Genomic DNA, 137,500 nt, shown 5'->3' on the forward strand with positions numbered 1-137,500 from the left:
TGGCTCCCCACAAACCATACCAGAAAAGTCAGGCATAATAAGCAGGTGCCTGCAACCCTAGCCCTGGAGAGGCAGAGTCAGGAGGAGCCCTGGAGATCCCAGGCTGGCCAGCCTCACCTACTTGGCTAGTTGTAGGAGAGGGTGGTGGTAGCATTGAAACTTCATCCTGATCATGCTGGAGTCATTAGACACTTGGCTATGCACTTCTGGTGGTATGGTGGGGTGTGTGTGTGTGTGTGTGTGTGTGTGTGTGTGTGTGTGTGTGTGTCTCAAAACTTGAGTGAAAAGTGAGGAACAAAGGCCTCTTTGGTAAGGTCATAGGGCCATGGGGCCATCTTGGGCCAGTTGAACAAATAGCAGTGTAGGAAAGTAGGCCTGGTGAAGAATGGGCCAGCACCTTACTGGAGTGGGAACCAGGCTGCAAAACCCAAGATATCAACTTCAGGAAGCCAAGTCATTTCCTGGGTACCTAAGAGAGGCTACACCACCTTACTCTCACTGAACTGAAGGCTTGTGAATATGGACTTCACTGAGCTGCTCTCCTGGTGTCTGGCTGAGTACAGCCTGTGTTCTACAATAGTGGATCTGGACGTCATGGAAGCCATGCCCACTGAGAGAAGTAAGCCAGGGTGGACGATAGGTAGGTCTGTGGGTCCAGTGGAAGGCAGGCTTTGGTGGGAGCACATTGGGGCAGGAGGGAGAAAACTCCATTCTGTACCTGTATGTGCCGAGCAGACTGTTTGCATGTTTCTTCATGCGGTACCAACCCTGTGCCTCCTGAGAAGTTATGGTCCTTGTTTTGCAGGAGACAGAGATAAGGCTTACAAAGGAACCCTGTGTGCAGGGTTCGGGACCAGACCAAATGGAAATGGGAGGATATTGCTTCTGCTTTGTGCTTTGCTTCTCCTTTATGTTTTATTTACCTTTATTTTATGTGTATTTTATGGTATTTTCCCTACATGTATGTCTATGTGCATGTCATAGTTACAGGCATTGTGGAATTACAAACAGCTGTGAGCCTCCATGTGGGTGCTGGGATTTGAACCTGGGTCCTCTAGAAGAACAGACAGTGTTCTTAACCTCTGAGCCATCTCTCCCATCCTTCAGCTCATTTCCTTCCAGCTTAATTAATAGTGTGTGATAAGGGACCCATACCTAGCCCAGGCCAGCATTGGTTGGACCCATTTGCTGCTTCATGTACTTGTGCACATGTGACTTGATCATCTATCTCATAGTGACATCACTCAAACAATGTCCTGGTTTCTACTGCTGAATCCTCACGTATCTCCAGGTAGCCTGTACCAGCTGTTCTGCCCAGGACACGGTGGGAGACTGCCGGGTCACAGCGACTGCTCAGATGGCTTGCCCTGGCCTTCACCTCTGCTAAATGAAATGAGGGTCTCCACTTCCCCACGTATTCATATGCACTAAATGATTCCACATTCCTAAAATCTTCCAATACGATAGACTAGGCCTAAAGCAACCCCTTTCTCTCTCCACGGTTGGATGTATGTGGGCAAAGAACTAGGAAAGTGTGAGACTGAAGACCCGAGTTCAAAGACCCAGGGTTGAGAGCAATCCACACTTCTCCTTCCTATTTCAAAGGCACGCTCTTCTCCTGGCTTCCTACAGACGACTCTGAGCCTCAAACTAGGCCATCACACACGAGGTCCCTCTCAATAACCACACCCCCACACTGAAGGCTGCTAGCGTTCTGCATGAACCAAAGGCTTCCTGACGTGTTTCCAGCGTGCATCCCCTCACGTCGTGTCTAGTCCAAGGTGACTTCTGCATCTCCTTCGCCGAGCCTGCTTAGCCTCCTGTGTCTTCTATTTCAGAATTTAGCCCCCAGGTAAGAAAGTAGGGGTTATCCAGCATGCTCCCAACACTCAACATATTCAATTGGTCCACAGATATGGTTCATTCTGCCTCCTAGTATATACCTGATCTATCTATCTCTTTCTCTCCACTCCTCTTCCACAGAACTTCCATCACTTCATGCCAGGAAGACTCCATTAGTCACCACACTAGTCTCCCCTGACATCTATCCATCACTCAGCAGCCAGAATCAATGACCTTTTCAAAACTAGATCCTGTAGCGATGCATTGCCCCTAGAATAAAGTCCCAGAGGGCCCTCTGTCATCTTGCTCTAACTACCTCTCCCAGTTCTCTTCATGCCGCTGTCCCCATGCACTCTCATGCCCTGTGCTCTGTCTACTTCACTGGCCAGTTCAAAAACTCTGCAGTTTCTCCCCCATGTCACCCTCTCAGTCATCAGGTTCAGCTTTGCTCTTTTGGTCCTCTGGAAGAGAAGCCTTGGTGCTCTCAGATGAAGTGAGGGCCACCTGTCTTCCTCTTCTGTCCCTCACTCAGCGGGTGGCCTTCCTAGATACTTGTCTTCTGCTCTTACTGTGTAGAAATGAAGGTTTGTATTACCTGGCTTTCCATGCCTCCTTAGTGGCTGACACAAGGCTTTAGATGAATGAGTGACAAGGGGAGGTAGTCCACCAAGAGGCTAAAAGGGGAAGCAACATAGACTCTGAGCTGTTACCTTGCTCAGGGAAGACTTCATCTAGGAAGTCCACTTTACGTTGCCAAGTACAGCAGATCCCTTTGCCTTTCTTGATGTCATATGGTGGTGCCCTTGCCTTCTAACCCCCAGGTCTTTTCTTGTCTTAGTGTAGGTGTCAATGATATTAAAATGACTTACAAGTTCACTATAATCTGGCGTACTCCTTTAAGACCAACCTTGCTGCTGTGTGTGCCAACAACCAAAACGTAATGAGCCCCTTGCTCTGACAGTTCCCTCTGTTAGCAAAGTGAGCCCCTCAGGCACCTGATGGCTCTGTCCTTCAGTGAGGATGTACTCCCTCATCTCCATTTAAGCACCATCATCTCTGCACTGCTCTTCCCCGCATGTCTATTGAAAACAAGAACCCCCTGAGATTCCTCCTCATCCCCTCCCTTCCTACTCCCCTAACTCGTAGCATTATCAGAAATTCCAATACAGGGTTCTTGACATTTCTAATGCTGTGGCCCTTTAATACAGGTCCTCAATGTTGTGGTGACCCTCGACCCTCCAACCATAAAGTCATTTTCCTTGCTGCTTCATAACTGTAAGGTTGTTACTATTGTTAACATATATTAAAAACTTGAGGGGTTGGGGATTTAGCTCAGTGGTAGAGCGCTTGCCTAGCAATCGCAAGGCCCTGGGTTCGATTCCCAGCTCCGAAAAATAGAAAAGAAAAAAAAACTTGATATTTCCGATGGTCTTAGGTGACCCCTGTGGAAAGTTCATTCAACCGCAAGGGGTCACAACCCACAGGTTGAGAACCACTGTTCTGGACTATTTATTTATTTATTTATTTATTTATTTATTTATTTATTTATTTATTTTTATTTATTTATTTATTTACTGGCACTGCTTTCCTCTTCCAAGAGTGTAAATTCCAAGGCAGAGATTTTTGGCCCTTTTGTGTCCAGCCCGTGAGTTAATGCTTGTGGAATAAATGTCTTCCTCATTTACCTCTGACCACCATGTGTAGTATTCAACAATGCTTTGCCTTCTCTCCAGAGCACCCTGTGGATTCTTCCTGAGTCTTTTTAGAGTCATCCACCATCTGCCATGTCTGTAGCAGATCTCACGAGTGATTGAAAGTTTGAGCTGAATATAATCTATCAGTCTTATTGCCTGCCCCCACACAAGCTCTAACTGTTCTCAATTTAGCAAGTCCCATTCTATAGAGAGTCTAATTATAGAGGACTGTCACAAAAGCAGTTTCATGTTGCAATAGCATTTGAATGTGTTCTTGGAGAAGTACTCAACTGCACGTGGCACACCAGTATTATAGGCCGCGCAAGTGATGGACCATCAGGATATGGCTAAGCTGAACTGAGGGAGGTAATCCAATGAATTTTCTAGAGGAAAAGGGTATATTCTTAAAGGAAAATGATTCTCCAGGGGCTTGCTAGGAAGTGTCTTTCTTATTTATTCATTATATATTTAGTATTTAACATTTTTTTTTGCTGTGCCAGGGGCACTTGGGGGCTATTCAAAAAGAGTCCATGACTTAGAAGTAAATCTGGTGTGTAAACAGATTACTAACCTGGCAATGTATTTGTGGCTATTGCAGAAAGAGGTGAGCCAACAGATAAGTGAGAAGGTTTTCATGAGCAAAAAATGCTTAAACGGGATCTTCAAAGATAGCTAAGAACTATCCAGAGAAAGAAGGGTAACCAAGAAAGCACAGTGTAGCCAATGAGGGAGCTCTAAGCACAGGCCAATCACCTGGTTGCTGTGAGGAGCAAAGCATGCTGAGGGCTTGCAGCTGAAGCTGATGGTTTAGGGGACTTGATGAGGGCCACCACGAAGGGCTAGTCAAGGTGCCACTTCAGGAAAGGAGATGTGGCATGATCATGTGTGTACACTGCATCTCTCCACTTTGAAACATGGACAGGAGGAGAGGGAACAGGCTGGAAAGGGTAGGGAGAGAGGCTGAATGGGCAAGAGTGGATAGGAGTCATGGATGCTCTGGCTGACCACCACACAGCGTTGTTTCACTCATTCTTGAGTGAGACACTAGTTTAACAGATGTTCTCTTAGAAACACCAACACAATCCTTCTCAGAACTCAAAGCATGAAAGTTTATCTCATTGTGACTTAGGCATCAAGCAATCATGCCACAAAAACTGAGTGTCTACTGTGAACCTGACTGTGGGGCTATGCCCTTGAGCAGGGCATAGATGTCTCCAAAAGGCTCAGAAGTTTGGTGTCCAAGCAGCACTACTGGAAGGTGGTGGTAGCTCAGGAGATATGGCCTGCAGGTGGGAGACCTTTACTCAGATTACTGGGACATACCTTTGAATGAGGCTGTAAGACCTCAACCTCCTATCTACCCCTGGCCATCAGGTATATGCTTTTTTTTTGTTTGTTTGTTTGTTTTGTTTTTTTATGAGCTCTCCATGATACATTGGCTTGCCCCAAGCCCATAAATAATCGGGGCCAAGTAGTCATGGATGAGATTCTCCCAATCTGTGAGCCAAAGCAAACCTTTTCTCTTTGTAAAGGTATCACCTCAAAAAAATTCATTACAGGTAACTGACAAGAATAGACCCTATCTCCAAAAGGTCAACAATGAACTAAAACTGAGAGTTAAGGAAATAAAAAAAGGCCAGGATGGAACATTCTGGAAACCCTGGTCTAGTTTTAGGAGGTCATTCTGATTAGCTGATAGAAGTAGCTTATGTGTCTCAGCATAGAATTTGGACACTGGCTAATCAACAAAAGAATGTGACAGTCCTTGTAAGCAAGAAAGCAAAACTCAAATGCCCTCACAGGATGTACTGAGGGCAAATGTCTGTTCCCAGCCTCATGTGATCACACTCTTCCTCTGTCTTCCTTTCCCTACCTTGGATCTTCTTTTATCTTAAATTACATCTACTTATTGTGTGTGCCCATGTGTGTGCCATGCCACAGGTCATATGAAGGTCAGAGAACAGCTTGTGACAGTCACTTTCTCCTTCCTTCATGCAATCCTAATTATTTTATCTCCAATAGTCAGGCTTGACTGCAAACATGTCCATCTATGAATGGTCATCTTGCTGGTCTAATCCTGTTCTTCTGTGTTCTCCACTGAATGGATAACTGTTTTCAATAGTATCCCTGAAAGAAATGGAATAGCTAATGAACTGTTTCATGCCTGGGATGTCTGTGCTCCAGTTCCTTATGTGACAGCTCCACTTCGGTCCCACCCCTCTGCTTTGCCTCTCAAACAGCAATAGGATGAACTGTGAAATGTGAAACTGACTCTGACAGCCCACCTGCTGTCTTCGGTCCTGTACTGGTCACTGCATTCCACATACCCCTACCACCACCACCAGTACCCGGAGTCCTTATTACTCCTCTCTCCACCACACCTCGGCTTGTTGTCCGTGTTTGCTTGGCTAAGGCTTACTTACACCTTCCATCTAAGGTTAGAAGCCACTTCTTCTAGGTTGTCTTCTGGGATCTTCAGTCTTGTGTTTCTCCATGCTGTAGTGTCAGATGTCCTTGTATTTTTCCAATCAAAGCATTTACCTTGTGCTTTGTTAATAATGGAATCCATATTGATTTGTCTGTGTCTATGACCCATTCCAAAGTTCAGGTCTGGCACAGTAGAGACATCAGTGTTTATGAATAAGGTAAATATTTTGGTGCCTCCAACAGCCAGTTACTATCATCTTGTGCCTAACAGCTTGTTTGCACAAGAATTAATTGTCCTATGAATAGGGATGTTAGTCTCATCACATACAGAGACAATATAGAAAGTATCATAAGGTCTAGGTCACTTGCCTAGTTAGCTATGATGGTTTTAGGCTAATGGTTTACATTTTCTTTGTCTCGGTTTCCTTTTTAGGAAAGAGGGCAACAAGGCCATGGTTGAGGGAGGGCACAGTAGTGTTGGGAAATGTCTCACAATTGGCTCCTCCATACACAAAGAAGTTCTGCAGCATTATCCAAGTTCCATGGTGTAAATGGTGACCACCCCTGTGGTCAGTGTCAGGCTACTAACTTCACGTCATTGGTCACTGAGTTCTTTGGTGGGATGAAAGACATGTTCTACAAATTCAAAAGATATAAACAATCTTGGCTGGGTGTTGGTGGTCAAAATACATGGAACTAAAAATGGATCCCCAGACAGCATCCTTAATTTAACAGACTGGCAGTCAAAGACAGGTAAGATTATGCGCAGAGCCTTACCAACCTAAGACAGAAATGCACTGGTTTTGATAATGCATATTCCATGATGGGTAAGGAAGGCATTTTTGTCAGAACGATCTAAGATAGACTCAATCTTGTTTATGAAATAAAAAACGGGGAGGTGTGGAGGGCCCTTGATGCTGCTTCTAGGATATTGGCAAGAATGTTTACCTTGGTCCAGGAGGACAAGGAAATAGGCTCAGATAAGAATATTTACATTGGGCTAATACTAGGCTCAAGGCAAATACAGCCTGGGAATGTATGGTATTCCTTTTATCTTGGTCCTCCTGATAAGCCCCTAGACCCAGTGACTTTGTTTATTGCCTTGTTTGATTACTTAGTCTTTGATTTAAGAACTGACCTTACTCTGTGCAAGTATCTAGAAAGATATAAAAGCAGACCGGGAAAAATAGACTCACTTCAACATTGGCTGGAGTCATGTTATAATATTGTCTAATTGTCTTTTCTTTCTTTAATCCTTACTCCCTCCTTTGAGAACCTGTTAGCTGACTGAGCTGGCTTGGTCAGCTGGAGGGTATGGTTCAGCGTTGGAACACTTGCTTGGCATGTATGTGCAAGGGCTTGTGTTCGCTCCTTAGGACTGCAAAACTCAACAAACAGGTAACCCAAAGGACATACATAATAGTGAAGCTGAATACTTGAGAAACAGAATTGCAAGCATTACTTTGTTTACAATTGCTTAGTTTCAAGTTTATAAAATAATAATAATAATAATAATAATAATAATAATAATGATAAGAAGAAGAAGAAGAAGAAGAAGAAGAAGAAGAAGAAGAAGAAGAAGAAGAAGAAGAAGAAGAAGAAGAAGAAGAAGAAGAAGACGACTATGTCTTAGGCTGGTCTGGATTTTGCCATATAGTCTAGGTTAGCCTTAAACTCCCAGTATTCCTGCCTCAGCCTACCACACAATGAGACTATAATTTTTTTTTAAGTAATGACCTTTTCTTACAACTTTCCAGAAAAAGTCTCCATAGGAGATTTCCGTGTGGCCTTGGGTATATGGTGAAGGTAACCACACACAGGCCAGGTGGGCTCAAAAAAGGGATAAAAAAGAGAATGTTCTATCTAAATTTTAAGTCTGTGGCTGTCCTGAAATTCAATTTGGCAAAGCCTAGGCAATAAGCTGATTTGTGGATCCTTATTTTTCTTAGAACTTTGTGCTGACTCTTTACTATGATGGCTGATTTGGGTTGTCAACTTGACATGGCTGGGAAGACAGAACCTCAGTGGGGAAATTGCCTCGATCAGATCAGCCTGTGGCCATGTCTATATGGAACGTTTTTAATTTCTGAATGATATGAGGGGGTCTAGCCTACCATAGGCAGTGCTATTTCTAGGCAGTTGGTTCTAGGTTGTACAAGAAAGCAAGCTGAGCAAGCCAGATGAAGAAAACCAATAAGTAGTGTTCCTCCATGGCCTCTGCTTCAGTTCCAGCTTCTACATTCCTTCCTGGAGCTCTGGACTTAGCTTTTCTTCATTAAGACTATTGTCAGTTACCTGAAATAAACCCTTTCCTCCTTCAAGTTGTTTTTGATCAGTGTTTTATTAGAGCTCTGCCCCCCGCCACACACAAAGCAAACCAGAACAATTATCTACCAAAAATACTCTATAAAAGCAAAGGGGTTAGATCTCAAATTTGGTCCTAACAAAAGAAACTATCACCAAATAGTATTTTATCTCTTTGCAGACAGCTATTTTAAGTTATACATCATCTTATCATTTCAACGTATCTTTATGCCATTAGTCACTGTCTATTGTATATTAAACATATGAATCAAGTTTTGATCATTTCTTACGATGATGAATTCATCTGTGATACCACATGTTCAGCTTGCCTTACATTCCACAAGCAACTCCTGAAAGACTATTGATAAGTTGTAATTTAAAAAAAAATAGAGCTCCTTAGTTTTGTGGGTTTGTGAAATGCTGCTTCATAGTTTTCTCCATGAGCTTCAAGAATGAACTTTCCAGGCTGGAAAGATGGCTCAGTGCTTAAGAGCACTGGCTACTCTCCCAGAGGATCCAGGTTCAATTCCCAGCACCCCCATGACAACTCATAGGTTCCTGCATCTCCATTTCCAGAAAATCTTGGTTTCTGTGAGCACTGCACACACAGTTCACATACCTATGTGCAAGCAAACACTCATACGTATAAAAGTATATGAAAGAAGCAACCAGGACTATCTCGGCAAATGTCATTGTCATGCTATGTGGGAAAGTCCTCTACTTTCATAGCTATTCTTAGTTATCACAGGCTAGCCTGGCCTGAAATACTCAACCTTGCTTGCTCTTACACAGAATAGATTTTTGTAGGGTAAGAGTATAAGAGAAAAATGATTTCATGACAAAATGTTGCCCTTGCCAGCAACCTACCCTATAGCTTAGGCATATGGTGACTTTTGCCACGAACAGGTGGACTTCTGTATCCCTGGCACTCATCGAAAGCCTGCAGGTGGTCATTAATCCTCAAGGCAGATAAGGGGAGAAACCTGATCGCAATTTGATCTTCTGGTTTTCTAAGTCCTATTGCCTTAGTCAGTTTAATTATCAAGATCACTGCATAAAAGACAAATGTCTATGTCCTTGGACTACTTAATTCAACCCAAATACAGTAACAGTTCGGCAGGCGCATAGCTGTGCTTAAAAGTCAATATAAAATATGGTTTTAGGGAATAAAAACTAGATGTGCGTTTCAAAAGCACTATCAAAGTACTAAGATGATGTCAAATAGGATGAAATTGAGATGTTAAATATCTCTTAAAGTTTGGTATAAGAGTAATTGTATCCTCTGCAGTTATAGGATGTGTATGTCATGACCTGGTAAAAGCTATGTGGCTTGTGGCCTCTTTCCCTCCACGTCTGACAGAAATCTTAAAGATAAAACATGTACTCAACCAAAAGACTTTCTTACACAGCTGTCTCTTATGTCATCATTCCACAGCTCCTTTGTCTCGGGCTGCATGGTCCTTTGGAAATGTAGATTTTTTTAAAATTATATACCTCTCTATATTATCTCTTGGAGGATTCCAGGCATGAATAATTAATAAGTGAGTAGATAGAGCTCTCTGGGTTCAGCTTAGTCAGCCTGTCACTGCATCATCACCATCTTTATCAATGCCAGCAGAAATCACTCTGCTAAGGACCACTAAATGTCCAGACCATCACTGTCAAAAGAAATAGACCCTGTCTACTTCTCTGGACTCGTGGGACACTATGATTAAAAAAAAACCACAAAAACAAAAACAAAAACTCAAACCAAACCAATTTCACAAAGAACTGACAAGATTTGGTTAAAAATTCTACTCCAGTCTTCCTCCCAGACACGATACGAAAATGTGTCGAAATAACAGTTGATTTAATTTCCTGCCTTCCATCCCCTCACCTGATCGGAAAGGAGCATGGGGCATTCTGGGAAGCAAGATCAACAATCACAGACGGAAGAATTATCCCATAATAATACATAGCCAGCTATGCTCAGAAATGACAAGTCTGTGCTGAGAAACAGAAACAACGACTCTTCACAAGAAGTATCTTGCTACCTCGGCACACTTGGAGTGACACAGATAGAGACCTGAGAATGTGTCCCCAGTGAGAGTCTTCTTCCAGCCAGCTCCACCTCCTAATGTCTCCAGTGTGATGTCAATAAGCTAAGAGGCAAGAATGCCTGGGATGGGCAGAGACTGCGAAGGCGAAGCAATCTCCAGAAAGACTAAGACGTTGTATGCAGACGTCAACTCTCATGCCTTAGCTGAATGGCTGAACTGCTCTACACTAAGACAGGTAGAACTCGGGCCTCTGAGTACATTAGGCAAGCTCTCTCTCCCCGTCACTGTGTCTAGCCCTCTCACTAAAAGAGAGCAGCTAGCAGCCTCTAGACTGCCAAGGGTGGTGGAAAGAAAGAACAGAAAGGTCAAATAATGGAGTATATACAAAATGCTACCAAACACATTCTATTTCATAATGAAAACTGATATTCTCTAAATTCCTCTTCCTCTATGACCTAAAATATCTGTTGCAATGTTAATGCAAGGGGCAGGGGGGGTTCCAAGAAAAAAAATGTTTCCTTGGTATTTAGTTCAGCAACTATCAAGCCATCCGTTCATTGGTTCTTCAGTTCCCTTGTTCCCTTGTATGTATCCACTGCCTCATCCAGTCAGTCCTAAGCAAGCATGTTTTGAGGAAGGCCACACATGTATAGGTCATGTGGTTATGGCCTATAAGGACCATACAGTGTATGAACCATAAATACATAGGCAGTTATGAAGCATTGAGCAGCATAAAAGAGGTCAACATAACATCTTGGTAGTTCAGAGGACAAAAGACACTTGGCTGCAACCAATCTAGAGAGTTGTTCCAGCTACATGGATATGACACAAAAGTAGATAAGCAAAATGCTTCACTGCCCTGTAAGGTCCATCTATGCCTGAATGGCAATGTGCAGTTTGTACAACTATAACTGAATAGAGACAGGAAATGGATGGACACACTCAAATAATCAATGACTGTAGAGAAGGAAGGAGCTGTGATGATGAGCTGTGGAAAGGTTTCTTGAGTTACAGGGGCTGAATCCAGGGGCCCACATGCTCTCAACATGAGGGAAATTTGAACAGAGACAGAGGAAAGGCAGCCACGTGAATACTGGTAGTAGAGATTGGAGCAAAGCAGGTATACACCAGGGACAACCAGGGACCACCAGAAACAGAGGGTGACAGGAGGATCTTCCTCAGGGTTTTCAGAGAGATCATGGCTTTGTTGGTGTCTTGATTTCAGGCACCTTGCCTAGAAAATATGTACAGAAATTATTTCTGTTGTTTTAGGCCCAGATTAGGTAAATAAGGATGCTCTAGGCAGAAGTTCAATGTCCATAACTCACTCAGCATTTCTAGACCCTCTGTTCAGAATGAGGTAATGCTTCTTCACCACACCACTGCCTTCCCAGGCCTAAGAACACTGACAGGTACATGCCTGTCTTGCTACAACAGGCTCACCATGGGCAGGAAAAAAGTCTGTTTTATGTTTCCATTCCCAGAGTCTAGAGTTAGAATATCAAAGTTAAATAAATCCAGTCTGAAGAAGAGTCCGGGAGAATATGGTTCCTGGTTGAACATTTGGAGTCAAAGTGATGGTTAATCTTCAAGCAAACTTGGCTGGATTTAGAATCACATACGAGACATAGTTCTGAATCCCACCACCCCAGACTCCTCCCCCTTGTACATGCGAGTGTGTGGGTGCGTGCCTGCCTGCCTGCGTGCGTGCATGCGTGCGTGTGTGATTCTAGAAAGTTTTGACTGAAGAGGGAAGACCCACCCCGAATGTGGGAGATACCACCCAATTAGACAGAATGAAAAGGAGAACCATGCTGAACACTAACATTTACTTCTACTCCCCATCTATGGATCCGATGTGACCAGTCAGCTCCCTCTCCTGCCGCCTTGCCTTCTGCACCATGATGGGCTGTCCCACCGAACTTTGAGTCCAAGCAAACCCTTCCTTCCTTATCTTGCTTTTGTCAGGCATCCTGTTGCACTAAAGATAAAAGTAACTAATGCATAGGAGCAAGCGCTGAGCCTGTTCGTAAGCCACAATAAGTGTGTGTGTGCACCTGCATCTCGCATGCATTGCTCAGTGTCCCTTGATGCATTCTCACGTGGCAAAAGTAGTTAATATCTCCCTGGCAGATGAATGGTATGTCCTGTTTTAGTATCTGGCTCCTGTATGAACTTTGGCACTGCCTCCCTAGAAACCATCCGTAATACAAAGCAGACCTCAGACATCTGTATTCTTTCCTCACCAAATCTCTCTCTCTCCTCTCTCTCTCTCTCTCTCTCTCTCTCTCTCTCTCTCTCTCTCTCTCTCTCTCTCTCCCCACGATCCAAGGCTCTCCCACTGATTACAAGGTAGCTGCAGAGTGTGAGAGCGTGTGCAGGATTCTGTTTCTCTTGGAGAAGAAGGCTGAGCGTTGGCTGGGATATAAGCCCCACACATGGGTTAGAAACAGTGGAAAGGATTGTAAACAAAGGGTAATGATAAATGCTTATGCTGCTAGAGGTGGGAGGTGTTTGGTGGGTTGGTGATGGGCCCAGTGTCCCTAGGCATCTTCATTAATGACAAGGTGGGAGAAGGAAAACACCAACAGCACATTCATTAGAGGATGCTAAATCGGGAGGTGCAGCAAACATCCTAAAGGACCAAGGAATTGTGCTGGACTGATGTGATGGGGCCAATCTCAGCTAAGGGAAGCAGAACAGCACTCAACCCATACACCACCCACTCCACAGAACACTCACTCTTCTTGGAAACCATTGCTTTGGAGGAAAAAAATGATTACAAGTAAAACCTTAAAATGTTTTCATGCTTCTGTTTCTTCTTGTTATGGGCTGGTTTCACATTGGGTGTATTACAGAGAAATTAATCTGCTTTTATGAGTCACAGAAGTCAGAATTCCTAAATGGAAATCTCCCCACCATTCCTGGACTCCAGTGAGAAGAGAAAGGCAAAAAGCAGTCCCCGTTGCACCATGAATAGCAACACAGAAAGTCTTCTTTCTGTGGGGCCTTCTGCCTACCAGCCTGAGGTCTGCCATTGACATGGTGTTGATCTTGCTGGTTCCTTCCTTATCTGAGCCTGGTTCATCTTTACCAAGAAGGTCTCCCTTTCCATTTTCCGTTTCCCTGTGGCTATCCTTGTCACCATGTGATTTTTAATTGACTGTGTCAAGGCTTAAAATTCATAAGAAGACATTGGCGGGCCACGTGAAGGGGGGGAAGTCTGTTTCCTGCCCACAGGAATAACAGATGGAGAACTATTTAGCCTATTTTCAAAAGTCAAATGGTTAATCTGGAAGGAGAAAAATATAGCTGAAGACTTTAGAACATTAAGCTCCTTGAAGAAAGCTGTTGTATAAATAATATATTATAAGCACTTAAAAATCTTACCTGCTTGCAGAATTTCCCCGAGTCCTCGCCACAACATCCAACTTAGCAAAATGTTGTTTCTCTCCTCATTCACTTAGGGTTTATCAAACACTGTGTGCTAAACACTATCCCTTTCCCAGAGGAATTCAGGGTAGCGAAGGTGACAGGTATACAGAATTACTCTAAATACATTTTTTCAATAAAAAAAATGTTGAGATACACTGGTAATGTCTAAGCTGGTTCTTTGCAGACTGAATAGTTGTGGAAGTAAAATGGGAGAGCCAGACAACGGCAAGGGCTGTGCATCTCCAGGCATAACAAACATCACTGACGGAGCTTCTGGAACCAGTGAGTTGCTGCCTGCGGTTAGCATGAATGCAGCCCACACGGAGGGAAGGCATTGTGATGCATTGCTGGCTGACAGATGGGAGAGGAACTTCAGTGCTCCGTGGCAGTTCTGCTGGGTTGGGTTCTTATTGTCTCTCTTTGCCACTGTAAGGAGGCTAAACTTCATTTCCTGCGTAACTCAGAAGCATCAGTCTGTTTAAAGCAGAGAAGGCCGATTCTAAAAACCAGCTTCTTTCTACCACACGGTTAGTTAACCAGAGTCTCGGTTTACTTACTGCGTGGCCAAATGGTTACACTAACAAGATGGTATTTTATATAAGAGAGGAGATTCTGAACACTTAATATCATAATATATAAACCTGGTCAAAAATATATCCCGTCCTGTATAATCTTTTTAGGAGGAAGACCTCACACATTTATTTAAGAGTATTGGCTCTTGACAATTCACAAACATTTCTGTTCATACAAGCAAGTGCATTTTGGAAGTCCGTGAATTTCACTAGCATCCACTACACAAACACTGAGTCAGGAGAGGTTGACTCAAGCAGAATGTAAGAGTAAAGATAGGCTAATCACAGCTCTCACCGCCATTCTGAGCATCACATCCCTCATCTTGCATCCATAGGAGATCTTGTGAGCTAAGTTCTAGTTCAGAATCAGTTCTCCTAGATTCCTTGACTTCTGCCGGTGAGTTGTATGACTGTGAGCTGTCAGGTTCTCCCCGGGCTCCGCCCTCTGTCATCAGCACAAATGGGTTTATAAGATGATAAAGAACTGGATTTGAAACACCCGAGAGTATGCAGAGACGCCGCTGAGACGATGCAGTACAAAATGAAGAGAACTTTTATGGCTCTGGTGAATTCTGAGAGTCGATGATGGGTCCATGACACACAGCCAAGGTTTATTAGTACCTGATCAGTGGTCAGGGGATTCCAGGCAACATCAAAAAGCACATTTAGGTGCTTTTGATGTGAAGGTTTCAGTGCTGTGACTGAAATGAAGACATCTCGTAGCATTTCACCAGGAACGACCAACTGTGAAAGCTAAGGGCACCCTCATAACAGCCTACTGAGTGGTTTTGGACCTCAGGCTCTGTTTCTAATTTAAGAGGGGAGGACACTACCACCTGCCACAGAAGCACTTCTGTGACCATCCCCACTGAAACGATCCCTGATGTTCCTGAGAGTCTGGAGTTATCCTTGCCTCTGGCTGTGAAAACTCAAAGCAAAAGCCCAACAATTGTGTCCCTCCTGACCTTCTGTCTTAATGAGATGGTACCCAGAAAAGGTCCAATGCCTGGCAACAGATGATAATCCCAATCTTTACATTGTCTGTTACAATGCTAGATGCTTCCCAATTTCACCTGGCCCTGAGAGGACTATGGGTTATTTTTAACCACTGCAACAGCTGTGTCTCATAATATCATACTTACGTCTCAACAAAGCCTGGAACTTAATTCCCATAGAATTCAGAATCTCACTTGGTAGCTGTATTGTGTAACCCAAGAGAGAGAGAAAAAAAAAACTGTGTGTATATAGTAGTCTTCTGTTGCTCTATTAAATGTGAATGAAGCAAAATTCTGACTAAAGGGAAGCCAAGCTGTTTGATATATCGATGTCAGAAGAGTACTGTTGTTCCCTGGTGTTGAAGCCCAGAACAGACCTCCACTCCTGACCGGTACACTTCTCATAAGGAAAATGGATAGATCACATTCCCCATACATTCGGGCACACATGCAAACAGAGCCAACACTAACAGCAACAGAGTCCAGAACAGGTAACTCTGAGCCTTGCCTCTGTACTGAGCCTTAAATAGGCATACAGGTCACAACTGGCCAAGCCTTCCTTCCCCACCTCTCCAGCCTGCAGTTCCCTGTGTACGTTCAGTTTGTTCCTTCACCAGATTATGTACGTATCAGTGTTAACGAGGTCATCTGCTTAGAGCTCTTTGGATGTTGAACCCCAAGAGAAGTGATCAGTTTGGGGATCTTGTTCATGTTTCTGGGAAGAATGGGATGAAATTTCTAGAGTTCTAGAAAGAAACGAACTCTCCTGTTCCCACTCTGTCTTTCCCAGTAGTCAGTCACTTTTCTAGAAGAGTCTGAGTAAGAAATAAGGTCAGAAGAAACTTCTCTTTTGAAGGATGGCTACAATTATTTTTACTGAAAGTCAGGTGGTTCCTCCACCTCCCCACACCTTCAGAGACTTAGGGGTCCTGCTTATCGCATGGCCCATGATCTTGGCAATACCAAAACACCACTGGATCCTTGACATCTCTGAAAATGGCTTCTCTTAAAAATGACTAATTTAGTTTGGTGTCTCAAGGACCCTTCAGCTTATAGGACTCAATGTTGAGCCAGAAGCTGGCTCCTCATTCTACAAGTCGAGTTAAGATTCCCAACACAACTGTGATGTGGCAGAATGCAGCGGCAGACATTTGGGGAACCCCGTTTGTTCTCTGAATCCTTTCAAGTCGTCTCTAAACCTGACTCTGTCCAATACCACACACCGCTCCCCCCCCCACACACACACACAATGCTAATTCTTTTCTAACAGGTTGAAGCCTGGGAGTTCCAGAAGTCGCCATTTATAACATAGCCTAGGGGTTCCCGAACAATTAGTTCCCCGGGGTCTGTTTTTGGATGGAATTTTTAAAAATCTAAATAATCCTATCATCTCTGCTCCACATTCCAAGCTGACTCTCTTGGTGTGAATGCCACGGAGGTCACTCAAGGGCTCAGCGACAGTGCCATGCAGGCTGGGAGTTCGTTTTTAAAAGGCTCCTCCTTCCCACCAGCTCCCTCCCGGGCACCTCTCTGTCAGTCCTGTGACACATTAAGAGGAAATGCTAACATTACACAGATGCATTAAGTCATGCAGCGGTTTCATGCACTTCTCTGGGCCCTCGAAGCATTACGCCGCAGAGGTGTCCAGCCACAGGAAGGAGCAGGCTGTGTCCACTCCAGCCAAGCCCGTGTTCAGAACACACATTACAAAGGAGTGTGACGACCCAGTCTGTGCCATTAGGCCACATTAGCCAGCATCACCCATTGCCTCTGATTAATAATTGAATTCAATCCATACAGAGGACCTCAGGCTAGGCTGGAGGAAGCCTACTGTGCATTAGAAGGGAGCATCTCCAGGGGCCTTCGAAGCACTTTGTCCATTTAACAAGTCAATCTATAAACTGCAGTCAACGAGTGCTCATGAGAAGCAGAAGATCTACCCAGAGTGTTCATCTGCCTCCTCATCCACCGTGCTTCCCACAATGCCTTTCCTTTGGCCACACGTAAGCTTATTACCCCTCCACGGGACCTGCTTTCATGCACCAGTCTGGTCCCCTGTTCCTCCCCGCTTATATAACATTCTCGGGCAGCCTCAGGAACCACTTACAGCAAAAGACCTACTTTCCCCAAGGTCATGGTCCTTCCCAGAGTGGCTGTGTACAAACATAGTTCATGAGAAGACATGAAGGCTTGGCTGTCACATGTCACATGCCAAATAAAGACCTCTTGAAAGAACACGCTCGTCCCCATGTCATCAAAAGGATGGCTGTGCCTCTATTTGAATGCTTGCAGGCCGGCTTCCTCTCTGCTCACCCCTACTCTCCTTTCTCCCCTCAAATAGCATCCCAGGAGCACTGTCCAATAAGACCTGTGCACATAATACATTTCCCCAGGTCTGTGTCCCAGAACTCTGTCTGCACCTGAAACACTGCAGGCTATCTTACCTGCCACTAAAGGGACCAGCCCTGGGTTCTAATAAATAACCCTCATAGAAGTCTTTCTTGAATTGCTAAAGATGTAACCAGACACTGGCTACCCTTCCTCTCTAACTTGGACACTAGGGAACGTCATAGTTTTTTAGGGGTGGGGGGTGGGGGGAAAGGAACAGATGACTGCAAACGTGATTTGTAAATTTAGGGCTTAGGGAAAACTAGATGGACCAAGCATACAAATCAGTGGGTTTAACTGCAGGTAGATTGTCCCACAGGGATTCATTCATTTTAATGACAAGTCTCCCGTTCAGACAAACTTGGGGTGTGTTGCTCAGCCTTGCAAGAGTACAGTACTGTCCCCAGAACTTAATAGAGCCTCCCATTAGCGATTCAGCCGTGTAGCATGGCCAGGACACATGTTCTTATTATTCCCTATGTGTGTAAATCAGGAAGTAAATGTTTTCAGCTAGGGAAAGGGTCTACAGCTGACCCACAAACCCAAATTCCTACACATTCAAGGCAATAACGTAAGCCTAAGTGTTCCATCTAGGAATATCCCTTCCTGAACAGGCTAAAACAAAGCATCCGCCATTTGAATCTAACACCAGGAAACAAACAGCCTGGGTAGGAGCTGCTCCAGTGTCCAGAGAGAACCACAGGGCACTCCCTTCAGGATTCCACTCTGGCCTGGACCCACTGCGTAACTCTGCCCCCTTCACCTCACGTGAAGAGCAGAAGAACTGTCTATCCAAATAGGGCAGAAGCAGAGCGACTCTTCTCACAGTCTCTGAGCTGTGTACCCAGGGCCCAAAGAACAATGCTCCCAACCTCAGTCAGCCATTTTGTTCTGTCTCTAGGAGGTAGATTCTCCCATTGCAAAGTGAAAAAAAAAATGTTGTCTTGGTGTCTTTATAAGTTTGTTTTGGCCTCATCCAAAGGGCATGGTGACAAACCATTACTGTCACTGGAAGTCTCCATGAGAGCTGACGTAGAGCTGCACTGCAGCAAGGGTGATAGCTGTGCCATAGGCGCAAGGAAAGCTAGCCGAGTAGAGATGTGTGTGTGTGTGTGTGTGTGTGCGTGCGTGCGCGCGCGCGCGCGCGCATGCATGTGTATTTGACGGGTCACATGTGTGTTATATGTGCATGAACTGAAGCTGTGGATAGGTGTCTTTCTAGGGACAGAGATAAGTGATGGTAAATGTGTGTCTAGAAACAAGAGAAAGCAATGACAAGTGCCTGGCCTCTGATTGCAGATGCACTAACTTGCTGTGGAAGCCTGTTTGTCCATCTTCAAGTTCAGTTCAGGCCTCGTCTCTATCTCCTTGTTTCCTTAAGGGGCTGGTATAACAGCCATGAAGAGTCTCGTGAGAGCAGGGATGCATGTGAAGAGATGGACCAATATGGTCTTACGCAGAATGGATAAAGACCTTCATTGTGTGGAAGTGTTCCGCATGTGGATCTCGAAGAGGGAGGTAATTGCCAATGAACTGTCTTGGTTAGAGTGAGAACTACCCTCCGAACAAGCCACGACAAGGATTCGTTCCCTGAGATAGAACATAAAAGCAGCCATTTGTTGATATATGCCTAGCGTGTTTTCTGAACTGGAGGATAGGTGTCAGCACAGAGAAGATGAAATGGCAACTCAGCTGGAAAAGTTAGGAATTACGGCAACCAACTGAGAAGCCCAAGGACCTGCCTCCAGGCTGCTGCCCTGCTGAATTCCTGTCCTGACTTCCTTTAGTGATAAACTAAGATGTGGAAGTGTAAGCCAAACAAAGCCTTTCCTCTCCACATCACTTTGGTCATGGATTTTCATCATAGTAAAAGAAACCCCAATCAATGCCCACGGGATTCAAACTCAGAGCGTCTTATTTGAATGGCAAGTCTCTACCCAGTGATCTATCTCCCATCCCAGGGGTATGTATATGTGTGTGTGTGTGTGTATATATATATATATATATATATATATATATATATATAAATCAATTGACATAATCTTTATCCTATTGGATTTGGAAGGCAGCTATTCACGTTTCACTAGAAATGTCCTTTAACAATAAGCTAATATCCTATAATCATTCGGAAACAGGGGTGGGCGTCTCATCTTGACAGGGTTGACATACACACAACTTTCTCTGGAATTAGGAACTGGTTTTGCTCGTTAATATGGAGGGGGAACACACTGTATGGTAAATCTACCCCAGGTTGAGTTCCTGTGAGACGTCAGGGGATGCTGGGGTTGGGGAGAGCAATCACCATCTTAAAAATAGTAGAAGTGGCTTGCATTTCCAAGGCTTCAGCTCACTATACTGACCGTAAAGGTTTTTTATTGTGAACCGGATTTGGCCCTAAGATCAACACAATTATCTTCAACTTAAGCCTCTCCTCCTTGATCATCTCTTGATTTCAATGTGAGGAGAGGGATAATAAATTTCAGCCGGTAGACCTTCCCAGCCTGTTCCTGGAACGTGCTTGAACAAAGAGAATGGGCAAACGCAGGCATTCCACATAAACCTATTTTTAAAAGGCATTAATAGGTAAAAGAATCCAATTTATCCCCTGAGTGCTATTCTCCAAAAAGACATTTCAAGAACGTATGATTCTTTCAACTTCTTGCTCAACTGCATATGAGAAAATGACTTAGGGGAAGCTTCCAGGGGCTTCTCCGTGGTTTACATGCAGCCACTTCCAAGAGGGAAGGGCTAGACCACCACAGTGATGTTATAATGCACCGGTTTCATAAGTATCTCTGTAGTACATGCTACTCGGGAAAAGACTATATTGACTCATAGATGTTCACGAGCCTCGTTTTATTTTTAGTGAGGACAGTTAAGAATAGTTCTTTTTATATATTTATAAAATGTCTCTCAGACAAGCATATGAGAAAAATTTCCAAGCAACATCTTGCTTTATTTCTCAATACTCACAGGTGGAAGAAGGGGAGGGGGGGGATCAAACCAGACAACATTTTGCAATCCTGACTGAGATCATTATCAGATGCCTTCTGGTACCTCAACATATTGCAAGCGCAGAGTTTGCCCTTGATATTTAGGGTTTGAAGATGGAAAACAGAATTCATTCCAAAGGCAAGGGAGGGACAGAACTGGGAAGGGGGACCGAGCATCTTGGGACGGCTGACTGCCTAGCGTGATGTGCAAAATGTACCGAAGGCTTCTCTAGAAACACGTGCCCCCACCAGAGCTTCAGACTCCCCCATTACCCAGCCAGGCAAGTGACTGGAGCGTCTCTTTCCCCTGGAGTCCTTCCCTTACACAGTATTCCTGCTGCAGGGAGGAACGTGCTACGCCTAATCTCCTCTGCAGTGCTGTCTTCCTCCACTGCAATTAACGACATATTACTACCTCCGACACCAGCGCCTATAAAACGCATGGTCCTACTACCTCCCTGGATCCACACAATGAGAGAGGAAATTGTGTTTCCCTTTCGGAAACGAGAGCCATCAGAGGAAACCAAGAAATTAACCAGATCCCCCTCTGACCTTTCCTTACATTTTTTAAGTTTTTTTCCCCCCAATGGTCAGTCCACACAATAAATGCTCTACTGTGCCTGTCACCATGTCTCAATTCCACAATAAACCCAGGCCACTCGTCCACCCTGCCACCTTGGCCAGGTCCTTTAGTCTGTAAAACCGCAGTACTCACAAAGCCCTATCTAATCCACAAGGGAGGCGGGGAGAGCGGGATAATTAAGGAGAAGGTGATTTAGAAACTGTTAGGAGAACTACTCAGACCTGAAATGTTGCTATTAACGCCTTACGTGAAAAGTCTACGCCTTTGACTTTAAGCAAAGGGGCTGCCAGTGACTCTAGAGGTCTGCGTGGAGAGGAGTGCTGGGTGGAGAAGAAGAAGAAAGAGAAGAGCAACCTTCGTTCTGTAGTTTAACTACATCCCAGGCCCCCACTGGACAAATGACCTCCGGAATACAACGTTTCCCTGAGTAGAGCATCTCTGAGGTCTAGAACAAAGTCAGTGTTGGGGAAGGACAGAACGGAAATCATTTGAGATAAAAATATTGTTAAAAGACGATCTGGAGGCTCTATCAAGGGGGTGCTGGGGTGACTCGCGGATAGAATGCTGGCCTGGCACATGCTGGGCTCCAACTTTGTTCCCCAGCACTGAGATGATGGAAATGCAGGTCGGGGTGTGGGGGGTGGAGGTGGGACGGCGAAAGAGAGATGGATAGACAAACACTAGTCAGGGTTTTGGTGCAAAAAAAATAATCCATAATCTTACCAAATTTAAAAAGCTGATTTCGGCGTTGGGGATTTAGCTCAGTGGTAGAGCGCTTGCCTAGCAAGCGCAAGGCCCTGGGTTCAGTCCCCAGCTCCGAAAATAAATAAATAAATAAATAAATAAATAAATAAATAAATAAAAAGTTGATTTCAGGAAACAAAACAGCAAATACACTACCACCAATGTTGGCCTGTGTGTTTTAGTTTGTTTCCTGGTTTATGACCCTGAGCTGCACCCCAGGCTTAAAAAACCAAGTTGTTATTTGGTTGGTAGCTTGGTTGCTTGGCTGGTTGATTTTTGGAGAAGGGAATAAGAAGTGGTTTGTTCGGGAGCCATTTCAGTGACCACGGACCCAGGAACATAGATTTTGGTTACCCCGAAATTACATGTTCTAACACGGGAGTATTTTCATAAGTTTTTATAGTTTTACAGAACAGAGAAAGCCCATAAATCAAGGCAACTTTAAAATACATTGGTGGGTACATCAGAGAAATGGGTACAGCAAGTTGGGAGAGCGTTGCTATGGGCCCCCGATGCTTACTGATGACATTCTTAGCTTTGGGGTTGGTGGAAGTTAGTAGGCTGTTATTAATGCTGTCAAACGGTTTTTATTTTCATCAGGTCTAAGATTCCTTTTTAAAATGCATATATTCTGATATCCTTAAAAGTAGGATTAATCAATATCATGCCGGGTCTCAAGTACTCTCTTCCCCAAGTGTGTCAGACAACGGTGCACACCGCCACTAGCCACACTTTGATTGAGTGAATGAGGTATGGTGTTCTGAAGACCAGTATTCAGCAGGTTCACAATGGGGCTTGGTGATGATCAGCCTAGCCACGCTGAGTCCTGTCCTCCTAAGGTCTGTAGCCAGGCACCTTGCTGAGGCCGGCACTAGTCTTCCTCCACACTCCAGCCTGCTCAACATCTAGAATCAGACTGACTGCAGAAGTCAGCTACCTGACCAGTCACAAAGGAACTGTGACCTAATCGCATCCTCTTGTCTGCTCTCACTGTTCTGTGTGGCCTCCCCTAAAAGTAGCATGACTAACTTCTAAATGCTCCATGATCAAACACAGCTTCCAGTTGCAATCCCACCTCTGGCCCTACCCATACCTGTTTAGCGCTACTTCCAGACCATTCTAAGGCTGAGCTTCGAGAAACTTACAGGAAGTTGTACTCTTCCTGACCCATGTGTCTCCATTGCCCTTGGTATTAACTAGCTCTCTCCTTCCTTCAGCTTAAACTGACCTATAATTTGACCATAACTGAAAATTCACAGATGGCTTCCTTCCTAGCCTCAGACTCTGCTTCTAGTAGCAACTTCTGCATCAAAAGTAGGCTCCATCTCCAGATTGCCCATGCCATGTCTACCACGGTGCAAGTGGACTCCATGACAGTGCCCTATCACCAGAGCACTAGGCTTGCGGCAGACCTCTGTCCCGAAGCAGGGAACCCTGTTTGCTCTGACATAAAAGTGGAGTAGAATGTGATGTTCTCAAGGAAAGAGAGAGGTCTAAATTTTAGAAAAACGCATCAAGTAATTTGTTGAAAGGGAAGAAAGAAATGTTAGCCACACAAAGAACTATGTGGGAAACTGCATGTAATGTGCACCTACAAACTTATTTCTTTCTACATCAAAACCACCACTGACAGAACTGTATATCTCAGAAGTCATTTAGTACCATGTCAGAGCACTGTTCTGAGCCCCCCCCTCTCTCTCTCTCTCACACACACACACACACACACACACACACACACACACACACACACACACACATACACACGCGTGCGCTCCTTTCCTGAAAAGCTTCCAAGGCAGAGCTGAAAAACTGTTGAAATTCAAAGCACTTTCATCAAGGAACTAACGGTTCTACACTCTTCAGCCTCATTTTTCTTTGCCCCGTTAAAAGCTGACCCCATCCTCACCCCCACCATTTGCACAGGCCAAATCTCAAGGGTCTGGGATCCTAACTAAATCCAACCTGTGAGTTGATCATCAAAATGCAAGCCCCAGGGCACCTCTTCAGATGGCACCAACCATCCACCATGCCCAAGGGAAATGAGGTCACTTCCTGGCATCTACCTCGAATCATCACTGTGCCCTTTAAATAGACCCCCCCCCAAAACATAGGGTACAAGTAGAGCCCCCTCCCCACAAATGACCTGTTAAACGAGACACAAAGAAACAGTCCTGGGAGTCCATGGTAAGATCCTTAAAAATTATCTTTAATGGATGCTAAATATGAACAGATCATGAAGTGACAGAACCAAGTTAAATTGCATAGATGAGAACTATGCGCGTCCTTAGGTTCTCCATCCGTAACATTCGGTGTCCTCAACCCAACATGGTAAACGGTTAGGGCAGGGCAAGTGCAGGGGCGATGAGATGAGAAGGGTCCTCAACCCAAGGAGGAAGCGATTGGCAAAGCCAAGAAAGAAAACACAACTTCATCAGCATCAATGGTTTGTCGTCCTGAGGGTGCACTGCGGGTTAGTACTTCTTGACTTTAGCTTTCAGCCTCAGGAATAGTTTGTCTTTCACCTTAGAGGTATGTCACAGAGCCCGTGCCACCCACTGATGGCTGCTCCATAAGTGACTCCCGAGCAGTGCATTGAAGAAGGAGGAGACCTCTGCGAGTTTTAAGGGGAAAGACAGCTCATGACCCGGTCTACTCTGCAAGGGCTTTCTCCTTCTATTTTCTTTCCTTATCCATTCCTTTTTCTTTGATTTAGGGGAAGGACCTTCTGGGTCCTTGGAGGTCTCATATCACCAATTCCCTGATAACCCCTAAATGGAAATCACCGTGACTAGGGTCAGCCTTCCCAAAGCTGTACTAAGGACGGCAGAGCCTAAAGCTCTACCTACACGCTGGCACTCCCGTGAGTGGATGAGCAAAGAGGCTGCCACTTGATCTGGAGCTTTTAATCTTATGTCTACGCCCTGAATGAGTTTGCACAGTGGCCCAAGGTAATGGGATAGTTTTGGTTAGCAATTCAGTCCCTGCTTTGCTTCTTTACAAAAGTGGCAGGTAGTTCACGATTCTCAAAGGGTTACCTGAGTCATTCTAGACTTGTCTGCATATACCCTGAAGTCCCATGCTATAAATGTAAGTCCTGCTGTACCACACGTAGGTGAGAGTCCACCACCTGAGAGAACACGTCAACCAAGCCTGGGTCTGCTCCTCAAATTCTAGTTCGCTTGCCTTCCCAGGGGGAATATAAATATCAAAAGGCTTCACTCTTGCTTGGAAAGGGGCTGGGAGATAACTCGGTTGTTTGGCAGTTCATACTCTTTCTAACAATTTTATACTATGGATGGTTACCACCCACCAATTCTCACCACTCCCAGGAGGAAGTCATTCCTGGAAGGAAATGGGGAACTGCCTTCTGCTAACGTTCATTTCCTACTTTCCGTTTAATCCAACCTACCAAACAAGGAATTAAAAAAGTTGCTTTAAAAAAAAATAAGCATGTGCTTTGAGGCCTCTTATATATGAAGCATGAGGTTGAAAACTATTTTTTTAACTGATTCTTTTAGACTCTAATTGGAAAAAGGTGTAACTACTACACCCAATGTGAAGAAAGTCCTTTACGGGTTGAATCTCATTTCTACTTAGGAAAATTTATTTCTTAGCCACCACTCTTACTCTGTTCTAGTTTCGAGAAGATCAAGGCTGTGTCAACCCCGGTTCCACCTCAGTGGAATCTAAACCCACAACAGAGTTTCGTGTTAGAGAAAAAGACTGTCCATTGACTACAGTGTGGGAGAAATGTTGGACCTGGTGCTCTGGACTTATCTGCACTTCCAGTGAACAGAGGTCATTGAGCTTCAGAATTTAGGTCTCAAGGGGGAGTGAGGTAGGGATGTGGACAGATGGAGAAGGGAGAGAGAAAGCCCAAACCAAAACGAACCCTTTCCTGGCCATAGTCTGTCTTCTAGAAATCTGAGGACAGAGAAAATTAATATCTTTGGTCTCTCTGATTCAGATCACTTGAAGTGAGTTAAGCACTTCAGAGATTCTGGGATGGCTAACAGCCACAGGATGACCTGATGTCTTCCAAGGGCACCCTATGGAACTAGGGCCCTACATGTTGGAAGAGATGGGCTATGGCTATTAGTGTATCGTAAGTCTTCTCCTTCCAGAGAAAACGGGTAAGCATCTGGGCATGAGCTATCAAGGCTCAATACCTAGGAAGGGGTTGAAAGGGCAAAACCTGGGGACAGGGGTGTGAAGTGGACCAGATGATGAGTCATTCCATAGTAGGCAGTTTAGTTAAGTGCACCTTCAGGTCTACAAAGACATTTCAGCACATTACAGTGCGGGGGTAAGAGCTTGATCAAAGGTCGCATGCCTATGCTACACAGATCATCCCCGTGCTCCCTGTCATCGCGCTCACCGCAATGAGCTACAGAAGGATAACCAGCATCCGTATCACCCATCCACTCCAAATCCATAACAACAGCACATCCCACAGCCCCAGGCAGACTACTCCACCACATGCAGAACTTTTTCTTGTAACATACACAGAAATGTCAACCTGTCCAGGGCACAGCTACAGGAGGCAGGTCAAGTGTCCAGGAGCTGGTTGAACTGTGTCAGTCTCAGTGTCTCATCCTCTAACCCATCCATCCCATAGTACTGAGTGGATTATTGCTGTTGACCGAGTTCTGTTGTGTCCTAGATCTCAGAGTCAAAATAAAAGTTCAAATATACCTGGAGAGTGGGGGAGGATGTCGGCATTTTTCTCCCAACTGGAGACTTGCAACCATGTAGAAAGGAAAGATCAGAGTGGCGATCTAAGGTTCAAAGAGTGAGCAACACACACAGGAGGGTATAGTACCCTATAGTCAGAGGCTGGGCAGTTCTTGGCACCTCATCTTCTAGGATATGTGTTGGAACACCCTGAAGACTCACAAAAATTGCACAGGGAAAGAAAATGTCCATCTCCTTTCAAACGAACTAGATAGCCTGGATGTCCTCATAGTTTCTTGGTCTATGGCCTCACTTCTAGTCTGAAGATTGGGTGGGGGGGAAAGGGAGGATTCCAGAAGAAGCCAGGCAAGAATGTAAGGCAAACAGTAGTAGGCAGCCACATGCTAAACGCAGAGTGACGATTCCCCACTCCAGAATCCTTAAAAAGGCAATGAACGCCTTTCCGCCAGTGGATAGCTGCTGGACTCCAGAGCCTGTGCCACATGGTGACCTTGCAGCTGGACATGGGGTCCCCACCATTCTCTGAATTCAGCGGCTGGGGCAGCAGCAATCAGATGTTCAGCCAGTGACGTGACTTCCAAGTGGGACAATCAGAGGAGCATCATAGGAAAGCTATAGAGGAGGTTGGCCAAGATGGCTGGCTTATGACAGGTCACTGTGAGATAAGTGTTCCCATGATTTACACCAATGTCCCCAAAGATCAGACTCTCAGAGATCTGCAAAGTGCTACAGCTGACAGGGAGAGATGGGGGAGAAGGAGCCACTGAACCTGAGGAAGCTTTGTATGTCCGGAGTGGCCTTCCACATTCCCAAAAACATTTCTCTTGGCTTCTGGTCGAGAAGAAACAAAACAGAACAGAACAAAACAGAATAGAACCAGTTTATGGTTCATGTCCACTTCAAAGATGGGTCTCAGTTCATATCCAGAGTCAGGCTGCCAAAGAGACCAAGTCCAGTAGACAGCCAAGAGAGACAGCACCTGCTTTCTCTCTCTCTCTCTCTCTTCTTTGGGGGCTCTGAGGGTGGAGAGGTCTTCTCACAGTGGTGAAGTGAGACAGTGAGGATGGAAAAACAAACAAAACAAAAAGCAAAAAGGTCTGTGCCCCAACCCTTCCTCCCTTCTGTTAAATAACTTCCCAGCTGAGTTATGGAGGCACTTTTCTGCAGTTCACTGTGGGTACAGATAAAGGCACTAAGCAAGTATTAAATCAATTGGCTGAGTTTCTTCAGGGAGCCTCAGGGGGGAGGGCCGAAGTCTCTATAGACTTCAAATCATGACTGCGAAAAGAAATCGGCTCTGCTCTGGATGCATGAAGAGGTCAGCGTTATCACTTACATCCTAAGAATGCACCAAGAAACCATGCAATATTGCACCTTTTTTTTGTTTGTTTGTTTGTTTGTTTTGCTTGTATTTATGTTCAGCTAGAAAGAATGCTTGGTTTTAGGTCTATTAAATACCTTGAATGATTTATTTAGTTTTCCACAGTTTCCCCTTAAAGGATGGGCATATTGGTCCTCTCTCTGTCTATACCTGCATAGAAGCTTGACATTTCCCTGAGCAAAGGCAGGAAAATTGACGGGAGTTTCCCCCACCCCACCCCCACCCCAGTGTTCCTTTGGGCCTTTCGTCCCACAGGCTTGTAATTTTTAGTATTTTCTAATTTTTTTTATTACTGAAACCATGCATTAATTAATTCAAGGTATATCTTAATCAAATAGGCCATAATGCTGACTAAGAGAACATGCTTTGAGCTCGGAAAAGGGACTGTCCCCATCTAAGGTACGTACTTAAATACAGTACTTTAGCTGCTAAGAAAAGAGTTAATAAATGAAGGAGTGCACTTTTGGTGAATGCAAATGAAACGGACTATATTTAGAAGAGTCGATTTCAACGTAAGCTTATTCACTATTGTCTGGGCTAACTTTCTCAGCATGCGATTATAAAATAAATGTTATCGGATTCAAACATGCTTACCATTGAACTCTTGTGCTCTTGCAATAAGGAGGGTAAGGTTTATCATCCACTTCTGAAGGTCAGGGGTCAGGATTGGTTTAAAAAAAAAACAAACCTATATTTGGATCATCTGCAGTTGAGAGAACTTAGCAGCCTTACAGATGAAACAACTCATTTAATCAAGTTGCCCTTTTCTTAGAGAATAGACTGGGATTTAGGAGAACGGGGCAGATGGAAAATCCCAACAGATTGGGACCAGTAACAGATTTGCAAGGTGCTTTCTGAACCATTCTTAATGAGTCCGGATTTTGTTAGCCTTGTATGCAATTCAGTTGATCAAAATAAAAGCATTTTTCCCCCCACTGACCACTGAGGCTGTTACATGGTGTTCCACGGGGCACACTATCTGACATGTGCTGTGCAATTTGCAAAAATTTTACAGTGGAGTTCCATGCAAATTTGAATTTTTATGTTCCTAAGTGGTCATCTGATTTTTAGGTTTAAAAAAAACAAACAAAACAACTTAAGCCAAAAGATTGGAAAAACTTCAGTACAAGGAAAGCATGAGTCTTATTTCACACAGACTACTTCATGGGCAGCGTTTTAGAAAATCCTCTTTCTTTTCTCATTTTTTAAATAAAAATGAAAATAGTTGGTTATTGGGTTGGGTTGAGTTTTTATATTTTTTGTTGGGTTTTTTTTTTCTTTTTGCTTGTTTGGTTGGTTTTGTTTTTTAAATGTGATCTTGAAAGCTTCAGGTTTGCCCACCCCCCAAATTCACAATGCAACAGTGCATTGCCAGTTAAATAAAGCATTCAAAGACTACGGTTTTAGTAAAGTATCTACAGAGTGGGACAGGAGTCGCCAAGGGTTTTGTTTGGGGGCTTTTGATTGCTTGCCTGGTGCTTTTTTTAAACATCGGTCAGGAGCTTGCTCTTATTAACGCAGTTTTGATCAGTTGCGGTGCAGTTACCAGTTCTGATATTAGCCTGCCTGTAGTGGGCTATGCTATTGTTCATGTCCTCTTCGATCTCCATGTACTCAGACTTGCTGATAGTAGAGGAGCTGCGGCGGCTGAGGTCACTGTCAGAGGCTAAGTTAGGAGAACTAACATGGAGCAACTGAGCCTGCTCTTCCCCCTCAGTTTCTCGGTGGTAGAAATAGTTGAAATTGGACACAATGACAGGTACGGGCAGGGCAATTGTCAGCACACCAGCGATGGCACACAAGGAGCCCACGATCTTGCCTCCAATTGTCACAGGGTACATGTCACCGTATCCCACAGTGGTCATGGACACCACCGCCCACCAGAAAGCATCGGGGATACTGGAGAAGTGCGACTCAGCTTCTTCCGCCTCCGCAAAGTACACTGCACTAGAAAACAGTATGACGCCAATGAAGAGGAAAAAGATGAGCAGCCCTAACTCCCTCATACTAGCTTTGAGGGTCTGGCCCAGGATCTGAAGGCCCTTGGAGTGGCGGGAGAGTTTGAAGATTCTGAACACCCTTACCAAGCGGATGACCCTGAGGATGGCCAGGGAAGTGGCCTGCTCGCCCTTCTGATTCCCCTCCTGCTCAGCTATCTCTGTGCCCAGGGTAATGAAATAAGGGATGATGGCCACAATGTCGATGAAGTTCATGATGTTCTTAAAGAAGTCTGTCTTGCTGGGGCAGGCGAAGAAGCGCACCACCAGCTCAAAAGAGAACCAGATGATACACAAGGTTTCCACAATGAAGAAAGGGTCTGTGAAGATGTTAGAAGTGTAGATGACTGTGGTGTTATCGATGCGGTGAATGGTGCCCGTGAAGTCCTTGTCATCCTTCAGCTCAGGGAGAGTCTCCAGGCAAAAGATGACTATGGAGATGAGGATGACCATGACGGATACAATGGCAATAACCCGTGCAGGTCCTGAGCTCTCCGGATACTCAAAGAGCAGCCACACCTGGCGCTGGTACTCCTTCTCGGGTAGGGGGCGCTCCTCTTCCTTGATGAAGCCCTCATCTTCCCGGAACTTCTCCATGGCCTCCTCGCCCAACTCGTAAAATTTAATCTCCTCGGAGAACATGTCCAGGGGCACGTTGACCGGCCTGCGCAGGCGCCCCCCCGACTGGTAGTAATAAAGGATGGCATCGAAGCTGGGCCGGTTGCGGTCAAAGAAGTACTCATTCCTCAGAGGGTCAAAGTAGCGCATGCGTTTCTTCGGGTTGCCCAGCAGCGTGTTGGGGAACTGGGCCAGAGTCTTGAGCTGCGTCTCGAAGCGCAGCCCGGAGATGTTGATCACCACGCGCTCGCAGCATTCGTGGTCGTCGTGGTCCGCCTGCCTTGGGTAGCTGCCATCCTGGGGGTGACCTGGAGCGGCCGAAGCCTCGTCTGCATTCTCCCCTGACATCACCGTCATGATGGATGCAGGGTGCAGGGGTAGGAGGCCAGGAGAGAGCCCGGGGTGTAAAGGAGCGAGGGAGTAGGGGTGGGGGGGACCCAAACGGCCCCCCCACCGGAGAGTGAGTCTCCCCCACGCTCACAGGGAGGGGCTTCAGACCCAGAAGGTTCAGAGGTCTACAACTTTGCTAATTATCACCTCCCCTCCTCCACTCTGCCTTTTACCCAATTTGGAAACTCCTCTCGCCTAAGGGCCCCCAGTGAAGCTTTTTTTTTTTTTTTTTTGAGGTGGGGGTGCTCTGTTTTTGTGTTGGTGAATGGGTTTTTCTTCCTGATCTGATTGTCTTAACGCACACCTGCCATGACTTCGGGGCTCGCCCCGGCTCCCTTCCCCTCCTGCAGCCCTCCTAGGACCCGGTGCAGTGCCAACTCAGCAGATCCCCGGGCCTGGCACCCACTTTGCTGCTCCTTGGCTCTCCCCCCTCCTACCCCTCTTCGCCTGCCGCCTTCTAAGCTCCCACCGGGGCGATCGATGGACGCTGCGGAGAAATAAAAAGTGATACGAGGGTAGAAAATCAGAAGCATTCGGATGGGACGAACCTAAAGACACCGAAGAGCACAGACTACCACCTTTTGTAGAACACACCGGACTTTTACTGGGGTTAACACATACTCACAGACAGACACACAACAGACACCCAGAAATCCAAGTTTGGAAATCTTCCATCCCACTTTTCCCAACGCCCAACAGCCGATCTGTTTACAACTCCGTTAAACTGGAGATCGGGAAAGCGCTTAGCGATACTGGAGGAGCTGCGGGTCCTAGGCAGCAACCCCTCACCCTCAGCCTCCCCCACCCTGTCACCCCTATCTCGAATTCTGCAGCCCCGAACTAGGGAGCTTCCTACCTGGCGGACCGGCTTGGCGCAGAGGCGGTACTGAGACGGCGGAGAGTCTGAATGCGGCAGGTCGCCTTTGCAGCAGCCGGAGCGAGCAGCCGCCACCACCGCAGCAGCACGCGAGAGGCTCCGGCCCCTGGCGGTTCGCGTCCTTCTCCTCTCAGGAGTCCGATCGTTTTATCGAGCAGCTACGGAGGAAACGTCCGTACCCTACCCCCATTCTCGCACGGTGCAAGCAAACAGGAGATGCTGTCCTCTGTCTGGGGCAGAAAGTCCCGGAGGATGCGGGGTGGAAAAACAAAAAGGCCACCTTCTCCCGAGTCACCCAAGCAAATGGCGATAAGCTTCACTCTCGCCCCCTCCGAACACTACGGGAGCCCTTGATTCGATCCCGAGGGAGGCGGGCGGCTCAAAGCCTGGCTCTACATGGCTCTCGGGTAACCTGCACTCTCCGTACCACAGCACGGACCTCGTTCCGCGGCGCGCCGCGAGCCTTCAGCAGCTTGGAGTGGGGCAGGGAGCGTGTGGCCGCAGGTCCGCTCGGTCCATTTCTGGGCGCTGCAAGATCAGCAGAAACCTGAGAAAGCGCCTGGAATGCGGAGCAGCGATTGGCCCACCGGGGCGTGGGTTGGGGAGGGCGGGGGAGGGCAGGAGCGAGGAGGTAGATGGAAAATATGAGGGGGTGGTTTGGCAGAAGGGGGTTGTCATTCAGTTCCCATCCTTGCCTGTACAGTTTCCCCCCCCCACCTCGAGAAGCCCACCACCACCAACTCCTCTTTCCCAGTGGCCCGCAGCCCCGCCCACGCACGGCCCTCCGTTGCGAGCGACCTTCCCGGGAATTTCACATTGGAGATGGTCAGGTCCGACGCAATGCAGGCGGTGGTGTCCCTGGCAGAACTCCTTGGACCCGTCTGCTTTAGATGCAGTCACACAGGCAATCTTCCTGCGTCTCGCTCCTCCGCGCCACCCCGCCTCTCCCCCCAGAGGCCTCTCTCCCCAGCCCACCCTAGCCCCTCAACCCCCACGCCAGTGGCACTCCAAAGGGTGCAGTTTGGTAAGAGCGCTACAGTTGAGGTTCTCTGAGATTCATCCACACAGCGTTACTGGGGAAAGGTGGTGCCAAGTGTCTGTTTCTCCTGAACCTACCAGGGGGAGCTGAAGTTTTCTTACAGTCAGAATATTCTGAAATGCAGAGAATGTGACGGGGGACGGGGGCGGACGGGCAAAGGCGTCGTGGGTTTGTGGGTTGTCTGCCAACTTGGTGCTAATTGGGACAAACGGGAGAAGCAAGTCGCCCAATTCGTTTCCTACCCTTGGTCCTTCCTTCCGAACCCCCACCCACCCAGCGGCCCTTTGCCCCTCAGGACCACTTTCTAGGCTCTGGACATATTCCCGCAAGGGTCGCAAAAGCGGCAGCCTGAGCCGGGAACATGCGCGAAGTCCCCAGTGCCGCTGCGCCTGGATGCAGGCTGCACGGGAGGAGGAAGCCAGAAGCTCCGGTCCTTCCAGCGTAGCGGAGCCTCTGAGGAGCCCCCAAGAATCCAGAGTCACCGCTGATTGGTTCCTCGCACGGCCTTGGCACCGCCCCTTCGCACCACCGCGGCTCGTGTAGCCTGCCGCCCACACCACCCACCTCTTTAATCAAAGCCAGTGATCATATCCTCCTGGCTCTATTGTGGCTAGTGGAAGGCAAGAGCCTTTACAAAGATCCCGGGGATACAGCTAGTTAAATTCCTCCTCCAGATTCAGACCCCGGCATTCCTTTCAGGAAAAAAAAATAAGTGTTTGTTCTCTCCTCTCCTCCAGATTCCTACCCTGCCTTTTCTTCCATGAACAACGAGTTCTATTACACAGTACTTCTTCCCACCTTAAACTCCACCCAGTGTACGCTGGTCCCTCCATCCCAGAAACTCCATCCCCCGGCTTCTCTTCTGCACTGATGCTCCATTGGCGGAAAAAAAAAATAAATGCGAAGCTCTGCCACAGAACGTCAAGCACAGTGGTTCGGTGGTCGCTGCAGCTAAAACCTCACAGTGAGCCTACTGCGTGAACGTTTCCTAGCAGAGTCCCAGAGATTCCCGTCATCTTTCCTGCTCAGTTTCACTGCCCTCCCCCCACCTCTGTCTTCCACTTCCTCCTTCCTGCTCTTGAATCCTTGTTTCCTAGGCGCGTCCTTGTCCTGATTCATCCTTTATTATAATGAGGTCGATGGTCTAGAAAAGTGGTTCAATTTGCATAACATCCCAATTCACAAATTCAGAGTTGTCTATGACAGGACTACCGGGTCCTCCACCTACCTGACGTGATTAAAGCAGGCCTTGGAACCACCAAGGAATCGGAGAAAAAGTTGTTGAGATGAGAAGTCAGCATTTTCCACATGAGTCCTCAGTTGCTAGGGGTCAAAAGGCACTCAAGCATTCAACCAAAGTTTGATCCGCCTTGGCTTTGGATCAGCCTTGTCCTAGCACTGGGTGACCAGTGACACACGGCTTCGGATCTTAGGGAGCTCGGGTTCGATGGGAGGCACAGACAATAAAGAAATAAACCCAGAATGTGAGTCCAGTACTAGAATGGGCTTTCAGACAGGAAGGGCCTCTCTGCAGAGGGATCATGGGAATCAGAAACCTGAAACCGAGATCAATGGACAAGAGAACAGTTTATGAATAAACATGCAGGTTAACACAAGAAAGACCTTAGGAAACAAAAGGTCATGGTGAACAAGAAGAAATAGCAAAGAAGATCATGGTGGGCAGACTGCGTGGGCCCTTAGGCTGGGAGGAAGAATGCAGCAGGAAGGACATGTGGTCAACATAGAATGGTTGTTGTTCGGAGAGTGTTGTTTGCTTGTTGGCTTTTGTTGTTGTTTGGAGTGATTTTACACTGGAGCCCAGGCCAGTCCTTAAGTCACAGCAACTCTCCTGTTTCAACCTCCCTAGCACTGGGGTTACAGGCATGGATTGCCCTGCTCTGTTTTGTTCCTTTTTAACTTTTGAAATTATTTTACTTCTTCTCTGTCAGCTTCGTGTGTGGGAGTCAAACATGTAAGCTGTGGTGCCTGTGTGGAGGTCAGAGGACAATTTTTAATTGGCTCCCCAAGTCAGGCAGAGGTCATCAGGTCTGGTGGCAAGCACTTTTAACCACAGAGCTGCTGTCTCAACAACTCTGCTCTGGGGGTTTTTTAAAGATTGCAACAATACCTGGAATGCAGGGGACTGAGAGAGCCTTCATCCTAAGCAGGGCTCACTTGGATGACAGAGCAGGCTTAGAGGATCTTGAAATTGGCTTTTTCAGAGGGAATGGAGTGGAATATGAGAGAAGGGTTTCAATAATGTCCCTTGAGCTTTCTGTCTCCATGACTGTCAGGTGCTAACATTATGTGCTAGACTAGAATCAGAGACAATTTCTCTCCCATCTGAATGTAAAGCCTGGAAGTTTCTAAGTGCCCCTGCTATGACCTGGCCACATTCTCCTCACCTTCCAATCTCCACTGGAGAGGCTACTAGAAGAACCAGTTCATTTTACTTCCTGGGGTTGCTATGCACCACTGAATGGAGCAGGTTTCCCATAAACTACAAAAAAGGCCCCAGAGAGCCAGACAGCCCCCTGGAAATAAAGTATCGCCTCAACAAAGCAGTGCGAGCATCAGAGATGCAAGCCAGGATGCAGCCAGGAGTGAATCGCTCTGCCTTCTTCCTTCTGAAGGCCAGCCAGCCACATGGCCCAGGGATAGGCTGTGTCTGTGTTCAGGAAGCTGTGGCCAACTTGATAATTTGTTACTTTGTTTCAGATCCCTACTTCCATAGTCTCACTTCCTGGGATAACAGCATCTATACTTAATCTTTAGCACTTAGAGCCTGTCTCTGGTAAGGTTTCATGGGGACCTTCACTGAGGCTAGGAATTCAAAGCTTGTTTGGAGCAAGTTAAGTTTGAAATAACAGTGAAAATGTGTGTTGTGCATATATGAGTCAGAGAGGTGGGGTAAGGCACAGTGGGAGAGAGGCAGGGCTAGGTACAGTGGGAGAGGCAGGGCTAGGAACAGTGGGAGAGGCGGGGCTAGGAACAGTGGGAGAGGCGGGGCTAGGCACAGAGGGAAAGGCGGGGCTAGGAACAGTGGAAGAGGCGGGGCTAGGTACAGAGAAAGGGGAGGGGTTAGGCACAGAGGCAAAGGCGGGGCTAGGTACAGTGGGTTTCTCATCAGCAAAGATGGCCTTTGGCCTGGAAGCTTTTCTGTTGTGGAAGACTGTCCTATGAATTTTAGAGTGCCCAGCATCCCTCTCCTGCAAGATACCAGTAGCGCCTACCCCCAGTTGTCACAACCCAAATTGTCTCCAGCCATTCTCAAGGTCACCTTCAGTTGGGAACCACAGAAATAGATGGTCCTGAGGTACAACCCTTGAACCTGAGCTTGGAAAGTGAGAAAATGCACTTGCTTCTTATGCTCCAAGTTACGCTAATGCCAGGGTCCAGGAAGAGAAGAAAGAAAGGGAAAAGGAGAGAGAGAGAGAGAGAGAGAGAGAGAGAGAGACAGACAGACAGACAGACAGACAGACAGACAGACAGACACTAGGCAGCATAAGCAAGGACATGGAGCTTCTGAAGTTGGATGAAATCTGTGCCAAAAGGCATGGCGTCAGACAAGAGTTGTGTGCTGTTGATAGAGTCAGTAGAATGTGGAACTGGGAACGAACGGACAGCTTTGGATCTGCACAGTCAAAGAGAACTAGAGGGGTGGTAACAGTAGGTAAAAAGTTTCCGAGTAACAGGGGTGGGATAGTAGGCTGAAGAAAACTGGAGGGAACGCGCCTTTATAAAAAGATAAGAGCTGTTTTCAATACATCTGTATGCTAATGAGCATGATTCAGTAGAAAAAGAAGGATTGTTGGTGCAGAAGAGAAAAATTAGAGCGTGTAATTGAGACGGGAAAGGGGGAATGGGACCTAAGGTGAAAACAACAGATTAGCTTTGGGAGAGGACAGTTATGCACCACAAACAGAGAGGAGGGGGTGCACGGAGGAAGGGTGGGAGGTGCACAGGAGAGAGGGGGTTACATAGTCCTGGTTGTAGGCATTTTGGACATCTCTTCCACCATCAGAAGAAATCTACTCAGGAGGCAAGTATTAAACACCCAGGAGAATAAGAGAGACTGTGTGCGTGGTGAGGAGAGCAGCCAGGGGCTGCTGAGCTGAGGCCTGGTGCAGTGAAGCACCCGGGCCATGCTGGTTGACAGAAACCTAGATGCGACTTGACATAGAATTAGTCCTGATGATCCTTTATGAAAGAAAAAAAATGTGTAACGGATTCTAAATATAGCCTCCTTCTTGGGGTTGCTTTCCTAAAGGTCACAAAGCAGCAGTGAAGACGTTGTCTCATCAGGAAGGGGTGTCAGTGCGGACTTACCCCCCCTTTCTGAGGGCAGTATGACCAGCAAGGGAAGGGATCGCCGGGCTCTCTGAGCTTCCTCTATCTGCACAGCTTCTGGGACGCACCTCTAGACCAGTAGTTCTCAACCTTCCTGATGCTGTGAGCTTTTATTAGTTTCTCATGTTGTGGCGACTCCTGGCCATAAAGTTATTTTTGTTTCTACTTCACAACTGTAACGTTGCTACCATTGTGAATCATAATTTAAATATCTGTGTTTTCTGTTTCCTAAGCGGCCCATGTGAAAGGGTGGCTCAAACCCCCAGAGGGGTTGAAAACCACTGCTCTAGGCAGAAGATTCTATGGGCTGAGCTAGAACTGCACACAGGTATATAGAACTACTAGGGGGTCAGCAAGAAAAGGTCAGAAGACACTGAGGCCAAGACGCAATCCTAGATCTCCCCTTCTGCAGGCACTTGTGATGGCATCATTGAAGGCCCCCAAGTCTTACAGACCATGAAAGAAAGCTACTTGTGGAGGAAACGGTTTATTTTCCTTAAAGACTGGTCTGTCATCAAGGGAAGCAAGGCAGGAACTCAAGACGGGAGCTTGAAGCAGAGCCCACAGAGGACTGGTGCTTATTGGCTTGTTAGCTCTGCAGTGCTCAGCTGCCATTCTTACACAGGCCCACCTTCCCAGAGATGGCACCACCGTCAGGGAGCCGGGGCCCTTCACATAAATCATCAATCAGGAAAATGACCCCACACACACATGGCCACAGGCCAATCTGGTGGAGGAAACTCCTCAACAGAGGACGTTCTGTCTGTCCAGGCATGTCAAGTTGACAACCCACATTAGCCACCATAGTGATCTAAACCTTTGACATACCCCTCCCTAGTTTACCAATAAGGAATAGACACTCTGCAGTGCCTGTATCACAGGCTGTTGGTACCAAGTTCATTCTCCCCAAAACACCATCATCCAAGACAGAAGGTCCAATAGGGCCAGGAAAACCAGTGCATTAAATGAACCTTTAGTTTCCACTTCTTACCGTACAGGTGGCTTTGGCGTTCAGCCACATGATAATACGAGATCCAAGACTGTTTCAACATATGTTAAAGTATGTGTATTTGTTATTTATAAACATTGCCATATGTGTATATTTAGCTGTATAGTTATTATAGGATACAGATATGTATCGTATAGACATAGGTACAGATGTGACGGTGGTGCTGGGCAGCTGTGACCCTTTAGGAGCAACAAGACACCTATAATGAGTCTGTGTTTCTTGCCTGGAGGCACTTTCCAGACACCTAACAAAGACAAAGAAGCCAAGAGAAGTCTGATGATCTCCCTGAGTCTGCTACTGAACTCTGCTGAGGTAAAGATGGGCAAACATCAGGAGGGAAAGCGTTAGCGAAGAAGAAGCTGCAAAGAGGGGAGCTGTAGGGCTCCATGATCACAAGTCGGGGGTGAGCTGAAAGTCTGTGGCTGACGAAGAAGAAGCTGCAAAGAGGGGAGCTGTAGGGCTCCATGATCACAAGTCGGGGGTGAGCTGAAAGTCTGTGGCTGACGCAGAGTTCGTTCCTCTTCTGCTATGCGTCAGTGCAGTTAGTTACCCGTTGGGAGTGGAGGGGGTCTGTACAGTTAGAAGAGCTGTTTAACAAGATCCAAACAGGCACTCATGATAAGACAAAGCTCAGGAAGCCTTTTCAGACTGAGGAAGAACTTCCTCAACCTGATTAATGACATCTATAAAAACAACCAACAGCGAATGCCACACTTGAAAGGGCTGGGTGCTCTCTCTCTCTCTCTCTCTCTCTCTCTCTCTCTCTCTCTCTCTCTCTCAGGAACAAGGCGTGAACATGTTCCCACTGCTTACTTAATGGTGCATTAGAGGGCCTAGCCAGTGCAACAAAAAGAAATACAAAACACAAGGGCTTGGAAAGGGAGAAGAAAAGCTGCCTACAAAAAGCATGATTGTAGGTGTGAGAAATCCTATGGGATCTGCCTTTAAAAATCTGCTCAAAATATTAAGTGAATTTAGTAGGCCAACAATCAGGGTAAAAAAATGTAAAAATCAACATATCTCTATCATTTATAATAAAATGAAAACACATAGGATGATTAGATTCACTTAACAGTTTGTGTTGCATATGTAAGACTTGTGCATGGAGGATTAAAGTGCCCTTGAGATTAATGGAGGGAGATCTAAGTCAATGCAAAGGCATACCATGACCATGGTCAAGGTTGTAAGACTCTGCTCTGTTAGGCTGTACGTTCTTCCTAAACTGATCAGAACACTCACCATAATGCCAAGTGGGTTCTAAATTCAAGCTGATTTTAGGACTTGGAGGGAAGCACAAAGGATCTAAAACAGCTTTAAAATTCCTAAAAAGAAAAAAAAATTCCTAAAAAGAATTTTAAATTTTAATTTTAAGGTTTCAGGATTTATATCACCTTGTAGTGAGCCAGCCTTAGTATAGAGAAAGACACACAGCTCCAGGGGAGATGTCCACCCATTCCCACGTACTCACTAGATCTGCAACAACGGCACCAAGGTAACTCAAAGGGGAAGATACAATTTTCCCAACATATGGACCCAAGACAATTGGATATCTATCAATCTCAACATTTATCGTATGCCTTCAAAAAACATGCCACTTTCCGGAAGAAAATAAGAAAGTCCTTACAATTTACAACTTAAAAAAGACACAAGAAGCCTTGAAAAAGAAAAACGGAGACACTGAGCTTCATAAAAAATCGTGAGTTAAAATTGAGTGCTCTTCAAATGGCTGGGGTAAGAACGTGAAAAGAGTGTCACAGACTCAGAAAATATTTACAACGTGCGTACCTGGCAGACATTCAAACACAGAGGTAACCTGACAACTTCATAAGAAGGCTGCACAATTAAATGGCCAGGGGGTTGGTGAGACGGCTCTGAAGTTAAGAGCACTGGCTTCCCTTCCAGAGGGTCAGGATTCAATTCCCAGGACCCAGGGCCATTCACAACCCTGTGGTTGGACCCAGTTCCGATGGATCCAGCACCCTCTTCAGGCCTTCATGGACAGCAGCCATACACGTGGTTCACATACATATAACCAGGCAAAAACATTCATACACGTAAAGCAAAACACAGTAAGTCTTTTAAAAATAAGCGTGGTCAGAAGATTTAAGGATCTATTTCTAAAAATTCACAGCACGTTTCCATTTATACAAAGTCACGAATCGAACAAACAGGATCCAATGGCTCCTGTCCTGGGGCAAGGAGATCGTCTGCAGAGTGGCTCGACACTATTTTAGAAGTATTGGATTTTGATTGCAGTTGTGGGTGTCTAAGCCAGTCTGAACTTATATAATAGTATACCTAAAGCCAGCGCGGTTTATTGTATATGAATGATAAATAGGTAAGTTAATGTTTAGAATACTCTGTCAGAACTGGAGAAATGGCCCAACAGTTAAGAGCATTTGTTAGGGGGGCTGGAGAGGTGGCTCAGTGGTTAAGAGCACTGACTGCTCTTACAGAGGTTCAGTTCCCAGCAACCACATGGTGGCTCACAGCCATCTACAATGGAATCCGAGGTCCTCTTCTGGTATGTGTTAAGACAAGAACAGTGTACTTACATAAAACAAATAAATAAATCTTTTTTTTTAAAAAAGAGAGAGTTCTTGAGAGAGAGAGAGAGAGAGAGAGAGAGAGAGAGAGAGAGAGAGAGAGAGCAGTTGCTGCTCTTGCAAAGGACCTGGTTCAAGTCCCACATGGTGGCCCACAACCACCCGCAACTTCAATTCCAGAGAGTCCAACAGACTATTCTGGACATCTCAGGCACTAGGCAGGGGCCTGATGGACATGCATACACTCAAACAAAACACTCATATAATAAAATAAAAATAAATTAAATAAATCCTAAGGAAAAACATGCTCGAAAAGATACATTGCATTTTGCTGCCCTGACAGAAGCACCTTAGGAATTTTAATTACTTTTGAGAATTTAACCTGCGAAGACTTTTTACTTAATTTCACTTTGCTGCTTTATTGCCTTGGCAACGGTACATGCTCTGTCCTTGTTCCTGATCTCAGAGGAGACCACTCGGGCTTTTTACTATCGGGTGGATTTTTTTGTTTTGTTTTATGTTGTTGATAGGTCTTCCTTTTCTAGAAAGGTTTCCTTTGTTTTGTTTAATTTTTAACTCCCATCACGAATGTCTATCGAATTTTGGTGATAAGTTCTCCCGAGTCTGTAGAAAACCTACTGTGAGTCCCAAAACAGTAACTGGAATTAGCACCAAGAAACTTCCCTGAGGTGTCACTGGGAGGAGGCAGCATGAGTGTGTACAAGGACTGGAGGGATCTCTTGCCTTTCTGGGACCATGAGACCAATTCAGAGCAAGAGGTCTGGCATTTTGGAGTCAACTAAAAAAATTCTGTTTAGCATTTCCAGTGCCTTGATCCTTACGTGATACACCAGAGGCCAAGGCAGAAGCCCTGAGTTCAAGGTCAAAGTCTAACTGTGGAAACAAGTAAAGAGGTAATTACCATGCAGTGTAATATAGACTTCAAGGGGCAGGGGCAGGTCTGCTAGGAAGCGTGGTCCCCTGCCTGGGATTTGCAGATGAGTGAAGAGTTCTCAGGGAAGGGAGCCAGATGGCAAGAGGAACATCAAGAGCTGAGCGATAGGTATGGCAGGGACTGGAGGGCCTCATAAATGCAAACAGACCCCACTGTGAGATCTAGCTGCACATGTGAGCACATTACAAAAACCCAGAAGTCGGGGTATAGAGCTGGAGAGTCAAGTCCAAGGAGGTGAATGCTGAAAGCCCAGAGCCCTCTGCAGGAGCCATGTCACAAAGCCAGTTGTGCTGGGCCCTCATTGGTCTCCTGAGTTTCCAAACAGAGCTCCCTTCCACCCAGCCGCATGCCTGGAAAGATCTCTCGCATGCCTGGAAAGATCTCTCGACACCAGGGGATCTCATTCAGAAGCTGGTGTGGGACCCAGTGCCAGCAGAGGAGACCCGAGAGGATGGACGCCTGCTGGAGGTCTTCAAGGAGCCGTATCTTTAGTGAGAAAAGGGCCTAGGGAACTTGCTTTCCCTACACTCCCTAGATGTCACATCATGATGAGTCATTGCCGTCTCCACGGTCTCATCAGACTGGATGATTAAGCCATTACTGGTGGTGTCATATCCAAGGAGGAGGGAGAAGCTTGGAACCCGATGAGATCAACAAGGAGCTGAATCAGTCCTCCATGAGGCCTTCCTACCATGACATCTTATTAGGAAGCTCAGAACTGTCCCTCGTCACGCCGTTAGGGCTGAGCTTGGTCATGACATTCATGAAGCTATGTCTCATCATATGTTTTAAATAGGGTGGCGATGTCATTCAACGGTACAGCACCCTTCCGATGGGGTGAAGCCATGGGCTCTATTATCAGCACCGCAAAAATGAAACACAAAGGCTTGATTACAGAAATCTACAAAATATTGTGACTATCTAGAGAAGTGTTTTGGGTGAAGAAGCTGTGCCGGTTAGAACACTTTCTGGTGACAGATGTGACTTCACATTCTTAAGAAGAGAGAGGAGAAAGAGGAGAGAGAGAGAGAGAGAGAGAGGAGTGGTAGAGGGGAGGGAGGAGAGAAGAGACTTACTAAGGAAGCTGAGCATGTTGAGAAACGTCTTCAGGAAAGGTTTGATCTAGCACTTTACTGCTGGTTTATCCAGCGTATTTTTTCTTCTGTCTCTCTATTCTTACCATCCTAGATGGCGATTCTACTCACAAACAGGCCTCTTTATTGTGTGTTTCCAAGATGATAACGATCAAATCCTAAGGCTCTATGTGTTCAATCAGGTGAGCAACAAGTCCACTTTCTTCATAGTGTGAGGTTTTAGTGAGTGACGAGGGTTGGGAATATTTACTAAGCCTCAAACCAATCATTGTAATCGGTAAAATGGAGTGTGCTAATTAGAGGAAGGGATTTAAGATCCTACTCCGGAAACAGAAGGCGTGCTATACCATCTAAACTATGCGACTAGGTGTTTCAGAGAACTGTAACAAAGAAAGAACAGCATGCTGGGGCTCTGGGGCACTGGGGTGCTGGGGTGCTGGGGCACTGGGGCTTTGGGGCAGTGGGAGAGGAACACCAGCCAGTGTCCCACTGGTAGCAGGTAAGGATGCTCCTGGGTCTCTGGCTTGTGCATCGTTGGGAGAAGCATATAGTTAACAAGGAGCACTTTTGGAAATCAGGTAAGGTAAGAGACACAGTGAGAGGTAGCTACCGGCTGGATGCTGGATATTTGGATTGAGACAGCAGTTTGGGTACAGATGACAGTGGTTCTAGTCAAGGGACTGGGAGAGGGAGAGACAAAGGCAGCAGTTTGAAGAAGCCTGGAACTAGAGAGCAGAAGAGAGTTATGAGTCACGCTGACAGAAGTTACCTTTTCAAAAATATATGTATAGATATGAGAAATAATCCTCCCTGTCAGCTTGACTAGTTTTAGAGTCAGCCTTAAAAGAGCACTTTCACGGGCTGAACAGATGACTCAGCGGTTAAGAGCATGGACTGCTCTTTCCAAGGTCCTGAGTTCAATTCCCACTAGCCAAGGGTGGCTCACAACCCATCTGTAACAGGATCTGATCCTTTCCTCTGGTGTGTGTGAAGTCAGCTACAGTGTACTCATATAAATAAAATAAGTAAATCTCATTTTTAGGAAAGAATATAGTCTATGGAAACATATTTAAAAATTAAATAACAATTTAAAAAAACATAGTGTTTCTGGTTAATGGAAGAGAGAAGACCAACTCTGAATTGGGGGTAGCATCATCCCATGAGCTGAGATCCTAGGCTAAATAAAAAAGAGAGAGAAAGAAACGAAGTAAATTAAATGCCAACACTCGAAGCGCAAGGCCCTGGGTTCGGTCCCCAGCTCCGAAAAAAAGAACCAAAAAAAAAAAAATGCCAACACTCATCGCTTTCCACATCCTGACACCATGAACTGTATCCCCTCAAACCATGAGCCAATGTTAAAACTTTTCTTCCTGAAGTAATTTCTATTAATTATTTTGTCACAGAATAGCTAATACAGTAGCAGAGTCTTGAGATACTTAAATGCAAGGGAATGGGTGGAAAATACAAGGGAGAGAATACAAGGTCCAGGAGAGAAATGGGATCTTGGATGATATGGGACTCTAGGAGCAACAAGCAGAGGTATCTAGCAAGCAGCTAGATCCACTAACTAATCCTTAAGGGGAACAAGGTACCTTTCCCACTGTGGTGACTGGGGCAATGTGGTGAGGAGAGGTAGGCATGTGTGGCTACCTTCAGTGAGCAAACAGATCTGGAAAACTGAGGGGGACCTGAGAGTCGCTGGGTTTTCCACTGTCTCTCTGAAGTGTTATCTCCTGGCAAGCAGATGAAAAGATCCCATGGAAGGTAGAAGACAGGCCCCAGGAAGAATGGAAGAAATGGTAGATTAGGAAAAGGGGACAAGCCTTGCTGTCTTGGGCCACATCATCTAGAAGGTATGTGGTCCGTTGCCATGACAACCTTAGCCCACCTTAAAATGGTGCAGACATCTAGAAAGCATAAAAAGGTCAGAGCATGGGGACATAGATCTTAGTTTCTGCTATGTCTTGAAGGTCTCCTCCAAAACTCTTCTTGAATGGGTGTGGGAAGAGCATTGAGAGATGAGACCTTGTAGGCTGTGAGAGTTCTACCCTTGTAGGTCGATGACGCTATTCATGAATGCGTTAGTTACTACAGGAGTAGGCTACTGAAAAAGCTGAGTTTGGAGCTGGAAAGGTTAATGGTACAGCCAGTGTTCTACATGCAAAACTCCCTGAGTTTAATTCCCAGTGCTGAATAGCAGTGCCCTCATTTGCTTTCTACTGCCGTGATAAAGTCCGTGGTCCAAGCAACTTGGGACATAAAGGGTGTGATTCATTTTACAATTCGGAGATCACAGTCCATCGCTGAGGGAAGTCGGGGCAGGGGCTCAAGATGGGAACCTTAGAGGCAGAAAAAGAAGCAGAGGCCATAGAAGGATGCAGCTTACCGGCTTGTCGAATGGCTCCTGCTTGTTTTTACAACCCAGGGTACCTCCCCAGGGGTGACACTTTCCATAGTGGCCGGAACCTTCCAATATCAACCGCCAGCCAAGAAAAGGCATTGTCTCAACCGGGATTCCCTCTTTGCAGGTGACGCTACCTGCTGTGGGGTTAACACCGAACTAACTTGCACAAACCGTATGGCTACTTGGATTCTCCCTCTGTGGTACTTTTATGCCTTTGAGCCATGCTACAGGGCAAAAGTTCCCACTCACATGCGGGTGTTAGGTTCATCAGTGCCAAGTTCTGGCCCCATTTCCTCCTAAAAGTTGTGTTTTCAGGAAGTTCCGACCCTCCAGTACTGTGAGCCAAATCGGCTTTGATATTTTATAAATGACCAAGGCTAAGATTTCTGTCATGGCCAAACAGAACACACAGGGCCAATCTGAAATGAAAAGTTATATGCTCCAAGTGAGCTGTGGTAACTCATGTGTGTATTATCAACACTCAGGTGGTGGAGGCAGGAGGATTGCTGCAAGTTTAAAGCCAGCCTGGGATACAAGTTTCAGGACTGCCTCTGTCTCAAACAAACAGAAATCGTTAAATAAGCAGTGTGATATGAAATAGTCGCCTCAATATCTCTGAGGGGAAAAAAAATACATCGGACCTGTAACTTTGACCTTTGACTCTTCCATCCCATGGTTCAGCCTGGAAACTTTCAGGCCCGGAAATGTTTTCAGAGGCGGACTTTGTTCCTGCTTTAGGTTCTCTCTCAGCCCTGTAAGTTAGTAAACTCAAGTCACAAGAAGTGCACCCCGAATAGTTCATCCCTAGGAAGTATAATGGAAACATATTTCTTGCTATCTACTGCCCATGGCTTTAAGTCACATGGCCACACTTAAGTGAATTTAGATCAGAGCTGAACTTCTGTTCTTCATCCCTCAAGCTTCAGGGCAAGGTCTCAGAGTCACATGTGGCTGTTGACAACCACATCACACAGTGAACAGACGTGTCCGCCACCACAAGACGTCCTATCAAAGCACCCTCTGAGAAGCTGGCCTGGGATCACACCAGGCCACCCATGATCTCCCAGTAGGCAGCACTACTTCTGTGCCTGCAAAGATCATCCTTTCGTGTTTAGTTTGCAAGGTGCTCCTTTGGAAGCAAGGGCCCTGTTTACTCTGGTAACAACGCTTGCTGTGACTTTATGGAAGGCATTGTTTGTCACATAGCACAGTGACTCCTCTCAAAGATTCCCAGAAAAAAAAACTCCCATTCTGGGTGTCAAACATAGCTCTGGGTCCCTTAAAGATTAGGTGACTTTCATGATGTAGTCACTGTATATCTAAAGCTGATCTCATTACAGTATTGTCCTTAGATGAACCTTGTTCCAGGTCTGGAGCCATCTTTCTGCCATCAAATAGGATACCACAGTTGCTCCCCTCTCCCTTTTCCTCCTCCTCCTCCTCCTCCTCCTCCTCCTCCTCCTCCTCCTCCTCCTCTCCTTTTCTTTTTCTTCTTCCTCTCTCTCTCTCTCTCTCTCTCTCTCTCTCTCTCTCTCTCTCTCTCTTCCTCTCTCCTTCTCTCCAACCCTTGTGGATGCATAAGGGATGGGGGCCATTTTCTAAGCTCACTGCCCCAGGTATTCGTGTTTGGGTTGTGGTTTTTTTTTTTTTAATTTGTAAGTTTTTCCGGAAACAGAAATAAAACACATTCACATACATGCATGGCAATTTAGATCTAGGTTATATGGCTATCATTCTTAACTTCAATGTTGGACCCTCTGAAGCAGTGATACAAAGCAAATCCTTTCTGTCAAAGCACAAAACTCAGATTTCCACCCCAGGTACTGAAAACATGGAGTTTGATTTACACATGGCCTGTGCCTTAGAGCCCTTCACTCTAGGATCCTTTCAACCACCCAGGATGACACCCCAAACCATCACTTTCCATATGCAACAGATTAGTCACTGCCACGGTGACAGACTTTCAAATCTAATCATGTGATAGGGTAGGATTCAGGACGTGAACTATCCAATGGTTGGCGCTACTGGCTGACGGCAGGCAGACTGTTGCAATGAGCCTGATGGTGTCTAGAGTGCCTTCGGTGTGTTTTAGCTAATGGTGTCTTAACATGTATCTATTGTGTGCACGCCCATGGTATGGCACATGTCTGGTGATCAGATGACACCATAGGAGGTAGGACTCAGGTACCTCCTTCCACCATGTAAGACTCAAGGATGACTCAGAACATCAGGCTTGGCAGGAAGTGGTTTCCCCTTAACCCATCTTGCCAGCCCATTGTGTATCTTTTTCCTCAAACATTTAAAAGAACCATCATATTGTCTTGCCTCCGAACTACTAGAATCTTCTTACAAACTATTCTCTCCCACCTTTTGTGTAACATATATTTTGCATACGTCATATACAAATCCATAAATGAGTACTGGGCTTAATTATTTATTTAGTTACCTCTAACATAGTAAGAAACAAAGATGCAAAGAAAAATTGAATAGTATTCTATTCACAAGATCCCAAATCCAAATCTGTGCCTTCTTTCCCATCACAATCCCCCAAAGGGTGAAAGGCTCAATGTCTCGCTTCTTACTGTTCTCTTCCCATTTTAAATGCTGATTACGGCACCTTATATTTACACGATGCCTATCTTTTTGCTATGGTAAAGGCAGGAGGAAAAAAAAGCATTGTCTGCATCAACAAGTCTGTAATCTTTCTTGAGAAGACAAGTGTTGTCTAAATGATAGCTTGTGAAAGCAGGCGAGTGCACAGAGAGCTCTGAAGTGACCTGGCAGGCTCTAGAGACAGGCAGGGCAGGCAGGGGCAACCTGATTGGATGCTGGACACTTTGCAAGTGCTGCGATGGTCCAAGACTTTGCCAAGAGGGAGAGAAGAGATGGGTGTAGTCGATGCAGCAAGGAAGTCAAGTGTAGAGATCCTTCTGTAGACGGTGCACAACCTTTCAGGGGGGTGGATCATTCAGTGTGATGACAGACGGATGCTCAGGCAGAGCTGCTCCGGAACAGCAAAATGACGGGGCCAGGCAGAGGGAAATGGAAGATAAGGAAGGAACTGTGCTAGCCTTATGCCCTTGGCAATCTACCCTAGAGAGTCAGGGAGAAATTACATCCAGGTCTTGGTGGGAGAATCATAGTGAAAGACTGTAGTAGAGTCCTGATGGCACTGGTCCCTCGGCACGAGGAAGAGGCAGTTTTAAATCTTCATCTTTGGACTGTGTCTTAAGCTTTCCAAAGCCCTTGATTAGACACGATTCTTTAGGTCTCACATAAACTCTTCAGGGAGGTTTGCAAGATGACTCCGGGAGTAAAATCAATTTCCGAACAAGCCTGACCACTTGAGTTTGAGCCCTGGATCCTTAGCAGAAGGTAAGGACTGACTTCCGAAAATTGTCAACTTGTTCTCTGGTTATCACACATGCCATAGCATACATACACCTGCACGTTACCCCCTATACATGCGAGCGCGCGCACGCGCGCGCACACACACACACACACACACACACACACACACACACACACGTATAAATGACAAAGGATTAAGTCTGAGAATGTGGGTCACCAAGTCCCAGAGGACTCAAAACTCTTTCTCTGCCTACCCCACGCTGCCCTAAGCCTTCTGACATCTGGAACTGAGAGCCATTGTCGATGCCCCTGACATTTCTCCTGTCACCTCTGCCTTCTGGCATGTACAGCCATCAGGGTGGGAAGAGTGGGCTATTCTGAACTTTCTGACTTGGAGGAGGATTCTGTGCAAATTAGGGTAAACACTTGCCCTTGTGTCTCCATGAATGTCTCAGTCTTAGGAGTCTGGCCTCCTGTGTGGGCCTAATTTGGGTCAGTCTCACCGAAATACAATGACTAAGTGGGGGGCTGAGAGCCACAATGTCTCTGAGTGTTTCTCCTCACTGTTGGCCTGGCTGATGTTGTCGGGAGTCCAGATCTTCTTTAAAGTGTGTGGGGGAGATGAAGTTGGAGGTAAGCAGTTTGCACATGTGGAATAACAATGTAAAAATTTTGTAGACTGCAGCACAACAAGATTAAATACTTTCGCTTGGATAAAAGAATTTCCACCTTCAGCACTTACACGAAGGAGCACATGAACCCAACACAACAACCTCTTTTTGCAGCACGCCTCACAGATCTCTGCACCTCTCAGCACCGCTGGGAGCAGTGTCTCCTATTGTTCTCGGGAAGAGATCTTTCTGCAGCCTGACAGACATGTCCCGTCTATTTCAGTCATTAACTAGGTGAGCCATGTGTGTTCCTTCCTCCCGAACCGTGAAGCAGCTTTCTGTCATTAATTTGCTAGCAATGTCACAGTGACCAGGTTTCCCAAGTTCTAGACCCCATTGCTCTGCCTCTGACCAGCGCCAGCACATAATCTTTAGAGAGCATTTTCCAGGTCTCCTGAAGCCTCGGACTCATGGCTCACTCGGACCTTAGAGACAGAAGAGCTCAGAGAACCACCAGCACGTTAAGATTAACTTCACCTTGGAACCATTCTGACACGCGGGTCTGCCTGAAAAATCTGTTCTAACTTCCAAACTTCTACTCATTTCTGAAATGAACTTCTATGTAGTTCCTTCCTTTTAGAAGGTACCCTAGCATTCTACTTTACAGAGAAAGAGAGAAACCAGTGGAGATGAGCCTTGCACTCCCCTAACACCCAGAAAACAGCTCTCCCCATCTCTTTGTTCTGTTACAAAATTATTGTTACCCCATCCCTGAGCTCTGAATCCTCAACCCTCAGGAAACTACACCATAGCTCCCTGCCTTTTCTCTCACTGAGAGTTGAGAGATACAGACATTAAACTCATAGCACACGATTCTGAATTGCCCCTTTATTTTGAATTTTGTTTTCTCTGTTATTAAACAATTATCAACCCTTTGCATCCTTCGCATAAAGCCAAACTTATGGTTTTATTTCTCATCTTAGATTTTAAAATTTAGCACTAGGGGTTGAAGAGATGACCCAGCAGTTAAGAGTACTTTGTGCATACAGGCCGGACATCCCACATATGCCTGTCATTTCAGCCCCAAATCTGGAAGAGTGAGGAAAGAGGGCTGAGGCTGACTGGCTTCCAGTCTAGAGAAGGGATGAACCCCGGATTCAAAGAGAGACTCTGCCTCAAGGGAGAATGCAGGGAGCACTAAAGGGGACACTTGGCTTCTCTGCTGGCCCTTATGCAAATACATGACGTGTACACCCCCATGCACATGCAGACATACTCAGGTAGACACATACCCACAAAGTCATTAAGTAAACATAAATTTAATTTAAAAAGTTAACACAAGCATTAATTCCTTTCTCTCACTGTGTTTGCCAGAGTAAGGTAACAAAGTCACGGTACTCCATTCAATTCTTTAGGAATATCGTCTACTTTATCCTTCAGGAGAGCACTACGAATAATATTGTATAGAATTTTTTCATTAAATTCCTATGTAACCCTGTTGATGACTTTATGGGAAAATCTTTAACTATGAGCTTGATGGATACATTATCGTAATTACCTTAATCAAAGTGGATATTTCTCTTTGGATTTGTTTTTTTCTGAAATTTCTATGTGTTAGACTCAAGTTTAATGGTGTTTTCTCCTGCCCTAATCGCTCATCTCTAGGGACATCCTCGTAGGACTATTCTCCGTTTGAACCTATAATCCTTCCTGTCATTCATTCACCAACGCGGTGCTTCTGTCTCAGATTTGCTATGCCCCTGCAGGTAATAGACATGGGTGGATAAGTGTGAGCACACTCACACATGCATACAGACACGGTCTCACTTAGCCCAGCCAACACTGTCCTCTGAGCCATCCTCCTGCCTCCACCTCCTGCATGCTGTGTGCAGACTTTCCAATTCACCTACTCTGTCCCCCAATCCCCTTGACCATTACACTTCCATTTAGAGGTCACTCTTCCTCCTAAAGCACATTCTTGTGGGAGGTTCTAAACTTACTTGTCCTGTTTCCCTGGATCTACAGCTCCTCTCTTCACCAAGCGCTTACAGTGAATAGATTGCAGAGTGTTTTCTCAGGGCGCCTCGCGCCTGCTCAGGAGGCTAACGTTAGGCTTACTGTCGCTCCTGTTCATGTGATGTGTCATTTCCCCTGCTTTAACTCTTCCTGACCTTTGTTCTCTTCAGTTGGCTTCTGCTAAGTCTGTGACATTACTTTCCGTAATCGTCTTTTGCTGTTATCAGTATTTTGAATGTGTGGCTTGATGTCCTTCCTTGGGCCTTTGCTTCTTATTCTTCTTCTTATGAATAACAGATTGTAAACTTTGTTTTGATTTTATTTTTTGAGAGTTTCACATGTGACTACTATATCTGCATCATTTATATGCCTTCCTCTCCTCCTCCAACTCCTCTTGTGTCCTTCCTGGTCACTCTCAAATTCATGACTGGCCTATGTTAACTTTTATTTAATTTTTACATATAAATACATTCCACTGAGTCCGCTTAGTATTGTTCATAGATATATGTGTACATATATGTATGCATATGTATATGTGTATATGTGTGTAGGTGTACAGCATTATATGTGTCTAGGTATACAAGTGTATATGTTTGTGTGTTTGTAGTATATATGTATATGTGCATATATGTATAGGTGTGTATGTGTGTATGTGTATAGCTGTATACACATATATGTATTTGTATGTATATATCTGTATGTACATATATATGTATGTATATGTGTATAGGTGCGTAGGTATGTAGGTGTATGGGTATATGATATATGCATTTATGTATATACATGTATATATACATATATGCATATATGTATGTATATATGTACAAGTAAGTATATTATCTATGTATATACATACATATGTATTTATATCTGTATATATGTGTATACATGTTGGATCAGATCACCTATCAGGATGCTTGTCCCAGGAATAAGTGAATTCTTCCTCAGTCACCATAAATTGTTTATATCTCTTCATCTTGGAGTGGGGCCCAATGAGAATTCTCTCATCCATGTTGGCATGTATTAAGATTTCATGATTACAGCTTCTCTGTCATACATAAGAGACACAGCTTGCAGCAGACATCTGATCCTCTGCCTCCTATAGTCTTTGCTTGGTGTTTTTTTCTTAGATGTTGGCATTGTGTTGTATGTGTATCCATTGGAGCTGGGCACTCGAGCTGTTCTCCATGTTAACCAGTTCTGGCTTTCCATAGTGGTCTCTGTCTGCTGCAAAAAGATGTTTTTCTGATGAAGAGCGGCAGCCGCACTTCTTTGTGGGTATAAGGATGAGTACAGAGTGCACTTAGGAATCCTGCTAGTTTATAAACATGGCACTAGTGTGTGTGTTCACTGCTGGTGGGATTGCAAACTGGCATGGGCATTCTGGAAATCACTATGGCGAACTCTCAATCGCTAAGAGTGTCAACCACAGGATCCAACTGTAGCACCCTGCACCGTGTGCCCAACCAACATCCTCGTCCACGGTTTCTTGCTCAGCCATCCTCATTGCCATTTGGGAAACAACCTAAATGGTCTTCAACTGAGGGATGGGTCACAAGCATGTGCTGCATGTACGTGAGTGAGTGAGTCCTAGTCAACTGGAAAGAAAAACGAAGTAGGGAAATGTGCAGGTAAATGGATGGAACTAGAGGATATCGTATAGACTGAGGTGACCCAGAAAATAAAGGTAAGACTCGGTTTTGAAGACGCTACACACTTTGTACACAGGACTTTGAGGAATCAAACTGAAGCTGACCCTGAAGTCTCCTTCCTGGGGACAAGCTCTCATGGTACCCAGAGGTGCTATGCGAACCATCAAAGGAGAGAATCGAACAACAGTCCTACCCAGCTGTGACACCTACAAGCCACCCCAAAGGCCAACATGACAAGGGTGAAGTAGTTGCACTTGTACCTTAGCGTCACCAACAGCTAACTGGATTTAAGGTCCACTCACTAAGAAGGAAAGGTGTCTGGTGCTGTAAAGCCTACCTAACTATCCATGGCTAGGGAGGTCCTGGGGCTTTACTATTAAATCCTGCCTATGCTTCATTCCCTTCCAGCCCTATGGGCACAACGGTATCTTTTAAATGCCTTTGCATCTCAGTGTTGCCTGTGGTTTCCTCTCATTGTGTTGTTTTAAATAATTTCTTTCATGTATCCTTTCATGATGAATTCTCCTTTATCTGAATCTTATCTTCTGTTAATCCCAGAACTGCCATTTTTGTTCACACACATTTTTTATATGCCTAGAATGAATTTGTATTTCCTATATAGTAAAGCAAAATAAACAGATACATGTGTCCATGTACATCTACGCATGCACACGCGCATACACACACACACACACACACACACACACACTGCATAATGATCAAATCTTGTGATTACTGTTTTCATCTTAAAAATTAATCACCTTTTGCAAACAGTTTCAGAATTTTCTACTTATTTTAAAATGTATCCCAAGTCATTATAGACAGTGGCTACCCAATCAGGGTATTTAATGGGTTTTTCTTTCTAGCTTCTTAGGTTATTTTTAAGTTGCTTTCCTCTCTTAGGGATGATTTCATGTTTTATGCTTTGAACTGATAAGTAATGTGTGATGCTTTTATAATCTATGTCTGATAGCTTCTGCACTGCCAATCTCTCCCCTCTGATTCCTGGCATGGCTTATTTCTGCCGCATCTCCATGCATGGCCTTATTTCCCCTTTGCTCTTGCTGGTGTTTGTTTCTTTGTCAGTGTATTGTTTAATATCCTTCCACAAAGCACTGATGGGAGGTTCTCTGAGGGGCACAGTGAACCATCTCTTCACTCTAGAAGTGGGTTTTGTGTTCCAATCGGGCTGTAGGGAGAGCTAACATGTCTAGGTCCGTTTCAGTCACATCACTGTTCCTTGAACAGCGAAGCAGCAACAACCAGGCATGCAAACCCCTGCCAGGGCTAGCTTGTGTCCTGAGGATGCTTGCTTCTCTAACCTTTGTCCCTTCAGCTTCAGTGCAGCTTCCTGTGGCATTTGTGTTGGGGGAGAAACTTCCTTTATGAACCTCTCCTTCTGGAGGTGCATCACACTGAGTCCTGGCTTACAGAGAAGGATGGTTCCCTGTTAGACATCCCATCTTGAGCAATACTAAATGGCTGTCTGGTGTTCACTGTGCTTCCCATCACCAATTCTGACCCAAGAACATGTCTGAAATTGTTAACCTAATGTTTTCATTGCATGTTGTAGATGGAGTGAGTCTCCTAATCCAGCATGCCATAGATGACGACATTAATCTCCATCTCTTCTCCCTACTTCTCTTAAGGAGGGACAGATAAATTCTTAGATGCCCCTTTAAAAAGTTTACTACACACACACACACACACACACACACACACACACACACACACACACATCCTATAGTGAATGTACCTCTGAAAAGAAAGAATAAAGACAGGGGCTGGAGAGATGACTCAGTGGTTAAGAGCACTGACTGCTCGCTCAGAGGTCAGGATTCTGATCTCCATGGTGGCTCACTGTAACTCCTGTTTTTGTCCTCTTCTAGCCTTTTCAGGCACTGAAGACACATGATGCATAGACACTACACACAGGCCAAACACCTATGTACATTATAAAAATTAAAAAGAAAAAGGGATACAGACCAAAGAGTAAGATTGTGAATTATTTGGCCTGAAACTTGACCTTGTTATTTCTGTGTGGTTTGATAAGAATCAGTGGTAGAGGAAAAAAGAAATCAAGAACAAAACAACCAAAGGGGAAGACATAAAGAAGCCAGAAAGGCAACTGTGACCAAATAGACTTCCTTCCCTGAAACTTCGGAGTCTAGCACAGATTGCAGACTTGGGCCCAAAGCCACAGGTGGCCTCTGTCATCATTCAGTGTTGAGGAAAACCCTTGCATTTCAGAGAAGGGTCCAACATAGCATGACCCGCTCCTGGTTCCTGGCTACCTGGACAAAGGTCTGTAAGGTGCCTATGTAAAGCTTACTAAATAGGCACGCAGACCTGGAGCCTGGCTTGAATTTCCCGAGTGAAATGCAGACAAAAAAGATGGGAGAAATTTTCTGGTAGTGTCCTCCATTAAAACAGGAAACAAAAAGTTTGTTGAAATCTACTCCTTTACAGTTTATAAACTTTTTAATGATTATATAAAAATACAGACATACATGCACACACGTGACACATGTGAACCCTACATGAAGAAAAATCATGACTAGATGTACCAGAGTGAAGAGGGAATTTCTGGCTTCCTTGGAGACCCAGCTGTGTCATGTGATATTTCTCTGGAAACGTTCATAGGGGAGGATGTTTGGCTGAAGCAGACACAGGAGAGGATGTTTTGCTGAGACCAGATGGGTGGTGTTTTTCTGAGAGCTGCATGTGATGTTTTGCTGGAGCGGATGCTTGAGAGGACGGGTGATATTTTGAAAGAGTATATCTGAACAGACAGTGGATGACACTCTGGCATTAGTTCACCTTGCTTTCTTCTTTGATCTTCATGTGTGCTAAATTTGTAGAGAGAAATACACCAAAGAACTTTTGGTTGTGTTCCAGCTGCTTTGTGCTGATCTGTGGAGGCTCAGGGGTTTCTTCTGGATCGACCTGCTACTGATGATTCATGTTTGGTGTTTTGCTAGTGGACTGGACTGCAGACAATGAAGATTGGAATCTCCCTAAGAAACTACTTGTAAACTCATCCACATCCCCCTTGTCCTGTTAGCCATCTTCCTCCCCTACCTTTGGTCAGTGGGAGGTTGAATCTATAAGATCCCTTATCAAAGTAGGATTTGAAAAAAATCTGAGCCTACATAAGTGGGGTTTTTTTTTCTGTCCTAGAGATCCAATAATCTTTCTCTTGGAAACTGATTGCTTAACCTCAATTTGGGTCAAAAAGAAGTCTTCCTAAGTGTCCATGGGATTGTTTTTAAAAGATGTGTGTAGCTGATAAAATCCCCTGCATGATCACCAGCTCACATTTCATTATCACCGTGACAGCTGCTCCCACATGGTATCTTACAGTTTATCTAGTTATGCTTACTTGAACACATAGCCCAGACCAGCCTACAGCAAGAGTGCTCAGGGCTCCTTGGGTCTCTGAGCTCGATTTAATATAATAAAGATTTCTGCTCCAGATCCTTCTGGCATCATCTCCTTTGTCCGTCATCATTATGTTTGCAGTTGCTTGAGAAAGGGGTGTTTGGCTTTGTTTGATGCTCTTTCTGCAAAGGTGCAGTGGTTGGTCAGGGTGTTTTTGGAAACTTGGAACATATGTCTTTTCTGGTTACTAGAAAACTTTTATTCTCAGCATATTAAAACTTCAGCATTACACACTGGCTTCCCAGATATGTGTTTGGATGTGGTGGTACACACCCATAATCCCCATTCTTGATCAGCCAAGGCAGACAGATCAAGGGCTTAAAGCCAGCCCATTTCTCCAAAGAAGAAATGAGTGCAAGAGATTATAAGTCTATAAGATTGTTCGAAGACCTTGAGACCTTCCTTTGGATTTTTCTTTTGACTAAGGACATCTCTAGATAGAGGATAAAATGGCGTTTACAGGGGTGTGGCCTGAGGAGGGTGAGTCAAAGAAAGCAAATTTGTGGGATGCAGTGTAGGCTGTGGGTGTGTGTGCGTGGATCCTATCTATGTCACTATTAAATCATGTGAGTCAACAGGTATGTAAGCTTCCTTCACTACAGTACAGTATTACTGTCTGTATTATAGCAGATCATCTTCTGTGCCTTAATGTCATTATGCCTTGGATGTGACATGTCCCCAGAGGCTCATGTGCCCCCTGCTAGTGGTGCCATTTAGGGATGTTGAGGAAACTTTAGGAGATGGAATCACACAGAAGCAAGACAGTGGAGCTTATCCCTGCTCTGTGACTTCTGCGGAGCAGCAGCAGCCTGTCTCCCACGGTGGAGAACAATTCATCCTACTACTGTGCTTTTGCTACCATGACGGACTGTACCCCACACTGTGAACCAAGAAGAACCCACCCTCTCTTCAATCACTTCCTGTCTGCTATTTGCCCATGGCAGGGAGAAAAGCAACTAACACAAGTAAATACAGACAGTAAAATGAGTTTACTGTATACACAGGCAGTCGTGGTAGCACGTGCCTAAAATCCCAATGCTGGGAAAGTAGAGAGAGAATAGATTCAAGTCTAGCTTGAGCTAATGAGTGAGTTCAAGTCCAGCCTTGACTATACAGTGAGTTCAAGTCCAACCTCAGCTAGATTGCAAGTTCAAAAACACCCTTAGCCACATAGTGAGTTTAAGGCCAGACTTGGCTACATAAGGCCCTGTTTCAGGGAGTGAGCAGACCACAATTACCACCTAATTTCCTTCCCACTGTTTAAAGGAACACCCAATCAATCTTAATCTTCACTCTCATTCCCTCACTTGGCACCTCGATTGCTACTTTCCTGACACTACCACATCACAGGCTTTTTTACTTCCTACCTGTGCCCCAGAGTTAGGAGACCAAGCCTTGATCTGGAACTTCCTGGACTTCCTGGTCTCTGACTCTCCCTAGCCATCTTCACTTCTCACCTGTGTCCTGGGATTGATTAGAAAGCTGAAGTGCTCGTCCAGTCCTGCCTGGACCCTCCCAACCTCCGCTCAGCCCGGTTGCTATCATCATCAACTCCACTAGAGATGCCCACCCCCTGATTCTTGGGGCATTCTGTTAGTTCCTCTAGAGACCCTAGAGACTTGGGAGAAAATATTTGGCAGCTCTGTCTAGATCCACTCTGCAGTGTGATTAGGAAACTGCAGCCAAGACAGAAGGTGTTTCTGACTGACAAAGGAAACAATGCAGGGGAAATGGTGCTCCCTGTCTGCTCAGAGGCAGTGATTTACATCTAGAGGAATCTGTCTCCAAGGCAACTGTGACTGACCACTGTTTTGTGAAAACCAAATCTCACAGCCCTGTCCCTTCCTCCTTCCTGCTTTCCAGAAGTCTCTAGCAGATGGCTTATTTGGACCTCCATCTCTAGATTTATAAGCAAGCTGGCTTCAGCACGTGACTTAATGTCATTGTCCTGGGACCTTCTCATATCTTAAAATGGGGTGACAGTGCCCAAGAACCCAGCCCAGAGCCTAGTGTGTAACCCGTTCTTAAGGGATACAAATGAATGACTTTATCCTCTTTTCACTTATTTTCTACCCAGCTTCTCATTCCTGTGCTTTTTTTTTATTATTATAATTGTAAATTGTGGCCCAAATTGATCAAATATCAAATGCAACTGGGGGCAGTTCGAGACTGTGAAGACTGCATAGGTCTGGATCCTATAATGCTATGTCCCCTCTATCTCTGAGCATGTTTCAACTTTTCCAAAATATTTTCCAAAATGCCCAGCATAGAGGGTTCACACCTTTCCACGCCCTCCAAAGCTCCCAGCTTCCTTGAATACCCTCTGGGAAACTGTCCTCAGGACACATGGGGGGCTCTCAGACTGTGTACCAGAGGAGTGCCGTACACTGTCAGCCGCCACATTAGCATTTGGACAGACACTCTTCCTGACCCCAGATGGCGTCCCAGCATCCTCCGGCTGAGCCTGTCAGCATGCTTACCTAGGCGCCTGACTCTTGAATGTAGCAGCAACGGAACCAACCAGGGTGATTTGTCTGGTCCCCTCCGAAGCAGGTAGGCTCCATTCTGATGTCATAGGCCTACTGAGCGAGGTGTTTCCAAGAGTTCTAGAGCGAACACTCGTGTCTCTTGACCACCAGTTCATACTCTTTTTCCTCCCCAAATTAGCTTGGCTTGTTATGTTCAAATGCACTAAAATCTTCCTGAGGTGGGTTGGCCAGAGTTGTTCGGCAGCAGGCAAAGCCAACATCTACGAGGCTCCAACACTGAGGATCTCTCTGCCTGTCAGAATCCGGGCAGCATTTACTGCATTTAGGACGAAGATGGTAAGAGTTACGACCCTGCCCGGTCTGCAGCACTGAACGGAAGCACAAGCCTTGCTCTCTGCTAGGAGTTGCTGTCCTTCTAGGCAAGAACGCAGCATGGGCGGGCGGCTGGTTCATCTCCAACCCTGGTAACTCTCACTGTGCACTATTTAGAAATCTAGATGCAATGTTGTACTCCAAAATCCATGCCCTTCTTCCCCTTTACCTTTCCTTTCTTTAGATAATGTGTGTTGAGAAAGTCACCAACTGGTGCAAGGTTCTATTTTACTTTCTCCCCAGAATAAAAATTATAATGAGCATCCAACCAACGTAAGAATCTGCATCTTCCATTCCGAGGCAAAAGAGACAGCCTGGTGTCCCGCTGATGCTGATGGGCGTCATCCCCCTGAGCTTTGCTTTGCTTCAGGCTTCCTGAGGAAACCTAGAGTACACTCTTGGTCAAGTAACCATCTTCAGAACTCAGGGGTATAGCACCATCAGTCACCCTTGGAGCTGCTTCAGTAAGCCAATGGCCTCAGCAACTCCTTCCTCAGCCAGCGGGGGAACCTCCCACAGACACCAGACACCAGTTGGGTAGAGGTGACACCTTTCAGCTGCGTGCCCCTGTTCCCTCTGTAGCTAAATTCTCCTCTCCTCCCAGTTATGACATATCTCTCAGGACACTGCTTAAACCTGTCTTCTCCACCTAGTTTTTCCAGGGCCCCTCCTAAATTCTATAGCAGGCTCCCTGGCTTTGATCACAGACAACGCAACCGTCATCCTGATGATGAGCAAAAGAATCCAGACAAAGCACAATTTCAGATGGTTTTCTTCACTCTCTCTTGTCTCTCTGGGGAGCCCTGGGAAAGCAGCTAAGCTCTCTGAATTTCAGTTTCATGCACTAGGGCTTTACATAAAAGTTGCCTGATTTGTGTATAAACGATTGGATGTGAAAGCCAATTGGAAAATACAGAGGACAGTATAGATGCTAGTTTAATATTTATGGTATCACCATTAAATATAAATTACTAAGCCAGACTCTGGGAGAGGAAAAAAAAATCTGCTGTAAAGAAACTCTCCCAAAAGTTTGGCAGAGCTGAATTGACAACAAGGCCGTGGAAAGTGCTAGAAGTGTGCAGAAAAGGATTAAAGGGATTATGGTCAAAGAGCTTGGAGACAGCAGTAGCAACAGTCTGGAAAACAGGAGAAGATGGGGACTGAGATGTGGCTCTGGAAAAGCCAGAGGGACTCTGGTGACAGGGTAACAGTGGTGACAGGGTGACAGCGGTGACAGCAGCCGGTTGCAGGAAGGAGTGCTGTGACTCAGTTCAGCTGCATTAGAGGCTCACAAACTCAGGCTCTATGTGAGAAGCAGCACACCTCTTGGAAACTGTTTGAACACAGAGGCAAAATGCAAGGTGTGTGTGGGAGGTTTCCCCCGCTGGCTGAGGAAGGAGTTGCTGAGGCCATTGGCTTACTGAAGCAGCTCCAAGGGTGACCTGATGGTGCTACACCCCTGAGTTCTGAAGATGGTCACTTGCCCAAGAGCGTGCTCTAGGTTTCCTCAGGAAGCCTGAAGCAAAGCAAAGCTCAGGGGGATGACGCCCATCAGCATCAGTGAGACACCAGGCTGTCTGTCTTTTGCCTGGGAATGCAAGATGCAGATTCTTACGTTTGTTGGACGCTCGCTTTTATTTTCTTTCTGGGGAAGAAGTAAAATAGAACCTTGCACCCCTCGTGACTGGTGAAGTAGCCTGGGGTGATTCCCGGAGGGCATTTGCAAAGCATTGATCTGCATTCAGCATCCTTTTGACAGCCTGCAAAGCCTCTCCCGCAGAGAGAACAGAGAAGCATTTTCTCTCCTGCACAAGTCAACAGGGAATCTCCTCCAAGGATAGGGCTCCCCCAAGCCCCACGTTTTCTTGCTCAGACCTTACCAGGCCTTCCCTGAAAACAAAAGGGACCTAAGGATGTCCCAGTCTGTCCTCATTTCACTGAAACTTCATTTGTCCAGAGGGGAGGGAGGCAGTCTGCTCCCTGCCGCAGGACCTGGCCTGGCTTCTTCAGACCTTGTGTTCCTCCTGTTAGCTCAGCTCCCTGAATGGCTGCCAGTTATACAAATGAAGATGAGGTCAACTTCTCCTCCCTGCCCTACACCTTGCCCAGGAGCCACTGTGCCTTAGCACAACAGCTGGAGAATTGACAGTTTAGAAAGGAACAATGAAGGAGTTCTGAGTGTCCATCCATAGAATGCAGTGAGGACCTGCTGGTCACTGGGAATACCACATCCCAGGTGGAACCCTGCTTTGAGAGGTGTGGTCGGCAGACACAGCACCAGTATCTTCTGGGAGCATTGGAGATGCTCAGAGTCTCAGGCCACAGCCGACCTTTCCAGATGAGCAGGCTTGGAAGTCCCTCTCATGGTCTAGTTAGAGTTGAGCAGGAACTTTAGAGTCAGACACCCAGAGCTGAGGTTCTGGGGCCTGCCATGTGAACTGAGAATTCCTAGAAAGAAGCTATGTCTGCAGCCACTGACTGATTGGAGGCTGCCCAGTGTTGGCTTCCCCTTGGGGTAGCCAGGCCCCTTGCACACCAATCTAGACTGGATGGAGGGAACTTAGCTGGAACCAGATGAGTGTAATGCAGGATCTCTGTAGGCTATGAGTGTGTGGGCAATGAACACACCAGCTTCAAAAGACCAGTCCCATGGGTATTGGGAGGCAGGGGTGGTATTTATGTTCCTCTGGAGGTGGCCAAGGTCTCTGGGGGTAAGGTTTGTACGGTCCAGTACTACTCCAGGGCCAGGGTGTTGGTGGATGTTTCATCTACATTGGTGTAGGGGACACTTTATAAGGTCAAACAAAGAGTGAAGCCTTTTAACTGTCAGGGGATTGGGCTCTTACTAGGGTTGAGGCTGAGGGAGCTGGCTTTATGGCTATGGTGCTAAGTTGGAAGTGTCGAGGTAGCCAAACCCTACTGTTCTCATGTTTGAAGTCTCCTGGGTTGAAGCTCCCTGGACCTTTCCTCTGTAACCCTGGGCTCTTAAGGTCCCACAGTTAGACCTGCAGTAGTGGAGTGGAGTTGGAATGTTGTAGACCCAGAGCCTGAGCACAGTTTGCCTCAGGCTAGTTCTATCCTGCTAAAAGCCATTCCTTGCCTACGTCGGTGTCAGACCTAACATCCTGTGACCACCATAGAATCCATTTTGAATGGGTTACCTTAGTAGACCACTAGCTTGCACCAACCGAAAAGCTAAGGAAGTGTGCAGCAGTCAGCATCTGAGGCTCTGGGATGAGATTTCTCTGCTTTGCTCTGACCTGCCTCTCTGATGTTTCCCCCAGAGTGTTTGAAAACCGTCTTGGTTTGTGACTTCCTTTGTTCTGTTACTATAAAAACCTCATGAAACTGCTTCCATGCTGGAACATGGGATTCAAGATGACCTAAATCTATGTTCCTGGCCATGGTCACTCCTATTGACTCTGCAATGAACTGTCTCTTGTCCTCTTGGAAATGGGAGCTGTCCTTAGCACCAAACACTTCTTTACCATGAAGTTCCGGGCTATTCCTTAGATCCCTGGCCTGCTTTTCTGGTTTTTGGTTTGTTTTTTTTTACTACAAAACGGGGATTAGGGGGAATGCTTGCACATCTCTGAGTACTGCTGAGGGGGTGTGGGAGAAAACTGGATGAGACGGGATGAGGGGGCTTTGCACAGTGCCTGGTAGAGTGGCCTCTTGTGAAGGAGGTGATTGTGTGAGTGCTTGTGGCTACTACAGGAGCTTCTGCCAGGGAGTCACCATACTGCAGATCACAGTCACTGGACATGCCTCGTGGCTAGAGGTGATGAGGATAATGATATGCTGTCGGTGGTGATGGTGATGGTGGTGGTGGTGGTGGTGGTGGTGGTGGTGGTGGTGGTGGTGGTGGTAGTGGTGGTGATGGTGGTGGTGGTGATGGTGGTGATGGTGGTGATGGTGGTGGTGGTGATGATGATGGTGGTGGTGGTGGTGATGGTGGTGGTGATGGTGGTGATGGTGGTGGTGGTGGTGATGGTGGTGGTGATGATGGTGGTGATGGTGATTAGAAGCATGAAGATGGTGATGAGGATGAGGATGATGGTGGTTGTGGTGGTGGTGGTGGTGGTGGTGGTGGTGGTGGTGATGTTATAAAGAACAAAGATGTTGCTCATGACCATGACAGCCAAGTTTGCTGTCTAAGGAAAGAGAAGTCAGGTGCACAGCAATCCCAGCACCAGCGTGACTGAGGCAGGAGAATCGTGAATCCCAGGTCAGCCTGGCATAGTTAGTGAAACTTTATCTTAAATTGGTTAATTAAAAAGAAAGTAAAATAAGAGAAAAATAGAAATCTGTATATAAGAACCCCATAGAGAGTGCTGCTTTTGTGAAGGTAGAGGGTGAGTGTGGGAGGAGTCACAGGGTCTCCATGCCTACAAACTGTGTCTGGGCTGAGCACGCAGACTTTGTGTTTCCTACTTATGTTTCACTAAGCAGTAAAGTGTGACGACCACTCAGACAGCATGAACACTGTCCTGTAGGGATTTGAGTTCATGGGAGGAGGAAGGTGGGCATTTGCTAATTCTGCAGGACGTTATGTGAGAGACCGGAACATCTGTCAGTTTTGTCTCCAATGTCGTGGAACAAATCTCCTGTGTGTTCTGCAGGGCAGCCACGCACACCCACCCAAAGATGCCTAAAACTCTTACTCAGCCACTCCCCACTGATTCCATTGTATCTTGTAGAGGAATGGGAGCGACTGGCTTGGGATATGATCCAAGCTCTCCTACACTCCGTTTAGTTTTTGCTGCTTAACCTGTCAGTAGTTTGTTTATTTCTGAAACCCTAATTCCTAGGTATTGAGAAAGCCTGTGCTCTCAGAAACAGATCTTGTTACCTAGGAGTGGGAAGGCCAACTGGTGGGAATGTCCACCATTGCGCATATGGCTTGTTTTTGCTGAGCTCAGGAGGAAGAGGTCACCGTGTCACAGGGGTGACTGGGTTGGGATCTGGGCTGGGCGATTTGCTGGTTCTTGGTGTCGTATTTAAGAATGAAAGAAAGGTGCATACAGATTACAAAGTCACAAGAATTCTTAACTCAAAGTCTAGTATAGGTGGGAAGGAAGTGCACTGTCAAGATTGACAGTGAACTACCCAAGTGTGTGTTCTCAAAGATCCCCAGTTATTACACAGGGCTTCTTTTCAACAGGGTACAAAAGAAGGAGGAGTTTGTTTGCTAAAGGGCACAGTGTAAAAAGTTCATTACTTGATTGACACAGGCTTAGATTAGGTAAGCTTTCGCTCGGTGTGCATATCCCTCCCATAATGCACTTGCTTTTTAATCATATGCATGTCAAGTTATGCATAACTATGAGGTGGCAACTGAAAGAGTCTCCCTAAAAGTTCACTTTGAGGACAAAGTTTGCCTTGCTGTGTATGTACTCAGAACCAGTTCAGGCCAGATCAGCCCTCCTACTCTCGTCTCTTGCCCAGACATAAGCAAGGTGTGAATAAATAGAATTGTTTAAGTTTGAGGGTCTTTATAGGAAAGGGAATTTCAGAGCAACGCTGCATTGCTCAGAGTAGAGTGTGTGCGGCTGGATGTGGGGAGGGAGGGCTCACAGTTGCTAACAGGTTGCTAGGTATATTATTCTAAGAGGGATGTGTGTGGAAAGTACATAGTCTCAACTAAGCACATTATTAGAAGTGTGTATAGCCCAAGCCAAGTGGAGTCCCAGGTTGTTAAACTGTCCCCTATGCTTGCCTGTCTCAAAGGGGACACATAAATGAACTTTGGACCATTAAAATGCACAGGAGAAAGCAAAGAAAGATGTCAGGATCCTGTTGTGTTTCTGATGGACAGAAGGGCTGGAAGAGGAGAATGCTTACAACCCCTTAGGAAGAGTGTTTTACAGTGGATCTAAGACCCTAGATGTCCGGGGTCTGCCTCTGGGAAGAATAAAGGAGTTGATAGTGGCCAAGGCCACTTCTAGAGCCATACCATATTGCTCCTCACTCCTCTTCAGTTGCTACCGTTTGTCCTCACGGAGGCCCTTCTCATTGTCCCCGTGACCTGGTCATTATCCTAGCAGTGAGTCTCTTAATGTCCCAGAGTTTCCTGTGAAATGATCCATTCCAGCGACCCACGCTAGTGTACATTAAGCATCCCCCACCCCTCCTAGACAAAATTTATTCCTAATACTCAGGAAATAAGAAAAAGAGCTCTTTCATGAAGAACACTTTTTTAAAAAAAATAAAGAAAGAAATAAAAAGACAAATAACAGTAATAATGTATGCCTGGTTCTGGCTAATGTATAAATAAATAAATTATATATATACATATATATATGTATGTATGTATACATGTGTACATATGTATGTATGTATATATGTGTGTATGTATATATATGTATATGTGTGTGTGTATATATATATATATATATATATATATATATATATATATATATATATATATATATATATATATACCAGTCCCAAACAGACATTTTTAACAGCATATACAGCTCTTGGATTTTATATTTCATTTATGCTGTCATCTGTAAATCTGTTAGGTCCCAGCCCCAAGTTAGACATTGAACAATTAAACATGCTTTCCAGAGACCAAAAACCGCAAGTATGGCCATTTGGAACAAATAGGAGATTTGCACAGCAGAGATACCGACACATGTGTTTTCGGAGTTCACTAGTGTTGTTCTTCTTCAATGGCTGTCACTCAGGGTTATCCTGTCCCTGGCGGTTATGTTCTTCCCAATAAGAGTAGCGCTGTCATCCACCCAGACTGGAAGAATTACACTCTCCCTGTCAGGTAAGAGAAGCAGGGCTTACAGGACTGAGAGGTGAACCAGGATTTAATGTGTGCCTGTCACCCGGGACCAACCACTACAGACTGTTTGGTTCAGGCAGGCTCTGTTCTTTGATAGGGCATGGTCATTAATGGCCAACAGTGAACTGGGCTGTTTCCTTTTGCCGTGGGAATAGGGCCTAACCCGTAGCAATAGAACTGCACGAATCTTAACAGAAACAGATTCTCCTCAAACCTACTCTTCAAGCATGTAAGGGGTACAAACTTTTCTCCCTACGGTTTCTGATAAGTCAAGTTAGAAAGCGACAAGTCACATTAGAGACCCCTCTGCCTAAATTCTATCCGTGTAACCTATGTTTCCTAAGCAGTTTTTTTATTCCTCTCTAACACTAATTCCCTGCTTCCAGATTACCCTCCACAATTTCCCCTTTAGGCCTCTACCAGATTCTATCGTTTGCATAGCCTCTAGCTTCATTCAGCGTACACCTAGCTCATTTCAGCGCACCTTGCTCAGACCCTGGTGTGTGCTACACTCTGGAGAGGATCTAATTTACTGTTTCCACTCTGTAGCCCCATAAGCAAGTCATTTCAGACTAGTTGAAGCTTCGGGGTGACTCCTATCTGTGCTACAGAACCTGGAGCTATTAAAAGGCAGATTCAATGGGGTTTCAATGCCATTCAGTCTTATTTGGGAAGCAAACATAAATGCAGTGTGAAGAAATTAGGTTAGACACAGGGAAGAATGTTCCAGATAGGAAAGAAAGACTCCTCAGACCTGCATTCCAGCCCTCAGCAAGAGCTAATTCTTCTTAAACTGGCTTTTACAAAGAAAACCTGTCTGCCTTGATAGTGGGGTGTCCCTTCCCAGGGGACAAATGGCTAGATCAGCTGACCTTTGGATATCCCAGCCACTCCAACCATTGTTGTTTGTGGTATGATGTTCCAACAAAGCAGAGAAAGATGGAAATTAATCACTTAGTGAAAAGAAAAAAGAAAGAGCTTCCAGAAGGAACAAACCTCTGGGCTCTGCAAAGCCGGGAGCCTCTGCCTCCCTCCCGGCTCACCCAGACTGCAACACCTTGCATTTTCTTTGTTATTGTTCTTGCCACAAGGCACCAGCTCATTTATCTTCTGCTGCTCGAGTTTTATTATAGGAAGGACATTTCAAGGAATATTCACAGGTAAGGAATCCAAAAGATATCCCTCCAAGCCACTCTGTCTCTGATATCCCGTCTCTGGCTTCTGCAGCATTATCCACGATGATCAGGAGAATGAACTTGACATTGAAACTTCTTCAGGTTGTTTTGTTGTTGTTTTTGTTTTCCCTCTCTTCCTTCAGGCTCCTTCCCCAAACGGCTTCTCTCAAACTGCGTGTTACACAGTTCACACGTTCCTAATTCATGCTCACAATCTTCCTCACTGCAGGGTGCAGGTTGTGCTCGATAACACAGAAATGAAACAGGTATTAGCACTTGCCATTTTCATCTCATATCACAAACATACACACACACACATACACACACGCACACACACACACACACACACACACACACACACACACACACACACACCTGTTTTCCTCCCCGTGAAGCTGGGGTTTGAATGCAAGACCCGTACCTGAACAGCCTTCAGTGAACCCCACTCCAGCCCTCACATTCACTGAGCTCTGCTGACTCTGCCTCCTTTGTCTCTTTTCTGCCCCTCTATTCTCACAACCACCACTCTTCTGAGAGATTCCCAGTGCCCAGCCATACACTGCAATACTGTCCCTGTAACATAAGTGTTTCTTTGCTCTCCATGTGTTTTATTTACTGAGACTTATCAGTGAGATACAAGCTGATCTAATGGATTTCTTTCAGTTGTTTGATAGTACCTAATTCGTAACTAAGTAACAAGCCGCCTATCATATGTTACTGCCTAGATACATGTGATAGCTAGATGTTGCAACGACTTTAGAAATGGTAAACCCCATGACTTACAATTTGTATTCACTGGCTCTCTTTTTGTTCTCTCTTCCAGTTAGACTTTCTTTGTAAGGGCGAGCAGCTTTTTCTTCCTTCCCAGACATCTTCCTTTTACTTGTTTTCCACATAAGCGCCACACTGAAGTGGGAATAGCAAACATCGCATCTTCTACCTGGTTCTCGGGACAATGTTTGTTAGATGGAACTGTTAGATACGTTTGCTGTTACTGTTTATGAATACATGGTATGTGTGTTTTACTGCATGTATGTCTGTGCACCACGTGTGTGCCATGCCCGGGAGGTCAGAAGAGGGTCCCCTGGAACTGGAATGACAGATAGTTCATTGATGTTGGAACTGGGAACCAAACTTCAGTTCTCTGCCAGTGCTCAACTCGGAAACATCTCTCTGTCCCTGTTAGATAGATGTTGGGGGGGGGGGGGGTGGCATCTGTCTTTTAAGTAGCTCTGATTGTCCTGGAACTTGCTATATAGACCAGGATGGCCTTGAATTTGCAGACCTCCACCTGCCTTTGTCTCCCAAATGTTAGGAGATAAGGTGTGTGCCACCATGCCCAGCATCCATTTAGATGAGAATTTACTGAAGAGTCTTGGTGAGCACTGTCTATTCGGGTTAAATAAATCCCTTGTAATTCCCAATTTGTTAAGGTGGGTTTTTGTTGGTGGTGCTTGTCTTGGTTTTTTTTTTTTTGTTTGTTTTTTTTTTTTTTTTTTTGATCTGGCATGTGGGTATATACACTTGTAACCCCTACAGGAGGATTACTAAGAGTGCAAAGCCAGTTTGGGATGCATAGTAAAACACTGCCTTGGGGGGGAAAGTGGGAAAAAGTGACTTTTGAAATACTATTTAACTATCTGTGAGGTTGAAATAGGTTTCTACGCTAATTTGTTAACATGCTTAATTACATTAATATTATTAAAGTCACTATGGTTAAATTCCAGAGATAAATCCTGCATGATCACGATCTAGTTTCCTGGTACGCTGATGGATTTGATTAATGATGTTTATCTTGGGCTATTCACGTTTATTTAAAAGCCAGATCGGTCTATAATCTGCCTGCCTTCCATGATTCTGATATGAAAGCTTATAGTTTGCTCATTAATGGTTAGAAGAAGTCTGCATAAGACAGGAATTTCTGCTTGAATGTTCCCTTACTTGAGACTGCACTGTGAAGCCATGTGGGACAGCTCACTGCTCTTTGCCTGCTCTGTTTAAGAGGGAGCCCTTAATTGCTTTCACGAATAGTTTGGTGCTTCTTCAGATCTTTCAGAGTCCACGTCCTGGTGACCCATATCCTGTCTGTGTTTTCCAATGCATGAAGCCCACCACAGCTATTTCATAAAGCTGAAGTGGCCCCATTTCTGTTCAGTTTTTGTGCATTCTTTTATTCTCAAAATATTTCCTGGAGATTTTTTTATTTCGTCACTATTCTTTGGAGAAACAATGTTTTTAGTCTTCCCTTCCTATTTTTCTTGTATTGGCCACTTCGTTCCCATCTTTCTTGTTGCCTTTGTCTGCTCCCACTGGACTTAACTCTCTCTAGTGTTTTAGACGTCACGAATTTCAGCAGTTTTCAAAATTCCTAATGCAAGTTGCTGGTCAGGGTCCTGGGATTTCAGAGGGAGCATGTGCACATTCAGACGGTGGTCTGCTGACTCCTCTCAGCTTTCTGGATGAGATGGAGTATTAAAGTGTACTGATAAGTTGCGTGCTTGATAAGTTGACTCTTACAGTGAAATGGAGCATCACATCAAACTTAATCGTCTTTGGGTTGTTGCTGCCTCGAATGAGAACTGTTCCCCGTAGGCCCCAGTATTGAATACTTACTTCCTAGTTGGTGGAGCTGCTTAATATGGGTGAGGAGGGAGGGTGGTTGGAGGGGAGGGTGTCGGAGGCATGGCCTTGCTCGAGGAAATATGTAACTGAGAGCAAGTCATGAAGCAGGACCAAGGACCTCCGTGGTCCTTGTGGCATTCTGTTGCAGTTCATCATGGGAGGAAGGCAAGGCAGGAACCGGAAGCAGAGACCGTGAAGGGACACTGCTCCCTGACTTACTTCAAGGCTGATGGTCAACCACCTTGTTTAAACAGTTAAGGCCCCGTGTGCCCTAAGTAGGGTACCCACAGTGGGCCAGGCCCTTCCACATCCATCAGCAGTCAAGAAAATGCCCCCACAAATGGGCCTACAGGCTGGTCTGAAGGAGTCAATTCTTGAGTGTATTTTCCCTCTTTCCAGGTATGTCAGCTTGACAACCAAGATTCGCCATCGCAGCAGGTAAGCAATAAATTAAAAGATGGAAGTCAGTCAACTGGCATTTATATCTAAAAAGCAGCTATGGTTAACCCGCAACTGGTTAAAGTGCAGAGAATAAGTACCCGCGTCTCGCTCAGCCACAAGTGGGATATCCGCGTCACCCCAACAAGCCAGGGCTCCAGGGACATCCTGAAAGATGGGCAAAAGATTGTAAGAAGGACCGGGGAAGATGACCCAGTGTATAAAAGGACTCGCTGGTCATACAGGAGACCCGGAGCTAGCTCCCAGCACGCACGTGGCAGCCCACGACCACTTATAACTCCAGTTCCAAGGAATTGTACGCCCTCTTCTGGCCTCCTTGGGTACTGCAAGCACATGGTGCACAGGCATAAAAGCGGGCAAAACATTTATACTTAGAAAATAGAAATGAGTAATTGTAAGATAGAAAATAAAAACTGTAAGATCCGAGGCTGAGGACTGTGCCTTCTGGAAGAACCAGGTCTCCTCCGCTTATGAACTTTTGATTGTCTGCACAAGACATGCATAAAACCTGAATGCAATCCAGCTATCGGCCGTCCAGCACAGAGAGGAGAAGAGAATTCCACCCCTCTCACCCCTAGTTGAGGAGCTCTGGCAAATGGATGAATTCTTGAGAAAGGAGACTCATTTTAAGGGTGTGGTCCCTGGTAAATCCACCATGATCCAGTGGACGGTCCCATCTTGTTGAGAATATGGGCTGCAGGGGTCATGAAGAAGAGGAGGAGGTGGAGGAAAAGAAGAAGGGAGAGGACACAGGGTTAGGGGTAGATGGAGGTGGATAAGAGACACACAGAGAAAGGAGTGTGGTGCATTTGATCGAAATACACTGTATGCCCGTGGGACATATTGATGAATTAGTAAAATAGTATACTTAAAGGGAAATATTCCCCCAAACCTAAAACAGTCAGCAAATTGAAAAGCAAACGACAACCATAGGAAAGTTAGCTCTTGGTCTCTTGGTCTGTGTTTGATTAAAAATACTAACTTCTCTGATTTGGGGTGTAGGATTACACACGTATGTGTCATCAGGAAGATATCATTAATCGTGCTGTTCGAAGAGCATGACTGAACATAGCTTAGGAGGAGAGTACTTGTTAGCACGCACAAGGCATTGGGTTCAATGTTCCGCAATGCAAAACAAAATGGACTATTTTTGTGTCCTTAGTGTATCCAGTTTGAAAAAGATTTAGGAAGGGATGGGGGCCAGCTCGTTTGGCAAAGTGCTCACCTTGCCAGCATGAACATCTGAGTTCAGATCCCCGAACAAACCTTTAAAAACAGGGGTGGGGTGTGACTGTAGCACAGAAATCCCAAGCTGTAATCCCAATGCTGAGAAGATTGAGAAGGAAGATCACTGGAGCTCTCCGTCCAGCTACGCTGGGTGAGCTCCAGGTCCAGTGAGAGACCCCTTCTCAAATAGCAAGGTGGAGACTGCCAAAGGAAGACAGCTAGAGGATGTCACACAGGTGAGGGCAAGTACAAGATAAAAGGAGGCCTGTCATTGGACGAGAAGGAAGGATGGGCAGGAGAAAAAGTTTGAGAGAAGAGGAGGAAACTGGAACGGAAGGAGACTAGAGAAGAAGCCACCGAGAGAACATGAAGGCAGACGTTAAGATTCCACTCTGGGGCTGGAGAGATGGCTCAGCCATTAAAAAGGCTAGGCTCACAACCAAATATATAAGATTCCACTCTGTACCTATACAGGTTGCTATGAATGTTCTTAAGGGATGGATGTGTACTGGGCTTTGTATGTTTAGGTGGGCAAATATGTCTTATCAATTGGATCAGAGGTTATTGTGTTGTGTGTTCTTTTAAGTTTGAGAGAGAGTGTGGCGGCTGGGACACTAAGCCGTCACAGAATTGAGATGAATATTTCTGGCATGGTGATAACCTGCCTTGGGAACTAGATGGGTAGAGAGATTGCTGCCAGGCTCAGAGAGGGGTCTTCGGCAGTGTGATATGGGATGGAGCAGAGCAGGTGAGACACTTTGCTGACTGAGATTAAGGTCTCTACCAGATATCTTGGGACACTGCGGTGCTGGATCTAGAGGGGGTAAAAGACAGCATTTTATTTTTCATAATTTTACAGCAACAGACAGCTTATGTCAATCTCTGACCTCACGTACACATGTGCACACATGAACACATATAACCATATCCCACACATACATAAGAAAAGTGTGTATTAAAATGTATTTGTCAACAGTCTAGTGCTACTAGTGTCTAGCTGGACAGTACAGACCCAGAAGTCACAATTTAGCTTACAATTTCTGTATACTACTGAACCATTTCTCTAGGAAAGCCTTTTTTCTTCTGTATTTTCTTGCTGGTTTTTTTCCGATCATCCTGGTTTTTCTCTTATTTATTATCTGCATTGTCCGAGTGTTTCCATTCCTTCTCCCTCAACCTGATCCCTCAATACAATTTTCTGTAACTCTGTTCTTTCCCTGACTAATTCTTCTCTAACAACTTATAGGACATACCCATCCAACACGGGAAGACATTAGCTAGGAGCTTGGCGGTGATTGGAGGTTGGTGTGGTTGAGTTAGAGCCCTGTGATCTCACCTGAAGACAGAGGAGCAGACAGCAGGAGTCATGCAGGCATCACCAGCCTGTCGTGGGGATACAGATAATGTTCAGTGGCCAAACCAGAGCCAGGAAGATCCTGCTGTAAAGTGTCATCACAGGCAGTTCTGTCTCTGATATTTATAGCTCCATGTAGGTGGGGATGATGCTCCTCAGAACACAGAGAAGGTCTCAGCCCAGAGAACCACTCTTGGTTGAACGCTATCCTGCAGTCTCAAATTCAAGGCCATCCTGGTCTATATAGCAAGTTCCAGGACAATCAGAGTAGAGGATGCTTCAGAGATGGGAGCCAGGTCTCAGTTCCTGACTGCATTGAAGGAGACAAAGACACAGCGTCTTACAGAGTGTGCTCCGCTGGTGCCAAAGCTTTGCTCATAAAAAGAAGTCCAGTGTCCTCCCTTTGCATAATACCCCTCCTGAAATGATCTGTCTGAAACATTATCCCAAACTTTTGCCCAACATGGAGGGCCTGTGGGCTCTTAGTGAACCCTACTTTCCTGTTTAAGATCCTCAAAATAAATAGCCTGTCTTCCATAGTACAGAAATGTGAAGAGAGAAATAAAGATGGGGAGTCTTGGGCTTCGGTGAGAGGTTCCACTTCCAAGACAAGCTAAACCAATCAAGGCTGAGATACTGGCTACACATCATCTCCAGCTGTACAGCCTAAGGAAAAATGACCTTAGAAAGCACTTTAGAGGACTTATGGGTGTCGTGAGGGTAGTCCTAGATTGACCATTTCTTTTATTTGGGCCTCAGTTTAGCCATCTGTAAAGCAAGATGTGTACAACAGATCAGCATCTACATTCATTTTGTTAGTCGCCGTTCGGATGTATCTTTGAGCCAACTTTAATCACTGCCAGTGTCCTGTACATCGGTTTTCGTTTACTTAAGCACTTTCCTCGTCTTAATCAATACCACTTGTAGACTGATGGTCTTGACATGATGGTTGGAAAGTTCCTTCTAAGCCACGTTTAATTGAGTGCATAAGTAGTATTCATTTTTTGACATACTTAGGGCTCCCAGAATCCCCTTACATGGAGATACAATCGATCATGTCTGAAAGTTTGCAAGTGATAAGTCTCTTCCCTATCGAAAGGGGGTTAGCATGAAAGAAACTTTTAACTGTATCCCCAAATGCCAAAGGTATCGGCAGGAAGACAAGAAAAGTGTTAGCCCAGGATCTAAGCAGGCTTTTTCTTCTCTGGTTCATTCTTCCCATTTCTTAGAAAAGGTAGACAGGAAGCTCTAAGAGAGACAAAGACATGGTTATTCCAAATTTGGCATAAAACCACATCCCAGAGGAGAGCTGGGATGCTGCAAGATTCACGGTGGCTACCATCGGGGCTGGAATCAGCATGCATTACTTGTCTGATTATAAGCTCTGGGTTCCCCTTGTCCTCCCAACAGGACTTCTCCCTGACATTCTTCACTGTTGACATCAACTGGAGTATTCACATCCTACTCTTCTTTCACACAGCAGACATCACCTTTCTCCCTCTCAGAGCTGGGAACACGTGTCTTACGCTACGCAAACAAGACTTCTGAGTGACAATGATGAACAGCTCAGGGAGAAGCTCCAGAAAGCTATAATAATACCTGTAAATTATCCATGACCTAGATCCTTTCAGGGCTGTTCTTCTGACTTTTGGTCTTCCTGAAGAATTTTGCAAGATTGGGCCTGCTCGTACCCTCTCTACATGAAGGGATGCGGTAGACCTCATAGCCAAGCACAGGGGAAGAAAGGGATGGCCTAGAATTAGGATGTCTGTGCACAGAAATAAAGTTGGAGTTCTTTGGAATGTCATTTATGTTCATGCCCACGTGATATAGCTAGAAGTCAGTTTATAACCTCCCAGACATATTAGAGCATCGTGTTATTGTCCACTTATTGAATGGCGAATGCTGGCACATGAATCTGAGACCCGGGGAAGAGGGAAGAGGAGACCCAGAGGCTGTAGAACCCGGAAGTTGAGTGTGACAATGGCAAGAACACTAAATGAAGACCTAGTCCCTGTGTCGGCACTGTGTTGTTAGGCTGGGCAAGCTTCTTGACAGGGGCAGGGCACTCGTCTGATCAGTGGACAGATCCAAGGGCCAAGTCTGCTCTCAGTGGAGTGGACATGATTTATTGTCCCAACTAGAAACTTCCAACAGTGAAGTAGGTGCTGTGAATGATTCTGATAGGATCAACCCAGGGCTATCCTGGCCGACAATGAGGAGAACTACCCTACTCCTTAGAGGGATGTAGTGGGAGGCGTTTCCCTTCATAGCCATGGATGTATTTATGCAGTTTGGTTTCGTACTAGAAAAGCAATGCTGGACATGTATGGAATGTCTTGCAGAAATGAGAGGACTGGCGACCTGAGTCTACAGGGAGTTGTTAGATTCAATGGGTCACTTGGTCTCTTCTTCCCCGGGTCTCAGATTCATGTGCCAGCATTCACATAAGCAGACAATAACACACGGCTCTAATATGTCTGGGAGGTTATAAAGCATGACTTGTATTTATCTCACATGGGCCACAAAGATAAGTGACCCAATTCAATAGGCCTAATTCCTTACAAAGAGTCACCTACCCAAAGGTCCTCAGAAGTCATTGATGCCTCTGAAATATCTGGATCTCTGTCCAAATGTCCCCAGTGAATTACTCAGTGCTATAGGTGACTACCGTGCGACCACCCACCGAAGGTTCTGTTCATGAAGTACCAGTCTCACAAGGATGTCCCAGTGCTGAAGACAGGCTGCTACCAGAACTAGGTGGCTTTGTCGTGCAGCACTGGTCCCGGCAGCGTGCAGGAACTGGCCAGAGGAGCCTGGCAGCCCTGATGTAATGTCTTGTTACCACAGGGCGCTTTTTCAGCCTGTGTCTGTAGGGGGCACCCTAGAGCACATCACCTCACCACCAGCTGTCAATGCACAAAGGACTCCTAGAGACCCCAGGACATGGGGTCTGGGTCAGGAACACTGATATATATATCCCCACCCCCTTCTCCTCTGAGTGTGTGGGGCCCACTGGGTATCTCTACACCCTGGCACTTCAAGTCTCTGTGAGGCTAGGCACTTCCTCTCCTCCTGGTGCCAGACGAGGCAGCCCAGCTAGAACATATTCCACTTACAGGCAACAGCTTTTGGGGTAGCCCCCACTCTGTTTGGGACCCACATGAAGACCAAGCTACACATCTGCTACATGTGTTTATGAAGGCCTAGGTCCAGCCCATGTATGTTCTTTGGTTGGTGGTTCAGCACTGTTTGGCTGTGGGTGTCTGCATCTGTCTGAGCCAGCTGCTGGGTGGTGCTTCTCAGAGGACAAGCTGCTGTCGTGCACGTCCTTTTGGGAATGCCACTGATGCTTTCTAAGCTTTTGGATCCTGGTCTTGCTTCCAGTTAAACAGAGCTGTATGTTGACTAGAGGCAATACAAGGTATAGTTTGTGTCATTTCTAAGGTTAATCCCTAAGAATCTTCCAGGCATCCCTCTCTTACCTTCTACCCACAAGCAGTGGGATGATGTAGGGGCTGGGAAATGCCAGGACTTGACCCTCTGAAAGACTCCATGGGACAGTACCCCTTCCCCAGGCCTCTTTCAACAGCTCACAGTCACTGTGATGTGAGCACAGGCAGAGTTGGGCGCTGAGGGTTGGGTGGAGTTTAACTGCCCTGACGTCACCACCCACAGGGCCATAAAGACTCGGTGCCCATGTGTGTGGCCAGGAGCTGCTGTGGACCTCACCTTTAACAGGTGAGGACTTGTAGGGTCTTTGGAAGCTTCTCTACAAGTCGTGTCTTCTTTCCTCGTCCCTGGATCACTGCAGTACAAAACCTTCCTTCCCTGATGTGTCTGTCTTACTTCAGCAGAAGACAAGACAACAGTGGAGATAGAATGTTACCCCAACAGTAAGTCTGTTTCACATCTATTTCCTCACTGCTGCTGAACCCTCCTCTCTGGTCACTGTCTTGAATGTCTCATCCATGGGAGACTCCAGTCAGGCCACTCTTTGCCCTGGTTCCAGAAGTGACCAATCGCTCCCATGCATGCTCCCATCACAATGAGCTGTCTGTTATCCACTGCCTTCAACAGCGGCCAAGCCATTGAAGCTGCCTGATCTAAACCATGAGCTTATAAACGTTTTCTCTTCATAAGTCAGCTGCCACAGGTTTCTACACTTGTCACCTGATGCATAATGTTAATCTACTGAGAGTCGTTCGGTAATCTGCACTGTCTCTCCTGGCCATTACGCAATGGAGGTCATTTTCCTTTTTTTAAGATTTATTTATTTATTGTATATAAGTACACTGTTGCTGCCTTCAGACACACCAGAGGAGGGCATTGGATCCCATTACAAATGGTTGTGAGCCACCACCTGGTTGCTGGGATTTGAACCCAGGACCTCTGGAAGAGCAGTCAGTGCTCTTAACCACTGAGCCATCTCTCCAGCTTATAATTTTTTAAATTAGCCAAAACCAGAATAATAGAGAGAGCACCCTACTGTCAAAAGAAAATGGCTTCAGGTTGTCTACTACTCTTCTGGATGTTCAGGTGCCGTGGTGGTATTGAACTAAGAAACTTTAGACCTATGGTCATACCTGTGTCCCCGAAAGCATTCAGGGGTTCAAGCCTATCCCAATTTTCTTCCCTTGCTCAAATGGAATGAATCTGAGTCTCAGGGAAATAATATGGAGTCTGGGAGGTGGTCACATTCATCTGTCATCTCCCTTAATAATGCCATTCCATCCCTGCCCCCACCTCACCCCCATGTCACCTACCCCTCACCTACCCCTCACTCCTGCCCTACTCCTACCTTATCCACACCCCACCTCCACCTCACTCCCACCTCACCCACATCCCACCCCTACCTCACCCACACCTCGCCTCACCTCCACCCTACCCTCACCCCACCTCCACCTCACCCACATCTCACTCCTACATCACTCCTACCCCACCCCACCCCACCCCAGAATGCTCCTCATGGCCTCTGAGCACTGAGTTCACACTTCCTTCTATCCCTCGTCTCTTCTAAAGAGGAAGTGTCCCGAGCTGTCTCATCTCAACCTCTTTTTTGACAGTAAAATAAAAGACAAACTTTCACTCATGCCTGTCCTGCATCCAGCCACCCCTGGCCTTCCTCAGCCCCCCTCCCAGGTGTGTGGTGGGGGTGGGGGTGGGGGAGTGAGACAATGGTGTCCTGCTCTGAGCCCTTGCCTTCTCTCCCCTGCTGTGTTCCTGGGCAAGCAGCAGGTCTGGAGGGAGCAGGGAGGCAGTGTGAGCTTCAGCTAAGGCCTTCCCTTCAACAGGGCTGTGCTGTTCAGATGGCGACTCATATAAACAAGAAGCCCCTGTTCTCCATCCCAGTGTCAGCTAGTGCCTGGCTCTCGGGCAGCTGAGAGCTGGGCTGTGATCTCCGTTTATACTTGGGACGTCCTCTGAGAGCTAGAAATGTGTCCTGTGTAAACATTAGCACATGCCCTGACAGACACATGGCTGGAGAGTGAACACTTGCTCCTGTGATGCCGTGGGCGCAAAAGCGACATCACTTGCCTTCTTCCACTCCAGTCCATCAGTCACGAGGGACACATTCGGCTGATTCTCTAGCCAGGCTTCCTGAACCTGTGTTCAGTTGCTGTTCTCTCCTTTCCACTGGCACTGTAACCTAGCAGCTGTGTGACCCTGGGCAAGTGAGTTAACCTCTCTGGGCACTGATGTTCTCATATGAATAATGTAATAACCTAGAGATGCACCCCCCCCGGTCATTAGTACTTCAGAACCTATGTGTAGGGACCCTCACGTGATGGTTAGTGGCCTCTGAGGTGTCTCTAACAAGCATTAATTCCTTTCCTTCGCCTTGATCCCCCCTAGTATCTGACACTATCTCCTACTGCCACAGAAGGCTATAAAGGACCCAGTGACCCTCTGCCATCTTCACATCAGGTCCGCCCTGAGCAAGTTTTCCTGCTGCTGCTGAGGCCTCTCCCCAGCCTTTGCCCTGGGCTTCCCATCCATTGGCCCTCGAAACTCTACTGACTGCTCACTCTTCATGACCAACGGCTGCCTCTGCCCATGACCTCTGCTCCCACACGGGGTCACACAGCTGTTAGGTTACGGTGCCAGTGGAACGGAGAGAACAGCAATTGAACACAGGTTCAGGAAGCCCGGCCAGAGAATCAGCTGAGTGTGTCCTTCCTGACTGATGGACTGGAGTGGAAGAAGGTAAGGACCCTTCTCCAGCTGGACTTCCTCTTTGAGTAGGAAGGCAAGGGTCAGTAGCCCAGTAGCCTGACTTGCTGTATCATCTCCCTCTCCGGCTCTGTGCTTGCCTCCTTGGGTTTTTGGGGTTTTTTTTTTTTTTGGTTTGGTTTGGTTTGGTTTGGTTTTTGGTTTTTGGGGGTTTTTTTTAGTTTTTTTTTTTGTCACCTTGAATTCCAAGAAGAAGGGGACCCCATGGGCACCCTCTTGTGAGCAATGGAGATGTGCGTGCTTCTGCCTGTCCATGGCTTCAGAATTTACTGAGTGGCTATGTTAGTTGTATTGGGTACAATTTGTCAAGTAGACCGAATTCCCTTTGCCCGACAGCCATTGGAAAACACACTGAGATTTTTTTATTCCGATATTAGCTAATATTGGAACTCTCTCAGATTACACATCACAATCTATGTGCAATATATATAAACATGTGTATATGTGTACTGTGTGTGTATGTGTGTCTGCGTGCATGTGTGTGTGTGACAGAATGCCACGAGAGGGCTCAAGAGACTGCTACAGAGTTGAAGGCCCTTTAAAGGCCTCGGGGGCTGACAGAAATTCAAGGCAAGTCTCTTCAGGCATGAGGTAATCCATCCTCTTGGTGGTACTAGGGGCCCCAGTGTAGAGTCAAGCCATGGGGTCAGAGTTCAGCTGGGCCTCAGGGTTGAGCTATCCTGTCCTGGTGAAAGGCTGTGAAATTGATACAAAGTGCAGAACAGGATCCAGGTGGTTAGACAGACAGACAGGCAGGCAGGCAGGCAGACAGACAGACAGACAGGTGATGGCCATTAGAGCCGGTCAACTCAGTCAAGCTGAGACTCCTGGTAGAGTCAGGCTTTCTCTGCTTGTCAGACCCTTGGCATATATACTATGGATCAGCTGACAGGTTGTCTGGGGCCATCACCACTCCAGTGTCTTCCTGCTTATGGGGTCTGCAGCCCTCTTCCTTGGTCTTGAGTGTTTGATATATTTGGTCCTAGTTTTCCTAATAAAATTTTAATTATACTCGTGTGCTCCTAAGGTCTAGGTTTATGTGGGTAAATTTAGAGAGGGCATCCTTTCATGAAAAAGTCATTTATCAGTCTGTGCCTTGTGGGTGGCAGTGGCCAGATGGTGTTATTTATACGTCCACCAAGGTACAGAGTCATCTGCCTCTGGGATCGCCCTCAAGATGGTGTCAAATGCTGCTTCTGAAATGGAGTCTCCCAAAGCAAGACAGCTGAACCAGGTGGCTTCCCTAAAGCGACAAGAGCTAACTTCCAACAACTTCTCACCAGCAACTTCTCCGGCCCACCTTACAGAACCGAAAGACAATGACGAAGCAGACTATGTCTTACCCAGGACTGCTTCATGATGCATAGCTCTTGCCCCTGTCCTTGTTCTTCCTCCATTTAAACCTGAACACCCCAGAGGCAGACCTTCTTGTTTGCTTCTCTTTCCCACGGGGCTGCATTAATAAATCTCCATGCTTTTCTTCATTGTGTATCTCCTTTTTCTATTGGATTGGGGGTGGGGGTGGTTGTTGTTGTTCTCCTCCTCCTTCTCCTCTTCTTCCTCCTTCTCCCTCCCCTCCCCCTTCTTCCTCTCCTCCTTCACCTTCAAGGGAAGGTCTAATGAAGCCTACAATGACCTCAAACTCACTACGTGACCTGGACTAGCCTTGCACCTCCTGCTTTCACCTCCCAAGGGCTGGGATTACAAGCATGTGTCTCCATGGCCCGCTCGGTTGATTCTTTAACTGGCATGCTGAGAGTGTAGTCTTTGGGGCACTTCTGAACCCTGGGCTTCTGCCCTTAAATCTTCAATTTTTCAGTACCCGAGGATGTCGCTCTTCTGGAGCTGACCATCCCAACATCTGAGCTCCCCACCCATATCAAGTGAGTGACTAAATCAGTCACCAAATGAGTGAGTGAGTGAATATGTGCCCCATATAAATTAAAACAGTGTTTAATATCCCTGCAGACCCTCTGACTCAAACCCCCTGAGTCATTGCAGGGGACCTATACTGACTAGCACTAATTTGTGACATTGCGTTTTGAGCTCCAGACAGAGGTTGTGGTTGACCCGTGTGTCTTAAAAGTCAGAGAGGGACTGCATGGATGGTTCAGCAGCTAAGAGCACTGCTGCTCTTAGAAAGGCCCCAGGTTCAGTTCCCAGCACCCACAAGCCAGCCCCCACCCATCTGTAACTCTAGCTCCAGATGACCCAATGTCCTCTGCTGGACTCTTCAGGCACAGCATGCTGTGGTACACAGACATACGTGCACACGGAACATCCAGACACACACACACACACACACACACACACACACACACACACACACACACACACACAAATTAAATCTGTTTTTTTAATCAGAAGAAAAATTTGCTGTTACCTCTCTTTGGGAGAGGGACCAGGCAGAGATGGAGTTTCAACTGTATGACAGAACCTCCAGAAACTTCCAGAGGCCCTAGAGCCAAAATGCTGCTTCCTGGGCTTCAGTGTCATGAGGAGAATCTGTGGCCAGGGCAAGCATTGTTACTCCTCTTTTCAAAGCCCTCTGGGAGCTCCTGCCTGCCTGGGTGAATATAGGCCTGGGTGTCGTCGTGTGTCACACAAGGGTGTGCTGGGGCCAGCTTGCGCTAACTTCCTAGAACTAAATGTCAACTTTGAGGATGTCTGTGATGCAGGTGACATCATGCCGGGACCTTAAAATAGCCCACAGTGGGAGTATTCACAAGGGAGACTAGCAAAGGCTTCAGATAAGGGCTTCTAGCCCAGAGGATGTACATTCACCGACAGACACCCACTACTCCCTCACCTCTGGGTGCTTTGGGAAACTGTCATGGTTAGTTTTAATCAGCAGCTTGCTACATTCAGGCAGGAAAACAAGTCTCAAAGGTGGATTTTCTAGATCAGATTATCCTATGGGCACGTCCATGGAGGCTTGACTATATTAACTGATGGGAGAAGACACAGTAGTGCATCCCACTGCTCCCTGGGTTTGGGCCCTGGACTGTAGAAAAATGGAAGAAACAAGCTGAGCACTGGGAATGCACACATCCATTTGTGTGCTCTTGACTGCGTGCAAGGCAATTGCCAGTTTAACAGTTTTAAGTTCCTGCTAACATGTCTTCTCTGCCTTGAAGAATATAGCCTGGAATCAGAAGCTCAAACAAGCCCTTTCGCTGGACCTCGGCCTCCCTGACAAATGTAAGAGATATGCAGCTTGGTCTTCGTGTGGGTCCGAAAGAACTGGAGTGAGGCTATCCCTAAAGCTGTTGCCTACACAGGGGTTATGTTCTTCTCGATGGGCTGCCTTGTCTGGCCTCAGTGGGAGAGGATGCACCTAGCCTCCCAGAGACTTGATGTGACAGAGTAGGGTGGACATCCAAGAGTCCCTCATCTGCTCAGAGGAGGAGGAGGAGTGGGAGGATTGTGGGAGCAGGTGACTTGGAAGGGGCAGTGAGAAGGATGTAAAGTGAATAAGTAAAACTAACAACAACAACAATAATAATAATGGTGAGAAAAAATAAGCTCTTTTTCCTCTAAGTTGATTTTTGTTGGAGGTATTTTCTCACAGCAACAGAAATTAAACTAGGACAAAAGCCACCACACACACACACACACACACACACACACACACACACACAATCTCAACTGGGTAAGAAGAGAGACTCCCTTCATAATTCACGCTTTGATTAGCACAGCGTAAGTTTCATTGTGTCATTTTATGTGCATAGCCTTTGCTCCCCATTCATTTCCTGTTATTGTCTCTTGCTCTCCCCTTGCCATTGCTCTCTTCTCTCTACTTCTCAATAACTCCCTTTCCACATCTGCATATATACCTCAGGTATAGAGATCCAGATTCTGAATACGAGAGGAGATGTGAGATGCATGTCTATCTGTATCTGACTCGTATTGCATAACACAGCCTGTTCATTTCCCTTATGAACCACCACTGTGCACACAGATCACAGCTTACTCATGACATCATCTGTAACGGGCATTCAGGTTGGTTCCATTTTTCAGCCCCTGTGGATGGCGCAGCAGTAAACCTGGGTGTGCAAGTGTCTCTGTGCCATGCTGACTTAGAGCCCTCCTGGTGCATAACCACGAATGGTATAGCTGGATCTTTCTCTGTGTTTGATTTTTGAAGGATGAATGAGGGAAGTGTATGGCCTTCTATCCACGGGTGTGTACTATCTCTTGCATGGAGGAAGAGAGGACCCTCCTAGTTGTGTGGCAGGAAGGGATGTGGGTAAGATTGCCCCATCCAGCTCTTACCACTGCAGATCCCTTTCTGATGCCCAATTCTGGTCTTGCTAGTTTCTTTGCTCAACAGCTTCTGATGGCTCCTCCTGACCTCTCAGGCACAGTCAAGTCCTGATCTTCATTACCTGACAGCCCACTTCCCTAGCTCCTTCTGCAAGTAGGTATGGAAGCCATGGAAACAGATGTTGCTGAAGGACTGGACTCTAGAGAAAGACCTTTTACATGTGGAGATGAAGTCCTACCCTTCACCTGAAAGAGGATCTCAAGAAGTTACCTAACTGTTGCTGTAAAATAATTTTAAAAAGGTTTCTTTTACCCCATGCTAGGTCTAGCACCATAGTGTCCCAAGATATCTGGTAGACATCTTCATCTCAGTCAGCAAAGCCTCTCACCTGCTTTGCTCTATCCTATATCACACTGCTAATGGCTTCTCTCTGAGCCTGGCAACAATCTCTCTACCCAAGACAGGTTGCCACCATGCCAGAAATATACATCCCAATTCCATAGCAGCCTAGTGTCTCTAGCCACCCACCACATACTCCCTTAAATTCAATTAAATCACACAACGCAATAACCTCTGATCTAATTGATAATATACAATTGCCCACCTAGACATACAAAGCCCTGTACATGTCCATCCCTTAAGAATATTCATAACAACCTGTAAATGTGCGGAGAGAAATCTTAACATCTGCTTCCATGTTCTCTCCTCTCTCTCTCTCTCTCTCTCTCTCTCTCTCTCTCTCTCTCTCTCTCCCTCCCTCCCTCCTTCCCTCTCTCTCTCTTTCTCTCTCTCTCTCTCTCTCTCTCTCTCTCTCTCTCTGTCTCTGTCTCTCTCTCTCTCTCTCTCTCTCTCACTCACTCTCGGCTGCCTCTCCTTCCCCTCCAGTCTCCTCCCTTCTCTCTAAAACTTTTCTCCCACCCATCCTTCCTTCTCATCCAATGACAGGCCTCATTCTATCTTGTACCTGTATGACATCATCCTACACTTAACCTCTTGGATCCTCTGCTTTTTTATCAGCAGAATGGAAAGACACTCACCACTTACAGTATAGGTAGGTGTTAAGCAGCAATTTTATCCAATCTGAAACATTCCATTTCAGAGGGAAACTCCTTAAGACTCAGAAAGTTCTACAGGTATTCTCCTTATGTCTTAGGGAGCAACTAACTCAGAAGTCTCAAGAAGTCCATGAAACTTACCAAATTGAAACCCTACCCTCAACACACCCAAAGTTAAATAAGCCACAGAGAAAAGGCACTCCATCTTGTCAAACTGCCAGCAAACTGTGCAGGGAGCTCCAGGCTCAAGCTTTCATGAGTTGTCACCAAGGATGGCCTTCAGTGACATGGCTGCCTTTGAGTTGTCCCTGTTCCTATAAGTAACTCCTGAACCCAGCTCCTATAACTAACTCCAACAAACTCAGTGATTCGTCAAATTGAGCTTGGATAGTATCATTACCTTGATTTGTGGTTTTCTTATTTAGGATAAATAAATGTTTGTTCACATATCCCTAGGAATAGTGTCCCACAACAGAGTGGCAACCGTGAAGGTCAAGGGCCCAATATGGTGCCCAGTATATACTTAGTATATAATAACTATTAGCTGACTCTGTGGTCCTTATTCTCAGCTGCTGACTGTCACAACTGCCTTCTTATTCCCATAAACACACTAGAGTATAACAGGGAAGTCTCTGTTCATTCACCTTTTTGAGTTCTTCTTTCCTTTGTGGAATCTCTACAAATCATGAACGGTTTTGAAAATAAGCCCCAGCCAGCCTTTCAGTCTCACCTCTCAATACTGGTAAAGTTGGACTTTAGAGCCTTCCAGAACCTCCCAGAGACTCCCAGAGCCCCCAAGAGCCTTCCAGAGACAGACAGCCAGTGTGCTCACTTTCCACATCCTTTATTACAACCCTATACTATGATCAAATAAATAAATAAATATCAGAATAAGAAAATCATGCTTGCAACATACTGAGCCAAATTGGATGCTCACACCTGAGCAGGGCAGCAAAACCTGGTTATCTATATCACAGGAGATATAAGGGCAAATGTGATAGGTCCCCAGAAAAGCAGATGTGTTGTGGGAATAGTAAGAAGTGCTCCAGGTCATAAGACAGAAGTGCTGCCTTCTTGAAGGCCCAGCTTTGGGCATATGACATAACAGCTCCCGAGCGTGCCCCCTCCTTTCCTGATCTGACACATCTCAAAACATCCTTTTGAGAGTTCAGACTGGGCTCTCTGGGCTCTCAGGTGCATGTGTGAGGACCTGAAAGAGAGACAGAGAAGAATCTAAGCCATCGGGTGGGTGGTTTTGTAAAAGGAACCAACACCTGCAAAAAGCAAGACAACTCTAGAATGGACTCCTGCTACATTTAGGGGCCGGAGGGAAACAGGGTCCCTACTGTGTGGCCCAGGCTTCCTTGAGCTCACTGTATAACCCAGACTGGGCTCAAATTCCTGATCCTACAGCCTCTACTGTCTAAAGGCTGGAACTGCACACACAAGCCACTTTGCATGTATAGACACACTTTCTACCTGGAGCAAAGAACACACCAGACAGGTGGGATGGAATCTGAGTGAAACATTTAGTCTTCTGCAGCGACTATAACCCAGAGGCCCACCCAGACCTGTGGCAGGTTTGCCCCAGACTCCTGCTCAACAGGAGGAGGCAAGAGAATGCACTGATGTTGAAAATGCAAGCAATCGCTTCTCGGCCTTTTGGCTAAGATCAAGTGTAGAAAATGCAAGCAAATCCCACTTTCCGTTCAGGGTACAGATGAGATTTTTTTAAATCAAGCAGCAGGGTCAGAGCCTGAGTGGTTTCTCTGGGTTCTCTGGGACTCTGCTTTCTCATCTACAGTAGCCCCCACTTTCAGGGTAGTTGTGAGGTTGGGGAGCTAGGGTATGCAAAGGTCTCGGAGAAATCCCAGCATGAAGAAGACTGTGCCTGGTACATCTCCGCCACAAGCAGCAACAGCAGCCCAGAGTGGAAGCCTAGAAGCCTGGAATGGACTCCTAACCCCAAATGACCCACCTTTCCCAGCTTCGATGGCTCAGATGTCCACAGTCAATGCTCCCATCTCTGTCTTCATTTTCCACAACTCTCCCTACCTTTGCCACTCCATCGTGAGTCTCCAGAGGATACCTGTCCCCAGGCAGTATAGGCAATTACATCTCAAGGTGATTAGCTGAATTACAGCTGCAGAGAGCCTGCACCCCAGCATCCCTCCTCCTCGCTGACTGTTAGACTCTGCCAATTTACTTCTCCGCGCCTCGTTTCTCCCTGTCATCAGAACAATGCACACATCACTTCTTCGGGTTCCCGGGGACTCAGTGCCCATAAAGAAGATTTATATCCAATTCACAGGAAGCAGTAGGTAGGTGACTGGGGTGGGTAATCTTGGTTGTCAACATCTGAAAAGAGAGACCCCCAATTGAAGAATTGTCTCCATTCGATTGTCCTGTGGACATATCTATAGAGTATTTTTTTTGATTGCTAATTTATGTAAGAGAGCCTAACTCGCTGTGTCTAGGTAGGTGGGCCTGGGCTACACATACACACACACACACACACACACACACACACACACACACACACCACACACACACACAGAGAGAGAGAGAAATAGCTCACATATACACATTATATATTACACACATACACACTGTATTTATTACACACATAAACAATATATACACACACACTGCTTTGCTCCCTTCAGATTGTTCATCATGTATATATACATATGTATATATGTGTGTGTGCATGTATGTCATATATATAATATATATGTATAATATATGTATGTATGTAATATATATTACATCATATACACATATACGTGAATGCACATATACATTCACACATGCACACACACACACACACACACACACACGTGCACACACACACACACGTGCACACACTTATATATACACAAAAGTCAGGGCAGGAACTCAAGGTGAGAACCTGGAGTCAGGAACTGAAGCAGACTGCGGAGGAACACTGCTCACCAGCCAAGCACGGCTTCTGGACAAGGGACAAGGATGGGCTTTCTGTGTAGGAAGAGCAGGCTGAGGGGAGCTGACAGCACCATGATTTGCTCTGTCATTGCTGAAGGGTCAACGTCTTACGGCCTTGGGAGCTTCAACAAAGACGCCCATTCTCTCACATCTCTGGAAGTCAGACTTCAGAAACCAAACACCATCATGGCCATCTTCTCCACAAAGACTGTAGGGAGGAGAGCCCTTCCTTACCTCTTCCAGCTCCTGATGGCCTGGAGATCTATGACTGGCACTGCCAGCTCCACTGCCATCTTCCCTGGGTGTCTCCTCCTCTGCCACTCCACTGTGAGTCTTTTAGATGAGTCCTTGTTCTCACATTGCAGGGGCCACTTGCACTCGAGATGAATAACTGAATTACATCTACAGAGCACCTGTTTCCAGATAAGATCACACCTTTGGCTCCCAGGAGACAGTCTGATCTCAGCAGATATCAGGATTTACAGGCCACCACCTTTAATGGCTTCGAGGTTCTTATGCCATGGAAGAAGGAGATGCTCCATTGTGTCGAACACAGACATAATTAATTAGGAGAAGACACACTTCCTGGGGGGAGAGGCCGGAGTAGGGGGAAAGGTTTTAACAACCCAAGGGGCTGGTGCATAAAGGGCTGACCTGATGTCATGGGCTTCTCTGAGGATGCTTGAACTGTGTTATGTTGCTCTCGCTACAGCCTCGTACACTGTGGGTCTCATCAGCATCCTTAATTTTCACCCAGAGATGTGCTTCTTATTGTTAGCATGGGGCATAGGTCATTGCCGAATACTCTTAAGGACCTTTGTGGTCAGAGGGTACTAGTAGCTGAAGGGGAATATCGTAGCAGATTTAAATGGTTCCCAGTTTCTGAACAACGCTACCCAAATAACCCCCTGGCTGTGATTGTAATTGTGTCCATGGAGGTAAGGCAGGTCAAGGGAGAATCCTTGCTGAGTCTGTTTTCAAACCAGTGATTTGGTCAATCCTTCTCTATCTGTTTATACGAGTGACTTCGTTCACTTTGGGGGTGAGGCAGTGCTGCTCTACTCATCCCAGAGTCCTGAGGGATTCCATTCAACATTTCAGGGAGAGTTACAGAAAATTGGGAATCAAGGGTCCCACCTCCCGGGTGTTTGGGCCCACAGTCATGATAGTGACAATGTGGCCCGATTACATAGGCACATCATAGAAAAGCAAGAGGCTTATGATCAGATTGATTTCTCCACAAGTACCTCAAAAACACCCCTACGAAGCTTCCAGGCTTTAAGCCCTTTAGTCCCTTAAAGCATCTTTTTCTTTTTGTTGGGCATAATGGCTGCTGTGGCCTTCCTCTTTGTCATTTTGACAGTGTCCAAGGTTGTGGCGAACTGCTTCTAGACTAAGTGTCAAAATGCATCTTAGACATCTAAGAAATAAAAAAGGGGCATGGCAGGCTCATTTGACATGAGAGTGGCCCTGCCAAGGACATGTGTCTTGGCCCCATGTGAGTGTCAAAGTCTTCCCTGGATGAGCCTCTGAGGAATGGCAGAGCAGCCCTCCAGTCCGAGTACAAATATTGACAGTGCGCGCAGAGAATGTCTCCATAGCTTTCTCCTCTGGATGAGAACACCTCCGACAGGGTCTGCTCCTACTAAGAAGCACTGGACGTCCCTCCTTGTTCAGTTGTACACCAGACATCATAAGCCCCGCCTCCCTGCTTAACTGTATATGATAAACATGCTGAACTTCCGGGGTGCTGTGGCTTCTCCATCCAAGAGCCTAACCCACTTGAACCCTGCTTCTCTGTGACATGTCAGTTCTTCCTTCATTTCCTGGTTGCCTCAGTCAGATCAATCCCTGGGTTCGAGAAACAATGCCGCAAATGAATTCTCTTGATGCATCAGGAAAGCTCTTGCCTCCCTGGCCTAGGAAATAAATTGCATCCCCCATGACTTTAGCTGAGAGAGATCAGAGGTCATTTGAGTGCCTGAAGCAATTAGAGGCAGGGAACAGAGAACCTGCTCCCTACCCGCTGTCACTAACAAGCTGTGACACCATGAATCACCATGACCTTGACGGTTTAGACATCAGGTCCTCCTTATGCCTGGATGTAGGGCTTATGTTTGATGGTTATCACTCTCCTGTTCTGACATGTGGGGAGAGGGGAAACAATGTCTCTCATGCCCTGGAGCCTGGAGCAGATCCGCTCTGTGTGAGAAGGACACTCACTTCCTTGTTACCTTCTTGGGAAAACAACCTACATTCCTCTGCTCTCGAACCAACCACAAAGGCCAGCATGCAACTCTGTAACCTTGGAAGAAATGGACATTTCTCCCCAGCAGGAGGCAGTAAAGCGACTTCAGACAGCAGCTGGGGTGCTCGAATCCACACCAGATCTGACACCACCCACCCGTAAATACCATAAGACTCACTGTGGGAGGTTCTGTCTGTAGACCGTCACATGGAATGCAGGTCACAAGTTCTGCTTGCCTTACCTGTGACTCTGATCCACCTGCCTTGCCTTAAGGTCCCTCCAACACCCTCCTCAGCTTTGATGAATTAACCTGATTGGCTCCCAGACTTCAGGGAAACTACTGGCTGGTATAAAGAACATGGCCAAGGATCTTGACAAAGAGCTGCACGTGCCATGGGAGGAGGGGCAGGTAAAGAGAAGTATGTGGAGGGGGTTCTGTGTCCTATGTGGCCACACCAGATCCAGACACCTCCACATGTTCAGTTACTCAATGTTCTTGGCCCTTCGGAGATTTTTTTTTAAGAGTGTGAAATAGAATTACATTGCTTTATTACATTATTTTGCCATCTTCTTTTGTCCCTCCAGCCCCTCCTAGCTACCCTTCCCCAGACCCTCCCTTTGCCCCCTCTCAAGGTGCTACCTTCTTTTTTTCTTGCTACATTTGTTACACATATATATGTACCTGTATGCGTACATGGGCACACATGCACACGCACATCCACACAACGAAGTCCGTCTTTGTTGTTTGTGTGTTTAGGGCTTCAAAGCTGCACTCTCACCCTGCACGCTCATCCCATACAACCAGTAAGGGATCTCAGATGGCTGGAAGTTCTTTGTTTAGGAGTAAGCGTCCTGTGAAACTTCCCACCTTCCACATCAACATACTGCTATTATCTAGTCTGGTTTATGCAGCCATTTCTAGGAGAGACTGGTTCACAGCAGACTCCTGGTATTCTGGTTCTTGTGGCGTTTCAGCCCTCTCTTGCACAATATTTTCTGAGCTATGGATGCAGGAGCTGTGACATGCATGTATCCATTGGGGCTGGGCTCCCCCTGATCCACTGATCTCTGCACTGTGTCCGGTTGTGGCTGTCTGTGATGGTCTCCCTTTGTTGTAAAGGAAGTCTTATTGACTAATGGGTACTAACTCCACATATCCAGGAAAGATGGCCCCCACCCATCCCTCTGGAGTTTTAGGGAATTTGGTAACATCGCTATGAGTGATGTCTTCATCGGAAGTTGGTGACCGACTCCATCTTGAGTCCCAGGGGGCTGGTAGGCTCTTCCTTCCCATCTCGCCTTGTCTTTCCTGTATCTATCCTCACTCTGAAGCAAAGGTGAGCCAAACGTGACCTCATTAGCATAAAAATGGTGCAGCCATTCCAAAACTTCTAGGATTGCTAGAAGTTGGTTATCAAGAGAGGGGACCAAACTGAATACAGACTTCACCCCATCCTTTCCTCCCTGTATCTCCACTTTGCTGAAGCCTCCAGCAAGGGTCAGGAAAAGGTGTCCGAGGGTCACTTGTGTATGTCATCATGTACTTTGCTGCTACCTATTCATGCTACAACCGCCTACTTACTTAGGCAACAATGGTCTGTGCACACCAGTGTTGACTCATGGCCAAAATAAACAAAAATCCCATTCCTCCTGGGATGCTGTGTTAGAGGACAGCCATAAGTAGAGTGATCACACATGGTGACAAAGTTAGGAAATGTGGGAAAGGGAGGAACTTTCACCATACGCTACCTGTCAGTAAAGTCAGGTTGTTCTGGAAATGGATTCTAGTATGTGGAACAGGAATTCGTAATGTGAGCAAGAGTAGAGTGTAGAGCAGAATTTCTGAGTGTGTGTTGGGATCTAGAGTATGTGCTGAGATCCAGAGTGTGGGTTGGGATCCAAAGTGTCTGTTTGGAGTATAGAGTGTGGGTTGAGATCTAGAGTGTGTGTTGGGAGTCTAGAGTGTGTGTTGGGAGTCTAGGGTATGGGTTGGGATCCAGAGTGTAGATTGAGAGTCTAGAGTGTGGGTTGGAAGTCTAGTGTGGGTTGGGATCCAAAGTGTAGGTTGGGATCCAGAGTATGGGTTGGGATCCAGAGTGTGGGTTGGGAGTCTAGAGTGTATGTTGGGAGTCTAGAGTAAGGGTTAGGATCCAGAGTGTGTGTTGGGAGTCTAGAGTGTGGGTTGGGAGTCTAGTGTGGGTTGGGATCCAAAGTGTAGGTTGGGATCCAGAGTATGGGTTGGGATCCAGAGTGTGGGTTGAGAGTCTAGAGTGTGGGTTGGGAGTCTAGAGTATGGGTTGAGAGTCTAGAGTATAGGTTGGGAATCTAGAGTGTGTGTTGGGAGTCTAGAGTATGGGTTGGGATCCAGAGTGTGGGTTGAGAGTCTAGAGTGTGGGTTAGGATCCAAAGTATTGGTTGGGATCCAGGGTATGGGTTGGGATCCAGAGTGTACATTGGAAGTCTAGACTGTGGGTTGGGAGTTTAGAGTGTAGGTTGGGATCCAGAGTATTGTTTGGGAGTCTAGAGTATGGATTGGGACCCAGAGTATGTGATAAGAATCTAGAGTGTAGAGTGGCATCCATAGTGTGAGCTTAGAGTCCTGGCAACCATGAGTCCTTCAGAGACTGATGGAAGCAACAACAACAATGTGGACAGACACTTGCGGGGATGGTGAATAACAAAGAGAAACTTCAGAGGGACACAGGGCTCTGGCATTGCCCACATCTGCTGATGGAGGCTGGGAGGACAGGCTGCCCCTAACTGTGCACAGTACTGACAGTGCTGGTCCCCAGGCCAGCTTCACCACAGGAGGATTGCCTCACCCAGAAGCCCTAGCAACACCACAGGGCCACTGCAGCACCCTCAGCCTGTGCTGGTCTCGGAGAACAGTGTGACAGTCTGCTGATGGGTCAGGATGCAAGCGTCCCTCTCTCCCTGTCTCTTTCTATGTACGATATAAAGGAACTCCCAATCCAGTGGTAGAAGTAAAAGTGGAGACAGGCACAGTGAACTCCCAGAAAAGGAGGGAAAAGAGCGGTTGGAGAAAAGGCTAGACCTAGGCTTCTCACTGCCAGAGGATAGAGCCAAAGTCTTATCAGCATGTTGGAGTGGTCTGGGGACATGAGCGTTGTTAGTCTTTAGGGTTTTTATTTACTCTGGGTGCACACACACACACACACACACACACACACACACACACACATATGCACGCACACACATGCATGCTTACTCACAGAGGCCAAAAGAGGACATTGGGTGTCCTCTCCATCACTCCCTGCCTATTCTTCTGAGGCAGGTCCTTTTCCTAAATCCAAGGCTCAAAGTCTGGGCTAGGCTAGAAGACAGCAAGCCCCCGTCATCCTCCTGTCTTCACCCTCCTTGAGGCTGGAGTTGCAAGCATTTGTAAAGATGGCCAACTTATTACACAAAAACTGGTCTCTGAACTCCGATCCTCATGATGAGTAAGCACTCTTAACTGCTGAGTCATTCCTCCAGCCCTGACATGGTATTATTCTAAGAAATCTTGTAGCTCTTGCAATCCTGGTATCCCCATACTCAGTAGGCTTTCTCCCTTGTGGTGAAGGCAACAAAGATGCGTATGGTACGTATTATTAACAAAGGAAGAGAGGTATTGTGGGTAATTGATTTATGTATTAAGGGAGTGAGGAGTGGTTGCCTCTTGTCGCTATGAGGGTCTCCATGTCTATCTCGTCTTCTCCTCACTCCTTGCCCTACTAGAGTTTAGAAGAGGAACAGGCAGAGCAGGGTGACATCAAGAGCCCTGGTCAGTTTCAAGGAAGACATGGCCACAGGGACTGAATTTTATGAGGAGAGAGGAAGGAAGGTCATGTGAGGCCAACTGGTGAGGTAGCTGCCAGGCTTCCAGCTAGGCCATCCCCTCCATCCATTGTGTGCAAAGCAGAAACAAGGAAGTCTTTAGGTTCAGTCTATAGCATTGTCATCGTCTAGAATTTTCTGCCCTACTGCCCTCCTCCATTCAAGGCCTGTGAAACCTGCTTCCAAATATGGCCATTGGTGACAGGCTCAGGGAGACAGAAGAAAAGGACCCTGTGCAACCACTCTGAGGAGGACCTAGCGCACATTTGTCAGTCCCCTTCCCTTCTCTAAAGCCAGATCCCTTTGTCCTGCAGCGTGCCATCCCCTTGTACCTTCGCCAGCATGTTGGCACACATAGCACCCACCCACACACCCAGGTCTTTAACTCTACCTGCTCAGTGTTGGTTTCACGCTCAGCACAACGTGGTCAGACCAAAGGAAGACCCAGAGCTATGATACCCAGAGAAAAGACAAGGTGATAAACTCAGTCAGTGGCAGTGTCCTCTCCACTGCTAGGTGCCGGCATTTGTAACACTAGGACTGGAGACTTGGGAGCTTGACGCAGAGGCGGATAGGCTCTTACTCTTGTGTCCTGTGTGAAAGCAGCTTGATCCTGTTTTGTCTTCACCCACCCTCCTAAGCTTTCCTGTCTACCCCACAGTTGCAGGCAGGCACCCCTACCCGCTGTCCTAGCCTCTCCCACCTTGCTCTCGCAAATCTGCAGGAGGAACCCTTGGTTATTTGGCCTCCGTAAGGGCTTTAAAAATAGATGTGGATCCCCTATTTTTTTAAAAGTCCCTAGCTAAAAATAGCTCTCAGCATCTAGGGGAGAAAAAAAAAAAAGAAAGAAACTGCAGCAAAATTCAATTGGAGCAGTGACTTTCTTGCCTCTGATGTTCCAGGCCAGTTGCAGGGTAGAAAAGGCTTCAAGGGAGGGCAGGGGGCAGGGTTCTTTCAAGGACAGAGCCAGTGAGGGATGGAAGGCAAGAGATCCGCTGCAAAGTCCTCTTGATATCCTCTGGAATCTGGTCACTAATGCTCTCATGATCCAAACATCCAGGCAGCGATGGAGGGAAAGCTCAGAGCAGCAGCAGATGCCCCAGTGGCTGATGGGAGCCTGGGGATGAGAGCTCAGGGACAGGCACTCCTGAGACATCCCTCAAAAGACTCATGTCTGGGGGAGCCATAGAACAGAGCCGTCCTGTGCTGTCCAGCAGCAAGGAGAAGACTGGGGTGAGACGCTCTAGACTCCAAGGGAGTGAGGGACTCTTAGGAAATGGACTCTTGGAAAGCTGAGTTCCTATCTAGGACATGGATACACGGGGATGGGGATAGCCAGCCGTCTTTTGTGCCAGATTCTCTTGGTGGTTTGTGGTGAGGAGAGAGATTGTGGAGATGTGGTTTCACTTCCCCAAAGGGAGCATGTTTGAGATAGAAGGCAAACAAGTTCTCTACCCTCACACTCATTCGTACACACACAAGCACACAAATATCTTAGCTCACATCCACACACTTCACACGTGCACACACGCACACACACACACACACAGTACAGACACACCATGAACACATCTACACAGTACACACATGCACACTCATGTATGTTTGTGCCTATGAGTGTTCATAGACGCACCATGTATACACACATAGTACACACATGCACATAGACAGGCACTCATATACACATACACACATACATACCATACACTCATATACACTCTCATACTTAACATACAGCACATACACACATTCATATGCATACACTCATCTATACTCATATTCTAACACACACACATACACACACACACACACACACACACACACACACACACACACCTCATTTCAAAGCATTTAAAGGGATTTCTCCCGTGAACAGCCTTCATGGTGGCCTGGAGAAACACTTAACTGAGACCACAGTGAAAATGCTCTGGTCACTGGTAAGCTCTCGGATACTCTTAACATGTGCTTTGCACACGTTGGTCACAAGGCATGAGCATGCTGAAAAGCCCACTAAGGGTCCTCTGTTAGGAAAACCATTGGAGCTTCTGAGAAATATGCAAGTCCCCAAACTAAAGTCTTACAGACCATCCCTGTTTCTACAGCTTGTCACAGAGGCTGCACAAGTACAGCCGATGCATGTGGTGGAAACTGGTCCCTCAGATAAATTAGAGCGTCACGTGTTCCAGTGTTGCCTGAGCTCGTTTTTTTGATCTTCTCTCTGAAGTTACAGGATGGCTGCTGTCCTTCCTAGGAAGAGCATGGAGAGGGAGCCCTCAGCGACTGATATAGGAGCTGCTCTGAAGTGCCTTGAGGAATATGATGCTGTGTATAATGCTCACACATGCTCGGATGGAGAGGAAAAGGTTGAATGAGTAAAGTCCACGCAGAAAGAAGAGGGCTGAGAATGCTCACGGCGAGAGAGGGTAGCCAAGTGTATGCTGCTCGTGTGGAGAACAGAGGGCTGGATGCTGGGTACTCGTGTGGATGAGAGAAGGCTAGGTACAGTGTGCTCGTGGGGAGAGGGGCTTCCACACCTGATGCTCCTGTGGAGAGGAAAGGGTTGAGAACCTGACATCACCTCACTCGGAAAAGACGGGGCTGACGAGTGTCGAGTGTCACAGAAGCTGAGTGGTTAGTTCCTGGTCACACGATCTAGATCTGTCCCTCTGCCCCGGTGCTGTTCAACGTGTGGGCATCCTCTAAAGAGATGAGCTAAGGGGTGTACGGTGTGGACCATGGGCTTTTGCAAATTCAAGGCAGGTAAAGTACTCTCTGGATTATTTGTCCTCTTAACTCGAGGTTTGACTTAAATCTTTTTTACTACAGAATCCCTGGTTCTTCTCATCATGAGGACATGTACACAGACCTCAAACTAGCCTTTCCTTTTGCAGATTTATGTCCCCACACACCTGGGCGGGAAATGTCCTGGGCCAGCCAGTCCAAGTCCCCTGTCATCTCTCACAAACCACACACACACACACACACACACACACACGCACACACACACACACACACACACACACACACACCACTTTTATAAGCCACTTTCTTCGGCCCAAAACAACACAGCATCTTCATTTCTTCTCATAACTGCAGCCAGGCACCTATTGCATAACAGAATTGATGTAAGGCACTTTGAGGAACGGAAGGAAAACCAAGTGACTTGGGAAATAAACAGCCCCTCCCCTCCTCACCAGGCCCGTGGTTCCTGATGGCATCTGTGCGCATCCAGATTGCAGTGCAGTGCTTTGCTGCGGCCCTGGAACAGTGAGCTTTGTTGCCGATGTTCTCAAAGGCTTTGCTCAGCGTGCCTCAGTACTTTTCCTCTTCTCCGCTGCTCAGGCCGGTAAAACAATAACCTTGTCTCCCCCTAGTGGCCGAAACTCGCAAGCGCTGACCTGGGAGCCTTCTCCCAATCCTGGTAATTAACCAAGGCTCCGTTGCCTTGGAGACTAACTACTCGCTCATCTGTGGGGCTGCCTCTTGCCTACAAGCTTAGAAGCCCATAGGTTATGATTTTAGAAGTCCCTGAAACGGATGTAGGTGACACATGGCTGAGACTGTGTTTCGGGCTGGAGAGAAGGCTAGGCTCACAACCAAGTGTTTCAAGTTTAATAGCGCAGAGTATCAGTCCCCTGACCTAAAGAACGACCTTTGCCTGGGAAGGATATGCTCATTCTTGGACCCTTTTTAGCCGAGGTTATTTGATAAGATGCTTATCCAGCACAAATCCCTAAATTCTATCCCAAGCACCATGTAAACCTGGAGTAGGTGCAGGTCTGCAGCCCCAGTGAATTCCAGGGCAAGCCAAGCCACTTGAGACCTTGTCTTTTAAAACAAAAACAAAAAACACCCCCCCCCCCCAACTTTCTCATACCTGTGCATTCAGCAACTCTTCGTTGCAGCCCAGGAACCTACCTCGTCTGTCTGTCCTAGGTCTGTCTGTCCTAGCATCTGACTTTGTATAGCACAGGCTGTCCTTTAGTTTTTGGTTCCCCTGCCTCAGCTTCCTGTCTGCTGTGATTACAGGTACAAACCTCCACACTGAGGTAGGAATTCCCATTTAATACATCCTCTAGATGACTCTGGCCCACAATGGGTTACCACAGCGTAGCCCACATACACCAAGTGTCCTTGGCGTTTCGTTCCTGTTCATTTTCAGAAGCCTTGTGTGAGCACCAAAGAGCTGACCAAAACAAACGTGGGAGATACTTGTCTCAACCAGTCATTACTGGCAATGCTTCAATTCGAATGAGAATCCTTTCTTCTGGCTCCCCACCCCCGCCCTGCTCCTCCCTGTTATCTTCAGAACCCATCTCGGAAACCGGGATGCAGTTCAGTTGGTAGGTTGCCAACTGCACAAACCCCAGCACTGCAGACACTGGGCATGGTGGTGCCTGCATGCAATCCCAGCACTCAGAAGACAGAGGTAGAAAGAACAGGAGTTCAAGGCCATCCCTGGTTACAAAGAGAGTTTAAGGCCAACGTGGGATACATTAGACCCTGTTTCGAACCTTAAAAGGGGGAGGGACCAAACCTTAAAGGGGGAGGGGCCAAACCTTAAAAGGGGGAGGGGCCAAACCTTAAAAGGGGAGGGGCCATGATGATGCACACCTTTGCTCTACCTAGGCCAGTCAGTACTGTATAGTGAGACTTTGTCTCAAAAAACAACCAGATAGCAGTCATTTAAAGACAGCTTGAGTGCAGGTGAGGCCGCCAGAGCCCCTGTGAAACACACCACTCGGAATCTGAGAGGAGTGAAGATCTGACCCCTCGCAGGGTCAGGCTCCGTACCAAAGCTCACTAATGGGCACCATCTTGCAAAGACTAAGGATGTCTGGAGAGGCAGCCAGACCGGGCAGGAGATGAGGGGTTGGTGTTTTGAAAAGACACCTTTGTGCGGGCCATTTTTAATGGGCTCCTTTACAAACTTCAGGAAGCAGGGGACTGGTAAGATCAAACACACATCCGTTATAAGAAGGAACTTGGAGGCATTTGATGCGGCTCCCTGCTTGACAAGGGGGGAAGCTGAGGACACGACCCAAAGACTGGCCCTGGAGTCCTCTCTCTCAGACCCCTCGTAACTCAGGTCCAGTTGCCGGGTAGGAGTTCTCAATGATTTGACTTTGCTGCTTAGCCCGTTTAGAGCCCATAAAATGTGACCGACTGGTATTTGTGCTGGAGGATTGTTTTCCCAAGAGACACCTGGTTTTTTGCTTTGTCATCTCCTGGTTCCTGGGGATAGTCCTTCTCCACAGAGAGCAAACTGAACCCAAGTCCGCTGGCCACCAGGCTTCTGTTAGGAATTTCCTCCACGGTGTCATAACTGATTCCTAATATTCCCTTGGCCCTTCCAGGAGGTTAAGAGCAACCCACAGGTAAGGGCTCCAGAAATTACTCACCTGCTTTCACAGGCCAGAGAATGAGGGGCCTTTGGTGCCCTGGCTGCTTCCCTATTGGCACACGATGTGTAAGCAGTCATGTTTACCAGAGCACACAGCAACCCCACGGGTGGCTGTCACCCATTTACCTCTGGTCATGGGCAACCTCAGGGCAGCTGTACTACATCAGGGAAGCTCTGACACATCCCCACCAAGGAGAGAGCCTAACAGTCCCAGCTGAATGACTATGCAGACTGTGAACCCCGAATAGATTTACACAAGAGGGCTTTGGTTGGTCCTTCCAAACCGGAGTGGCTAACTCAGGGGCTGCAGCCGCGAGCCTGCATTCGGGAAGGAAAGTGACTGTAGCTCCCTCTAGTGGACTGTTGGCAGAAATCCGAATGGAGAAGGGTAGGAGAAGGCACCTGACCTTGCTGCTGCTGCTGGGTGTCACTGTAATGAGTCTGGTCTTCAGAGGAAGTTACTCTCTTCACACCCAATACAGAATGCCTTGGAGACAGGTCACGAGGCTGTCCTCATGATCGAGTAGCAGGCCCAGGAGCCATTACCACTCAGCTGTGAATAGGCCAGAGGCATTTCTCTCTGAGGTTACTTTTCTCCCATTTGCCAGAATGTTTAGAGAGCATTCAACCCGCCCAACTTCCATCCCTGTGGTGCTTTGAAATGCTGGGTGGCCGTGACAGTGTCTCTGTGAACTCACAATCGATAGCTTGTCAAAAGAGCATGGGTGCAGGGAGTCTGACTGCAAGCATGTTCTCCAACTTCACCACGCCTTGCCACAGCCATCAGTCATGGTTCCTTTTCCACATTTTACCCACTGTACCCCAGTAAACCAGGTAATACTCTGACGTCAAGCTGAGAAAGAGAACAGTCCTCTTCTGTGACTGAACAGACAAAGACGCCAAGCTGAAGCAGCCATCAGGACTAGCAGATATTATAAAGATGGGACTGAGCAACTCATAGCGAAGGAAGAGCACAGCCACAGGACCCATCCCATAGCGAGGAGAGTAAAGAAAGGTGATGGCTGGAACTTACACAGGCTCACAGCCAGTGAGTCAACACTCTACTTATATTAACCCGTTTAATCATCACAAAAGCCTTGTGTCATCGGCAATCTATAAAACTGCCATTCTTGCCTGGGTACCAGACGCATCTGAATGCTAGCCAAAGCCGTCTGGTTATTATAACTGCCTGCTGCTGAGTGTGGAGTCTCAACAAGAGCCGAACCAGTGCGGGTCTCCCTAGGCAGGAGATGGCTTCGGTCCCCATCGTGTGCCTGTACCTGGAATCGAGTTCATCATGGATGAAGGCCTAAACCTCAGAGCTATGAATCAAGAAGAGACACTGGGTGTCACAGGTCATGTTGCCCATTTCCCAGATGGGCTTAGGGCAGAGTGAGGACACGAGGAGTCTTGGCACATGTCACAGAGAGTTGATGTCAGTGTTCAGATGTTCATCCTAAAGCTCTTTGCCCTTCACCAGACTATAAAGCTACCCAGGAACGTGAATGGATGACCAGAACTGAGGTTTCACCACATCCCAGGGAGTTCTCTAGTCACCCAAGACTGTCTTGTTGTATCAACTCACCCCACAAACAGAAATCACCCCTGCAATGGTGCATGACCCATGCTGTTCTAGGACCATGGATTTGGCATACGCTCTCTATACCCACAATGCTCTGGGGCTCTCCAGTTACTTCTCTAGGCTGTGTTCTGCCACTTGACTGAAAAACAGTCTCACCGGACTCTAGGTCTGATAGAAGCGAGGGAAACGTGAGGAGAAGTGTGAAGAACTGAGAGGGAGACTGTGTGGGGGAGGAGAGTGAGAGACAGGGAATGACTCATGAAAAATCAGATGTATCCCATCCCCGGCCCAGGGTCAGGACAACAGATGGGCACGATGACAACAGCTGCCCCCTCCCACTGGCTTCCTGGAGAAAAAGGGGTGGAGCTGTCAAATACTTAGACTCTAATGCACCTGCTCTGAACACTGGGGAGGAAACAGAAGCCACTCTGCTGGTAGGGAGTCAATCAGAGCCCGGGCACTGTGACTACATGTATGTCTGTCCTTTAGTGGCAGCCCAGGAGCGGGGCCAGACAGTGGGGCCCAGTGCTGAAGTGCTGGCTTGGCTGCCTTCCTTCTCCACATCACCTCAAGCTCACGGCCTTGGCGTCATGTCATCCTTGCTGTCCACCCTCAAATATCCTGCATCCGGCCTCTCTTGTTGGCACTGCTTTCCCTGAGGATGGGATCTGCCCATGTCTCACCCGCTCCACTGTGACAGCCCATCCCAAACCATCCACTCTCTAATGTGTTCAGGCTCATCACTGGTATGTTTTCAGATAAAATTAAAATGTGATCAATCATGTCTCAAAATCCTGCGGGGATAGATTCCCACTGTCTCAGAGCACAAAGTCCTCTAAGTCCCTGACTGGCCTGCTCCGTCTCTCTGCCCCTCAGCTCTCTCTACATCATCTGCTTCCCTGCTGATGGCCTCCAGACTCTCCTCCCTCTGCCTGCCACACAGCAGCCACGCTCCTACCTTTGTATGTGCACCGAGTGGATAGTTTTCTCCTGTTCTCTTACCCGATGACCTTCTGCACTTTAGTCAAGCACCACCTCCTCCATTAGCCTCTCCCTGCCTCTCTTTTCTCAATATTCCTACACTGCAGATGAACTCACCTACTGTACAAATATCTAATCGTTTCTTTTACCAAGTGCCTGCCTTTGTCATGCACGGAACCCAGTCTTATCACTTGCATTCATTAGTGAATCTCTGGCAACTAGAAAAGAAGTTGCCCCAAATGTAGCAGATGCACGGGAAACAGTGAATGAACAAACCATCAAATGCTAGACAACGACTGGAGAATTAGAGGCTTACTGGGATCCGTTAGCAGGAAGAGAAGTCTGGTTGTAAAAAGGATGTGTGTGTCTCCGTGTGCGTGCGTTGGAGATGTTTGACAGCCATCTTCACTTGGAATCAACAGTTTATGAGCACTTGATCATTTGAATGTACATTCTTTGACTATAATTATCAGCCAGAGCCTACGCTTATCCATTCAAGCTCTCTGTCACTGGTCCAGCTGATACTCATCAATGGTCCTTCCATACTGGGTGTCCTGCTGAACAACAGATAGGCTGTGGTTCAGTCCATAGAGTAGGGTGACAAGCCCGGCCATGAAAAAAGAATCTAGAAGGATTTTAACATTATGGAAGGCTCCCATGTGCACACACCCCTCCCCGCTCACCACCTAATTAGGAATTAAATTTAGCTCAACAGGGATGAATACTTGGGTGTGTGGATATTGGTGAGGATGGCCCTCTCCAGAAACCCCAGAATTGGATGGGAGTGTTCGTTGGGGGACATCACTGTTACTTTTCATGAGGGAAAGCAATCGACTACAGGTTTCAAGGACAGCAACAAGAGTCACTAGAAGCACTTGCATGATGGCGCGTACACACAAACACACATGCGCGCATGCGTGCACACACATGCGGGTGCTGTCATCTCAGCACTGAAGAGGCCAAGACAGGAAAATCAAGAGTTCAACTTCATCTTTGCCTCTACAGAGAGCAGGAGGGCAGCCTGGGCTACATGAGAAAGCCTGTTCCAAATAAGGGAAGCAGAGACCAGTCTCGCTACCCAGAGAGGCCTGTGTGTGCTCTCGGGAGGCCCCGGGAAACCACTTGAAAGACAATTCTGACCTTGACACATGCTCTGTGCTGTAGACTCAAGAGACAGATCATGCTAGGCAACGGGCTCTGTCTCTGGTCTCCTCAGGAAACATCCCCTCCCTGAGGCTGAACCTGCAGAAGCTGAAGGAGGCCTTCCCTGGTGGCCCACGGGTGGCCAGCACCTGGGGTGGCAAATGCTGGGAAGCCGACTAAACACTTCAGCATCTCCTGCCCTCATCAAGGCCTATGACATGAGTGCTGGCTGGGCTTAGCTGTTGCAGTTGTCACACAGCAGAAGGCAAGACCTCTGAGACTGTCATTTATTTATTAGTTACTCTTCCCCAGCCAGCGAGTGCCTGCCTGGGCGGCTCTGCAGCACACATGATCCCACATCATCCTAACACCCTTTCTCCTTCGATCAGGCCAGCAGCTCTCCCCGCCTTCCTATGGCCCCACCGCAACATCCAGAATCCCCCGTCTCAGCCTTTTCCTTCCCAGTCAGTGCTTGCGGAAGGCCGCCAGGGGCTGCCAGGCTGAGTTATTCAGTGAGGAGGCGTGGGGTCTCATCCTCCAGAGAAGTTAAAGGTCTTTGGATGCACAGGTTTTCCAGAGTGACCACGAGCAGCACAGCCCTGCAAAGGAAGAAGGAGAGCAGGGGAAGTTCAGTGAGCGACATGAGGACAGAAGCAGGGGAGACGTCACCATGCAAATTAGAAATTGGCTTCTTGAGGCTGGAGAGATGGTTCGGCTGTTAAGAGCACTTTTGCTCTTGCAGAGGACCTGGGTCCAATTTCCAGCACCCATGTGGCGGCTCACAACGGTCTGCAACTCCAGTTCCTTGGACTCCAACTCCCTCCCACAGACATAAAAACACAGATGCACATTAAATAAATAAACTAAACTATAAATAAATAAACAAACAAATGACTCTTTAAGAGTCACCTCTTCTGGTACTCATATGGACCCACTACCAGACCTCTACTCTCCAGTTTGTCTAAACTGTCTCTCATCCTGCACTTTGATTCCAGAACTGCCCAGTTCCAGCTGTGCACAGGCAGCAAGAAGTGGTTTCTTCATACCTGACCGAAGCTTCTAGAGCAGCTAAGCGTTCCCTAACCAGGTATCTCCAGTGCCTGGATGCAGCCTTCTCAAGATGGAAACTGAGTTACACATCATGAACTCAGTCCCATGCTCCCCTCACAACCCTCACAGGTCAGCAGATTCAGTATAATTCCTACATCAATCGCCCACCAAGACACATTGAAAACTGTTTGGTCTAGAGCTCACAGTGGCAGATTGAAAAGCACTCGCTGATAGCCTGAGTTTGATCACTGAAATCCATGGTTGAAAGAAACGAACTGATTCATTCAAGTGTCCTCTGACCTTAGCACATATCTGTTCTCTCTCTCTCTCTCTCTCTCTCTCTCTCTCTCTCTCTCTCTCTCTCACACACACACACACACACACACACACACACATACACACAGGCACACACATACAAGCACACACACAGGCAGGCACACATACACATACAAACACACACACACATACATCTCAATTTTTTTTTTACTAAAAGTAATGTTCTCCAATAAATAATGGAGATTTTTTTTTGTCTATGAGAAAGAATAGGTTGCTTCAAAACAAAATCATACAAAAAAAAACAAAACAAAACTAGAAACAAGGGAGGTGATTTTCCACCTAAAATGCTACTCATACAAATAAGGATTCTCCTAGCCTCAGAGAGGAGAGGGGAGGCTTTGAAGGGGTCTCAGAAGAGGAGTCTTGCCAGAGGCAGAGACCACACTTAACAGGAGGATAGGGAGCCAAGTCAAGATGAAGGTTAAGTTCAGCCCAGTGCAGCCACCCATACTAGAAGATTTACACTGCTGACAGGATGTTTGCTGCACCCAATGGGAGATTTACACTGCTGACAGGATGTTTGCTGCACCCAATGGGAGATTTACACTGCTGACAGGATGTTTGCTGCACCCAATGGGAGATTTCCACTGCTGGTACAAAGCTTACTGAACCCCGTTCTCTCGGTGACCAAATAATGACAAGTATATAGAAAATATGTAGAATATAGGGGGGAAGACCCTTAGTAGTTCCAGAGAAAAATAAGTCATATAAGAAAGATGACTCTATCCCAGCCTTCTAGTAAGGCATCCGTGAGGAAAGCTATTTACATAGTCACAATAAATAAGAATGAATGCAGAGATAATAAAAACTGTGGCATGCATCCTGCAGTGGGTGGAGAAGTTATCCAATGTGCTCGATTCTGTTGTGCACAGACATGGCGGACGGTCTTCCGTGGTAGGAGGTGAATTGTTCTAAGACTTAGAAGACGAAACTTCGAAAGCAATACCAGTGAGTCACAGGGAGAACCCCAGTAGGTCTGGAAGGAGCAGCTGAGGTGAAGGGGATGGGGGAGTGTGAGGGCCAGGCTGGTTAGTGTTGGTTATGAGGCTTCCTGAGGTAACTTGTCTCTTTAAGCGTGAACTATTATTTTCATTTCCTTTTAGAGCAGCCGTGCTCAACATGTGGGTCGAGCCACCTTTGGGTGTTGAACAACCCTTTCAGTAAGGGTCTCGAATCAGATATCCTGCATATCAGACATTTAAAATATTACTCCTAACAGTAGCAGAGTTACAAACTTATGAAGTAGCAATGAAATAATTTTGTGGTGGGGGGGTCACCACAACATAAGGAACTGTCAAGGGCAGTAGCATTGGGAAGTTTGAGAAACACTGGTTTAGAGAGACAGGAAAGATATATGACAATTTCACAAACCCCAAAGACACAATGTCAACTTGCAGGATTGCCCGACTTAACAAAATCAAGAGAGAAGAAAAGAAGAGAAAAGAACATCCATCAAAATGTGAGTTTCAGAAGAACAGACCAGTGTCTTTTAGCATGATCCTGTCCTAACTATTGCAGACATTACTCACAGTTTATCTGAAGTTCAGATTCAATGAGCATCCTCCACTTTGTCCAGAACATCCACACCAAGGCACAGAGCCATGACCACAGCAGAGCCGGGACAAGGACATCCTAACACTTCCATAAAGCAGCAAGTTCCCATGGAAGGCAGTCAGGAAAAGCCTCGGCTTCTCTCATGGCAAGATTGGGGGTTAGGAAACAGAGTACGGTGCCTTCAAGATTCTAAGGAACAGTGGCATCCGTCCTGAAGTTTCCTATCCATCCAGTCACAAAAGAAGATTGAGAATGGTGTAAAGGCACTGGGCGTGCCAAGTTTAAAACTGGACATGCAGCAACCCACCCACCAAACCTTCAACCAAAGCATTTCCTGCCAACAAGATGTGCAGGGACAGATGGACAAAGGTGGAGGGAATGGCCAACCAATGACTGGCCCAAATTGAGACCCATCTCATGGGCAGGAACCAATCCCTGACACTATTGATGATACTGTTATGCTGTCAGACAGGAGTGTGGCATAACTGTCTTCTGAGAGGCTCCATCTAGCAGCTGATGGAAATACCTGAGACCCACAGCCAAACATCAGATGGAGCTCGGGGAGTCTTGTGGAAGAGTTGGAAAAGGATTAAGGGACCCAGAGAGGACAGGGAGTCCAGAGGAAGATCAACGGAGTCTATTAACCTGGACCAGGTTCCCAGAGACTGAACCATCAACCAAAGAGCTAGATGGACTGGACTTAGCCCCCAGCTCATATGTAGATATGAAACTCGATCTTCACGCAAGACCCCAACAACTGGAACCTGGGCTGTCCCTGAATTTGTTGCCTATCTCTGGATCCTGTCTCCCTGACTGGGCTGCTTTGTCTGGCCTCAGTGGGAGCAGATGTGCCTAGTCCTGCAAAGACTCGAGGTGCCAGGGTTGGGTAACACCCAGAAAAGACTCCCCCTTCTCAGAGGAGAGAGGGAGAATGGGGGTAGGAGCTATGGGAGGGGGAGGAGAAAGCGTGGGTATTGGAATTTTAAATGAATTAATAAGTTGATTCATGAAGAAAAACCTGGACATTCGTTCATTTCTTAGAGGATGAATCTAAGATCCACCCTATCTGAACTAAGACTTAGGACAGATTCCAGTAAATCAGAAGCCCAAGATAGGGAAAGGAAAATAAACTCTCAGAGTAACAGCCGTGCTGGAGCAGAGAGGAAGCAGGCGAGTCAGATGGGGAGAGTGGAAGGTTTCGGAATGGAAAACCCACGTGGCAGAGGACCAATAGAGAGCCCGCACGGAAAGCAATATAGAAGGATTTTCCAACTGTGTCAGAGAGCTCGGAGAGCACTATAAATGTGAACACAGAAAATTAATCAGGTGAAGAAAATGAGGCGATTATTAACAAAGTGTTTACAAGAGATTAAACAAACATTATCATAATGCGCTGCTCGGCAACGCAGAAAATAATACTTGATCGTGATAATGGCATAAACGCCAATGTAAACAAAACATTAAGTAGGGGCAAATAGAAAATTAAGAAAAAAAAACAAAAACAAAACAAGCTCCAGGCACGTGGCTGCGGCCACAAAGTCAAGAGCTGGCACTCTGTGACTCAGAGACCAGAGGCTAACCCACAAGAGCCTCCGTGTTCTCACACCGCTTTCCCACGCTGACTTCACTCCTTTCGGCTCCCCACCTCACCCACCTCGCTCCACAGAGAAGGCTCCTCTAATCTCACCCTCAGTTACACCACGTCATCCTCCTACCTCAGGGTTGTCGCACTGCTGTGTGTGACCTCCCGAAATATCCACAGGGCTCACTGGCCCAACCCCTCGCCAGGTCTTGGCTGAGACACCACCTTCTAGATTATCCCTCCCATTCCTCCCTTCTCTGACTCTCCCCACAGTACTCTTGGCTGGTGTGCGCTTACTCATAGCCATCTGCACTTAGCACCACAGCACCAGATCGAGACAGCGAAGCAATGCGGATCAGTTACCTTTCCGTTACTGTAACCAAATACCTATGTACTGAACGCTCAGATGGTAAGGAAGCACTCACTGGCTATGGGACCTTCGGGGACTGGGGTCTAGCAGGATGCCCTTAGATCCTTGAGTGCTTGCTCTTGATAGGGACACTGAGACAGCAGTCCCATTTGCACTCTCCTTTTCATCCTGAAAATGAGGTGAGTAGTTTTCGCAAACACACACACACACACACACACACACACACACACACACACACACACACAAAGATGCTGTCTTACCCCAGGCTCTAAGCAGCATGGTCAAGGAATCAGACTAGAACTTTTGAGTGAACCAGAGTGAAACTTTTTACTTCGTAAGTTCATCGTGGTCCCAGATATTTGTTACAGTGAGTGAACTAACTCAGACTTCCAGCGTCTAGAAGGGTTAGAATATTAAACTCTGTTGCTGAGGTCACCAAGCTTTGGTAGTTGGCTATATAGGCTGGTCACATGCAACTTAAGAAACAAGGAGATCTTCCCTACATCTGAAAAAAGACACAAAGGCCATCACCGTCTACAGATGTGCTCAGAAGACAGTAGGCGTCCTGAAGGAATGGGAGCTCTTTGTATGATGACTTGGAATGCAAGGCTGTACTGCTGAGGGCTACCCTTACCCACTGAGCCACCTTAATTGTCTCATCCGAATCGAGTGGGATGTGCAGAGGAGACTCCAGCATGTGGATGAACAGACCTAGACAGAATCCATAGAAATAGCCCCATAACACTGGATATGGTAGCCCAAACCTATACTCCCGGCTCTCAGGAGGCTGAGGAAGAAGGGTTACTATGAGCTGAAAACCAGCGTGCGCTACATACTCCAAGCAGGAGTACTTAGTGGGGGTTGGGAGAAGGAGGGATAAGGAAAAAGAAAGGGGAAAATAGCTCCATACAAGTATGGACAACGGATTTTCAAGGGTTTTAGATGAACAGTTGAATGGTGGAGAACGGTTTAGATGGTGTAGGCAGAATGGGTAAGTAACCATTGCGTTAAAGGTGGATTTTCACGTATGCTTCTCACATGCATAAAGACAAGTTCAAGCAGTGCATAGATTTCAATCACAATATTTAAACCATGAAACTCTTAGACTACAGGAGAAACGCATGAGGACAGCTGTATGAAGAGTTCCTGAACATCACATCAAAGATATGGACTGACCGGGGTGGCACATACCTTTAGCCCCAGTACTCAGGAGGCAGAAGGAGGCGGATCTCTACATGTCCGTCCGAGGCCAACCTGGTCTACACAGTGAATCCAGTCCAATTGGGGGTATATAGTAAGTCCCTGCCTCACTATAAATCAGTGAGTAAGATTAAATAAGTACACGAATCCCTTTAAAAATTATTTCAAAAAGAATCACAATTCCTCAAGAGTATGTTGATGAATTTGACTTCATCGATATTTAAAATTATCCAATTATCTAATCCTCTTAAGGAGTTGAAAACAAAAGCCACTGACTGTAAGAAAATATTTGCAAACCACATGGTTGATAAAATATTCATTTCCAGACTATCTGAAGAACTAGATAAACTCAGTAGTTTAAACAAAACATTTAAGAATTGAGAAAAAGAATATATCACTGGAGGGACTACACAGAGTGCCAATCAACACAGGAGGGTGCTCACTGCGTCAAAGAAACGCAAATTAAAGGCCAGAAGAGCCATCACCACATTCCTAGCAGAATAGCTACAATTACTTACATATGTCAATTATATATATAGTTTACATGCATAATTTATAGTTTATGTCTATATACTACACACACACACACACACACACACACACACACACACACATACATTTTACATACTGACACAGATCAACACAGCTCTTCCAGTCTCAGTCTCTGGTAACCTCCAGTGCAGTCTACTGTTTCCCAACTATCAACTACAGGAGACAAAGCCAAGAGGAATGCAGACAGGCAGATCAACCTTTCTCTTTGTTTCTGAATAAACCTACTTGCCAAGCCTCTCCCTTCGAGGACTTCCTGACCACCATGAATATTTTATGAAGGATGTTCCAGGAAAGAGATACTGCTTTACACACACACACACACACACACACACACACACACACACACACACACACACAGAGAGAGAGAGAGACAGAGACAGAGAGACAGAGAGGCAGAGACAGACAGACAGACAGAGACAGACAGACAGAGACAGACAGAGACAGAGAGAGACAGAGAGAAAGATCCAAGTCATCTGAGAGACGTCTTCTGGGACTGGCCAAGAGAATTTTAACCTGACACAAGGAAATGAAGTGAAGGAGAGAGAGAGAGGGAGGGAGGGAGGGAGGGAGGGAGAGAGAGAGGGAGAGAGAGAGAGAGAGAGAGAGAGAGAGAGAGAGAGAGAGAGAGAGGGATCCAAGTCACCTGAGAAAGGTCTTCTGGTACTGGCCAAGAGAATTTTAGCTTGACCCAAGGAAATGAAGTGAAGACTATATATCCATGGTTTCTGTCAAATGATGAGAAGCTCCCCTCCCTCCCCCTGCATGCCCCATGCCTATTTTTCAGACTATCATGAATGCTGTCCACTCTAGAGAACTCTTGGAGAAAGTGTCTTCAACTCAGCAGAGCAGTACCCCAAAGGTTTTTTTCCATTCCAGGCTGCAGAGCCCACACAATGGCCTTTCCATCCATGGGCCCTGGCAAGTGCAAGCCTGGAACTGTATCCCTGGGTTACTGTAACAGTCCCGTCTGCTGGTGCCAGGGGAGTGTGACAAGAAAGGAGGCCCCAGCTCAGCCAATCCACGAATACATCATCCACAATAAATTTGTAAACAACCTCAAAATCACCCCCACAGTCAGATTGCTTGCTATTTTCACCAGTGTTGGTGGTAAAATTCACCTCCTGACCCCTGGACCACCCAACCACCTCTCTCCAAAGCTGGCCACACACAGCTACCACATCCACAGACCTCTAGCCTTTCTCATTGCTGTCTTACTCCCAAAGGGAACTGAAAATCAACAGTTGCTGTTTTAAAGCCTTTAGCTTGGATGTATGAGTTACACAGCATAAGCTGACAGATACATTGCCCAGTCTAGGAGCTGCCTTTCCTGCAGAGTCATCATTACAGATGAGATTTTTTTTATGTCCTCCTGTTGGTTTGTTTTGAAAGGGTTTCAAGGGGTTGGGGATTTAGCTCAGTGGTAGAGCACTTGCCTAGCAAGCGCAAGGCCCTGGGCTCAGTCCCCAGCTCTGAAAAAAAGAAAAGAAGAAAAAAAAAAAGAAAGGGTTTCAAGGCTGAGAAGAGAGCTCAGTCAGTGAAGTGACTTGCGAGTGTGAAGACCTGAAGTCAACCCTCAGAACTCGTATTTGGAAAATAAGGCCAAGCCTAATGATGTGGGCTTATAATCCCAGTCCTGAGAAAACAGAGACGAGATACAGGAGATGGCTGGCCTCACTGGCCTAGCTGTCTAGACTACTTGGCAAGCTCCAGGCCAATGAGAAATCTTATCTCAAAAAACAAAATGGACAACCTCCCAAAGGAATGGCATGGGGTTGTCTGCTGGCCTCCACATATGCACACACAATGAGAGAGAGAGAGAGAGAGAGAGAGAGAGAGAGAGAGAGAGAGAGAGAGAGAGAGAGAGAACAAAGCCATTGTCAGAAGCAGCCAACAGCTCCCTGACATAGCAGTGCCCCAGGGGTCAGAGTGACCACAAGCAACTTCAAACTGCCACTGTGGGAGCATTTTATCATTTTAAAACCACACCAGATTCAGAATGAAGCTTTGGGATGGAGAGTACTATATTGTATTGAGAAGCCTTTCTACTGCGGAGCCCAGATTATGTGGTAACCCTACTCATCTGCATCAGAACACCCCGCCCTTCAGTATGAAATACGGCAAGAAGAAGGTCTCTTGTTTTATTTATTTTGGAGAGATGTAGTAAAGCTGGAAATGGAACCCAGTGGTTCACCCAGCACACAATCTACCACCGAGCCTTATAGTTCCCCCATTTTTAAGTTCAAAAGAGATTAAAAGGCATAGGAAATCACCCAAGGTCCCAATGTCACCAAGGGAGAGGCCAGGACAGAACTAAGCCAGCAGATTCAGGGACTTGTGCAATTTCCACTATGCCTCACACAGCACCTAGGTAGGGTCATTTCTTCGAAGTCTAAGCTGGTGCATTACCTCTTAGTCAAGAGAATGTGTGAATGAGCCATTTGGACTCCAAGACCCACCTCTGTTACGTATCAGCTGTCCGTAGGCAGCCGTGGAGGCTTGGTACACTTAAGCCATCTCTCAGCTCCTCAATTCTTTTTCTCAACTGTATACCAAAGTAAAGCAGAGAGTATGGATCAGATCCCTCCAGGCACCTGTGGCATGGATGAAATCTATCTCTCCCACAGACTGACCAGCCTGGACCTTCGATAGCCACTAATGGTCTTAGAAAGAGGCACAGACTGACTCAAGCTCATTAATAACAGAACCACTATTGGGGTGAGTCCAGAAGTGCCAGCCTGCCTGCCCGGGGCTCACCCTTGTGGGTGATGGGCTAGGAGGGGCTTGCTATGAAGGTCTCCGGGTCACTCTGATAGGTAAAGAGTTACCAAGCCAGCTTTTCTGTCCCTCAGGCATCTTCAGGAACCACTCTGCCTGCCTGTCTGCCTCTTCCTTCGCTCAGGAAAGGAGAGTTAGCCTTTTTCCCTCCTCCTCTCCCCTCTCTCCAAATCTTCCTACCCAGCAGAAGTCACAGCTACACAGGGGACTGTTGTGTAAGAGGAGAGACACAAGAGTCAGGGCGGCACTGCTAACCGAGTGAGCTTTTCCTGAAAGCTGGAACTGGGGATCAGAAGTCACTGAGGACACCACTGTCCTCTGTGCCAACCCACAGTGCGCAAGCCCCGGTGCAGGAATCTGCTGACAGTGGCTTCTGCTTGGGAACAAAGCTGCGTTTCACAGGTACAGGGAGGGGATGGTCGCCGCAGTCTTGGTCCTCTGCCCTGTGCAGCAGAGGTACTGCAAGGCCCACCTGCATTGCCAAAGAGCAAACTCCACCTCCGCCCTCCTCCTGAGCATCCCAGGATCTGCTGCAGGAGCCCCAAGCAGAAGCCTGCAGCAGCTGGGAGCTTCTCCAGGACACTGCCTAGTCTGGCCAAGGGAAAAGAGGTTTGGAGGAGAAAAAAGAGAGGAAGATAGCCCTTGGTTGGAGTCGGGGGGAGAGAGGTGGAACCCATAATTGGTGCCCAGCTGGGGGTGGAGGTGTGGGGGGGTGAGCATGGCTTCTGGGTATCCCTGGTGGGATTCACCTCAAACGGGGAACTCCCGGTTCCAGTGACTCCAACTGTACACAGTAGCCTCACATGAAGGACTGGGATGATCTATGGGGCTTCTGGAGAGGTGGGTAGTGGACACAGGGATGAGGGACACTCTCAAGGTGGATCCAAGCTCGTGATGGGGGAAGACAGGACACAGTGGCGGGGCTGTTTCATTGTAGATGGGACTCCCCTGGAACTGTCGAGGTGATGGAATTTCTAGCGTATCAGCAGGGAAAGGGGCTTCACCTGAGAGCTGGGAGTCTGAGACTGTTGTCAGAGCACTGGAGTTAACATGATGTGGGCTGCCAGGCTGCCCATCAGTGCCGTTCGCTAACTGTGCTGTAGGAGAGCATGCGGGAGGTGGCGCAGATGCTGGCCCACAGGGAGGCTGTGTGAGGACCAGGGGTGGGGGCAGAGGCAGAAGAGGCAGTGACGGAGGCTACGGTTGTCTCACTGTGGACTACTCTGAGGGGTAGGAGACGACCCCTTTCACAAGGGCTCCGGCTGTAGCTCAAGAGCATGTCATGGGGCCCTGGGTTTAAGCTTCATCACTCCCAATAACTACACACCCTGAACAGACAAGTGGATGGATGAATGGCGTCTGGCAGGGTGCTGCTAATGAAAGGTAATGCTGTGTCATCTTGGGCAACTGGGTCTGCCTCTTCCAGGACAATCATGATGTTGCCTGCCCTGCTGGTTCTCATAGATTGTTATGGTAGCCCGCCATTAAAAAAAAAATTACACAAGAAGCACCATTCAATGTAAAGGTGTGACGTTGTCACCACCGAAATTTCTCTAGCTGTTGGTAGATTCTAGAGTCTCATACCCGTCTCCTGAAAAGTTTTTTAAATCCCGTACCTAGACACCACTCTGGGTCAATTATGTAAGTCCAGCTTGGTAGACAGCAAAAGGGCAGAAAGGGAGAGCCTGGTGCTCAGTGAGGGTGGAGAGCCATTTTCTGGGGCCTTCCCAATCTACCAGTGTCTTGATGTGAGGCAGGCACGTGTATCTAGCTGGCAGCACCTCAGACCTCTCCCAGAGCTGCTCTGTCCCCCGTGACTTCCATCTGTTGACTCACCCAAATTCCCATCGCAGACACTTAGGGGTATGATTCCTCAGAACAGAGTCGTCAGAGACTTTTTCTTGTCATTGTTCTCTGAAAAATACTAACAAGTATGATCTACATTTAAAGAACGGTGTAGGGGTGCCTGAGTGTCCGTGGGTGTTGGCATCTGTGCCTCTTTGATCCCAAGAGAACACATTCAGCGGGTAATAGGAGCAGGGGAGCTGTATCTCAGGGAAGGTCTTCAGAACCTCGCCTGCTGGGTGGAAAACCATACCCTCCAGTGCCACCTACAGCTGTGTGCTCTGGGGGCAGAGTTACTCCTGCTCCTCCTCCTCGAACAGAGCGACAGACCGCCCAGGCAAAGAATGAGGGAAGATTCCGACAGAAGGGAGTGCGAATGAGCTGTGGTAGCCGATCCAAGAGCACCTCTAAGCCCTCGTTTGGTGTCTGTCTGCCTCAATTTCCCAAGTAGTTCTAGCATTCTGTCAATAGCTTGTTTGAGGATGCTTGTGTCACACTTTCCCTGATGCTCTGCTTCATTCACTGGAGTATGTAAACACACAGGTACACACACACACACACACACACACACACACACACCACCACCACCATCATCACCATCACCACCACCACCATCATCACCACCACCACCACCACCATCATCACCACCACCACCACCACCACCATCATCAACACCACCACCACCACCATCATCACCATCACCACCACCACCACCACCACCATCATCATCATCATCATCAAATACCACAATGGAAAGATGGAAAAGAGATAAAAGCCTACGAACTCCTATTGACAACTGTGTTCCTGAGAAACACGGATGTGGTCCTGCCAGGCATCCCTGAGGCTGTTCAGTTCAGTTCTTCCAACTCGCAGGGGTGACATTAGCTTAGTACTTGAACGAGGGACTACAGTGGCTGACTATCTAGGTCAAAGTCCCACCACCTTTCTTCCCAGTATGAAATGGGTGAATGGTGGGCAACTGGGCAGATAAGATGGGGTACACAAGGAACACAGCACGTGTTTGCTTATTCCAGATGGGGAAAGCCGGGGCCTAGAAAATGACTTCATCTGCCCAAATACTTGACCCCGGAGAGCCTAAGGAGAGAGTCTTATGTGGGAGAAAATATCCATACTGAGTGTCCTGACTCAGCATGTTTGTCCCACTGTCACCGAGAGCTTCCACAGGATGAGTTGTTTTTATTTAATTTGTACTGTAATTTTAAAGATATTTTTAAAAGTATTTAATTATGGGTGGGTGTATCAGTCCACGTGTGGGTATGTGCACATGCATGCGGGTGCCTGCAGAGGGTAAAGGTCTCAGATTCCCTGGACCCGGAGTTACAGATGCTTGTGAGTGGCCCAGTCTGGGTACTGGAAACCAAACATGGGTCCTCTGGAAGAGCAAGTGCTTTTAACTGCTGGGACATCTCTCCAGCCCCTCTAGTGTATTTTTTTTTGATAAAATAATTTTTCTTTTTCTAAATTTCCTTATTTTTTATGATGTGTCTCGATTTGCCCAGGCTAGTCCTGAGTTCACGATGTAGTCAAAGATGACTTTGAACTCCTGATCCTCCTGCCTCTACCTGCTAGGTGCTGAGATTGCAGGTGTTGTACCCACCATATCTGGATTAAGATGCCTTTTAAATGATATGATATATGACTGCTGCAGTGAAACAAATGCAGGGGTGGCTGGGCTAGATGAAAATCTCCGTGTCTACCTCAGTGTCTTGGTTGTGGGACTCTGGAGCTATTTACTGTTTGGATTGGATTGCTTCTTGTAATGAATAGAGTCAAAATTCAAAATGTTTGGTTTGGCAACACGATCCAAGTAAAGCAGCAATTTAGAAGCCTACTGTGCTGGTTACTCTTAATTGTCAACTCGACACACTCTGAAACTACCTTGGAAGAGGGTCTTAATAAGGAATTATCTGGATGAGGTTAGCCAATAGATACGTCTATGGGAGAACGTCTTGATGGTTAATTGATGTAGAAAGACTCAGCCCATTGTGGGCAACACCATTCCCTAGGCAAGGGAATCCTGAAGAGTATAAGGGAGGAAAAGGCTAGCTGAGCAGTAGGCATGCTTCCATTCATTTCTCTCTGCCCTTGGCTGGGCAAGGATGCGACCAGCTGTCTTAAGTAGTTGCTGCCTTGATTTCCCTGCAATAATGGACTATAACATGGAATCATGAGCTAAAATAACACTTTTCTCCCCTACGTTGCTTTTGTTGGGGTATTTTAACTTAGCACCAGAAATGAAATTAGGTCACCCACCCAAGTTTTCTACACTGCGAGGTCCTACCCTTGCAAGCTGAAAGGGCAACAGGAGCCAAGAATGATGAATGAATATCAAAGAATGGCAGGACAGGGTAGAACGGGGTCCAACCTGAAGCTTCCTAAGCGAAGCTGGGTTCTACCCTAGAGCCACTGCATGCCACACAACACAATGCCTGTGGAGTACTCTTCTATGAATAGAGAACAAGTTCTGACTTTAAGGATACCAGTGCATTGTACCGATCTCTCTCCCCAACCCCTGCTGTGGGCTCCTTTCCAAAAGCCAAGATGCTGCTTAGCATCTGGCTGGTTTGCATCCCCTGCTTCTCCTTAATATAGAAAAGCCTTTCCATGCCCAACATTTTTCCAATCACAATGCCAAGGTGTGTGACACAGCCAAAAAGCAATGAGTGTTTATTTTGCAGCATCGAAATAGAAAGAATGGTCTGGAAAGACTTAATAGCTAAGATAGACCTCTTCTGAGAGAAGCAAAAAGGAAATAAAGAAGAGATGAGGGAGTGGATGGGAAGAAGGGGTGGGATGGAGGGATGGAGCACGTCTCTCTTCAAACTGTCTCGTATAACCTGCTCAACATATTTTTCAATGGTATGTTCTATGCTCTTTGTCTATAAAATAAGAAGCTGGCATAGGGTATATAAGCTGTGGAATACAAATCGCACTCTGTGAAGTTGTGATTGCAGCAAGCTCATCTCTTTTTCTCCAGTGACAACTGCTTAGCAACCATGCCCTACTGGGTGTGCAAAGAGGCAGCTGTGCCTCCAGTGAAGGTGCTCGAGCATCCACAGAATTTTCAAGCAGGAACCCAGTCATCGACTCCGACCATTTCACATCACAGGTCAAGACCACAGGCCAGAGGATAAGGCTCATGTCCATGGCCAGTACTTTCTAGATGAACAGCAAGTGACTTCCTGAAGGTAACACAGTGGGGAGATCCAAGATGACATTTGATTCCCATCTGACCTGACTATTTCTGGATTTAAGGATCAGAGTAACTAAATATCAGAAACTCTTTCAAGGTTCGGGGAATTCAGAAAAGGAGCAATTACCACAGCACCAACAGGCAAGAGTAGCTGGTCCTCTCTCCTTTTGCCTTAGCATGGAAGGCAAACTGTAGCAGACACCTTTAAGAGGACTGACCAGCAGCTAAAAAGTGGACCATGTGAAAACTTATGGTTAGTGTTCCCGTGGCCCAAAGGCAATAGAGCAAAGGGCCTTCCATTCTCCATAAGTTTCTCGATAGGCTGCTTGGGGTATACTTTTCCACGAGTTGCGAATACAATTTCCTCCAAGACAAAAGGAGGGTGGGGACACTGCAGTACAAACTGACTTGGCAAAACACCAGATAAAAGAATTAAGAAGTGTTTAATTGCTACAGGGCTTCTCAGGGCATGTCACTTGTGTTTACATGCAATGTGTGCCTCCCCGAGGCACTGTCTCGGAAGCCAGTGCCTGGAGGTGCTATTCACATGGGATGCCATGTAGGATGGCACGTTCTGCACAGCCAGGTAACTCTGAGATGAGCTGCTCTGGCTCACTTGATTGGCTGAGCATCCGTCTAAGGAAAGGACCAAACAGGAGAAAAGAAATTTAAGGTACGGCAGGTGGGGTGTGACTGGGACATGGGGGAAACAGCAAAGACCAGGAATTTCAGACAAGAACTACACCAAGGAGCTAGCACTTGAGTCTATTCTCCCGTGAGTCTTCAGAAGATGCATGGCACCATTAGAAAACTGTAGAGTGGAGCGGAGGACCCTAAGACTTTGACATTCACAGTCTCCCCTCCCCTTCTCTCTTCCCCCCTTCCCATCCATTCTCCCTCTTCCTCAGTCTCTCCCCATTCTTGCTGTCCCGCAGCACCTGTATTGAGCCTAAAACCTCCTTCATGAGGTTTGAGTGGTTTAAAAATGAGCTACAACCCCAACCCTCATGATACTTTTGGCACGGGGCCTCTAAAGAGCCCTGGCTGGCCTTAAACTCATTCTGTAGCCCAGATTGGCTTTAAACTCATTCTGTAACCCAGGCGGGCCTTGAACTTTTGATCTTTCTACTTCAGACTCTTGAGTACCTGTGATTGTTGGCTTGTGCCTTGTGCATGACTCAAAGTCTCTTCCTTCCTGACTGTTTCATGTAAGTTTGTCTTTCTATGTGTCACTGAGCTCAGCTGACTTACTTGCAAATTAAAGACAGTCCTGGCGGCTGTATATAGAGCAGATGCTTTATCTGCGAACCAAGTCATAGTTTCCACTGACTTGTAATCCCGGCGAAGAATGCTGACCTCACACACATCATTAAAGGCACATTCATGAACCTGCTGTTGCAGCAGGAAGCACCTTACCTGTGCCCTCAATCAACACAGTTACTCTACCCAGCAAGAGCAGCCAGATGTCAGGTACGGAGTGCACTGATCATGTGACCTGTCTACACTCAGCTAATCCCCAGTCCTATGGGAAGTGTGACCTCAGCAGCTTGTCATTCACATTCTTCCTCAGGAACTTATCTGAGTCTGTGGCATTTTTCAGTACGGAAGCAGTTTTCTCTAAAAGGATGTTAAAGCCTCACATAAGGCATTCATGTTAGAACCAAGTGTTCGATGACTGTGCACGAAAGCATGAAAATATATGAAGTAATAAGAGAGAGAGAGAGAGTAACTACATGTTACCGACGAATGTTTGCTGCATGCCAAGCTTCCTGTGTGCCAGACATGACCAGTTAACAAGACCTCCCATAATTCTACATAAGACTTCTATCAGTCACTCAGTTTCACAGAAGAGGAAAAACTCTTCCTAAACTCCTCCTAACTCTCCCAACATCACACAGTTCACAGAATGCAGCTGGCAGTGTCCAGCCCTAACTTGTTCCAAGGTATGCACACTTCATCCTCTGCCTTCACTGTCAAAGGCATTTGTGTCAGGATGGCATTCTCACCCAGCATGTCCCCGGTGGTGAGAAACGGCATGCTGCACATCTGCAAAGGTGTCACCTTGGGAGTCTGAATTCTGAGTCCCCATTCTAAAGCACACATGCCCCCTTGTTTCTCCACTGGGAGAAAAGACTCTCGGATCTGTATGGCTACAGCTGGCATTTCCTTTGGTTGCAGTGGAGGGAGGTATTAGGGTTGTGAATATGGTAGTCACTTCTACTTCCTAGTTCTAATGACTGAATGTTTTTAGGTCAATTTTTAAATTTTTAAATTTTTTTATGGCCCGCTTCCAGTAAAACTTAGTTCCAATAAGAAAATAGTTCTATTCTACACCAACAACTTTTCACACACACACACACACACACAGACACACACACACATACATGTTGTCCTAGTCCATTTTCTGTTACCGTGATAAACACCACAACCAAAAGCAACTTGAGGAGGAAAGGATTTATTTCAGCTTACAGTCCATTATGAGGGGAATTGTGGCAGGAACTGAAGGTAGGAACCTGAAGGCAGGAACTGAATCACAAGGCATGAAGGAGTGCTGCTTACAGGCTTGATCTCATGGCTCAGTCAGCCTGCTTTCTTACAACCACTTGTCCAGGGATGGTACTGCTCCTAGGGAACTGGCCCCTCCCACATCAACTGTCAATCAAGGCTTGCCTACAGGCCAATCTGACGAGGCAACTTCTCAGTTGAGGTTCCATCTCCCCAGACTCTAGCTTCTGTCAGGTTGACAGAAATTAGCCAACACATACCTACTGGGGAAACTGAGGCACATACATACTGAATGATGGCTCAGGGTGGATTTTATTTTATATCAGCCTGGTCTAACTTCTGCCCTTCTACAGGAGGTAGATATTTTCCTGACTTTCAGGAACAAAAGATGTCCCTGAGGAAAGATGACTTTGATGTGTCAGTTCCTCTCAGAATTTTAAGGCTTTAATGCTGACTGACTCTGGCCTCAACTGTCCTTTTCAATTCCAGGCCTGAATCATTTTAGTAAAATTATAGATAAAGCAAGAAAATGAGGAGAGCCTTTGCCTCCCTCTTGAGGTGCTTATGCTGGGACAGTTACAACCCTGCAGCCATTTAATGTCTGAGCAACAAATTTCAAACCAGGAGGGTTCACCAGAAAGCTTGTATTAGTCACATTCGTGAGAATAGTCCAAAGAAGGAATAAAATCATTTCGGCTCACAGTTTCAGAAGCCTCAGACTGTGGGTGCTTGGCCTCCTGCACTTGGATAGAAAGGATTGGATGGCCCAGAAATGGTTTTACCTTGTGATGCACAGGAAGCAAACAGAAAAAAAGGGACTGGGGCTGCGATATACCTTGTAGCACAGAACACTGAACACTGTAGCAGCACAGATAGATACACTTTCAAACACATCCCCCAAGTGACTTACTTCCTCCAGCCTTCCTGAGCTCCACCTCCTCAAGTTCACCCCACCTGCCGAGGACGAAGCATGCACTATAAAGGCCTATAGGGACATCTCATATTCAAAAACAGGACATAGTGAAAGGCAACTGCAGACATCCTAGGCAGAGAGGCAAGTGAGCAGCCAGGGGTTAGCATGACGTCACACAGAGAACAGTGTAGGTGGGTACCAAGTGCCAACCTTCATCTCAGAAATCTACACACTCTCACTTCTGAGTCCCTGTTCTTAATCCATGTCTGTCTTGAGCAGCGGGAATGGAATGGTGGGTTCTTACACCCTGACTTCCTGCAAATGGAAAGCAACTCTCAAAGATGAAATGACCAAGCACTGTCTTGGTTTTTTTTTTTTTTTTTGGTTTTGGTTTTTGTTTTTTACCTGCCCTATAGCTTTGGAGTGTGTGTGTGTGTGTGTGTGTGTGTGTGTGTGTGTGTGTGTGTACGTGTGTATGTGTATATGTATATATGTGTGCGTGTGTATGTGTGTGTGTGTGTATATGTGGGTATATGTGTGTGTATGTGTGTGTGTGTATGTGTGTGTGAGAGTCTGTGTGTATATGAGAGTCTGTGTGTGTGAGTGTCTGTGTGTGTCTGTGTGTGTGTACGTGTGTATGTGTATATGTATATATGTGTGCGTGTGTATGTGTGTGTATGTGTGTATGTGTGTATGTGTGCATGTGTATGTGTGTATATGTGTGTGTCTGTGTGTGTGTCTGTGTGTGTGTGAGTCTGTGTGTGTGAATCTGTGTATGTGTGTGTATGTGTGTGAGTGTGTGTGTGTTTGTGCGTGTATATGTGTGTATGTGTGTATGTGTGCATGTGTATGTGAGTGTATGTGTGTGTGAGAGACTCTGTGTGTGTGTGTGTGTGTGTGTGTGTGTGTGTGTGTGTGTACAGACCAGATGTCAGTGCCAAGTATCTTTCTCAGTCACTCTTCACTTCAGTTTTTGAGACAGGGTCTCTCCATGAGCCTGGAGCTCTTTAATTCGCCCAGGACAGTGTGCCTACAAGCCCTGGGGATGCTCTTGTCTCTGCCCCTAGCTCTGGGATTACAGCATCCACTCCTGCATTAGGTATTTTCTAATGTGGATGCTGAGGACTGAATTCAGATTCTCGTACTTCAGTAACAGACATTTCACCAATTGGGCCACCTCCCCAGACAGCCCCTGGGGTTTTGTTCATCTGTGTTGTTGTTGTTTTGTTTTGTTTTGTTTTGTTTTGTTTGCTTTAGTTTTTGAGACCGGGTCTTTCATAGTGAAGGCTGAACTTAAATTCATATGAGGATGCCTTTGTCCCTGACCCTCCTGCCTCTGCTCCCCAAGTGCTGGGACTGGACGCTCACAGGACACCCAGCTCTTACAGCTTGCATCTAATGCTCTCGGGACAGCACTGGGAAGTAGTGAAAACTTTGAAGACGTCATTGAAGTCGCAGCTCCTCCCAGGTAGCTAGTAAGCTGAACACTGGACCTACGAAGTCAGACGTCTTGTCTTTCAAAAGAAAGACACCAAAACTCCAGACCTGTGTGTAAAGTGCCATTTCTTGAAGTTATGTCGCAGCTGGACCATAAAGAAAAGGCCACACAGTAGGAGCACTCATAAGGAGTAGACACCCCACAGTGGCTCTTTGGAACGTCTGCAGTCCCCTAACATCAAGTACCAGAAGGATACGTGTGGGGGAAGTAAATGAATGCGTGAGTGGATAAATTTAACAGACACCGCATTCAGGGCAATGTGCTGGTCTCCTACTGGTCCACAAAGGTGGGCTCGTAGGTAAACAGACTCTGTCATGAAGCACAGACAGCAGGCTTCGGTGGCCAACACAAACTATCTTCTCTGGGTTTCCAGACTTTTTTCTTTACAGTAAAGAAAAAAGTAAAGCCAAATTACCTTAAAGCAGCTCAGAGCCGCTCTGATTTATAGTTCAGCCACCATGGCTTCTGGAAGCTTTGTTTTCCCCCCACCCCACAATGATCCTGTGATTTATGAAGGACATCTGTAACTCAACAAGAACACCCCCCTCCTTCTTCCCCGAGTTCAGAGCAAAGAGCACAGGGAAGCAACTAAACGCTGGTTTCTGCCTCCCAGGGCTTCAGCAGATAATCGCTCACAGTCCTGGATAAGATGCTCGTGTTTTCCATTCCTTCCTTCATCCCCCAAAGTGGCTTCTCTTAAAAGCTCTCATTTTCGGGGTTTGGAATTTAGCTCAGTGGTAGAGCGCTTGCCTAGCAAGCGCAAGGCCCTGGGTTCGGCCCCCAGCTCCGAAAAAAAAAAAAAAAGCTCTATTTTCCAGATCCCCCATCTCTGACAATTTCCTTCACTCTAGTCACTAGATTAAACAGAAAACACTAACCTTAAAGATTAAAAAAACTCTCAACAGGGAAGAGTGGAAGCCCAAGGTGGGGCTGCTGAAGCCAACTCTCAGCCTCCCTGCTCAGTGCTGAATAAGGGTGGTCTTCCCAGGGCAACACTATCTAACCCGTCGAGCACAGAAAGCAACTGTCAGATGCTGGTTCCCAAGCCAAACTTGCCAGGGATGCAGAAAGGAAAGATAAGATTCAAAATCACACCACTGTGTTCCCATGGGCCACTCTGCCAAACAGTATGGCTGGGTGGGAAGGAACAGTTTATTCACTTCTGTCTAAGTTCACGTAGTCCTTCGGTTTCCATTGGAAAAATGCTGGGATCAGATAAACAAACAGGAGTCCTGCAATCAGCCCTGCCCCAGGGTCTTGCAGTGTTGAACTTAACCCTTTAGACTCTCTGTGTCCGGTTCCTCTTTCTTACTTGAGATGCTTACCACCCCCTTTCAGCTCTCACACCCCATCAATCTGCAAACCTTTGGAACTGTTCCTTGTGCAGCTCGGGAAGGGAAAGGAAGAGGCCTTAGTCTGGGTTTAGTTAGAAACAAACTTGCTTTTTAGAAAGGCTATTTTACCCACCCCAGTCTTCCAAGATACATCCACACATTTCTGTATATGAGATCACATCCTAGGGAAAATTATTTTAAGAAATTCTGCTGTGATTCCTCTAGGCAAACAGCCTTCTGGTACAACCAAGAGCTATCCAGAATATATACATATATGTGTTTACATATATGCGTATATGCGTATATACATATCCGAGTCCATTGAAATGGTTGTAGTCAGCAGGGATGCTGTCTTTCTTTGAGGATGCCGGTGGCCTGCCTGCACCCCCAATTCAGCCTCTCACTCGATGTCACTGAGGGCCCCTCAACTAGTTAGAGGTGGCGGTGTCTGGGCCTCATCTTGCTACCTTGAGGAGCTACTGGTATTAGCTCCCTTGTTTTGCAGCTGTCAAACAGAAGCTTGGTGAAATTAAAAGAGGTGCAGACTCGGGTTCAACTTGGAAGGCAAACGACCCATGCAGCTCTTAATGCGAAAACAGAAGGACAGGTGTACGCACACCCTTGCTCTAGGCTGGATCCCTCATGAGAAGGTGCAGGGATGGAGGGAACGAGTTGGCAGTAGGCAGAACATCCTAGGCTGTGTGTGACCTCCAAGGAGAGCTAAAGCTCCCAAACGGAGCAGGCAAATGGAAGCCAGCTTGTTGCAGCTGCAGCTGCCAGCCCCTGTGTGCTCCACCTTAAAGGAAGGCAGAGACGCCGGAGCGTGTCTTAGAGATGGATGCTAAAGACTGCCAAACAGCAGAGCAGAGTATGGTCAGGGAGCCTGAGGGTGGCTGGGGAACAAATGTGTGGTGCAGATGGGTGGACTTGTGATCATAGTAACAAGGGGCTCAAAAGGAAGACGTTCCATATCTAAGGTGAGTGAACAGGGAGATGTGGGCATGTAGACAGAGGCAGATGTAGTAGATGGAGACACTGACCACACAGGTGCAGGCGCAGCTGTGGGTGTAGATGCAGACACAGACGCAGGTGCAGTTCCAGATGTAGATAAAGACACAGACGGAGATCCAAGCGCATGTTTAGATACAGAAGCAGATGCAGGCAGAGACACAGATGCAGGTGCCAATACAGACGCAGACAGAGAAGGAAGTGAGCAGATGCACGTGCAGATACCAATGCAGACGGATATAGCCAGAGATACAATATCTGATGCAGACAGATAGACGTGCAGTAGCAAATGCAGACAGAGATTCAGATGCAGGTGCGTATAGACACAGATTCATACAGACAGAGGTGCAGCCAGTGCAGACAGACACAGATGCAGATGCAGAGACAAATGGAGGTGCAGGTGCGGGCAGAGTGCAGCAGGAAATGCAGACAGAGGTGAAGATGTGTGTGCAGATGTACATGCAGATGGACGCAGAGGTGCGGTCGCCGATGCAGAGATGAAGACACGGGTGCAGATCCAGATGCAGAGGGACACAGGCAGAGAATGCAGTAACACATGCAGGCATAGATGCACATGCCCGTGCTCAGATAGACAGAAACCGATGGAGACACGGGTGCAGATGCAGACAGACACAGAGAGATGAAGAAGCAGGTGCACAAGGATACAGATGTAGACCGAGGTGGAGACGCATAAGAAGACGCAGATACGTAGACAGAGCTCATGGGCTTTCCGAGCTGAAGAAAAAGCACTAACACCTGCAGCTTTCTTATTGGAGACACACTGGTGGGCAAATCAAAACCTATGCAGTCAGGAAACACAACCGTGCTTTTCTCACTCAGCACCAGAAACGCCCGGGCACACCTTCTGCCCTATAACATTGGCAGTGACTCACAGGCATGTATGAGCCTTTGCATGGGTCATAACCCCTCTCGCCTCAGTTTCTCTTGCTACCAAAGAGGACAATTCAACTGCTTGCCTGCCTGCCTGCCTGCCTGCCTATCTACCTATCTTGTTTCATTATCTAAAAGTATCATCAAAATTATTGATGTTTAATTTTTTAGTTATTTTATGCATATAGGGTGAGTCGCCTGCATGTATGTCCATGTGCATCTTTAGTGCCTGCAGAAACCAGAAAAGGATGTTGGATCCACCAGAACTGGAGTAAGAGCTGTGAATCACTATGTGGGCTCTAGGAATTAAACCTAGGTCTGTTGGAAGAACAACCAGTACTACTCTTAACTGCCGAACTATCCCTCCAGACCCCAAATATTCAATCTTTAAATAGAGACTGATCTTTTAAACACTTTTCATGTATTAATTCATTCAGTCCTAAGAATAGCCCTATCAGATCGATTTTACTACTCCCCATGAAACGGGAATGGAAACTGAGTTGTGGGACAGCTTCATACTTCCTGGCGTCGCACAGCAGGGAGGGATTTAAACCTGAACCCCTGGCTCATTACCACTTTGTTCTAAACCAGTGATTCTCAACCTGTGGATGGTGACCCCCTTTTGGGGTACTCAAAGGACCCTTTCACAGAGGTCACCTAAGACCACCAGAAAACACAGATATTTACATTACAATTTATAACAGTAGCAAAACTACGGTAATAAAGTAGTAACAGAAATGATTTGGGGGGAGGGGGTCACCATAACCTGAGGAATTGTGTTAAAAGGTCGCAGCGTTGGGAAGGTTAAGAATCACTGTTCTAAAGCCCACCAAAGAGCCCCAGCCAGTTTCCAGAAGATTCTAAATGACAAGAACTGACGGGATTCCTGTCCCTTGGGAGGACCCAGAGCACCTTCAGCTTTCTCGGGCAAGGGTACAAGAGCTCAGCCAGATCTCTGCAGATGCTTACAGCTGCACGCCAGTCATACTGTGTGCTCTCTCAGAGCACGGCTCTGCTGCCGAGACCTGGCTGTCTCCAGGAGACAGCGGTGGTTAAGCCCCAGAGAACAGCAAGCATGTCAAAAATAGCAGCCACAACCGGCAGACTGAGTGGCTGCAATTTCCTTTCGAAATGTCAGCGTTGCCTTCACCAAAGGGCCCAGGTCTGAATGCACTCTACAGCCAGCAGCAGACGGCCCTAAGGTTCCAGGATGGTTTCTAAGGGCAGGCGTCTGCATTGGACAAAGCTAGGGGGGCTGAGGAAAGCACATCTTACAATTGAACACATGGGTCTGTGGCTTTGACTCAGGGAAATTCTCTCTATACTATCAGTGATGGAATTGGAGTTATTTTTAAAAAAAAGTCATAAACCTGAGCAGGGTAGGCCCCAAAGAGGTCAAGGTTAGACCATCATTAACATCGAGTTTCTGACTAGTGGGTCTCTTTCCCCTTTATACTGTGAATGAGTCAGTATCGTGTAGGAATAACCCACCATAACCTGTAAATGGCGGCTCTACCCCCTCTGTAGGAGCTTTGTAAACAAGGGCATGAGGACAAAGAGGGAGCAGAGAGGCCAGAGGAACCACTCTCTCCAGTTCAGAGTGAAGAAACACGAAAACATCACAGTCTCCAATCCCATGAGGCCCTCGAGCCCAGAGCAGGAAAGTAACAGCATGAGAAGCAGGCGCCCATCTGTCCACATCCCAGTGGCCTGTGTCTGGCAATATGTGTCCTCCCTCCAAAGCCCTGGGCTCCAGGCCTCATTCTGCCATGAGGTGTCTGAGCAGAGGAGTCTAAAAGGGACTCGGGCAGTGACTCCTACAGCTGAACGCATGAATTCCTCTTCCTCCCGTAAGCGACCATGACACATCAGAAGGAGAACACACTTTCCTTCCTCAGGCAATAACACGCAGTCAAGACCAATCAGAGCTAAGGCAGCAGTTGCAGCCAGACAGTTCAGGGAGCATGGCATCTCCTGGGAATGGAACCTTTCTTGGCATTTAGAGAGAGATGCAAGGTGAGAGAAATAGTGCCGCCAGCAAAGCCTGCCTCAGAGAAGTGAGTGCAAAAGACTAGCGGAGAATGAGAGGTGTCATGTGGAGGGGAAAGACCAGAGGGAGAAGGACAAGGCCCTGTGGGCATCAGGATTCCAAAGGGACACCAGGACGAGCTCTTGTAGACAATATGAAAGCTATGATTAACTCTGACTACCTTAGTTTAGTCAAAGCCTAAGGGACTGCCAGCTCCCATCACACAGAGCTAAAAAGGGTTAACGATGACGTCAGGGAAGAGAGGAAGAGGGTGAAGAATAACTACATTTAGATCTGGATGCTTACAGATGCAAGGATTTGGTGGCTTGGGGAGCATTATAGGGTTGCTTTGTTCAGAAAGGAAATATGAAGTCCTTGAGCAAGTCCTTGACCCTACTCCTGTGTACTATGACGCATACAGTGCCTGCTCACCAAAGAATGGCCTGGTGGGTCTTCAGAGAAACACTAAGCATGTACATCTCATGAAAACTTACAGTCAAAATAAAACACCACAACAGACCCACATACACACATCCCACACATGCCAAGTACACACCACAAACATACACATACCACACATACACACATACCTCACAGACACCTCACACACTTACACCACATACACACAAAAACACACACATACACCATACCCCTGTATCCATGCCCCTACAGACACACCCCCACCCACACAGAAACCACACACACACATACACACACCCATATATATATATATCACACACACAACACAGATACACATAACACACACACCACCAACACACATACATACAGCCCCCAAAGACACCATAGACACATACCACACACACATATATACAACACACACAACATATATACATCATACACCACAGACACACATGCACACACCCCAAAGAGACACTACAATCACAAAGATACCTACCTCACACACCACACATACTAGACAACACACACATTACATATACCACATACTGCAGACAACAAATACGCACATGCCACACACATCACATACATCCTGTCACCCACATCACACCACAGACATACATACATATACTTCACAGAGCCCTCACAGACACCATACACACAAATAAACACACACATACATATGGACACATGGACACGATACACACACACACACACACACACACACACACACACACACCACTTCTTGGTATTTTGTGACAGCTGCAAGGAACAGCTACAGGATAGATCTGAAGTATGCCCATGTAGCAGAAGAAAAAGAACTGTCACTCTGATTCAGATAGCATTCACGGTCTATCCTTTTGATTTATAAAACCAGACCTTTGTCCCAGAAAAGGACTTGAGCTATTAGAGTCCTATCTCCCTCACCTGAATCATATGATTATCAATACATCTGTTTTAGAACAGTTACGTCACCCTTGAAAGTTCTCTAGTGCTGGTTTAACAGCCTATGTTGACCCTGGTATGTCCTGATGGCCACCACGATGTCTTGATGTAGAGAGGACTTCACCCTATGCTCTGGGGCAGGGACAGTCCACTCACTGTGCCTATAGACTAACCTGAATCCTAGCCTCCCACACCAAGAAGCATCCCCTTTACTTTACCCCACCAGGAATGGTGTCTTTTCTTCCTGCTCTGCCTTGAGCAACAAGGGACCAGCTGGAGGCTGAGGAAGCCTTCACGTGAGTGCAGAGGAGTTATGGGACCTGCCTCAAGTTAAGGCTTCCTCCGGGCTATTCTAATTTTCTCTCTTTTACTATTTTTACAATTTCTTTGATGTCAACCTCTCTACAAAGCTCCTAAGGTTGAAGGACCCTGAGATGGACATACTCCAGGGCTAAATGGCTGAGTATCCGAGATTCAAATTCCCCATCTGTCTGTCTGTCTGTCTGTCTGTCTGTCTGTCTGTCTTTCACCACATTCTTTTCTCTTGCCACCTTTCTTCTTTTGTCCAAGCATTTTCATGCTCAAGAAATTTCCAGAAAACATTTTAGTAACCGAATAGAATCTCCTCTGATTGTGTAAGTGCAGTCCCTCCAGGAACAGAGACTGTGCAAGGGAAATGGTACACAAGGGAACAGGGAACCTTCTTGGCATAATCCCAGGTCACAGCTATCCTGTAGTCCAAGGTACGGTCCTCACAGCAACGCTGAAGAGGCTCCCCAAAGCCAAAAAGTGTGGGGAGGGGGAGAAAGGAGATAGAAACACTCATGAAAGGAAGATGCTGCTTAAGGGGGGGGGGTGGCAGAAGAGAATCAGGGAAGGAAAAAGACAAAGTGGGAAGGAAAGGAAGACTGCAGGGAAGAGATGAAGAAAAAGCAGGAGAGAGAGAGAGAGAGAGAGAGAGAGAGAGAGAGAGAGAGAGAGTGGGAAAGGAGAGGACAGATCAGATGAAGGCAGACAGAGCCATGCAGCAGGAAAGATGGACACCAAAACCGGGCTTTCCCCAGACATTGAGCCCATTCCCCCTCCCCCACCCTTTCAGGAATCAGGGATGAAACACCTCTGTTGGGAGACCTACCTCAGAGGCAAGGAAGGCCAGCTGTTCCTTGCTCCTCTAGGATGCTAGGCAGGAGGAATGTCCTCATCCCAAGCAGAAACTGGCAGTCCTAGGGCGTCCTCTGGGAGCCCCCACTGGCTTAAGTCAGTCATTGAGATGGCTTGAACCCCACCTTCTCAGGCAGCTGTGATGCTATTCCAGCTGCTGAGGCAGCACACGGTGGTACACGTTCTCTCTGGATGCCAAGGTTACGTCATCCACAGGGAGGCTCAGAAGCAGGGAGAGCTCACTGGACAAAACTCTTCACAAAAGCTAGATTGAGTCACGGCCTCTCAGTTTCTGTCTGACATCTTAAGAATCGCTTCCATAATTTTCGTCAGGAGCAATGCTGCTCCCTGGGAGGGAGGAGTTCCATTCTTCTCGATCTCTCTTAGAGCTGGGAAGAGCCTGCATCTGAGATGAGAATACCATGACACCCCAGACTGGTGTCCTCTGTGTCCTCAAGGCCCAGTCTGACTGCTACGGAGAGGACCTTTTGTACCCCTCTCTGAGGTCTCCTTTTGAAAACCTGACATTGGTGTTGGCAGAGTTGGGCAGTTTCTAAGCATTCAAGTTTCTGAAGAATCGGGGTAAGATGTGGCAGCTTCAGTGACCAGATAAAGAGCCAGGAAGAAATGTCTAGGCAGGAAGTGTTGAGAATCTACTTCCCCCACGTTGTCAAAGGTCCTGAGTCCTTGCTTTAGTTCTGCCAATGCCTAAATCGATAGATTGGAGGTGTTCCCATATGAGAAGCTGGGATATGTAGTCTGTTCCCCCTTGATACCCAAATCAGTAGAGAGAACAGTCTGGAAGGTTGCTACAGCAACCAGAGTCCCTGGAGAGCCTGGCTCTCCACAAACCTTTTACTTTCAGGCATGTTCTGACTTGAAAAGGCAATGTTTGCATAAAGACAGGGATAGTGATGAGGGTGACAATATATACACAGAGAGAGAGAGATCCATGCACACATATCCCCTCATCCATCCTCAGCTGGGGGCCTCCCTTTGGTCACTGGGGTGGGCTCCTAACAACTAAAATCACTGGAAACAAAATACTTTCTTACTGGCCTTGGAATAGATCTCCGGAGTCTTAAACATCTCAGTCTTTTACTCTGCTGCAGGCTTGGAGAAGTCAAGCCTCCAAGGAAATGACTTCTGGCCACCAAGTCTACCACAAGAATATAGTCCATTCTGAAGGGTGAAAGAAAGGATGAAGACCCAAGCCCAAAATACCAAGGAGAGACTTAGAAAGCTGTTGGTCTACAATGACCTAGTCTTAGGCTTTGGATCCACAGTGGAAATTTCTGGGGGAAAGGCCTTGCCTTTGAGAGATAGGCAGGCAGTATAATGAACGAAAACTCAAAGCCATTACTATAATTCATACACTTGCATAGCATCTTCCCCACCTTCCTGGGTGAGTTTATTGATAATTCCCCCATGAGGTAGGGAGGGGAAGACTTTAATGTTCTCATTTAACGGGTGGAAGAAACTGAGGCACAATGAGGGACCGTGACACCAGAGTTACCCTGTAAAGCTGTGGCAAAACTCAGACTGTGATCTGTCACTCCCTGGAGCCACAGTGGCCTCTCAAGCCAGTAATCAATGTCACTCTCCTTACTAAGTTGCTCTTCAGGAAAATCTTTTGAAAAAGCATTCTCTTTGAAGAACTTTAAAGCATCAATATAAAATTAAAAACATGTTAACAGTCCTTTGAGTTTCAGAACTGTACCCATGAGAACTGAGAACAGTGTGTCACAGTTTATCAAAGGCAAAACTAAATGGCAATGTTATGGGAGGGAGGGGGCAGTGGGCAGCTGGGAGGGTGGCAGTGATTTCACAATGGTAGAAGATGGCTTGGTCCAAGTGGGAACCACCGAGTTACCTTAGCAGTTAGAGCAGGCCGAATGCAGCTCCAAAGGAAGAGCAGAGCAGACCAACGTTTGCTTGACTCAGCAGAACAGAGGCTGCCAACAACATAGCCGTGCCCTTTCCTGGCTCCCAACCAAAGGCTGTTGCCGCAGCATAAGAGAAAAGCTCTGCTGGCATTCGATGTGTGAACTCACCTGTCTGTAGGTTAGAGCTGAGGTTTGCTTTATAAAAACAATCTGCAATCCTAGGTCAGGTTCCCAGGGAGAAGGGAAGAGGATACCTTAGAGAGATCTGGGCTAATCTCGGAGAATTGGCTGCTGACTGCAGCAGGGTCCCTCTGCCTGTTCTAAGTTGACAGTCTCTGCTAAGGGGCACCTCGCTTCAGATGTGTGGTCCAGCCAGTCCTTCGGCTCTGGTCAGGCTTTTCTCCTGTCTCCGTGGTTCTGTTTTCCAGTTCCTCCTCACACCAAGGCGCTTGCACACAAAAAGAACTTGGCTCTGAGAAGGTGCCTTCTTGGAAGCTCAAGGGAGTCAGGGAATCTGGGTGGTGAGGTCTACTGTAGACCCCCCTGCTGTGGTCTCCTGTGACAGATCACAACTGAGAGGTCCACTGGCCCCCATTGATCTAGAACTGACCCTCGTGTCCTTCAAATAATCCAGTTGGGTAGTATTTTCTCTAATTCCATCCAAATTTAGCTGTGGATAACTTTCAAAGCCGGGCAGCTAATAGCTCTACCAGCCAGAAGCTGGAGAGAGCACCAAAACGGCAAGCTGAAATCTTCCATAGTCCAGAGTCTGCCAGTGACCACGTGACCAGAAGCTAAGGAAGGCGCATGACCCAAAGCAAAGGACTCTAAAGAAGGGACCTGAGTGTAGCTGCTTCCTATTCTATTGGTGTCACCATTCCTAGAGATATTACAAGACCCAGGCATGAGAACTCAGTCTTGAGGGAAGGTCAGTCAGAAATGTGCATCTCATTCACGTGACTGATGGGCATGATTGGGTGGCACCGTTGAAATTTCCAAAAATGTCACTAAGATGGAGAAACCTCGAATGCTGCGAGGAGCGAGCAACAGTCTATAGTCCAGATATTTGGTCCAGGATGCCGTGTACTGTGTACGGGAGGGGGCGGGGCGGGGGTTCGAGGTCCTCTGGAGCTAAGGCGGGAGTAGTGAGCATGAGAAGGAAGCCTGAGAGATGACTTGCTCAGAGCTCCTGTTTTCCTGCAGGCCTGCCCGCATCCATCAAACCTCGGTGAGCATCCTTTTCTCTGCATAAGCTCGATGTGGAGTTGGAAGGTAGCTGGACCGCCGTTCCCGTGAAGCCTCCGCAAAGTCAGGTTTGCCAAGCCCATTGTCCGTTGCCTTCAGGTCCGGTGTAGGCTGCCCACAAGTGACGTGGGTATACTGGCCTTGTTCCTCCTGCTCCGTCTCTCGGTGGTAGAAGTAGTTGAAATTGGAGACAATGACCGGTACCGGTAATGCAATGGTGAGGACCCCAGCAATGGCACACAGTGAGCCCACAATCTTGCCTCCCACCGTCATGGGGTACATGTCCCCATAACCTACTGTGGTCATTGTAACCACAGCCCACCAAAAGGCATCTGGGATGCTAGGGAAGAGCGAGTCAACGTCATCTGCCTCTGCGAAGTAGACAGCGCTGGAGAAGAGGATGACTCCAATGAAGAGGAAGAAGATGAGTAGCCCGAGCTCCCGCATGGATGCTTGCAAGGTCTTACCCAGGATCTGCAACCCCTTGGAGTGGCGGGAGAGCTTGAAGATCCGAAACACCCGGACCAGGCGGATCACCCTGAGGATGGCTAGGGACATGGCCTGCTGCCCATTCTGACCACTGCCACCACTCACAGGCTGCTGCTCGTGACGTTGCACTAGCTCGGTGCCCAGGGTGATAAAGTAGGGGAAGATGGCCACCAAGTCAATGATGTTCATGATATTGCGAAAGAAGGCCGCCTTGCTGGGACAGGCAGAGAAGCGCACCAGGAGCTCAAAGGTGAACCAGACGATACACAGAGTTTCCACCAGGAAGAAGGGGTCTGTGAAGAAGGAACCCCCGAGAGTACTAAATGAAGAAGTTCCTCCGGTCCCCAACCCCCCAGAGGGAATGCTACCAGGAAATGCATAGGAATCCTCGTCTTCATCTTCCTCCTCGTGGCTCCCCCTGGAGGCCGGGGACATGCGGGTCCCACTCCCCTCGTTGCTTCCACCGCGCCCATCTGCACGGAACTGAGGCAAGGTCTCCAGGCAAAAGATGACAATGGAGATGAGGATGACCAACACTGAGACGATGGCAATGCCTCGGGCGGGCCCAGAACTCTCCGGATACTCAAAGAGGAGCCAGACCTGTCGCTGGAAAGGCTGGGAGGGGAGTGGCTTCTCATCCTCACCACCTTCGGGCAGGCAACCCTCATCCTCCCGGAAGGCCGCCAGGGCTTCATCTCCCAACTGATAGAAGCGAATCTCTTCCATAAAGATGTCAAGGGGCACGTTAACCGGCCTGCGCAGGCGACCCCCCGACTGGTAGTAATAAAGGATAGCGTCGAAGCTGGGTCGGTTGCGGTCAAAGAAGTACTCATTCCTCAAGGGGTCAAAGAAGCGGACTCTGCGGCCAGGGTCTCCTAGCAGCGTGTCAGGGAACAGCGACAAGGTGCGCAGCTGCGTCTCGTAGCGCAGCCCAGAGATGTTGATCACCAGCCTCTCACTACTACAGCAGCCGCCGCCGCCCTCGGCCTCCTGGAACTCACCCGCATCCTGTTGCTCCCCCTCCGGCCCACGGACCTCCCCCGGCGCCGCCAGCGTCAGGGATTTCTCCGATCTCATGTCACCTCGGCGGTGCGCTCCCCGCCACTAGGACGGCGCCCACGACACGAGCTCCGGAGCGCGGCACCGGCTTCCCAGCTCCGGCTGCGCCCTCCTTTAGGGTGGGGCCCGTGCTCTGACCTGGCGGTTAGGTCGGTGAACCCTGCAGCTGGTCTCTCTGCCAGGCTAGGTCTGGGATGTGGCTCTGGCTCTCAGTAGCCGCGCCTCCGTGCTCAAGATTTCTGAGATGCCTGGAACCCGCAAACTGTCGCGCGCGTGAAACTGGCTGCCCGAAAAGACGCTTGGCTTAGCTCTCGGTGGTGCCTAAAACTGGGCTCGGGACCCACAGGTCCGCCCTCCAGACTTGCTAGCTCTCACCAGGTCCTGCTGCGCTTCTCCAGCCTCACAAGACTCACAAGGCTGCCGCTGGTACCGAAGCGCCAGATGCGCCTCCCTCTGGCTCGCCAAAGACTCCTGCCCGGGCTCGGCCTCCGCCTCCGCCCTACGTCCACCACGAACTAGGTCTGGCCAAGGTCGCGATTGCAGCCGCCACCTTCTTCCCAGGAGCTGTTCTACAGGCCTCGGAACCGCCCTGGGCCTGCCCGGGCGCCGGAGCGCAGAGACCCACCTCCCCACCGCATCAATCCTTGCCCGCACCCGCAGCAGCCCCAGCAGCAGCAGCAACAGCAAGCAGCAGCAACAGCAGCAGCAGCAACAGCAGCAGCAGGCTCAGCTCTCAGCTCTGCCCTTCCTCCTTAACACACTCTCCAAGTGACGTGGCAGGCCCCGCCTGCTGCCCCCTCCCACCCCACTCTCACATCACACCCCTTACCCAGCTAGGGGCTGCAGCAAGCCTGGATGCTGGAGAGAGAGAGAGAGAGATGCACACTTGCCTTCCCGGTAATCTTTCCCGCGCTCTCCTGGCATGCCTCTTGCTTTCTCACATTCACACGCACGCCCCCACCCCCACCCCCACCCCAACCAAGCCGCAGTATCCTAATAACACACCCACTCCATCCTCCACAAATCGTCTCCTCTCATTTCTGTTCACCGGGCTGACCTACGCAGTGTATTTCATCAAAAAAGAAATCACACGCTAGCCCCCCACACACCCTGCCCAATAAGCTATACTCAGCACCTGACCCCTCAAACGCTGTTTACTGGGGGGGTGGCGGGCGGGGGACCCATGTTTTCTATATCCACGAAGACACATTTGCCAGTTTCAACCTCTACTGGGGGTTGGGGGGGGTGAAGTATTTTTAAATGTCTTGAGAGCTTTCCATCTCGGCTGTGTCCCAGTGTTAATTCCCCAACAGACTCTCACTTCTACAACCTGGAAAGGCAAGGCCGAATCTCACCTTCAAGGCATAGTGAAAGTAAGAGGGCAGGAAAAACCTGTTCATGCCCAGTGAGTAGGAAACCGTCCTCTCATGGTGTCCAGAAGACATCCACCATCATCTCCATGATAAAGCACCAGGAGGCTATGTTACTGAAGAAACACTATATAAAGGAATGGCAGCCAGGAATCTTTGCTCCAAGCCTCCCTAGGGGGGAAAGAAAAAAAGAAAAGATTGTGCAATTTACATTTATCTATGTCGAGAAAGGGGAGGGAAGGATAAACAAAAAGGAGGTACAATACAATGTCAATAAACAATACAGCCATCTAATGAGCATCTAATAGACACATTTTAATCACTTTACCAGAATGACAGCCTCCCTTTCTAGGCCACCGAGACTCATTTGGTAGGATTTGGATGGGACAAAATACTCTGCCTCTCTTAGAATTCGAGGAAGATTTCCCATCCATTCTCCCAGAGACTTTAGAGAGCTTCCTCCCTAGATCACATAGAGGGTACATCTTAGTGTTTCAGACTACCACATCCAGGTTGCTCGCTCTTGACTTCCTGTGGCCACAGCAGATTGGCTGCCAATGGCCAGTGCTTCTGTGCAGCTGCTTCCTCGTAAGGAAGAGCGTCCGTAGGATAAGGGTGGGAATGACACCTTAGATTCTCCCAAGCCATGAGATACACACGTGGGTTCTTAGCCATACGATATACACAGACTGTTTTAAAACCATAGCAGTTTCCACAGCAGGTGCTTGCACAGGGACGAGGCAGGGGAGGAAAGAGCTCCTGGACCCGCAAGGAGGAAATCAAGTGGAGATGATGCTGACTTCAACAAACCCTGCTGCTTGTGCTCTCGCCCGTCCCTCCCCAGGTCTACCTGCAGCAGCCTCTGCCTCTCTTGTATTTGCCTTGGTCTCCACTCTTCCCCTAGCCTTGCACAGTTCAGTGAAGGGTGAGAGAGCAAGTGTTCTGCATTTACCCAGTCGATAATTTTCCCATTTGCAGGCTATGTAATTAAGCCATTTAGACATCACACAGAAGTTACTCCACTCAAAAGAAAAAAAAATAAAATAAAGCGACAACAAACACGGTATAGGGGACACATTCCCACCCTTGTCCTATGCTCCACGAGTATTTCCTGGATTGCAAGTTGCCTTGCCTGTGATTCTTTGGGGTTGGTTTTTGAAGTTTTTTCGAGAGTTACTCATTTTACAGGTCTCTTGTTTTCATGGCCGCTCTTCCAGGAATCGGTTGTTGGTGAGATCACTAACAATGAAACAAAGCAAGGGAAGAAGTTGCATTATTCTAGAAGAGGCGCCAGGCACTAACATGACTGCAAGATACCCTTTTGAATACTCCTGTTAAACTGGCTGTCACTGCCTGCCATCCCACAGGCAGATTTGTGGTTACCTTCAAGTCAGATGTGAGGCTGAGCCCCTGGAAAGCTCTCATTTTACACAGGGAGGTTCCCTTGGGAGGCAGAAGCCATTAGCGAATTCATGAATCAGACTTCTGTTTTTAGTTCTTTTGTGAAACAGACTCATTCCCTGTGCCTAGATAGTTCCTCCTAAGAATATATTAAGGATGAATTTTAAAGAATCACACCTTCAGAAGTGCCAGCTCCCTGAAGAGGAAAGACACAGGC

At 46.9% G+C, this 137,500-nt stretch overlaps 2 protein-coding genes, 1 long non-coding RNA gene and 1 pseudogene across 5 annotated transcripts; 2 read left to right on the plus strand and 2 right to left on the minus strand.

The window, feature by feature from the left end:
• Nucleotides 1-24,201: 24,201 nt before the first annotated feature.
• On the minus strand, nt 24,202-33,875 carry Kcna1 (potassium voltage-gated channel subfamily A member 1). Of its 2 annotated transcripts, XM_039107020.2 has the most exons (2): nt 31,954-33,875; nt 24,202-31,584 (listed from the first exon to the last, which is right to left on the minus strand). In XM_039107020.2, exon 2 carries the CDS (start codon nt 31,062-31,064, stop codon nt 29,577-29,579), a length of 1,488 nt encoding a protein of 495 aa, XP_038962948.1. In that variant the 5' UTR covers nt 31,065-31,584; nt 31,954-33,875; the 3' UTR covers nt 24,202-29,576. The 2 variants fall into 2 exon arrangements, with proteins under 2 accessions (XP_038962948.1, NP_775118.1); NM_173095.3 differs by lacking the exon at nt 31,954-33,875 and having other exon boundaries at nt 29,353-31,098.
• A 25,179-nt stretch (nt 33,876-59,054) lies between these two features.
• LOC108350764 (uncharacterized) lies at nt 59,055-80,657 on the plus strand. Its single transcript, XR_005503901.2, has 3 exons — nt 59,055-59,267; nt 70,299-70,337; nt 80,316-80,657. It is a non-coding gene; the product is annotated as an uncharacterized LOC108350764 (long non-coding RNA).
• A 5,484-nt stretch (nt 80,658-86,141) lies between these two features.
• Nucleotides 86,142-86,314, plus strand: LOC120102765 (U2 spliceosomal RNA; annotated as a pseudogene).
• Nucleotides 86,315-102,926: 16,612 nt separating this feature from the next.
• On the minus strand, nt 102,927-136,176 carry Kcna6 (potassium voltage-gated channel subfamily A member 6). Of its 2 annotated transcripts, none has more exons than NM_023954.2 (2): nt 129,808-136,176; nt 102,927-103,253 (listed from the first exon to the last, which is right to left on the minus strand). In NM_023954.2, the coding sequence occupies exon 1, from the start codon at nt 134,528-134,530 to the stop codon at nt 132,938-132,940; it is 1,593 nt and encodes a 530-aa protein (NP_076444.1). In that variant the 5' UTR covers nt 134,531-136,176; the 3' UTR covers nt 102,927-103,253; nt 129,808-132,937. The 2 variants fall into 2 exon arrangements, with proteins under 2 accessions (NP_076444.1, XP_063142734.1); XM_063286664.1 differs by having other exon boundaries at nt 102,928-103,253; nt 109,942-135,321.
• Nucleotides 136,177-137,500: the final 1,324 nt, after the last annotated feature.

The sequence above is a fragment of the Rattus norvegicus genome, chromosome 4, assembly GCF_036323735.1.
Source record: "Rattus norvegicus strain BN/NHsdMcwi chromosome 4, GRCr8, whole genome shotgun sequence".
NCBI lineage: Eukaryota > Metazoa > Chordata > Mammalia > Rodentia > Muridae > Rattus > Rattus norvegicus.

Bases quoted from the DNA above. Each gene is read 5' to 3' on its own strand.
- Kcna6 (NM_023954.2), bottom strand. From the start codon at position 134,530: ATGAGATCGGAGAAATCCCTGACGCTGGCGGCGCCGGGGGAGGTCCGT.
- Kcna1 (XM_039107020.2), bottom strand. From the start codon at position 31,064: ATGACGGTGATGTCAGGGGAGAATGCAGACGAGGCTTCGGCCGCTCCA.